A 140,424-nucleotide genomic window follows, 5' to 3' on the forward strand; every position below is an offset into this window, starting at 1 on the left:
TGCATCTGCTGTTGTTGTTGTTGGCGACATTTCACGACTTTCTGCAGGAAATGATTTGGAAGTGCTAATCTGTCTAGATGGAACATAAAAGCTCAGTGGCCACAAACACGTCAATCTAGTCATTAGTTTCACTTTACATGACCGTGACCATCTGCTGCCAAAAGGAATTCCGCAAACACCTGACGTGCATCTGGAGCACACGGGGCATATACTATGTACTTTAATTTGTAAACAAGATGGGCGTCGTAATACGGCCTTGAAAGTTTGTGAGCGAGTCCAGATGAGCGCCTTCAAACAGTACAAGAATGGAAACTGATTGTGGATAAATTCTCTTTATTAATGCATAGTGAAATGCTCTATGACGGATAAAATGTATGCTCAATGGGGTTTAAGTTCAGTGATTCTTACCTTCCATTGAAGAGAGACAATATTTTTTCATACACCTCTTTGAGTAATTAAAAAGATCTCAATCTAAATGCAAAATTTGGGACAAACATTGCAATATGTATTGATGTGAGAGTTTACGTGAATTTTTTTGTTGAGGAAACCAAGGAAATTGGCTATCAACTCTTAAATGAATGAATTAATCATAAATAGGAATTAAAACATTTTTGTCAAGCGATTTTACTTCAGCTATCTGCTAGAGTTTTGATTCCAAGTATATTACTATGAATAAACTACTATTGCAAAAAAACAACAACATACTTCTAGCCTGAAGTCCTTTTAAGTGGCGAAAACATGAATGTATGCAATTTACGCGTGTGCGTGCGTCTGCTGATATTGCCCCGCCTCCTTTGAACAATTGACCAATCACAGTCGCGAACGCCCTCCCATGGCTCGCGACTGGAGATCAGGGGGAGGAGGAGGCATGTGGGGGAGGGTCACGTGTGTACACATTGTAGCGCTCGTAGCTTTTCCAGCAGACTAACTAACTAGCTGCCTGCCTGACTGCCTGCCCCTTTTTTTCGGAACAAGCCTCTTCCCAAAAACGTCCTAGCCGAGGACCTCGAATGGAGTAAAACGCTGTTTTTCTTCGCGCACATGCTGGCGGATTAGGCAGCCGATCAGACGCCTATTTTAACGGGCTTTTCGTTCCTAATGAAGCGAGTGAGAAATGCCTGTAGAAATGGGAAATCCTGACCCGATGCCTCCGTAGGTTGCTCCGTTGGCGAGCCAAGTCTCAAACGTCTCTGGTGAGTTGCCCCCCTCTTCACTTTTCTACTTTTAGATCTGTTTTGCCTAAAGTCCTCCTCAATATCTGATTTGTTTTCCCTTTCAGGAATGCTTTAGAGAGTAAGAATAGTGGCAGGAAGGGGTTGTAAATACTGAGTTAACCGTGACAGCTAGCTACAATTTGATCTCTGGCGTCAAGTGCGATGGGGGTCACTAAAAAGTCATGTTTGTTTTCGTCCTCTATGTGCAGTGTAAATAAAACTATAGGAATTTGCCTGCAGGATCAGCTAGTTGCAAGAGTTTTGATCATGTGTGCGATCTGACTCTAATTTGAAAGTACTGTAGACAATGGCATATTGACGCAAAGCAACCCCCTTCATTCCACACCGATTTATGTAAAACTGCAAATTCTAAGTTACAAAGTCAAGCAGTGTACTTTATTTTTAGGTTTTCCCAAATGATTTATGTGATTCTATATTTTTAGATCGTTTTGACATATAGGTACAATCACTAGGCACAAAATTCAATGCAATGGCATCAAGTTCTTTAAAGGTAATCATGCCATTTTGAATGAAACTGTCAGAAAAGCTTTAAACTGAAACATTTACCTACATTTACAGAAGCATTTTTATTACCTTATTTATTAAGGTTTCCCCCACCTTGACAACAAGTTTAAATGTACTCTTAGTGCAATACATTGAGTTGACGAAAACAAACAGTTTTTATTACTAGTAGTACAACTGTACACTATTAAAATAAACATGTATCCTACATTGCAATAGCAGAATACGCTATGCTGGCACCGAATTTTCTAGCCGCCGAGTACATTCACAGTTCGATTCTTTCAAGTCTCGTCTGTGCAAATCCAACTGTACCGAACACAATAAAAATAAGTCTCTAATGCATCAGTCGAAATGTAGTAATAGTAAACAGATGACGGCTTTTGAGAGTGAAAGCTGCAGTTTGACGAAATACTTGGCTATAATCTTCCCGCTCAGCACATTAAACGCCGCCTGCGGTTTAAGGCCCTTCTTCCCTTGCTCGTTTGGCCCGGACGCACTTGTCGTCGTCAACTTCATCCACGTGACCGAAGGCGACATGGGGCGTGCGGGGGGCCACGGCTTAAGTGCGCTTAAGCCTGCTTTGTGCTGACTGCTGAACTCTGACTCCGGTTGATGGCCATGACAGTTCCAACGTGACACCGGCTGGGCGAGATCGCTTAAAACGGGTAGGGAACTTATGGCTCAGGAGCCATATGTGGTTCTTTCCATGGGACCATATGGCTCTCCACTAACCTGTGAGGTAAAATATGGAAATCACTGGTGAGGAAGTTGAGTCCTGAACGCACAAAATAGGAGTGTCACTGTGGCCTCTACCACCACTTAAATCATAATTCTGTTTTTTATTACTCTTCTGCACGCATGATATCATTGATACTGATTTATTAGCAACAGCATAAGAATCCTGTCAAAAGAATTCAGAGACTTGTTGTACTGTAAAAGTGGTGAAATGAAAAAAAAAAACAAATTTTCATGTATTTTTGCTTTTCAATTCTGAGACTGGCTCTCAAGAAATAACATTAGAAAATAGGAATTGTTTAAGGCTCTCTTTTGTCAAAAAGGTTCCGGACCATTGGCTTAATAGATGTTGCATTGAAAAAAACAGGATCGCTGACTGATGATGTCACTGATGGGTAATGATGATGGTAATTGTCATGTTTGGTACTGAAAGCTGAAAATTCAGGAGATCCTTGATTCATTCATTTTTTTGTACTGCTAAGCCTTTCAAAAATATTTTTATATACATTTCTGAAAGGCCAAAAGCTGTTGAAGATGGACAGATCTGCCAGTCCAAAATAACCGTCTACAGTTAAAGAAATGCAATAAGATCATTAATACTAGACAAGCTACTGAAAAAACAAAACAATTGAAAACATGACCAACATTTTCTTTGTACATAACTGTAAGATTCTGTTTATTTTTTTTGTGTTGTTATCACAGTCTTCCAACGGAAACTGAATGCTGAGCCATCAATACAGAACATTTAGAATCAAATCAGTAAGTACAATAGTTACCGTGCTAGTTCACGACGTTCCGTTCGTAATCTCAGTAATCACGTATGTAGGGAATCTCATATTAAACTGAGGGACGGATAACAGGAGATGTTATCACAGAAGAAAAAGCACTTGCACTTTCTGAAAAGGAACTCCTTTTAATGGGCAACACGTTATGGCGTCTTAGCCTTGAATCAAATCCCTCAGTATTAGACTTATTAGTATCGTAAGGAATGGGCCTGAAGGGCTTTACCGACTTTGAATGGTCTTTCAGAAGTAGCTTTCTGGTTGGTTTGTCATAAATCATACCAACAAGATGAGTGTGTGGGATGCCGTTTAGCCTTGCCGTTGCCCAGCCACAGTATTTGAGAATGTGAGTCACCTAGCATATTTATTTTGTATTTGCGTAGTAGCTCTGGTGCTCTGTGTGCACTTAATCATGTGACATAATCCAGTCATTTCTCAGAAGGCTCTGTGAATTCCAGTAAGGATGTACCATGAGACGAAGGGTGTGGGGGCCCGTCATGTCACATACTGCAAAACACCCGGTGCATGTGGGGGTCACTATTAACTTACATCATGTTTGGTGGGGCTCTCGCCATCTGGGAAATATTTCAAAAGTCCTGCAAAAAAAAATCCGACTGGGCTGAACCGCTGTCACGTGCGAAGACGACCGAGCCAACATGTCTTTCCCGTGTTGTTATTGCCAGGACGTGAGAATGAAGTATGCTTTTAGTGTCAATCACAATGCAAAAGGAGAAGAACAAAAGAGGACTTTTAGTGCTAAATCATGTGTTTTAAAATAAACAGCTGTCATTCACATTGCCATCTTGTTGACATGCGATCATTATTGGCGAGAGTTTTTTTTATTATTGGTGAACGACTATAGCAGGGGCGTCCAAGATTTTTTTCTCGCCAGTTTCAGAGGAAAATAATGAACTGACTTTAAATCTGAGAAATAGCATGTACCGTATTTTGCTGTTTAATATACCCCCCCATTTAATATACCCGGATATATTAAACGGCAGGGGTACATTAAATGGCGCACAAACGGGAAGGTACGATCCACTACTCTTTATGCCGTGACGGGGTACATCAACGTTTTGCAGACTAAAACTACTTACTGCTCAGGTTAAAACTACTTACTGCTGAATAAAGTCTGACTTGGAATTTTAATGAACTTAAGTATCTATAATTATGCCCCCATGAATACCATACAAATCTTGCCAAAAAAGCTGAGTTGCCGTTTAATATACATGGGTATATTAAATGGCAGGGGTATATTAAATGGCGCACAAACGGGAGACTCAAAAAAGCAAAAATCATTTAATATACCCGGGTATATTAAACGGCAAAATACGGGAGGCGAAACTTAGGCTTCTTGTGCGGACCATATTTAATGATGCTTTTATATTTTGCTTCGGGCTGTAATTGGACACCCCTGGTCAAACATCAGTTAATTTGGAAAATTGCGTTGTTTTATGATGAATAGAACAGCAGCATAGCCCCTAATGAAGATCTATGTATTGTGGATATATATTGTGGGAATGGAAGGAAAAATTCTATACCAAGCTAGGTAAACTATTATCTTATCTGGAAACTACATTGTAGTTGCAAACCATTTATTCCACAGTAATTAAACATATTAATTCGATATCGTTCCATTTTGATTTACAGTTTGATGACTCTTCTCACTCGTTTTAATTAGCTCGGTTTTATTCCATAGACGACTCACTTTTATTTATCCAGTTCTGTAAATGAAATCAACACGAGCCGCATCTCCCGATCGACTTTACGGTACATTACACCATGGCGTTTGAGTTTAAGAAGACTTTGGGGAGAGGAGGACTATTAGCTGGCTAATTGCTGTGTGAGCTTTCCACGAGGAAAGCGCTTGTAAATGATTCACTCGGCGCTGTTTGCATGGGGGCCGTTCGCCGTGGCGCTGCTGTGGGCGAAAACAGACTTTTGTCGAGAGTAACTGGAGACACTCTTCCTGCTGACCCTGTTTTCAGTCCAACTTTGACTCCCAGTCCTAGCCACAGCCTCATTATAGCCAGCTGGAGTAGTATGGAGACGGCCTGACGTACGTTTCTGTCTTCTCTAGGCCAGGAACAGACCTTCAGTAGTAATTCTTACGTAAGCACAGGAAGAAGAAGTTCTTCCCGCTTTTTTTTTTACTGGAAATGCAAGTCATCCTTCCCAAAAACAGAGCAGTTTCCGGCACTCTATTGGAGATTAGCATGTTTATTTACCCATCGACAGGGAAGGAAATGTTTAAGAAGCACGGAAAATCTGCAGAAGTCCAATGGAAATAAACAAGAGGGCATTTTGGACGCTCCCAGTCATTTTAGTTGACCTGGCCTTGAACTCTCAGACGCTCGGAGTGGCGTCTTCACCGCAGCCTGCTTCACATTTCACTCTTTATAAATCTCGTCCTCGCCGCATGTCAAGAAGATTCAAAGCGCTTCGCGCAAAGTCGCCAAAAATTCCTCAAATATATCAGCCCATGTTGTCAATGCAGGATTCCTCTCTTGTTTGCATCCAACATTAAATATTGTCAAACTTTGACTCATAAGATCTGCGATTATGATATTTTTCCAGGGAACGGCATGTGATACAAATTATTGCATCAGTTTATCGTCTCACCGGATGCAACAAATAATGATGTAACGATATTAAATGAAAATCAGATATTTCCTACAATTTGTTAGTTTGTCCTGGGAAAGAAAGCTCCGTCCATTTTGGGCTATGACTAATTTTTAAGTAGTAATCATGTAGATAAATGCATTTTGAAATGTAAGTACTCTTCTTTTGCTATTTTAAAAAGTAAACTCATCAACATGTGCAAGTAAAAGTGATGCTAATTGAAAAGCAATGTCTTTTTCTTTTGTTATTTTACGTGACGAAGGGGTTATTGCAGTGATATAGTGCAGGCGGCGCGGGAATCCTATTGTTTTGGGCCACATGGAAAAACAGCAGTTCGCCATGTGACAATGTGGCAGACGGCGAGGTGCAAAAGAAATCTGCAAAGGCGTCAAACAATTCGGCTTTGTGTGGCTCCGCCAGAAAAAGGCCTTCACCGGCTGTGGCTGGCTGGTTTTAGGCCGATGTGATGTTCAGAATCAACCAATCAGATGGAGCCTTGCTAATTTGGGCAACAACAAGCAACCATTCACAGATAGGGGCAATTTAGAGTCTTAGCCAGCTAGCCTAGCATGCATTTTTTGGGGGGGATGGGGGAGGAACCGGAGTACCCAGAGAAAACCCATGCAAATCCCGTGCGAACATCCAAACTCAACAGTCTTATGTCGTATTTTTTTGTTGTTGAAAAAAGACTTAGTATACTGTCGTTTTTTAAGAAAAAAAGCCTTACTATACTATGTCGTTTTTTTAAGAAAAAAGCCTAACTATACTATGTCGTTTTTTAAGGAAAAAAGTCTTACTATATGTCGTTTTTTAAGAAAAAAGCCTTACTATATTATGTTGTTTTTTAAAGAAAAAAGCCTTACTATACTATGTCGTTTTTAAAGAAAAAAATCCTTACTATACTATGTTGTTTTTTAAGAAAAAAGCCTTACTATACTATGTCGTTTTTTAAGAAAAAGCCTACTATACTGTCGTTTTTTTTTAAAGAAAAAAAGCCTTACTATACTATGTCGTGAGGACCCACCTGGGATCGAACCCTCGCTCGCAGAACAGCGAGGCCATCACTAATTGACAGGGTTACTCCATTTCTACATCATAACGTGCGCAAGTGTGTCTGTACCCTTGTTATAAAATCCAATCAAAACGCAGTATTTGCACGTACAACGTGACTAATAAGGACAATTTTGACAATTCTGATTGCAGTCCATCCACAGCCTGACCTGCTCCCCGGGTCCAGCGATGTGGATCTGCATGGTTTACAACGAGACGGAAACCAACGTGGACTTCCGCCTGTGCCAGGACTTTGGCCTCATCCTGTCCGTGCTGTCCCTGGTCTACCTGCTGGTGTGCTTCCCGTTGGGGCTATGCTACAACCTTCTGCTGGTGGCCGTCAACCTCTCCAACAAGGTATCCATGACCATGCCCGACGTCTACTTTGTCAACATGGCCATCGCGGGACTGGTCCTCAACGCGGTGGCGCCCGTGGAGCTGCTGAGCTCCACCTTCACCCGCTGGCACGCTTGGGAGTACACCAACGAGGTGTACATCACGCTGCTCATCCTCTTCAACATTTCCTCGCTGGTCACCATGTACTCCACCACTCTGCTCAGTCTGGACTACTACATCGAGCGCGCCCTCCCGCGAACGTACATGTCTAGCGTCTACAACACCAAGCACGTGTGCGGCTTCATTTGGGGCGGCGCCGTGCTCACCAGCTTCTCCTCGTTGCTCTTCTACGTGTGCAACCACATCTCCACCAAGATGGTCGAGTGTTCCAAGATGCAGAACAAGGAGGCGGCCGACGCCATCATGATGTTCATCGGCTACGTGGTGCCCGCCGTTGCGGTCCTGTACGCTTTCGCGCTCATCCTGCGCATCCGGAAGGAGTCCACGCCGCTGGACCAGGACTCCGCCCGCTTGGACCCGTCCATCCACCGGCTGCTGCTAGCCTCCGTCTGCGTGCAGTTCGCGCTCTGGAGTCCCTATTACGTGACGCTGCTGGTGCACACGGTGGCTGGGGCGCCGGCGTACGTGGGCGGCTCGCGCTACCTGCCCGCTTACTACTTCCTGCGCTGCGTGTCCAAGCTGACGGCGTTCTCCAGCAGCTTCGCCATGCCGCTCATGTACCGACAAATGAACAAGAACTTCTCCGAAAAGCTGCGACGGCTGCTGGCCAGGCTAGGCTGCCGGGACCGGCCGTGCCCTCGCCAACGCTCGGCGGTGCAGCAAGTGGTCACGTGAAGCTTTGACGCCCCCCCCTAGCACTTATCGCGTAACCCTCCAGAGCCAGTATCTCGCCGCCGCCGCGCCCTCGCCACTCTGGACTGCGTTAAAGCGCGACAAGCATAGCAAACAGTGGAATTTCCCGTCACCTTCCGGAGCGCCATCTGACGGATTTGAGAAAACCACTAAGTGCTGCCATTTTGTTGTGTGTGTGTGTGTGTTTGTGTGGGTGTGTGTGGGTGTGTGGGTGGATATGTTTGTGACCAAGGGAAGCTCTCCACTAAGTCACTTTGCCTGCAGCTCTTAGTTTCTCATCATTGCAGTGGTCTGACATCCTGGCAATGTGATGCACGTTCCAATGTCGATGAACGTTCGCTAACCTCTTCTTCTTCATCACAAATCTCCCCCGAGGTCGGGTAACGACATACAGAACTATGAAATGAAGTCATGGTGCGAGGAGAACATTTGCTAACACTAGGTTCCGCCCCGGCCTTTAAATTAACTCCGTGACGTGAAGGTCTCCCGTTGGATTCAACTTTTACGGTGCTGCCAGAATTCCATTGTTATGAAAGCAGAACACTGCCGTTAAGCTTTAGCGTCAGAAATAAATGTTGGACAGGCAACCCGCTCCCATTCTTTTGCGGAAGCTTGAAATGCGTTCACGCCCTCGCAGCCGCTCCCCTTTGCGCCAAGACACTTCCATTTGATTGAAAAACCAAAAAGGAAACTGAAAATGTGAACATCACAGCTGGCTGGAAAAGGATTTGACACAAAATGAATATAAAACGTGCCTTTCAGGATATTTTTCGATTGTATGGATGCCTGAAATCGGACGGCGCCGTTTTGGATCCGTACATTTATTTGGTTCTGAATTGGCAGGTTACCTTATTTTTAAATTTCATTTTTCCAAATGCCTTCATAAATCTAAATACTGAATCCGGTTCAGGCATAAACACTTTACCTCATGATCCAGAACATCATCAATTTGGATCCAGTAAAAGCGCCCCAGCATTCGTTTAGGTCGCATTTTTCCCACCCAGCCTGCTAATTAAAAAGGTGTTGCTCATTTGTTTGGTTTGTGTTTAGTTGAGCACTTTTTTTAGGAATACCGACAATACAGTGGAATCTCCAAAGTCGGACCCCATTTGGCTTTTAATTTAAAAAACTGTGCAGGAAATTGTTGACACTACAATGGACTGTTGTAAAAAAAAGAAGTGACAATAATTATAGCCATACTTGTACTGCCTTGTCATGTTGATTTTACAAAACAGCTAAAGGCTTTTTTGGAACATTACACTTTAGGAGATTCCACTGTAAAATGTGAAAGATGAACACTTTTGGGGTGAATCTTGGTTCAAAATGACACCCAAAAACAAATCCCCCATTAAGTTAGCTTCATTTCTTGTCTTTAAAAAACTGCTGCGTGCTCCTGAGAATTGTTTTTCAAATGGACGACCATTATTTTGCCCATCTTCACTCATCCTGTCACTACAGCGCCACCTATTGGATACTTTCACTTGGAATTCTGGCTTCATGTGATCAAGATGACAGTTTAGTTTTGAGCTTCCAAGTTCTCATTTCTATTCGCATGGAATGTTCTCACTCAACGGCAAAACCTCAACGTGCTTTTCTCCCCCGTATATATAAAAGTGAACATCATCTGAAGTTAATATGTATATATTGTAAACGAGAGCTATACTGTACAGTAGGGTGCTTATTCAACAAGTACGGTATTTTCTTGGGGATTTTTTTCGGGGTCAGAGATTTATCTAGATTCTCTAAGTAATCTACTGTCATTTGAGTCAAAGACTGAATAAATATGAAACTAACCACGGGTGTCATGTGCTTGTTTAACTCAATTTTATTATAGTAGTTTATTTTCAACTTTTACAGCTTAATCATTTATGCATTCACAGCCAGGCTTCCCAGTCTAAATGAATGTCTTTAATTATAACTTCTTTTTATAAAATGTTTTCTCTCTTTCCCATCTCATTTTCTGAACTGCTTTATCCTCGCTAGGGTGGCGGAGGGTGCCGGAGCCTATCCCAGCTTACTTCGGGCCAGAGGCGGGGGACACCCTGAATTGGTGGCAAGCCAATCGCATGGCACAAGGGGACAAACAACCAAATTAGAGTGTCCAATCAGCCTACCATGCATGTTTTCACTGTATTTACTCGCATATAAGCCGCGTCTGCGTATAAGCCGCACCCTCAAAATTGTTGAATTTTACAATAAGACACCCCCTGATTCACATTTTTCACCTGCATTTTCATGGTTTTAATAGGAAGTACAAATGAGTTACTTTGAAGGGAAAATCTTAAGAAAAATCATTACGTGGTATTTCTGAGATACTGTATGAATCGAAGGCGTGCGTGTATATATAAAAACACCACTGAATATACATAATTTAAGAATGCATTTATGATTATGCCTTTTTTTGCAGCTACGAACGGCACTGGATGGCCTGAAAAATTGGACAACGCGGTGTATTTTCAAATTGGCTGATGGGTCAAGCATTTTCCCTAACTTGGATGGATAGAGCTGTTGCCTAGCAACCACACAGCCGGCTGAACTGAGCTAATCCCCATTTCATCTCATTTTCTGAACCGCTTTATCCTCACTAGGGTCATGGTGGGTGCTGTTGCCTGTCCCAGTTGGATCCGGACCAGAGGCAGGGGACACCCAGTCAATCACGGGGCACAAGAAGACAAACAAACATTCACGGTCACATTCATATCTAAAGGCAATTTAGTGTCCTATCAGCCTACAATGCATGTCTTAGGAAAGTGAATGATTGTGCATTAATGTGAATATTTCCATGACAGGAGCTCAAGGAATTGCAGAAAAAGATCCTAACAAAAATCACCTGTGGAATAAGGTTATGCTGACATTGCAACCTCCTTTAAAGTTGTTCTTCCTTCAAGACGGAGCTTCTTTCGAGACAGAAAGGTAGCAAATAGGTCAGTCCGCCTCATATACTTTAAGAAAAATGCAGCGCCTAGTTGCCAGGAGTGGCGGCCCGGAGGGGTTTAAAAAATGAAATATTTAGGTTTTTTTCCTCCACTGTTTTGACTTAAACAAAACTACTTTGTGTTTTTATCTCAGTGGCAATTATTTTTAATGCCAGAATCCTCAGGAAAAAATATGTAAACAACCTGATCCCTGTTCATCTTTTTTTATTTTTTTATTTTCTAGTTGCTAAGGACACAAAAAGGGTTGCTTTAAAATTGGCCTTTACTGTGCGTGTGTGTGGTTTGCGGTTGTTCGATGTTGATATGTCGCTTGCTTCCAGACGCTTAAGTGGAGGCAGATGAGGCCGTTTGGACCCTCCCTCAAATAGACCTCCCACTCTCTTTGACCCAAGAAAAGTGCTTTTGACAGCAAAATACTATCCGTTTCACTGCATTATGTATTTAGATTAGCCACTATTACTTGCTCTGGATTTTTAGATCGAGGTAGCAAACGTACATGAGGAAGATAGTCATAATTAATAATGATATGAAGAAACTAGCAAAAAAACTAAACAAAATATTCAGTTTGAATGATTTTAAAGGGAAAAAATATACTTTGCAAAATATTCAGGGTGATGATTTTTAAAGGCTTGCGTGGGTTTTCTCCAGGTACTCCGGTTTCTTCCCAAATCCCAAAACTGTTTGGACACTCGAAATTAGCCCTAGCGATGATTAGGTGTCCTTCGTCTCCTCGTGCCCTGTGATTGGCTGGTCACCAATTCAGGGTGCCCGTAGTTAGCTGGGATTTGCTCCAGCACCCCGTGTGACCCTAAGCAGTTTGGAAAATGAATGAAAGGTTTTGAAGATTAAAAAAAATCAATAAGGTAGCAAAATATTCAGTGTGAATGATTTTAAAGGTAAAAAAAATAAGACTTTAGTAAAATGGTCACAGAGGCAATCAATCATTTGGGATTTGCTCCAGCACCCCCGCGACCCTTAGCGAATCGGAAAAAGAATGAAAGGTTTTGAAGGTAAAAAAAATAAGGTAGCAAAATATGAAGTGTGAATGATTTTAAAGGTAAAAAAATAAGACTTTAGTAAAATGTTCACAGAGGCAATCAATCATTTTCATGTAAAAGTCTTTGAGTGCTATTTTTAAATGTATGTTGGCAACAATCCTAATCACAAACACAAGGCTAGAGTGTCGTCTAGTGTATGGAATTTGGAAGTGCACCTTACTGTGCATCCTCCAAAGCTAAACAGTCACTCGTCAGGAAGGATGGGCTCCTAAACACAGTCAAGACCCTAAATTAGTTATCGACTCATGCCGTATTCACACACGCCTGAAGGCTAATTCGATCACAAAAAGCCTTGAGTATGTATCCTGACGTTGTGAGCACTGTCATCGATTAAAGGCCTCTACGGGACCAAAAACTGACAAAAAAACAGTCATTAAAAACAGCCTATCTTTTGTTAATACTCCATATTTGAGGTGTGTATTTATAAAACAAACCCAATATGATTTTGCCCCGTGACACTAATGTTGCCAGTGAAATTGTACAAGAGGAAAACAAGCAAATTTGTGCATGTTTTCCCATCAATAAAGAAGGTTTATTCACCTTTAACAAAATGACAAGAGGTCATTCAGTGTTTTTTTTTACTTAATGCTCATCAACAAAACTACAAAGTCCTCATAAGCAGTTTAGTTGTCAACTAAAATAACCGGTTTGGTTTCAGAGAAGCTGAATTTAATTTGTAACAGACTAATGTATGCGTTTTCCGTAACTTCTAATTTGCGGTACGTAAACAGAAAGTTTAGCTTTGAACAGACGGGACAATTTATCGCCTTCATACACGTTAACATATGTTTTCAGAATCATAAAACAACAAAGTCTCACAACTGTGCATGTGTCATTTTGTCAACTTCAAAGATCATTTGGAGTCGGTGACATTTAAGATGATAAATGACTCTTTTCATCCTTCTGATGTCAATTTCATTTAGTTTCGACATCTATTGTAGTTCATGCATAAATAATGCATCCATAGCGCAGACATTTTTTAAAGGATCCATAAAGTAAGTGACAGTAAATGTCTTAAAACCTGCCTTTAAATTCGTCTACATAATTCTATTTCAAATTATGTCCTGATTTAGACTGCGTGGATTTGCCCAGGAGCAACAATTCTGGTCCCTGTCTACTTTATTCATATGGTCAGGTATCCTATTATATTGTATTATATTCAAATTATATTAACTGATAGGTTGCATTGACAGGGATAGACACCCAACCTATTTCTACTGGGAGGGCCTTAAATAAAAAGTGATGTTCATTTGCTGCCATCCCTCCCTGTTCAAGCGTTTTGGACGTCTACTTGTGATAAATTAAGTTAAAATTCACAGACGAAGGATGAATATTTTTTATTATTTATTTTTAAATTATTTGTTTTCATTTTATTATTTATTTATTTTTAAATTATCTGTTATAGTTTATTATTCATTTATTTATTTGTATTTTATTATTTATTTATTTGTATTTTATTCTTTATTTGTATTTTATTGTTTATTTATTTGTATTTTATTATTATGTTTTTAAAAAACTTTTTTTTATTTTTTATTATCATATAATTTTAATTATATGAGATCTATCATTATCCTTTGCCCTGAAATAGTTAAAATGATATAGTAAATGGAGGCAGTGATGTTATACCCATGCATCAAATTATTTGCATACAAAGTTGTAGTTTCTCTAAAAATTCTGTATCATGAAATAATGATTTGGTTTCAATTGGGCTAACTTTTTTAAAAAACTTTTACAGGGAAAAAAAGGAAAAAAGTCTTCCCGTCAAAAGGGTCATCTTCGTTCTGCCTCCTCCCCTCACTGAAACGGGCGGGGGTGAGGATGGGTGAGGGGGGGAGGACGCAGCAGGTGGTATGACTGAGGATCACGGACATGGGATTTGATCATCTCCACTTGTCTGACTTGGGGACGGGATCAGGAGAAACAAATTTGGGACAAGTAAGTGCTTTTTTGGATCCATATATCTCGATTTTTTTACGTGTTTATGAGGAACAAAAAAGGACTTTTGCATGGAAATGACACCCACGATAAACTTTATTCCCGTAGTCTATTTGGATGACAACCTTATTTAAAGTTATTCCGGGTGTGCTTACACTTTGTTTCCAGCTAACTTTCCTCCCTAAAATTGGGGTTCTTAAACATTATTTATTGTAATAGCACGACTCCCAATATGCTAAGAAAGTCATTAGATTAAACTTTGTATTTTGTTGTTGTTGCTTTTTTCCAGTTTTCTCAGTTTTACAGAGAAATTGCCAAAAAAATATGTCAAAAATTCCGTAGTTACACTACAATACGTCTTTGGGTGTTTATGTCATTATTATTGTGGTATTATTATTATTAGTTGTAGTGTGACATTGTCATTTATTGGTATATTTAATTACATTTTGTACTTCATATGCTTTTTCATCTGTCTTGCTATATCAATCGATATTAATTCATAAGTAGTCATTTTTTTATTCCATATGCTTGTGTGTGTTTATAGATTTGCCTCAAATTTAAAATAATTTCTGCTGATCTTGCTAATTTAGTATTGCGGAGAGCATTATGATGACAATGAAAAGTTTATTTTGATTTATTATTTTGACTTAAGGATGCTCCTCACAGGTATCCTCTTGATTTGTTTTCATTAGGTAACCAGTGGCACGTAAAAATGTTTGTTTTTAAAATCTTAGAAGTAAATTTATTGTTGTGCATGTGTGTATACATTGGGAAGAAAATACTACTCTCAATAAGAGCGCATTAATTTTGCAGATTTTTCTCTGGTGGAGGGAAAAGCCTGCGGCGGGCTGGGAATGTTTGTTAAAGGTCATGTTGGCCAAACACATATCAGGATTTCTTCCTCTGGGGAGCGTCTGACAACTAAAGGAGGGTGATGTTAAAGAGCATAATTTAAAAAAAACACTCGTGCAATTATATATGTCGTGCCATCGTGGGAGAATTCTCCAAAATGTCGACTGTGAAGCGTTTCCATCTCGCCAGAATTGGCAAAAAAGGATTTTAAAGGAGGAATTTCAATGCATCTGTTTAAGCCTCCAGCTTGAATTTTAATGAAGACACTTAGTTGACTTCTATCGTAAGAACGTGGCAATAAAACAAGGGATTTTTCTGTCGTTCTAATTTTTTTTAAGATCGTCTCTTTAATTTTGAAGCCATTTGGGTCAAGATTTGAGGGGATTTTTAAAAAATATAAATAGAAGGGAAGGTAACCAAATCCCCTTGGTCTGGAGTTGGTTCTAATCTTCTCTCCCCTCCTTAGCTCAGGTGTCAAATCGCCGTCGAGGCAGGCTGAATAAAGATGGAGCGACGGCGGAAAGCGGCCGCCGGTGACGCATCCAGTCCGTCCGAGGTGGCACGCAGGCGCTCCCCCCGGCCGGGAATCCACGATCGGGCCCCGAGCTTGTAGCGTCCATCCCAGACGTCCCCGCGGCGGCGGCCACGATGGAAGCGCAGCGGCTCTACGGCAACGCCAGCGTCAACGCCTCGGACGAATTCAACTCCACGGAGAGCCTGGACGAGTCCTACGCCATCGGTCTCTTCCTGTCCTGCCTCTACACCATCCTACTCTTCCCCATCGGCTTCATGGGCAACATCCTGATCCTGGTGGTCAACCTGAACCACCGCGAGAAGATGACCATCCCCGATCTGTACTTCGTCAACCTGGCGGTGGCCGACCTGATCCTGGTGGCCGACTCGCTGATCGAGGTCTTCAACCTGAACGAGAAGTACTACGACTACGCCGTGCTTTGCACCTTCATGTCCCTCTTCCTGCAAGTCAACATGTACAGCAGCATCTTCTTCCTCACCTGGATGAGCTTCGACCGCTACGTGGCGCTGGCCGGCTCGGGGGGCTGCAGCCCGCTGAGGACCATGCGGCACGCCAAGCTAAGTTGCGGCCTGATCTGGATGGCGTCCATCTTGGCCACGCTGCTGCCCTTCACCATCGTGCAGACGCAGCACCGCGGAGAGCTCCACTTCTGCTTCGCCAACGTCTTCGAGATCCAATGGCTGGAGGTGACCATCGGTTTTCTCCTGCCCTTCTCCGTCATCGGACTCTGCTATTCGCTGATCGTGCGCATCCTCATGCGGGCGCAGAAGCACCGCCGTCTGTGGCCCCGCCGCCAAAAGGCCCTCCGCATGATCGTGGTGGTGGTGCTGGTCTTCTTCATCTGCTGGCTGCCCGAGAACGTCTTCATCAGCATCCAGCTTCTGCAGGGCACCGCCGACCCGGCCCGGAGGACCACCGCCACGCTGTGGCACGACCACCCGCTGGCGGGCCACGTGGTCAACCTGGCCGCCTTCTCCAACAGCTGCCTCAATCCCATCATCTACAGCTTTCTCGGGGAGACCTTCCGGGACAAGTTGAGGCTCTTCGTCAAGCAGAAGGCCAGTTGCTCGGCCGCGGGTCTCCATTTGGGACCCTCGGGCCGGACCGAGATGTCGGGGGTGTGAGGACGGCGGGCGAAGACACGCCTACTTCGTAACCCCGGTCACTTTCGGAACAAAAAAGCAGACCGCCGTTTCATAAATATTCAGTTTTATTTAGTCCAATCGCCGAGTGACCGCAGGCACTTCTACTTTTTCCCTGCATCATCTGCACGTACAAATCCAGGATCCGGACCTGCAGATTGGATCGCGTGTCCTGCCTTGCATTGTTTGTTGCTTTCAGACTTCCGTCTACATTCCTGAAACAAAGTCAATGGCGCCGTACCTGTAAAGCAAGGGTGTCAGACTCGGGTTGGTTCGCGGGCCGCGTTAACGTCAACTCGATTTCATGTGGGCCGGACCATTTTAGATATAATATTTAGATTTTTTTTTTTTATAAATGGATTAAAAGAACTGGATTAAAAGCCCTGAATATTCCGTTTTTTAGAGATCTAAAACAATGTTTATTTTAGCTTTTTTAACATATTTTTAGATTTTACAAAATGATTTTTGAACTAAAAACAGAAAAAAATTGATTAAAAAAATTACAATTATTGATTTAAAAGGGGGGAAATCAGGACATTTAATATACATCTATACTCTTCATTTTAATTTGATCCTAAAACAGAAAGTCCGCACTCATGATTTACTTTCCCGGGCCACACAAAATGATGCGGCGGGCCAGATTTAGCCCCCGGGCCGCCACTTTGACACGTGCTGTAAAGGCTTGCTTGTCTAAATCGTTAGGCTGTCGGAAACAAGTCCAGGTTGCACTCCCAAAGTCAACTGGCAATCGCCAAAGTAGGAAATGGATGGATGTTTGAATTTTCCTTTTTACACCAAACGAGGACAACTTCACCAAGTGACAAATGTAGCAGATAGATGAACACTGAAAAAGACCTCCGCCAAGGCCAAAGCTGTTCATGTAGTTTGGCTTAGGCAACACGGTTGTCACCGCAGGGAACCAATCTTTTTCGCTGCATGATTTGCCTGGCATTTAAACCTAGAATTTTCATGCCTTCAGGCATAGTACAGACTTACCCCAAGGCCAAAACTGCTTTTTTTTGTTAAATCTGGCTTTTTGTTGTCTCAAGAATAAGGCATTTCCTTACATACTGTAATTTGCGGAGACACTTTATGCAAAATAGAAGTTGGCCGAGGTCCAAACTGTAGCAGGATGACAACCTTCACTCTCAAGAAAAATTTGCACTCTCAGCCAAATATGTCATTCGTCACCCCCAGACCGAAACCCTATGATGTCGTGATTTATGATACAGCTCTAATGTGGCAAATTCACGGGAGGTTTGGTTTTACGCCGGATGCCCTCCCTGACGCAACTGGCCCATTCATCTGGATTTGGGGTTTTTCCATCGTCTCTAGTGGATTCCTGTGACGTTTTCCCACCAAGAAACAGAGAAATATTCTGGATCCACACCATTTTCGTCTTGCTCAAAATCAATGAAATCAGTCTTGCAGTTTTTTTGCATTATTCTGCTTTTCATGTTAAACCACATCAGTCCAAATGGGACATTGTGACATCATGCAAATTTATGTAGCTAGTCCGTGTCTTTAAAGTGCATATATAGTAATCCAACTAGCAGTACAGTATTGTAGTGTAAGGGGTGGGTAAGTTAAAAAACATTGAGGGGCTGCAATTGTGTCTATTTTAAAACTTTGTTGATTTATTTTTAATAATGAGGAGAGTATGCATAAAAACGAATGATTTTTTTCATCTTTTTAAATGGTCAAAACAGTCCAAATCATTTCAAAATGATGATATTCAATGTCTTATTTATTATACGTTAATTTTGTAAACCAACGTGGCCCTTTGCCCACCGCTAAAATAATGTAGTATAGGCCAAAATACCATTTGTACGCAAAACTGAAATAAGACCTGCGTAGAATGTTAGAACAAAAAACAATCACAGTAGAAACAATGAACTATACCAGGGGTGTCCAAACCACCTAATAAAATTAAAATTATAGGAATATCATCGCATTTGACGGGCACAAGAAGCTTGAGTTCAACCTACATTCTCATTCACTTCTCAGTGACAACAATAGATGGAGCTAGAGAGTAAACAGTGCCTTAGCGGTCAAAACCTGACATGTAGAATATAACATAGAAATTCAGTATTTTGCTCAACAGAAATAAACACATAAAAATAATGTATTTTGATAAATTGACCTATCTAGGTTGTGATTTTCTTCACTTTTTTTTGTTCTTCAAAGTTAGTTTCCGTAGTGTAAATATAAACATATTTTTGCATTATCCTTTAACATTTAGGTTATTTTCTTGTAGCCATTTTTTTCAGTTACAGACATCAAAGTCACTTTATCTGGGAAGTTTGGCTGTGATCAGCTTTTTAATTGCCATTGAAGGCGATTTTTTTTAATTGGATGTCTAATTTAGTCAAATAATTACATTCTGTTTAATATCGCATCCTTTAATTTTTTTTGTTTGGACACCCCTAAGTTAATACGTCCAAAATATCAAGTGACAAAACAGCCATAGTGTGAGTTAATGTCCCTTCTTTTGTGGAAATAAAGACCACATTTTGCACTTTCCTGCCATTTTGAAGCATTGTGATGTCATAGAAACAGTTACAACTTTAATCATGTCAAAATAGACGGGAGATGTTTGTATGAAAAGCATCCTGAGATAAATGTTTGTGTACAAACCACAAAACTGTTGTTGCAGCTGTCAGTGGCGCAGAAGCCCTGGGAAAGGAAAACCAAGGGTTATTGTTTTTACTCTTTTTCATTAAGAGGGTTGTTACCAAAAAAAAGAAATGGTTGCATCGACTCCCTTACAATACTTCAAGTTTGTGTCTTTTAAGTGGCTTGAATGGGCTGTGACAATGGTCAAATGGAAATGAGTGACAAAACAAATAAAAGCAAACACAACTACATAGAAAAGAATGATACACTTGCGTAATTACATTACTTCATAGAACATGGTGAGTAAAAGGGTCACTACAATACAAAAAATAATAATAAAGTTGTAACGGTCTCGTCTCTGGCTCATGGTTTTAATCATGATGCTGGAATGGATGAGGTAAGTTTTATTATTTGTTTTAGAGTCTGTATGAGTAGAGTGTGTTTTATTAATAAAGTTCAGAGTAGTGGATTTTTGTCAATGGTGACAAAGTGGTGGTAAATAAGGACATAGTTTTTTTTTGATAAATGTAGGATTTATGAAATCTTGACGTGTTTGATGAAAGTGTAATTGATGATTTTATCGGAGGCTGAGTCATTTTGTTTTAGTTGTTCGGTCATTGACGGCAATTGATGTCCAATCTATCTAAACTAAGATAAGTGCAGTCTAATATAAAGCTTTATTTAATACTTGTTTATTTGTTTGCTATAGTTCTAGTGGGGTTGATTGTTCATATTCTTTTTTTTCAAAGGGCCATAAACTGAATTTCCAATAAATATTATATTTTTGACAACCACAGGGAGAGTATTTAAAAAAAAAAAGATTTAAAAAACATCACAGTTTTCACAGCTCAATCTTGACTTGGCCTTAAAGTACCCAACATCATTATCATCATCACTGCTGTTTCTTTCATGAGCTTGCCTTTGTTCGTTATGTGGATTGGAACTGGTTTGCACCAAGGAATTGAATAAGGATGGATTAAGATTTATAATTTGTAGTGTATAAAAAAATCATGTTGTTTTGTTGATGGTGAATGTGCTTGTTTTCAGAATTATGCCCAGAACAGAACTGAAATCAACATTTTTGCAGGGTTTGTTTGGTGTTATTGATCCATAATATAGCTGTAACACAAAGGAAAAAAAGCTAATTACCAAATGAAGCTCTATTTTGTTTAATGATTTCCTGCCATTGACCGTGACAGACGCCCAATCTGGGAAAAACATGTTCAAATTTACTAAGGATGAAAGGGCGACACATGATTGGGCATCTGGCACTGTTGATGGTACTGGAAAAGGTAAGAATTTATAGGAGAAATTGTAATGTGTGTTTGTGGAAAGGGGCGGGGCTTGCCAAAGCAATTACAAGAGCAGTGTGCCGCTCTAATGCATAATTACAAGGCAGGGCATTTTGTGCACCTTAGTGACTGAATAATGGATTTGAAGTATAATTGCATTTGTAAATTTAAATCCCTTACAAGAGGAGGATAAAAAAAAAATGCAAGTGAGGAAAGGAAAGTCTGTCATGAAAACTGTTATGTTGATGAAGTTATTTATACTGTTATGTTGATGAAGTTATTTATACTGTTATGTTGATGAAGTTATTTATTACTGGGGGCTACAATTGAAAGTTGACGTTTACATAAAGAAATAAGATGGTATTTAAAATAATTTATTTTTTACACCAATGATATTTAATGAGGAATGTTTGTTAAGAGACATGAAATGAAATATCAGTATACAGAGAATACATTGGAAATATGGAGAGAAGAATGTTGCAACATTAAATTAAAAATATGACTATTTGAATTTAAACACTGATGTGTCAGTACAAAGTCCAAATACCTATGTTTTTGAAAATGAAGTCCAAATATGACAAAAAATACTAAATAAAACGTCATAAATACTAAGGAATAGTCCAATCCAATGTATTTATAGCCTATTAGAACATAGAAATCAGCAAGAACACAGTACACACCTATTACCTAAAAAAAGGTTGTCATATCAAAGTCGTAATTGTGGGAATCAATTTAAAATTTGAATATTTAGTAGAGTTTGCTTTTAATTTTTGCGTTCAAAATTTTTGAAGTGAAGCTATATTTAGTTCTTGCCACTGGGTGGCGCCCCTCAGTGGTGACGGCCAGGAGTTGAGCAACAGATCAACGCGCATGCGCACTGAATTGTTTTGACTGAAAATGCCGTCGGTTTCGAAAACGACGGGCAATGCGTCTCCTCAAACCGAGAAACCGACCCACTATACGTGAGTACTACACGCGCTTTGCTCGTGCAAAGTGCGTAGATCGCAGGACGTGTGCATCGTTTTCTCTTTGTTGCAACTATTTGCGTGTGCATATGTACGTTTAAAAATGGTGCTTTCCCAGGGCTTTGTGACTACCCCCGGAAAAAAAAACTGCGACTGTACGGGCTCATGAAGACAACACTTTAATGTTCGACGACATGGCGGCCGTCGGCGAGATAGTTTAAAAGAGCGTCTTGCCGAGTTGAAAAAAAACGTTGACGAGGTGCTCTTCCAACTTTGCGATCGTAACGTATTTTAACGCACGACCTGCCCACTCCGGCCTTTATTTTTGTGTTCCCCTCTTTCCTCGCTACGTGCTTTTATTGACGTACGCTGAAGGAATCCCCACCAGGATTGCGTCGCAATACAGCCGCACTTTGCTACGTGAATAGCAAGTTAACGCAAGTGACCCAAAATAAAGCGTAGGCTCGTCTTCCAGAAAAAATGTTTCTCAATCATAATTATGCCAAACACCTGCTGCACGATCGACAACTCCTACCGCGATCATTTAACGCTTAAAGTTTAATTAAATGACTGCACTTAACGCGTGCATGGCAGCAAACTTTTTTTGGGGTGTAACTTTAATTAAAATGAACTTGTTTACTTTGCATCTTTGTACGCTTTGTGAGACAAAATGTCTTAAAAATCGGTTCGCAAATCAACGCTGATCTGAGAGGGTTAGTATTCAAGTTCAATTGTTTTTAATACAGGTTTCTGGCGAATTAATTAACTCAAAAGTACTTTGAAATGGTCATTTATTCCGTCATCATATCACAGAAATGCCTCTTTCAAGTGCTGTTGAAATGTGCACAACTTATCCCACAAGTTCTTACTTTGGTTCCAGTTACTGGAAATCGCCTTTTATTCTGTATAACAGTCATAATACCCGAATCTCAAGATCCGATATTGTCTCATAATAATCAAACTGTATGATCATTATTGCGATATTTTGGAAAAGTTAGTATTTTTGCTACTGGGGGAGACGTGGATCGACCCCCTAACAGTTCAACTAAATTGTCATCTAGTCACAAAATTATTTAAAATCACAGCAGAAGGATGAAAAGAGCCTTATGATTGGACATCTATCACCGTCAATGGCGCTGAAAGAGTTAACTCTTACCCCAAAGCTTTTTTGAGTCAACAGATAGATATATTTGAGTTGTATTACCATCAAAGGTGTTGACTTCATTTTGCCTTTCTGCCCACTCAGCTACTTGAAGGAGTTCAGGACCGAGCAGTGCCCACTTTTCCTGCAGCACAAGTGCACCCAACACAGGCCGTTTACGTGCTTCCACTGGCACTTTCTCAATCAGAGGCGAAGGAGACCCGTCCGCCGCAGGGACGGCACCTTCAACTACAGCCCGGATGTCTACTGCACCAAATATGACGAGACCACCGGCATCTGCCCCGATGGAGACGAGTAAGTCAGTAGTTTCGAACTCTGTTTGTGTGCAAAGTTTCATTTGATGGTGAGTAGTGGTGGGGAGGCATAGTGATCCAGAATGACCTCAACATTATAATAAGGTCTGATTTAAAGCTTGAATTTTAAATGCCTCTAATTTTACACGTATCAACATAGCATATAAAAGTCATTTTTTTGACTATTCGATCTGATGTGTGTTAATGTCACTAACTGGTTCTATATCAAATGCCTTTAAAATCGCAAAAATGCATTTAGGTGAACCTGTGGGAGTGTGTTGTAGTTAAAAAAATGTTACTTGGGGGGAAAAATATTTTTTAAAGACAAAAAGCTGTTATTTTATATCAGATGTCACAATAAAACACAACATAAAGTAGATGTTACAAAACTAATCTTGCTTTTAAATTCAATGTAGTGCAATAAGAGTGGTAATTTTACTTTATAATTGAAATGGGATCTCTTAGTGCATGTGTCAAAGTGGCGGCCCGGGGGCCAAATCTGGCCCGCCGCATCATTTTCTGTGGCCCGGGAAAGTAAATCATGAGTGCCGACTTTCTGTTTTAGGATCAAATTAAAATGAAGACTATAGATGTATATTAAATTTCCTGATTTGCCCCGTTTTAAATCAGTAATTTTAATTTTTTCATCCATTTTTTCGGTGTTTTAGTTCAAAAATCATTTAGTAAAATCTAAAAATATATATAAAAAAAGCTCAAATAAACATTGTTTTAGATCTATAAAAAACTGAATATTCAGGGCTTTTAATCCAGTTCTTTTAATCCATTTATAAAAAAAAAATCTAAATATTATATCTAAAATTGTCCGGCCCACGTGAAATCAAGTTGACGTTAAAGCGGCCCGCGAACCAACCCGATTCTAACACCCCTGTCTTAGTGCGTCTTTCGTCCATTACCCATTGTTACGGTTTCTCCACTTCCGCCTTTGCCCCCATGCGCCTTTGCCCCCATGTATTTATGAACGTATCCGTCTATTGTGTTTCCCACTATCACGGCTTGGTTTCAGGGGCTAAACCTCAAGTATATAGTTTGGTAAGTCAAAATACTCCCCCAAAAACGCAAGCTTCTGCCATTCCTTTGCAGCTATTTTTATATGACCTTACCTGTTGCCATAGCAACCGTTACTACTCAAGATGGATCGAGTCGTGCATGCTCGGAGGAGTTAATAATACAGTATAGTTTATGTAAGACTCATAATAAATGCTCTTTTGTATTGGTTTCTTCTGTTTTTTAATCATTTTGTCTTACACGCGTTCCCTTTCTCAATTCTATCAGCTGTCCTTATTTACACCGGACAACGGGCGACACGGAGCGCAAGTATCACCTTCGCTATTACAAGACGGGCACGTGCATCCACGAAACGGACGCCCGGGGGCACTGTGTGAAGAACGGCCTCCACTGCGCATTTGCCCACGGCCTGCACGATCTCAGACCCCCCGTCTACGACATCAGGTGACCATAAGCAGACAAAATAATGTTATCTTGCAAACGTCTCTCTCTCACCCAAGCATTTTTGTCACAAGCTACATGGTAGAAACAAGACAGTGTAAATACTCGTTTTCGCAATAATTCTTGGTTAACTTTTTTTTTTTTAATCAGCTCGGACACGTGTCAAAGTGGCGGCCCGGGGCCAAATCTGGCCCGCCGCATCATTTTGTGTGGCCCGGGAAAGTAAATCATGAGTGCCGACTTTCTGTTTTAGGATCAAATTCAAATGAAGAGTATAGATGTATATTAAATTTCCTAATTTTTCCCCCCTTTTAAATCAATAATTGTAATTTTTTAATCAATTTTTCTGTGTTTTTAGTTCAAAAATCATTTTGTAAAATCTAAAAATATATTTAAAAAAGCTAAAATAAACATTGTTTTAGATCTATAAAAAACTGAATATTCAGGGCTTTTAATCCAGTTCTTTTAATCCATTTATAAAAAGTCTAAGTTTATCTAAAATGGTCAGGCCCACATGAAATCGAGTTGACGTTAACGCGGCCCGCGAACCAACTCGAGTCTGACACCCCTGAGCTAGGATGTTCATGTGTTAAATTAGGCGCAATCATGTAAAATAATCAAATGTCCCAACAGAGAGATCCAAGCACAAGAAGCGCTTCAGAATGGACAGCTTGGCTGCGGTGAAGGTATTCCTGACCTGCAGCCCGGCGTCTTAGCTTGTCAAGCCATGATTGAGAAGACCCTGACCGAGGACCCGAGGTGGCAAGGTGAAAATCCCTACTTAATTTACAACGCTTTTTATGTTCAAATGCACTTTAATGAGAAGGAAAGATGAGACTTAGCTTCATTTTTTTTTCTTCTTGCAGACAGCAACTTTGTTTTGGCCAACTACAAAACGGAGCAGTGCACCAAGCCGCCAAGATTGTGCCGACAAGGTTACGCTTGTCCGCACTACCACAACAGTCGGGACCGTAGACGCAATCCACGCAAGTATAAGTACAGGTAGAACATGACTAAAAGATGTAAAAGTGGCAAAACACCACCAAAGCACTACAGTGGAAATTTATACATACTCATGAATCAAAACAGAAATTCCTTGGTTATGTCCCAAAGTTACACGCAGTTCTTTTCATAATATTTAACTCATTTGCTGCCATGGACGGCGATAAACATCCCATTCATTTAAACTGGGAAGTCTAGATGTGAATATCAATCTTTGGATTTCATTGAATATTAGACATATAATGCTAACAATGGCAGCCAATGATTTCAAAGGGTGCCCTGTAAAGGTTAACAAAAAACATTTGTGCGTGAAAGGGTTGAATGCTGATTTGCATTTATTTACCACCCAAAAAAAAGAAATTGGAGTCACTAAAACACATTGTTCAAAGGTAGTATTGTTTGAGTGATAATAAAGACTTTAATACTCTTTAAAGGCTAAGGTCATACCATCCTCTATTTTTTTTTCCTTTTTTTTTTCTTCAAAGATTTAAAAGCTCTCAATGATGCTATATAAAAAAAAAAGGAATTGTGGCAATAGATCACAGGAAGGAAATGAATCTGCAAATCCGCACACACCATGGCTGGCATTTTCCGTTTATAACAAAGCATTGCCGTTATATTAACTTTAGATTTTTGACTGAGAAACGTGCACCACCATTTTGAAAGTATTTTATTTCATATTCCAAATCTCTGAAGTCAGCTGGGATAGGCTCCAGCACCCCGCGACTCTGACTGACCAGGATGAGCACTGTTGAAAATGAGTGAAGGAGTCTTTGTGATGCTTAAGTTTTAACCATAAACTAAATCAATTGTTTTGCATCCTAGCCAATTTTGTTCAAACGGATCTGAAAGTGAATTACAAACCTTTACATTATTTTTTCAAATAACAGGTCGACCCCGTGCCCGAGCGTGAAACACGGCGACGAATGGGGAGAGCCTTCCAAGTGTGAGAGCTGCGACGCTTGCCAGTATTGTCACTCGCGCACGGAGCAGCAATTTCACCCGGAGGTGGCGATCCGTTTGATGCTTTCTCAACACAAGAGTCAAGTCTGACGTCCGTATTTAACTGTGCTTCCTTTTTTTTCTTCTATTCCACTTGAAGATCTACAAATCGACCAAGTGCAACGATATGCGGCAAACCGGCTACTGTCCCCGCGGGCCCTTTTGTGCCTTTGCGCATGTTGAAAGTGAGTCATTCAAGACACTTTTACAAACAAACTTTAAAAGGAAATTCATTTAGAAAAACTTATAATAAACAGTTACTGGAATGTATCTAAGTGGACTACAGTCAAAATCTAAATATGTCATATATTAGTCGCACGGAGGTCGTGTTTCTCTTTGTTCTTGTTACTCAAGTGGGCGACTTCCTATTTCATCATGTCAAAAAAAAGGTCCCATAGTCCTCTTATTTCATAAAATTCCATCATGTTGTAACACATAAACAAAATGAACAGACCAAGAATGTAAGTCGAAATAAGCCGATATTTGGATTTATTGTTGTTGCGGTATCATTTTTCATTATAATCTACATCACATGCGTCAAAGTGGCGGCCCGGGGGCCAAATCTGGCCCGCGAAAGTAAATCTTTTTGTTTTTGACTTTGTTTTCGGATCAAATTAAAATGAAGAGTATAGATGTATATTAAATTTCCTGATTTTCCCCGTTTTAATCAATAATTGTAATTTTTTTAATCCATTTTTTCTGTGTTTTTAGTTCAAAAATCATTTTGTAAAATCTAAAAATATATTTAAAAAGCTAAAATAAACATTGTTTTAGATCTATAAAAACTGAATATTCAGGGCTTTTTATCCAGTTCTTTTAATCCATTTATAATAATAAAAATCTAAATATATCTAAAATGGTCTGGCCCACGTGAAATCAAGTTGACGTTAAAGCGGCCCGCGAACCATCCCGGGTTTGACACCCTTGATCTACATGGGATGCATTGTATCTAATGTGCGCACATCATCTTCCGTCACCTGACTCATTTTTTTCGTCTCATCTCTTTAGGAATCGGCTCCTCCGACGACAGCATGAGCACGTTGCTAACGGCCATACATTCCAGTTCACATTCCCAGTCAGGTTGTCAACAGTATACCGAGTGTCCGGTCGGCGAATGGACCACACCTGGCGGCTCCAGCAATGGCCAAGTGGCAAGTATATGGATAAATATCCATAGAAAACACATTTGAATATATCCGACAACGTCAATTAATAATGACCAAAATTGTAGACGCACTCATGCAAGAAAATGTCTTTGAAATGTATGTAGAATTCTAACTTTATCATCTTTGGTGCTTTGACGCTCATAATCAAAGTCGGCATAATCAGTTTGGCTATTGCAAGAGAAATGGGAGTTCTTAAATCCTACCTTAAGACACATTAAACACTTATCATCTCAGTTTTTAAAATTGAAAATAGGTATTTTGTGGGAAAACTCATGCTGTGTTCCCAACCTCCTCACTTACCCAGACACAAAACAGTGTCTTCTGCACGGTAAACCCCCTGGCCTCGAGCTTCACCTCCAGCATAACGTCCAGCTTGGCCTCCAGCATCGGTTCGGACAGCTCCTCCCCAACTACCTTTTCCACCATGAATGCAAAAGCCACGCCGTTTTATCCCGGGAGCAACACCGTGGAATCGGTCATTGGTAAGAGCATGTTGAAGGTTTGCTTACTAAATATAAATATATATATTTTCAGCTGGAATTTCTTCTAAAGTTCAATTTCCCCACTCAGGATCTGCTCTGGATCTCAACTTTTGCGATATTAACGTGGCGTCGCTTGATAAGGAGCTAGAAGAACAAGACAACCACGTCGGACTGGAAAGTAAGGACGAAGAGGAGTGAAAATAGAAGGAAACATGGGGAAAATGATAAAATGGTGGAGAGTAGGTTGGCCTGATGGAAATTTAGAAGAGCTTTTTTTCCCCTTACCTTCAGGTCAAAGGTTGTTCAGCGGCTCAGCCCCGGTCAACATTCCAGGCTCGTTGGCGCGCTCGTCCTCCTTCAACTCGTCGTCGTCGTTGTCCACGTCGCCGCTGAGCTCGCTGTCGCAATCGCAGTCTTTGCTGTCCGCCACCGTGTCACATCACAACCACAATGCTAATTTTGTGGCCAAACAGGAGCACGGGTTGCTGGGAACGCCCACATCTTCTTCCCAGAGCTCTTTAGGTAAGCAGAACAAACTGATAATTTTGTCAAGTCGTAGGCTGGCAGTGAATATTCGCACATTAAAAGCGGGGCAGGAACAATACATTGATTTTAATCTATCTACCTCATTTGTTTCAGTCTTTCATGCATGAATTATGGCGTTTTTGTTGTTGTTGTTTAAACGGGGAACTCAAGGGTCAAAGATGTTTTGTTATATTCTAGTTGGTTAACTACATACATGTATTTATTTCCAGAATTATGTTTGCATAGAGGGTGCTTGGTGGTCGTAGTTCATTTTGAGGTTGTTTTCCGGTTGAGGAATAAAATCATTATTTAGAAAATCAATTTTGTTTATTGTGAACTTGATTTGACAAGCCAAAATCACCATAAATAATTTGCATGAATTCATCCATCAACAGTTTTTTAGTATTTCTTCACAGCCCCGTACAAAACGTAAAGGAATTTGATTATTATTCTACAGAAGGAAAATATAACAAGAAGCAATGGTATTGGAATTTCCCCTTATTATGTCAACTAAATAGATTGGACCCATTGTCTAAACAGCCTGGAACATTATTTATTTTCTGTTATTTTTAAAATATTTTGCATTGAAATCAGTGGCGCCATCCACCACTTCTCATCGATATCAACGGAAGTATTTCCATTTTATTTTTTTTTACAGGCTTGAACGGCACCGGCAGTATTTGGGACTTTGTGAGTGGCAGCTTTTCAACCAGTCAGTCGCCCGTCTTTAGTAGCCTGATGACGGGCAGTCCTGATGTTTCACGCCTCTTTCGGGAACTGGATGAGGCCAAGAGAAAAATCAAACAGTGGGAGGAGGCCTGGCACCAGGTGAAACAGGTGCGTTTTCAAAACGGAATGAAACGCTTGACATTTGGTGCCACAGATGGCACCACGCATCCCATTCATTTTAAACATTTTGCTCCTTCCGTTTTAAATGGATTGGACATCTGTCAATGGCAGGCAATGATCCAAGGCAGACATTTATTTGCAGAAATTAGCATAAATATACTCATGCTAAGTTTGTGAGGAAGACAAAATTTTGACGGATAGTCCACGACAATGCAAAAATATTTTTTCCATTTATTTAATGCTTTTTTTGCGGTTGAATAGCTTTATCCGAGATTAATTCTGTTATCAATAATTGTCTCGTCATATTGAGAGATCATCGTTACATGGTGAACCTGGTGTCGATAATTGTATTGTACGTTGAAATTTCACTGTAAAATTAGCCAGTAGGAAAAGGCCATCTAAAGTGTTTTCACAAACTTTTGGGATTGAGAACAATTTGTCCACAGGCATGCGAGTCGTGTCAGAAAGATGCCCACGAAGCCAAGGAACAAGCCAAGGAGGCGGAAGCGGATCGCCAGCAGGCCGAGCAGAAACGAGAAGAGGCGGAGCGCAGGTTGAAGGACCTCCGCGGAGACTTTGACGTCCTCTGCCGGGCGCCCGGAACGCCGCTCCTGCGTAGCTACGGCCAACTGGACCAGCTGTCTCTGCCCAAGCTGCACTCACTTAAGAATCAGCTGTGCAAAGATCTCGACCTCGTAGACGGGGTAAGAAATCAACAAGACACACGCGCACACCCCATCGTCCAAAGTACGGCCCTCGGCAAACTTAGAAAATATCTTTGTGAATTTGGGTCACGTTAGAGGTTTGATTTCTGCCAACATTCTGTCGTTCTCAGCTTCAACACCAGATATAGCGAGTCACACTAGCTAGTTAAAGAATAGACGAAAGATCATTTAAACAGTGCTTTTTTCTTTAGCCAAGGGGGAAAAACCTGCTGAAATCCAACTAGGAAACCTGTATAATTTTTCCTTATTTTTGCTTTTTTGGTAAACCCATCTGCAAAATAATCCATTGTGATTGAGGGTGCCTATTCTTATACCTCTAGAAACAGGGGTGTCAAACTCGGGTTGGTTTGCAGGCCGCATTAACGTCAACTCCATTTCATGTGGGCCGGACCATTTTAGATCTAATATTTAGATTTAAAAAAAAAAAATTGGATTAAAAGAACTGGATCAAAAGCCCTAAATAGTCAGTTTTTATAGATTAAAGCAATGTTTATTTGAGCTTTTTTTTTTCTTAGTAATGGAAAATGTCTTTTAATCATGTTTTTCATTTCAAATGGAAACATTTTTTTAATATTAAAGTGGAAAATGGAAAATATCTATATATTTATTTTTAGATCTTACAAAATGCGCTTTGAACTAAAAACACAAAAGAAATAAAATTGGATTGAAAATATTGGAATGATTGATTTTAAAAAGGGGGAAATCAGGAAATGTAATGTACACCATCTATAATCATTTGAATTTGATCCTAAAACAGAAAGTCGGCACTCATGATTTACTTTCTAGGGCCGCACAAAATGATGCGGCGGGCCAGATTCGGCCCCCGGGCCGCCACTTTGACACCTGTGCTCTAGATTATTTTGTTGCCTGTAACCCTTAACTCCTTCCCTGCCACAGACAGTTATCGACACCTGGGAAGGTGTCCATGCTCAGTCCATTTGGACGTCAATCTCCGTCAATGCCTACCAAAGAATGAATACGAAAAGTCCAAATAACACTTGAAAAACACGATCTTTTCTACCCAATTCCAATCCCCCAAAAATGATGCGCCGGTGCCCAATTGCCAATCACGTGGTAGGATCGAGGGACATACATATGACAAATTAGCATAAAATACTGTATACGGTTCTGTTTAAGTGAAAAGATTTTCAAGTCTGCCCTCGCCACTGTTGATATTTTTCGGAAAGTGGTCATCGGAGGAAAAGTTTTGGACACCCCTGCAATAGTGCATTTTTAACCGTCCTTTTTTTTCCACTTTTCTCCACAGGTCATATACATGCTTCAGTCAAAGAAATGTGTAGTTTGCCAAAAGAATGACCGATGCATTGTGCTGCAGCCGTGCCAACATTACGTTCTATGCGAGAGCTGCGCGCCCAGCAAAGCCGAATGTCCCTACTGTCGAACAAAAATACTCAAATGGTGATGGAGGCTCATGCAACAGAGGTACTTTGTAGAAAAAATACAAATTGATATCAACGTTTTGTCTATTTAATACAGCATTTAAATGTAGAATGAATTGACTTCTCTCTTTCTATATATATATATATATATTTATATATATATATATAGCTTTGAATCATGTACAGAGGATTCGGTTGTTTTGTTTTTGCTCATTTTGTGTGGCTATCATTTTAGTTAGCAAACTTTTACAATCAAAATAATCAACAAAATGCAAAGACAACAGGAGGCGAGTCTCAGTGAGTTTTAATGATAAAAAAACATTTTTAAACTCCAAAAATTTAGCGTATCACTTGAAAGTTAGTAAAATATTTAGTGGTTAAGTCTATATATTTTTTGGTCAAGTTTACAGATTTTAGGTAACAACCCCCCCCAAAATCACTGCGTTAAGAAATTTGAATATTGCAAACCAAATGGTTTCAATTCTATAAATTAGGGAGAAAAATGTTGACTACAATTATTTACTAGATTTTAATGTTAAGTATTTTAGTAGTATAAAGTCTATTGTATTTTTTATTTATTTAGACACCTGTCATTTTTAAGACAGAATTCTGTGTTGACTAATTTCCCAATGTCGCACTTAAAATGGGCAACAGTCAGACATCCATTTTTCCTTTAAAGAACATTTTGTGAAATACCACACTATGCAGATTTAATCTTTCATGTAACAGAACACTTTGTATTGCAAAATCATTTTATCAAGTTATTCAGGTCTTAGTGCACAAAGTAAAACTCAGTTATTAGTGGATATGCATGCAAATAGCTAACTCACAGGCTGCCATTGACGGCAATCCACGTCCAATCCATTTGAACTGGGAGGATTGACGGGAAATGTTAGTTCCCCGCCCTTCCTTTTGGGGCGGATTGGACGTCTGCTAGTGACAAACTCATTCCGATTCACAGCAGATTGGATGTCTTATCATCGTCAATGGCACTGAAAGAGTTAAGCAATTATTCTGACCAATTTCCTGACGATTTCTTAATCCAAGCACTTTGTTGAGATGGGACTATTCAAAGGGGATGTAGACATTTTCTTTAAGATATTTCATCATTTGTTTTTAGTTTTACTTTTCAATGAATATACCTATAAATATCAATGAGCTAATGCTGGTTTTTGTGCGTATTGTTGAACATAAATGGAATGTTTAAATGTTTCCTGTCATTCAAAACCATAGCATTATTCTGAATATTCATATTTTGTGGGAAGATAAAAGAATTTAATAGTTTGTACTTTCATAGTTAGATTTATAAATAGAACAAGTGCAAATTTAAGATGCATTTTAGGCATAACCAGCAGTTTAATTATGTGTAAAGGCGCACGCACACATGCTATACGTGGTTCAATCAATTTGTTGTTGTTTTGTAGATGTTGTTGTTTTTTTATTTTTAATGTAGGAAATTAGCCTCCAGAACATATCGGCCTCCATTTTTAAAGTGCCTTCAGCTCAAAGTGTAGAAGCGGAAAAGCCCGTTTTAGGCAAAAATGTGTCTAAGAAAGTTGACCGTTTGTTTATTCAGCCCCATTTTGTTATTTAATTAAACTTTGCCAGTGCCTGCGTCTGTCATTGGCAGCAGTATTCTTCCCGTGCAGCTCCGCTTTTCAGAATGAGCTTTTATTCTTTCCTGGCCGTATGCAAACAAAGGGCACACATGTTTGTACAGAGAGAAAAAAAATAATTGATGTAAATGACTCCGTCTAAAATGACCTTTTACTGTGTTAATGAATCGTCTCTTTCTGGCTCAATAATAATAATAATAATAATAATAATCGGACATAGGCCCTGTCGTCATTATCACAACACAAAAGCCTACTTGTCATCACACGCAGAAACTGCGTGTGACGAAATTGATGGTGCTTCTCCATAAGCAACGTTTAATCGGCAAAAGACCTAATAAGTGTAAGTTACGGACTTTCCTCAGTCAGCTAGTAGGAGGCAGATCACCAACCAAACATCTGTTCATATACCGCAGAGGGGAATGTGTGTTATGTTAGCGCGAGTTTAGATTTCTGATGGATGTGGGGAAAAAACTGTCCTTAAGCCTATTTGTCCGTGCTTTGTGGGACCTATAGCGTCTGCCAGAGGGCAGCAGCTGGAACACATTGTGACCAGGGTGGTAAGGGTCCCCTATGATGTTCTTGGCTCTGCTGAGGTAACGAGGGCTGGCAATGTCTTCAAGTGAGGGCAGAGAGCCTAGTCTTAAATGCCTAGTCTTAAGGGATGCTATGTCTTCCTTCATATGTCCAATGCTTCAATTTCTTTGAGGCGCTCACTCGCTCTTCAATTGTCAAAAGTTCACGCTTTGATGGCCATGTTTGAAATAAGTTTTAAAAAATGTATTGAACTGGCTTTTGACAGTTTATACCAGGCTTTGCAAAGCCATCCGCCACATACATAGGCGACGAAGTTGAATCAATGGGGGTTGGGCCGCTGTGGGTGGGGAGCGAGTAGCTTTTGGTTCAAGTCATCCAGCACCGAACGAGCTGGCAAAGTTGAACCAGTGGGGGTTGGGCAAGAGAAGCAGCTGACGCCAATCCACTGATTGCACTTGCGGGACACTAGTATTGTGGAAAGCTTTGCTCTTTCGACGTTGAAACCAAAGCTCTCATTCTGACCCTTTATTTAGTTTGCCCAGCCCTGTTAAATAAATGCCTAGTCTTAGGGGATGCTACATTTTCCTTCATATGTCCAATGCTTCAATTTCTTTGAGGCGCTCACTCGCTCTTCAATTGTCAAAAGTTTGCGCTTTGATGGCCTATGTTTATAATAGGTTAAAAAAAATCTGCAACTGGCTTTTGACAGTTTATACCAAGCAGGGGTGGCTTTGCAAAGGTGACAAAGGCACATACATAGGTGAAAAAGTTGAATCGACGGGGGTTGGGCCAACGTGGGTGGGTGGGGAGCGAGTAGCTTTGGGTTCAAGTCATACAGCACCGAACGAGCTGGCAAAGTTGAACCAGTGGGGGTTGGGCAAGAGAAGCAGCTGACGCCAATCCACTGATTGCACTTGCGGGACACTAGTATTGTGGAAAGCTTTGCTCTTTCGACGTTGAAACCAAAGCTCTCATTCTGACCCTTTATTTAGTTTGCCCAGCCCTGTTAAATAAATGCCTAGTCTTAGGGGATGCTACATTTTCCTTCATATGTCCAATGCTTCAATTTCTTTGAGGCGCTCACTCGCTCTTCAAATTGTCAAAAGTTTGCGCTTTGATGGCCCATGTTTATATAATAGGTTAAAAAAAATCTGGAACTGGCTTTTGACAGTTTATACCAAGCAGGGGTGGCTTTGCAAAGGTGACAAAGGCACATACATAGGTGAAAAAGTTGAATCGACGGGGGTTGGGCCAACGTGGGTGGGTGGGGAGCGAGTAGCTTTGGGTTCAAGTCATACAACACCGAACGAGCTGGCAAAGTTGAACCAGCGGGGGTTGTGCTGCAAGAAGCAGCTGACGCCAATCCACTGATTGCACTTGTGGGACACTAGTATTGTGGAAAGCTTTGCTCTGTCGAGGTTGAAACCAACCGCTCGCTTCGGAAAAAATGCTTTGGTAGTTTACATTCCTTGGCGTGGCAGTAAAACAGCGTTGTGCAACAATGTTAGCAAAAGATGTACTGATGCTCAGCAGGATGTTAAAGTTTTAAATGAGTACTTAGGACTTGATTTGACTGAATTTAGAGCAGCAAAGGATAACTTAATCGCTTATTAAGGAGAAGCGACCCCATTAATAGCCAGGAAAATGGGCTATTATTGTAATTGATGCAGTTGTTGGTAGTTGTGGTCCTTTCTACATAAGTTGTAACATGCTATGTCATTTTTGGGGGGTGTTTTACAAACAATAGACAACCTTTTGCTCCCCGACTTGCTTGCAATTGTAAATATTTATACGTTTTTTGCTGTTTTTTGGGAGGGGGGGGGACCAATTCCTATCCGTTAAACATACAAAAATAGAAAAAAAAATCATTGCTGTTTCTGAAAGTGGCCCTCGTAGAAAAAGATAATAACAATATCACACTTCACGCCCTGAAGGCAAGAAATTCCATATTTTGGCCGCTCTGATATTCCATAAAATGGCTATATAATAGGATTACACTGATGGCATTTGCTTACGATATCAACGTACTTTAACCCATGTTTGTTGCAATTTTACCAAAGACTGAGAAACAAAAGGAAATAATTTAAAAAAAAAATCACCTCCTACCTTAAATCCCTAATTAGCAGTAATATCTAGAAAAAAAATGAAAATAAATCTCGACAAATTGTTTTTGCGACTTTTAAAAGAACAATGAAGGAATTGAAAGTGCTAGTGAAGTACTCATAAGTTTTAAAGCTCAATGGCTTCTACAATGGATGGTTATTAATTTTACATTCTGTTTTTTTAAAGTACTTTTTGGTGCTTTTTATGTGTCCAGATGAGGTTATTCTTGGCAGACAGATTGAGAAAAATATCTCAGAAAAATAGGGTGTATTTTCCATCAGTCTGTATTTACTATCCCATTCAAAACAAGTATTTTTAAAACAAAGCAATCTTGCAATAAGGGACGTGATTTCAAAAAATCTGGCACCAAAACATGGAAATGACAAGTACCAAACCAGAAAAATCTTATAAATTAACTAAGCTGAATACTTTTTAAATCCCTTTTTTTATTCTAGTTGTCTTTATCGTCTTTTTTTTTAATATTATGAACGTGCGAGCCCGAAGACTTATGCAATTGTGTACACTTATAATGACGTCAATATGATGTTGGAATTAAAAAATGAGATTTTTGTGGAAAGTGAAGAAACTGAATGTGGAACTAGCTGTTCCGTGTATTATTATTATCATTCTTACCATTTTTGAAGCCCTGAAATATAGAATGTATGTATTGTTCTAAATGAAATATATTTCAGAGGTCACTGGAATATTATTACTACATTCATTTTGATGTAGCATCTAGCTGTAAACTGCTCTTCAATAAATACTAGCACTAAATTAAATGGGGCGTTAATGCAGTAATTAAATGGAGACTGGATTTAATGGGATTATTACAATGAATATGTTTGAATAGTTTGAACTTTTTGGAATATGTAGGAAGTCAAGAGATAATCATGAGATTTATACTGTCGCTATCTCGATTCTGTGTTGTGAACACAAACCATACCATATAGGTGCAAGTATTAGATTACTACCAAATGTTTTTCTTATTACTTTTTTTTGTGTAAGAGATGTGTAATGTATACTTTATGTAGTGTATGACTAGTTTAACACACGTACAAATGGTTACACTACATTGTTGTAATGTTTTGCAAGGTTCACAAGATTATTTTTTATCATCTTGACAAATAAATACATTTTTCAAGTGACTTGTGTAATGGAGTGATTTATTTTATCATTTAATTTATAATCCTGATAAGTTTCTTCAAAACAGAAATTTAATTATTGAACGTTTGATTCATTACATGTTGAATTTTCTCATCTGTGAAATACTTTTATGCTGTGTGTAATCTTGTACTTGTGCATTTTATTAAACACTTTTAAAACATTTTTCCCTTTTCCCAAGATTCCCCAGCTGCAATCATTATCTTTTCCACCAGAGGCCAGCATAATAGCACTATGCAGTGGTTAAAATTCAAGCTGCATTGTTGATAGCTGCTAAATTGCGCAAACACTTACAATTAAAAACACATTAAACTGTCTTCATTACAAGAAACTACTCTGAAATTGTATATTAATCTATTAAATATGCCTTTGGGTAGACGTATTTGCATTTTATTTTTACATCCCACCACTATGTAGGACCTGAAACTGAGCATATGTCGTGATCTAGCTAAAGGTAGCGTTAGCAAAAAACAAAAACATCTGGAAATAGTTTTTAACCGTCTTCATGACAAGAAACTACTCTTAAATTATATATTAATCTATTAAATATGCCTGTAGGTAGACGTATTTGCATTTTATTTTTACATCCCACCACTGTGTAGGACTATAAACTGAGCATATGTTGTGATCTAGCTAAAGTTGGCGTTAGCAAAAAAACCCATCTGGAAATATTTTTTAAACGCATTTATTGCACGTTCCAGAATTTACAGCACTAACTACAAAGTAAACATTTTTTTAGAGATAGCTACACACGTGCCATTATTTGACATCATACCGCTGTTTTATTACATCCTCTGGTCTATCGCCGAAATGACTGAACAAATATAATTATTGTGTTGTAGGTCATTTGGTTCCCTGTGTGGAAGAAGTCCATACTTTCTCCCAACCTCCTCTAAATTTGTCACTACGCGGATCTACAAGTTTGGAAGAATCCGGCGTCGATATCTCGCAAATCCTGACCCGCCAGACGTGCGGGTCCTGCGCAAGTTATGTTGTTGTATATGGTTATGGTACTGTCAGGCTCTTCTCCCTCAGCGTGGGTCTCTACTTGGCGAGGGATAACCTGCGGATTTCTTAAACTGTAGTTCCGCAGCGGGAGGATGGAGCAGTCGCATTTCCAGCCGTTTCCGGACAGAAGAAGCTTCTCCATGTTCTCGGAGAATTCTGGGACGAGAGCCGTCAGCGCGTTGGCCCTCAAGTCCAGGTAACGTAACCTTGGGAGGAGATACTTGCTTCCGTTGTGTAGGAACTGACGGCATTCGTTGTTGGACAGCAACAAGTACTCCAGGTTTTTCAGACCGGAAAACGCCTGGCTGGTGAGAACGTGTAATTTGTTAAAGCTCAAGTCCAGCCCCACTAAGCCCACCAGGCCTGAAAAGCTCTGGCGTTCTACGGTAGAGATGTTGTTGCGCTGCAGGAAAAGTCTCCGCAGACCAGAAAGTCCCGTGAAAGCTTGACTTGTGATTGTGGTCAGGCAACCTTTGTCCAGATGGAGGCTGTGCAACTTTGAAAGACCTTTGAAAACTTGATCAGGCAGACGCTGGAAGCAGCTTCCCGAAAGGTTAATGACCGCTACGTGGGAAAGTCCCGTGAAGCTCCCTACTTGCGCTTCCTGAACTTGGTTGTGCTCCAGCTCCAGAACCTCCAAATGACCAAGTCCTTCAAATATCCGTTCTCCCAAGGCACGGATTCTGTTGTAGCTGAGTCGTAGTTCTTCCAAGAATTGGAGATCGCGGAAGGTCCTGGGCCGAATTCCGGTTATAGAGTTGTTGGAAAGACGCAGCACGAGGAGGGTGTGCAAGCCCAGGAAGGTCTCTTCGTGGAGGTTGCTCAGTTTGTTGTTAGTGAGGTCCAGCCATCGGAGAGCTCTCATACCCGAGAAGGCCCTCGGCGCCACCGTCACAATCTGGTTCTGGGCTAGGTAAAGTTTCCGTAACTTGACCAGTTTCACAAACACGTTGGCCTTGATGACTTTGAGGAAATTTCCCGTTAGATCCAATTCTTTAAGCTCGCCCAGATTCTGGAACAGCTGCGGCTGCAGATAGGCCAGTCGGTTTCCGGCCAGAACCAGTTCTCTCAGACCCTGCAGGTCCTGGAAAATATTCTCAGGCAAGACCGCTATCAAGTTCCAGCCCAGGTTGAGAAACCACATGTGAGAAAGTCCGGAAAAGAGTCTCTCCTCCAACCGGGTCAGCTGGTTGTTGTGCAGACTGAGGGATGCGAGGTTGGGCGTAGTCTGGAAGACCGTACCTGGCAAGGTTCGCAGGCGGTTGCGCTCCAGGTGAATGTGAGCCAGCGACCGAAGTCCTCGGAAAGCCTGAGCGTCCACCGTCGCCAGGTGCCCGCTTTGCAGATTCAGGAAATCCAGATTGGCCAGATCCTTGAACAGAGCCGCCGGCAACGTGGCGAAAAGGTTCCCGTCCAGCCAGAGAGAGTGCGTTCCTCTCGGTATGTCCGTCGGGATGTGGGTGAAATTTCGGGCACTGCAGTACATGTTGAGGTCCGCGCTGTAGTCATCGTGCAGACAGGTACATCCCTTGGAACACTGGATAGCTTCTTGGGTGGTCGGGCTGGGGTCCGGCAACACCGCTAATGTTCCCAGCGCCCACAAGCAGAACAGTGCAAAGGTTCGCATCCCAGCTGTGAACAAAGCGCTCAACTACGTCATGATAAATCTGTACTCCCAGTCCCGCAAAAATGACTTACCTTAAACCAGGAACGTCTCGTTATAGAAGGAGCGTGGTGTGCAAGCTGCTGATAACTGAACCTTACGCAATCTTGGGTATGCTAACAAACCCCGACCAATTTTTTTTTTAAACCCATGCCTGCAGTTAACACAGTTCCTTTCCATTTTTAAAAAGGGAATCCCTTCAAAGCAACTCAACTGAAAATTAGAAGGAGTCAATATCCTTCTTTTTTTGTAGAAACGGCTTTGTTCATCCACGTTTTGGTGGTCTTTGGCTAAATATGTTGCAACTGAGGGCATTTGCTTTACGTTGTAAATGATATACTTTTCAGTAGTCTGGAGATAAGATAAACCCTGTCGCACTACACTAACAACTTTGTATACATTCTCCATTCACAAAAAATGCAGCATCAAGGAGTCCGGATGTGACATAATTCAATCATATTCTGTCTTATTTTTTTATACACGAGACTTCTTGTCAGTTCTGTTCCTAAGGTACATTTCCTAATCGGTAATCATAATGACTAACTTTTTGTTTACTCTTACTCAGTTTTTTTTAGACAGCCATGAACCGCTGATGCTCTCGAGGACAACCAAATTCAGATAACACAATTTGCGTGTGTGTGCGCAATTTCATTGCAATAGATCGACACTGCAAAGAGATTTTTTTTAGATCAATGCAGTTGTTAAAAAAGACACAGCTGCAGAATTAGTCATTTTCTCGCACAGAAGAACAAAACAAAAACAGCTTTGAATGGAATACAGTGGTAAACCTTTCGTTTAAATCACTATTCTATTAAAGACAGTTTTCCATTTTAGCTCTTATTTTCGCTTAGTTTTGTATTCATGAGTTTAGGCTGTTATCCAAGTACATTTTTCTGAGTAAAGCCACCTTTGAAACCTGTGTAAATACACATTACAAACAAGCACGGATGTAGCAAGCTTTATTTCACTAGTAGATGTAGTTCAACCGTAGTTATTCATTCAATTGCTGACCCAAATTTCCATTAATTGCCAACAATTCCTCTTGAAAAAATTGGAGTGTCCAAAGATGAACAGATGCGCCTAAGCGGCCTTTCACCCATGCAGGTGGTCTCAGCGCTTTTAAATGTGGTGCCTTTGACAGCCCCACACACAACGCAGAACCCCGGGGGTACTATTAATAGCGGCCATATCGTCAGGAGAAACCGACAGCCAAACAATCAATACAATAGTACAAAATGCGTAAACTAATAATGCCATAGCAATGAGTATGGGCTAAGAACTTTTCGAATGCACAGTAAAAAATTGGATGGATTTCTTGTGGCGGATCTCATTACATGACGCAAATGTGTCGTTTTTTAGCTAGCCGAGTAGTTCATCGTATGGGCCATTTGATGGAGATACCTGAATGTCAACTTGCTCACAAATAAGCAGGTAAAAGTATGTCATTTTAAGGTGATGAGGACACTATTATGATGAGTGTTACCCGTCAGTTGCCCAAGGCTCCTGTTCTACATTGAGGGGAGTGCAGTGAATAAATATAGACAGAAGTGTAGGTCAATAAGAGTGAGTGGGGGGAAAGAAAAATCAACCTGTGCCCGAGGCGTGGTTGGAATATTTTTAATGGTCATGTTTTGGACAGAGATTAAAATATACGCCCGATCAGATCGTTCTGTCGACATTGTAGTCATCTGAGGACAGTTTAATATCAGCGTAAATGAGAATTTATTCTCAGTGGACTTGATAAATAGTCTGAGTGACAAAGGAAAAGAGCTCTCCAAAAATATGATCATTTTTGTCATGGTTATGTTTTTGTTGTCTGACTGCAAGTCAAAAATGTCAGGCAAGGTAACAACAACATCTATCCAAAGACTATTTTCAGATTTTTTTTCCAGCTTGCCAAGATGCTAGTTGGAAAATAAAAACAGTCGGTGTGCTGCGCTTATTTTTGTCTTGTCAGACAACTTGACTTTGCCTCAGTTTACCCTTGAATTTGGCGCTGAGAATAAATTCCCCAGTCGACTGCTAACGTTTCTTTCCGTCTGTTACAGAGACTCCAAAACCGACTCCCCACAAAAACATGGAACATGGACTAGAAACATCATCGACATCATTGTGAAGATGTAAGTGTTTATTTATATTACCGTAAACAAGGAATGTTATTCTTTAAATAAGTGGAACGGGAGACGAGAAGTGTTGCGAACTTCAGTTTTTGTTTACGACGTTCTACGGTAGTTGCCCGAGTTCTTGACGTTCTCTTAACTGCACGCCGAATAGTCCACAGTCACGTTGACATTACTTTAGAACCTCATACTGTCACTTCTGTCTTGCTGTTGGTGACGAGGAAGGTCTGCGGGGGCAGTTTGCGACTGTTCTGAAGTTCCTTTTGGGTGAAGCAGAGCTTGGTGGGGCCGAAGCACTGCCTCAGCCCCAACGCGTCGTCGCTCTGCCACTGCGTCGGCGTGGCCGGGCTGGAAAAGGAGCCCGAGTAGAGCGACTGGGGGGCGCGGCTCCTCCGACTCTGGTTCTTGCTGGACGTAGTCTGCCTGGCCGGGCTGTAGGGGTTGCTGGGCTCCGTTTCCACGCACGCCATGGGAAGGCTGCACTTGGTTGGCGGCGCGCCCGGCACTTGGCGTTGCTCGTTGGCGTAGAAGCGACCGTTCGCTTTTTCTGCTGGCGGAGAGAACGGCCAGGGCACGTTAACCCGTTGATCGATTTCATCGGCTGATAGCAGACCTGTTCAAATCAGCCATTTAAGAAAAGAAAATAGGTATGTTAAAACTGGGGTTGTAGCAATACATCGGTTTGTATCGATCGACTGTGATTGGTTAAGGCTTTCATTTATCTGATTGGCTGCAATTGACGGCATAATCTGACAAAATGAATTGGACGTCTCGTAATGGTACTAAAAGATCACCCAGTCTTCACAGTTTTTTTTGACGTTTATTGCATGTAATGAGTTCATTGCTACAAAAACAAAATCAACTTTAGTGTGTTTCGGTTTTTATACGTTTGGATTTCATTCATTTAGTTTGCATTACTATTGTATGAATTCATCGCTTTAATTACATATTTATATGGAATTAAGATTAAAAGTGAAATAATAATAATTGAAAAGAAAAATGCAACAGTAAATGCTATTGTTTACAATAATGTTTTTAATGACCAAAAATCTTGTCTTGTTTTTGTTACATTCAAATCAAATTAGGAACTTTCGAATAGCCCAGCGCTGTTCCTGAAAGCGTTAAAAGACTTCTTTTAGATTTGCTTCTTTCTGAAAAACAATGGTTTTCATTCATGCCTGTTCTTGCACAAAAGTTTGTATTGAATTGGAATTCATAATCCTAATTTCACGTCTATTACTTTAGGGTCCACATTTCATAAATAATGAAGAAGACGATCATAAAGAGAGCAAACTGCGATGCCTTCGGTCATCATCACATGAGCAACGGTTACGGTAAGTCATTTTTTTCAAAATCCCAAACTGCTCTGAACAGTTTCAGGTTTTTTTTCTCCCTGTGCAGCAGCTCCACTATTTTAAAACGAAGTGGTTTATCAGCATAGCTGTGTTCCATCCAATCCGTGTTTTGATAGCCTCCAATCTCATTAGCTAAAATCTGCTCTACTTCAGATGGGGGCTAATTATCTGTTTTCTTGACACGCACTTCCATGATCTTAGTGGAAGGAACTTGAGCTGCGTCATCCTGAAACCGTCCCCAGGAGAGATTGGTTAAAAAAAGAAAAAAAGCTTCAATATCGATATTGATCTATGTATTGCAACGTATTTTTAAACAATCTTTTTTTAGTGTTTCTATTTTCAGTTGGCTTTAAGATTTTGGCAGCTCCTCAGGTCAGATCTGTTCCAAAATGATCACTTGCAAACCAGTTCTATAAATACGTGGCGGTCTATTGATTTAAAAAAAGAAAGCTTCATCTCTCTTTTATCGTGTTTTTTGGAATTCTTACCGATAGCCTTGAGAGTGGCGTACTTGTTGAGGTCCATGACCGACGTCTGCGGCTCGTACGGGCTGCTGATCTGGTCCAGTAGCGTGTACTGGTCGTTTAGCAGAGGCGATGTCGGCGCCATGTTGTTCAACTGGGAGCCGTCTGAAAGAGTCAAATTGGAAGAGATGTTAGAAACTGCTCTTAAAAGGCAGTTTCGCCAACGTACGGCAAAGTCGGAGAAACAAACGAGCTGTACAATGTGTGTGTACCATGTTGCATATGTGAGTCTTTCTGCGGATGCAGCTGGAAACTGGTGGCCACTCGCCCAATCCTACATAAGACATCTGCGTAATTAATGTCTGCGCATTGAGTGGAAAGGCCTCCTATGATGGTGGGAACAGATGTTCAGGAAGTCGCCGTTAGATTCAAACGGTTTGGCTAGTGTGAAAATTCGGGTTGTTTGGATGTATGTTGGAAATGTGCCCAAGAGTGTAATCAGAAGTTGTCGGAAAGTGGTACGGTTAAAATTGAAAGCAGCATTTAAGAATTTTAAGGAAAGATAAATTTATTTTTCATGTTGAAAATGACTGTTTTTGTGTCATTTTGCATGTAGATTTTTTTTGTCTCAACTCATCCGTAACAGTGCATCGGCAACGCCCACTTTTTTCAGCATTCTGGTTGTGATGTCACAACCAGAATGCTGAAAAAAGTGGCGTTCCCTTTGTGATTGTGACATCACAACCAGAATGGATCAACATTTCTATCATTATAGTGCGGCGCTAGCTAGTAAATGTTGAAAGAGGAATTAGGACGCATATGAATCGCATGCTAGCAGACGGCAGACTTAGTGGGCGGGGCCAAGGCAGTTGTGGAAAATACAAATTAGGATGTATGATATTCCATAGCAGCTGTGAGATTGTTTTTTAAGTGAAAATATTTGTTTTTTTAAGATAAGAATTTAATCCAGTGATGAGATTATTTATCATAGTTTAATAAATGATGGCTATATTTGAAAGGTCACCATAATCAATCGATTTATGACTTATTTTGGAGTCTACGTATCCCTGGATCGTAATTTAGCAGCTCCAGTCCAGCACTCCTTGCTGTAGAATTTCTGTGGGAAAAACAGATCATTAATCCAGAATGAGGTTAATGAGACTCTTATTCCCCATTGGTCAGCAAGAGACTTTATTACTGAGCTAATTATTGCGGGAAAAGTCTCAACTTGCCGACACTGTCTCCCCTTACATGACTGCTTTTATTTTAACACATCCAAACATCAAAACAAGGGGGCTTTTTTTTTTTAAATAAAATAAAAATACATATTCATGATCATTAAGAATTGCAGTTTGTCCACTATCAAGTCGTCATACGCGAAAACAAAATGAATTAAAAAATGTGCATCATTCGAAAGAAATAATGAAAGAGGATTGATTTGATCCGTGTTAGCTCGTTAAGAAAAACTCTCCACTTGTTGACCTGCTTTAGTTTAAGATGATTTCAACTTAATTGGGTCATTTTCAGTGTTCGGCTGTTACGCGCAAGACTTGATTTTGAATTTGCCATCCATAGTGGGTGCAGAATTTGATCAAAAAGAGGGAAAATTGGTCAGATTTGTCCATGGAGTTAGTATGTGGGCATCTTAGCTTCTGGAAAAATGTTCACCAGTTGTCCCACAGTCTGGTTGAATTACTTCCCAGTGAGGGTCTCCTTCACGATCAATAAATTAACGACTCTACGCCGGATTTATGCGACTTACGGAGACTGTCGATCGCGATTCTTGACTGCACGTTTTCATAGTGCAGGCCCAGGTTCATCTCGTCCATATGTTGTGGCGCAGGATGGCGGATCACATGTGCCAAAGTTCTGTCAAGACAATAGAAAGAAAGAGCAATATGAGGATCCCAAAATATGCTGAAAAATGTGTTGTTTTTTTGGGGGGGAAACGGTAAAATCAAGTTTTTTTCGTGCACAAATTTCGATTTTTAGTTCTTAAATGTTTTGCTGGACAATATTTTCAGGCCGCAAAGAACATTTAATTGTAGTATTGTAGTGTTGCGCGGATTTAGAATTTTAAAATACATTTAAGCAAATGGAAAAAAAATAGTCAAATGATAATAATTGAAAAAACAGTAAGAAAAAATATGAATAGCTCTAAATGAAATGGAATTCATTTTAAAAATCAAAACTTAATTAAAAAAAAATCAACTGAACATATCAAAAGCTGAAAATTTAAATAAGTATGTCTCGTGCGTACGTTGCCCTGGGAACATTTTATTTAATATTTTTTTGTAATTTTTTTAGAACGATTATTGTTTTGTGACTTAGCCCTTGTCTTGGGCTGCCATTGACGGCAATAGGCATCCAGTTTTCACTGGGAGGAGCTGGAATTGACATCAATTGAATCTTTTTATGATCCATTTCCCACTTTTACTAACTACCACAGCACATACTCTGTAACCTAGAATCAAGATGTCCTTTTAACCAGTCTATTATTCTCAACATTGAGCTCTATAGTCGAACCTGGCTGGCTTTAGTGGAAGAACAAAAGCTTTTTTTTGTTATTTTTCGTAATACAGAAAAAGTTTAGCTCCACATTGCTCTAGCGTGTCCTTCACAGTGCATCAACTTGGACACAAGTGAAGGAATACCATTAAAAAAAAATGGCGCTTTGCCTTGTAAATCAGGAGAAGAACTCGAGACTCATCAAAAAGTATTACCTTGCCACGTTTTCTCCGTCGGGTCGCCGCATCTTCTCCAAACCGAGTTTAACGAAGACGCCAACGAGAACCACGATGGCCACCAAGCCGCAGACCACGTAGACCACCACGCCGGTCCTGTCTTTCCCCGCGTCCTGCGCCACGTCCGCTTTGAACGGCGGTCTGCGGGTGGTCATCCATGGCGGCGTGTCGTAGTTCTTGCAGTTGCTCTGGTCCAGCCGCGAGCCGCGGATGTCGCAGCAGAAGCGGAAGCCGCACGTGCCGCAGCAGTACACAAAGTTGCCCTCGTGGCACACGAACGGCGGATCCCATTGGCCCATCACGTCGTAATAGCCGCGGCATTTGTCCTCCGCCAGCGGGGGGGTCTCCGTCGTCGACCGGTTGGAGACGTCGGGTAACACCGAGACGTCCGCCGAGACCCCGGCCAGGACGGAGGCGAGCAGCAGGGGGACGCCACGCATCTTGTCTCGGTTTTTTTCCGTCGGGGCCAGCTCGCATCCGTGCGTAAAAGCGCTCTGGTTGCGGCTTTTGCGCCAAAACCCGGGCGCCACGCGCGCTCGCCCAATCCCGCGCAAGTTCGTTCCAGATCGAATTCGGGTCGCTTCTCGCCAGCACTGAGATGGAGGAGATGGTGGAAATTGGTTGAGGGAGGATGAACAAGAGAGGGAGAGAGAAAGGGAGGGGGCTTGGTTGGGGGTCCTTGTGTGTGCTTGGGTGGATATGAGTTGTTGTTATTATTATTATTTTTTAATATGAACACTTTTGGGAATAGTGGTCACTACATGGACCTCCTTTTCAAGTGACAATGAGTTTGCATAGGTCACAGAGTATGTGTGGTGGTAGTTGGCAAAAGATGTTAAATGATATTGATAACACATTTTGATAGCAAAAGTATGGCTAAATGTTCCTTTTTTCTTCTAATCTGATCCATTTTTTTTTCAATATGTAATTTAACCGATGTTGTTGTTGTAGAAAAGCAAAAATAATGCAACAACTCAATGGCAGACAATATTTAAATGCTCTGTTTACAAATATTACACAATGCTCGTCTCTATTTTGTCTGTTGTTGTTTTTTGTGCACTTCATGGTGAAGCTTTAAATTTCATTATGCTCATAATGACAATTAAAAGTCTTCAATTCAATTCCAAAAAAAAGAAAAAGAAAGATTTTTTTTTTTACTCGAACAGTGGCTATTTTTGGTCATTTAAAAAAAATGGAATATGTAATAATTAATCATTGTTGTCTAATTTGTCACGTCCAATACATTTATAAATTAATAGAATGCTAATTTAAAAAATAAATGCAATTAAAATGAATACAAACAAAATTATAGTGGGTTAATTGTTTAATTATCATTTAAAAAATACTTTTTAACTCATTGCTTACCATAAAAAAGATAGAGAGAGATAACAACTAGTCAGTAGCTTATTTTTAGAGAAGCTTTTTTTATGATTAGTGAAAGGATGCTTGCTTGCCATCTGCCACTTGAGAAATCCGTTTTTTGTTTTGAGGTTTTGATGCGAAATCATCTTCTCAGTGGGAGGCTACTTTTATTTACAATTGGCCACCGGGGGACTTTTGCCTTGTTTCATCTCCAACGTCTGCTATAAATAGTTGCGATGCGCTCCCTGAAGGAGGAAACTTTTCACGTTGCTTTTAACTGCGAATCAGGAATGGAAGACGGCTCCCGACTGGTCAAATAACATACGTCTTGCCCTTGAACTACCGCCGTTATTTGGCTCAAAAGAGGGTCATCCACGCCAGTTATGTGTTATTGTGTGGGAGCCACTTTAGGATGTGAAGGACAAACATCGGCCGTCTGTCTAGTCAGTGCTCACTTGCTCACTCCTCCTTGGGGATATTCTGAGTAGTTGGTATAATGAGCTGTTCACAAGGAAGACAACAACTTCTTTTTTTTTACTGTTCCAATCAAATTAACAGAATTTTTCAACACTGGAGGCCAAAAATCACATTAGTTTCACTAATGGAAAGTAGTTGCAGTTCTAAATATGAGCTTCAGGTGGCAAAAGTGCTGATAAAAAAATAATAATAATAAAAAAATAAGTGTATATATATATGTATATATATGTATGTATGTGTATATATATGTATATATGTATATATATGTATGTATATATGTGTATATATATATGTATGTATATATATGTATGTATATATATATATATGTATATATGTGTATATATGTATATATATGTATATATATGTGTATATATATGTATATATATGTATATATATGAATATATGTATATATGTATATATGTATATGTGTATATGTATATATGTATATATATATATATTTATATGTATATATATATTTATATGTATATATATTTATGTGTATATATATTTATATGTATATTTATTTATATATAAATATTTATATATATATATTTATTTATATATATATATATTTATTTATATATATATATATATAATATATATATATATAATATATATATATAATATATAGAAATGAACAAAACTAGAGCAGCAAAGGCATGTAAGCTTTATTATTTGTTTAAAAAAAAAGGATCAGGGCATTAGTTTTTTGAGTTTTTTTTAAAGGAACTAACGATTCAGGTGTGACTGGGTGGGAACTAATCAAGTTCAAACTCCACCTACTGCTCTCAGTTAACTGCCATACTGGGCTACAGATAGCAAACATTTGAGAATCCAAACAAAACAATATAAATAAATGAATATGTTAAGGTGAAGATTTGCCTCTTTTAGATTCATTTAGTGGCCTACCCCCCCAAAAAAGGATCTTCATACCATGTTGTTCCTCAATTGGTAAGTGAAATAAACTTGCCCACAATTAGTCTTAAATTGCATCCAACTATATACCAGTCACTTGCTAACAAAAACATACTATTCTTACATCTTAACAGTTTATATTCCTATTGGGGGTGCATGGTCATTATGCGTACATGGTTAGAAAAATGGAGTTTAAACATGTTTAGAATGTAGATTGCAGACCATAGGAGTGGTGTAAAGGCTGAAAAGAGAATATAATGTGAATATTGTGACTAACGTGAACGTTCGACCTCGCCGTAGACTTTGATGCAGCCTGTCGATGTGCAGAATATTCATAACTTTCTATGATCTCCCTCTTTTCAAAGCCAGACTGGTTTAATTCTGCTCATTTGGACAAGCCAATGCTTTTAATATCGTCGCTGAGAAAAAGCTGACAGGAAGCAGGTGTTTAAAAAGTGTTTTTGCACTTTAAAGGGTCATTTTTTTCCATTTTCTGTAATGCTTATCCTCAGAAATAGCCAGATAAAATATGCTCTTAAGAAAAAAAATGGTTGAAAACATGTCATTTAAATGTCCAGGATCTGTACCTTTTAATGTCAGGTAATGGGAAAATTTGATGCGAAGTGAACGTGCGAGCGGTGTAATTTATGGACAAAATGATTGCGAGCCGTTCGCGCTGACATTTCTCCCTTTTGTCTTCCTTCCTCTTCAGTTTGCACGCCGCGCTGGAGTGCGGGGATAACATCGTCATGGAAACTGAAAAAGTAATCGCGATGACCAGCGCTAGCGAGACGGACCTGATCCTCCGTGATCCGCCGTCACAGCTGAGCATCATTATGATGAGATGGATGGCGGTGCCGAGAGGAAGACAACCATGGGCTTTTAAAGGTCACACACAGGTGCATTCATATGTTTTTTGCATTCTGACATCTTTTGTATTTAAACGTATGTCACAAATTGTCCAACATTGAGCCAAAACAGGGGTGTCCAAACAACAGATTTCGACCTGCCGGTCTATTTTTTTTTTTCATTTTTTAATTTTCTTATTGGTTTTCAGCAAATTATGAAAATATCATACGGCCCACATAAGAAGCTTGCGTTCGACCTACATTCCGTTCCACGTTTCGTCTTGAACGAAACAGTGCCTCCCCATTACTGTAAATTAATTTAGGAAACTGTAGAATTTCAGGATTTTTTTTTCTGACATCAATACCTTTTTATATTTAAAAAAATGCTATAAATTTAGTTATCATGATTTTCTTGACTTTTATAATTGGCCCGCAGCAAATTATGAAAATATCATTGAATACGGCCCAATATGAAGCTTGCGTTCGACCTACATTCCGTTGCATGTTTCATATTGAACAAAACAGTGCCTCCCCATTACTGTAAATTAATTTAGAAAACCTGTAGAATTTCAGGATTTTTTTTCTGACATCAATACCTTTTATATAAAAAAAATGCTATAAATTGAGCTATTGTGGTTTTCTTGACTTTTATAATTGGCCCACAGCAAATTATGAAAATATCATTGAATACGACCCAATAAGAAGCTTGCGTTCAACCTACATTCCGTTCCACGTTTCGTCTTGAACAAAACAGTGCCTCCCCATTACTGTAAATCAATTTAGGAAACTGTAGATTTTTTTTTTTTATATCTATCGTGATATTCTTGCCTTTTTTTGTTTTCACTGGACATTTTATCTTTGTTCTGCAGTGTGTTGCAATCATGTGACTGGAAATATTGGACTATCCTTCAAAATCAGGATTATTCCATGATTTGTCGCCCTTAATTTAGCCATCAACCCATAAACAAACAAAGCCATCATGCAGATTAGATGAATTGAACACGATTTGACCTTGTCCAAGTTTAGGAATGCCTAAAAAATTGATAGAAGACACCGACCAGGCTTTTGCTGCCTCAAGTCGCTGCGATGTAACGTGAAATGCGGCGCTTCGATCAGGCCTATTTTCAGACCGTAAACTTTTTTTTTTTTTAGCCCTAAAGCCGATCTCCCCAGGAAAAACACGGCAGCACCATTTTGGCAGTTTTTCTGACACAAGGCATCTTAAATGAGAGTCCGGAGGGAGTCGCAGGTGATTTAATCCCGGGATGGGATAACATCCATATCTACGGGCAGCGCAATAAACACATTTGAGATGAATTAACGCTATTTCCAATAGGGAGATTGTGCCAACCAAAAACACATGCCTTGGAAATGAGTAAAACACATTCTATTTGATGAGAGAGCCAAAAAAAGAAAAACATACCGCAAGGCGTAACGTCAAATAGAACTCTAACTTCATTTTCTTTACAAATACAGGTTTTTTTTTTTGTATTGATAAATGGGTGCTGATGCTAGCTAATTCATTCAATATTCATTTTTACGTCGAACCCTAATCACAAATATAGCATATTAAATAAGAAGGCACTTATTAATGTCTGTTCTAATAACTTACCTTGACAATTGAGGGGTGAAATTAAATGATCTTGCACTGATGGCTTTATAAAAAACTTCAAAGAATGGAGAAAAATGTTAGATAAAGAGGTATAGAGTTGGATATCCTTTAAACTGATTTTTTTTTTTTTTAAAAACAGCTTTATTTTGGACATATGCCAGAAGAGATAAAAATAAATGAACCAATAAAACAGTTAAAAAATCAGTAAAAACCAATGAAACACAAAATAATAATCTATCCAATTTTAATCATAATAATAAAATTAAATCAGTATGCTCAGAAGGGAGTAGAATAAAGCAAATATTTAAATGTCTTGTACAGTATTCACACAACAGAGATAAAATATGAGATCCAGATTAAAAAATATTCCAGATTCCAATCCAAAAAAATCCTTAATTTTCTATTTTTAAGACGCATAGCATTTCTCCAAAATTGGTAATTTAACCCTTTTATGTAAATCTGCATTTTTTTTGACTTTTTTTTTCTCCAGCTGAAGTAATTTCTATTTTTGTTGGATTGCAAAAGCTGAAAATATGACAGTAGAGGGCAGCAGTGCATGGTCGTATTTATCATATTTCTGTCATGCGCATACTTTAAAAGCAAACTTTGATCCCCCATTTTTCTGCGCCAATCATTTTATGACCTTTTCCACCACGGTGAAGGATGTACTGTTAGCTTTTCCGCTTTTATTAGTATCTGACATTCCCAAAATAAATGTTAAGCGTCGTAACTATGTATCCTTTCTTTGGTTACATTTTCTTAACCGCATTAATAGTTGTTGGAATTTTTTTCCCCCAACTTTAATAATGTTTTTGCTTTTTTTGTGTCCCAGTGATATACAAGCGACCGAAAACGTCACATTGAGGGTTTTAAACACAGGAATGTTCCATTCGCTTCCTAAAAGTCAACATGAGGTTCATTTGCCACCTTAAATAAAATAACTGGTCTTGAGTTAAACTGGTGTTTTTGAATGAAAGGCACAAGCAATGTTTTAGTCAAATATAGTAACATTAAAATAATAAATAATACAAAAAGTTATTAGTCATCACAATAATCAAAGTAATTCTAAAAAGTAATAAATTCACATTTTGAAGCTGCACAGACATATCTATATAGCTATATCTATCTATCTCTCTCTCTCTCTCTCTCTCTCTCTATATATATATATATATATATATATATATATATATCTGTCTATATCTACATATCTGTCTATATCTATATATCTGTCTATATCTATATTATATCTATATAGCTATATTATATCTATATATCTCTATTATATCTATATATCTATATCTATACATCTATATCTATATTATATCTATACATCTATATCTCTACATCTATATCTATATATCTATACATCTATATATCTATATCTATACATCTATATCTATACATCTATATCTATACATCTATATCTATACATCTATATCTATATTATATCTATATTATATCTATACATCTATATTTATATTATATCTATACATCTATATCTATATTGTATCTATACATCTATATCTATATTATATCTATACATCTATATCTATATTATATCTATACATCTATATATATATTATATCTATACACCTATATCTATATTATATCTATACATTTATATCTATATTATATCTATACATCTATATCTACATTATATCTATACATCTATATCTATATTATATCTATACATCTATATTATATATATCATATGTATATGTCTATATCTATGTGTATAGCTATATATCCGGATTTTTTGACAAAATTGTGTCGGCATGACGCTCCCATTAGTGCGTTCAAATCGGTTTAAAGCGGTTTCCATATTTGACCTCCCAGTTGAGCGGAGAGCCATACGCAGCCTGCAAAAGAGCCACATATGGCTCCCGAGCCATAGGCTCCATAGCCCTGGAGTAAAAGACTCCTGTTTTTTTTGTGTGCCCACGTGTGCGGACAGCGTTGGAAGGCTCCCCCAAGGAAAGCCCCGTGGCCTTTGCACATGGTGATGCAAATGCCATGTGGGTGTGGGATCTGGACTCCATTCGCTCCGGGCCTGAGTAAATAGCTTGGCCATTCCTGGCATGGCTGGCTGCGTATGGCGAGCAGGAAGGAAATGACTCTAATCGGGGGAACTTTGACGCTTTCCCATAACTGGCCTGGGGAGCGGGTTGGCAGCAGCGACATGACTGTCGATGAAAAATCAATGAGCTCGCTCTGGCAGATTCCAGTCCGCCGCTTTCAAAACCGTGGAAGATTTCTAGAAATTTCCACATGAAATAGGTGGCGCGATGGAGCGTTCCCACGTGGCGCGTTGATTCGTCTCTCCGGAGAGCCTCATTTCATACTGCTGTTGTTTCCTCCTGTCCAAGGAACTGAATTATTATTATTTTCCTCGGGGTACAAAGTATCCCAAAAATGTGTCAGAGGTCGGCAAACTTTGAGCAGTTACTGCTTGCAATTTTACCATTTCAGCTTTTATTTAAAAACAAAGTGCTCCCCGACAGTTAAAACATTTTTAACCGAGCAAGAATCACTCTTGACAGTTTTGAATCAATTAATAATCCATCAGTTTGTTGTCATATGCCATTTTATTTGACATTTCAGGGCTATTCAAAAAGTTGACACTTTCAAAACTTAAACCCTATGGAGAGCAAGTGGTCATTACAAATTTAAAAGCTGCAATTATTTTGATATACATACTACTTATCTTATTTTATTTAATGTACCATGTAATGCAATGTTGATAAAAACAAACTGAATGAAATTAAGATTAATACTCACATTACAGCCCAATGCAACAAAAGTCGATTTTAGTATTTAACTCCTTGCATGCTATTGATAGTATTAGACGTACAATAATATTTAATGCTCATGTTGAATTGCCATTGACAGTGCTGGATGTCCAATCTTCATCTTCAATGAGTTAAAAGAACGCCCAACAAAGGGTTAAAGCCCTTTTCCATCTAATGGCGATACCATCTTTTTCCTCTGCTTGAGTAGAAATATGGCTTGAAAAGAATTTAGCCCCTAATTATACGCTCTGACAGCTTTTTACCCCCTAATTATCTACTCTTGAAGGTTTAGGAGCTTGAAAAACTATATTTTTATAATGGACACAGTGTCCAAGTCAGGAAACAGTAATTTATATACATTTTTTTTCAGACCTCAGATACTGCAAAACGCACAGAGTATGTCGAAAGTAACGTCAGGACTGGTCCCGGTCTTATGTAAACCTTCCCCTTGAGTCAGCAAAAGTTTGCGCTAGTTTTTAATTTTTTTTAAATAATATCCTCGAAAAGTCATTTACAACGTTCACATTGTTTTTATTAAATGGGTCCACGACTGTGATGAGTTCTGCCCGGCAACAAAAAGAACAACAACAGTAACAGTTGTGACATGCCAGTGAGCACATGAGGATATTTTGGGTCTGTGTTTGTTTGCAAGCTCGTGTGGTGAGTCACGGCCGCTAGAGGGTTAATTAGGGCTATGGGAAAGCTCCACTCTGTTGAAATCTGGGAATGTTGGAAAAGTGTCAACCGGTCACTTTTGTGTCGCTGTTATTGTTTGGTGTAAGGACTACTTGTACTATAGTTCTCCACTTTTTGAGCTGCGGAACTGTTATTTTATCTTCTTTTGCTAATTACTTTTTAAGACTGTATTAGCGCTTTTTTGGGGGCTAGGACACGTATTTTTATTATTGTTTGTTGTGTTGCGATCAGAAGAGAATGTTTAGTTGAAAGAAAATGCTTCCTAAAGAAAATCGTAAGGTTCGATAGAACATCAAATTGGCATTTATTTTTTAGACAAGTCAGATAATACGCAGTGTAGTAATGATTAATTGGAAAGTAAAAAGTGAAAACTAGACATTTGGTAAGATCGGGAAGAAAAATGGAACAAGCGTGTTCCAGGTAAACAAAGAAAAATACCCAGTAAAAAGCTGACTTTTCACCGAAATGGACTGAATTATATTCGTAGTTTAATATATGTAATATGTCTATAGTACCGTATTTTCCAGACTATAAATCACACCAAAAAATGAAGAGGAGGGAATGTTTGTGGAATGTTAAATCCCCGTCAGAATGGATTGGACGTCTCTTGCTGTCAATGACCCTGGCATTTTAGTCATTGCTGAATGGGAAAAGATCCAGCATGTGTTGTTCTTATTTTTGAATGGACTTTATAAACGTACCAGTGTGATGTAAGTTTGACCCTTTCTGGCATATTGTTTTAAAACAGTAAAAGCCAGAGCCACTTTTATGTGGTAAATTACGTGCATGTTGTGTTGGTTATCCCTTCCCTTTGACAACTGTTGACCAACTGGAGACACCCCAGTTTGTTCTGTAATACCTTTTAAACCTCTTTTCCCCCGAGCTACCGGTGGCGGCCTCCCGTTTGGGTATCTAACAATTTCCCGTCCTTAGGGCATTAACGACAGATGACTATTTAGCTATCCATCTGACACGGAACGCCCGAGGGTAGATTTTGGCTTGGGTTTTCCGTTCGGTACTCAAAGCCCGGTTTGAACCCGTGGGATCAGGTTGTGCTCCAGCTTCTGTCAGTCAAAGCGCCTCTCGGCTTTGGCACTTCCACATCTGGGAAGTTAATTTGAAGATGACTTCAGTTTTATAAACTCGCCTTTCATGCCGAAAAGGCTCTCTATTGTGTTTTGTTGCCCCTGTCATGCGAATGATGCGCTGCTTAATAAGAAACACTTGGTTTGGGTTCGTAGTCATCGTTTATGTTTACACTACCTCTCGAATTTCTTATCGCACGAGTAGCCTGGTGCGATTGATACTGTAAAAATTGAGCTTCCCATTTATTATGGCATACCTGTTAACTTAGGGTAATTGCTCCCCTTATTAATGATTGCAATTCCCCTTAAGCGATTTAAAAAATATATATATAAAACGCACAAATGCAACGTGGCACATTTATTCACTTAAGTCTAAAATTTTGTCCAAAGTAGATGCACTAAATTCAAGATTCTGTAGATGATGGATTAGAGCCGAAGTCGGTAAAATTAGATCGGTTTTACAAAAAACGTACTTAAAAAAAATAGCGTACAAAAAATAGCGTACAAAAAATAGCGTACAAAAAAATAGCGTACAAAAGTTGTATACGGCGTACACTCTGAAATGATCAAAAAAACGTATAAAATACAGGAAAAACGTGTAAGTTGACAGGTATGTTATGAAAGCATGACAATAATAGCAGTCGACGATTCAGTTTTCGTCCGCTACCAGTGACCGATACGACACGGATTAGAGTCGAAGTGGGTAAAATGAGATCGGGATTACAAAAACGTACTTAAAAAAATCACGTACAAATGTTGTTATATGGCGTACACCATCTGAAAGGAACAAAAAACGTGCAAAATACAGGAAAAACGTGTAAGTTGACAGGTATGTTATGAAAGCATGACAATATTAGCAGTCGACGATTCAGTTTTTGTCCGTTACCAGTGACCGAGACAACACGGATTAGAGTTAACGTGGTAAAATGAGATCGGTATTACAAAAAACGTACTTTAAAAAAAAACGCGTACAAAAATTTTATGCGTCGTACACAATCTGAAATGATCAAAAAAGTATAAAATACTGGAAAACCGTGTAAGTTGACAGGTATGTTATTTGCAGTTGACAATGACGTTTTCGTCCTCTACCAGCGACCGAGACGACACGGATTAGAGTCGAAGTGGGTAAAATGAGACCGGGATTACCAAAAACGTACTTAAAAAAATGGTGTACAAAAGTTGTTATATGGCGTACATCATCTGAAATGATCAAAAAACGTACAAAATACAGGAAAAACGTGTAAATTGACAGGTATGTTATGGAAATATTTGCTCCATCATGTTCACTTGGCGAGACTTCACCAGCTGTAAACATCTTGTGAAGGCATGAACCCATTTCCAACAAGTGGTACAGTCCAGTTTGGTTGGCAGAGTTGATGCGCTCCACAATAGAAACCCTCGCTTAAATAAGCGGTGTTAAATGGGTGTTGGTACTGTGAAGTTATGTTATCTCATCTAAAATGCTTGGTAGTAGCGAAATGAATAACAGGCAGCTGTGCGAGGCGCCGCTTCAAAGAACGCGGACGGCCCCGAAGGGATTTTCTTCTGGCTTTCCCACCATTCGCCAGGGTTTACGTGGGATGTGATGGGAGTTGAGCGTAAAGACTAAACTTGGGGGGGAAAAGCGGCTTTATTTCAAGCATAACTTTTCATGTCCCTTAATAGTCCTTTTTGTAGCATTTCATCTTTTGTCATGCACCCCAACAGACATTAAATCCCACTTTATTGTGACATTATAGTGATATTTTTATTGGAAAATGGACACGTGACATTTTGAGCTCAGGATCATCGAATCCTGGTCTAATCCATAATGCTACTACTGGAAGTATCTTATTTATCTTAAATCATTCACTGCTTGTCCAGATCACAGAGTATGTGTTGTGGGAGTTAGTAAAATAGAAGCATTAGGGCTGGAAGTGATCGATTTAGATTGTTAATTATTATAAACATATTTTTGGAAGTTATTCACTTTTTGTACTTTAGGATTTGTGCGGTTTACATTGGTTTTTATATTTTTGGTCTTCTATTGGGTTAAATTTCTTGTGTGATTTTAATTGTTTTTTTTATTTTTTATTTTTTTATTTAGGCACTGCATTGGTTTTCTTCTGTTTTCCCAAAAACCTACTAAATGCTAGATTGTTAAAGAGCTCTTAAATTATCCGTCGGTGTGACTAAAAGTGTAAAAAGTTGTTTTTCTATATTAAAACAGTTGAGGATAAGATGTAGAGATGATGGCTAAATAATTCCTCCAAAATGAAACTTTCAAGTTTCCACTCCCATTTTTTTTTTTAGTTCCTTATCTTCGACCCCAAATGCGTCCAAGTTCTTTACGATGCTTCCAATGCCACGGCTATGACCCAGACATTTTACCACCAAGATAAATAACTGCAAAGATACAGTATTGTCAGCTTTACGACCGTTGCTTGAACCGGTCAGCCGAAGGCAAATTCAGTATGATACTTAATGAAATGAAGCAATAATTAGTTCGGCTAACCTATTTTGTTTACTAACTGACGCAGAAGCTCCTCTTCAATGTGACTTTTAACCTTCTCGGGGATCCACCTTGGAATGAGCACAGTCCAAACCCAGAAGGAATTTGGTAGTCTGGCTTTTATTTTAAACGTGAGCTTAAGAGTACCGCGTGGACTGACTCTTTCATTACGGTGCACCTGTATTCGATTACTGTACGCCAATCATCGGGAACCGTCCGAAAAACAACGAACGTGGCTGTAGTTTAGAACTGGTTCAGATGAACAAGCAATGGTGTTTTCAAACAGAGATCATTAACTCATTGGATTGGATTGGATAACTTTATTCATCCCGTATTCTGGAAATTTCGTTGTCACAGTAGCAAGAGGGTGAGGATGCAGAAATAGGAAAGGCATTTTAGACATAAATAGATGGGTAATAAGTTAATTAATAAATAAATGACCTAAAAAAAGTCAACACAAAATGCCGTTTAGAACTCATTCAAAGTTGTATTTTAGGAATACAGTCTTCCCTCGATTATCGCAACTTTACTTATCGCAAATTCGATGTTTTTCTGCCATTTTTTTTTAAATCCTTATATGTATTTTTTTAAATTCATGAAAATGTGAAAATCCATGTTGAAACTTGTAAGTGGAAGCCACTCTTGCTACTAAGATTAAGCACTGAACTGCAAAATATAATGTATTCATTTTAAGTTCATGAAAATGTGGGGTGATCCTACTTCACGATTTTTCGATTATCGGAACCATGTCTTGTCCACATTAACCGTGATATTCGAGGGATTACTGTATTCTTGTATATCACAGGAATTGAAAACTGTGAAGCGGCATAGTGGTGAAGCGGTTAGCCCGTCTGCCTCACAGTTTTGAGATTAAGGGTATAATTCCCGGCTCCGAACAGAAAATTGTCTTTGTGTGAATAGTTATTTGTCTGACTGCGCCCTGTGATTGTCTAGCCTGCAAATCAAGGTGTACCCCATTGTAGTTCACCAGGTTAGGCTCCAGCACCCCGCAACCCCTCGAGAGGATAAACAGATTAGATGACTGAATGAAAAAAAACATGGTTTCATTCCATTCCAGTTAAAGAAGACATCAAAAGTCCATTTATGACTAACTGTTAGATGACTTTTTCCCCACCACGCAGATGTTAATTTTTCAAGAAAGATCATCTTCCCGACAGTTGAAAATGTGGGTGGAGCTCATGTTTAGCCACAGCCGACGCCACGTTTCAACTTCATTAGACGGTAAAGCCGCTAAAACCGCTTCTAAATGACTTTGTTGGTCGCAAAACCGCAACGCATCAACACCATTCCGTGTCTCCGAGTGTTTTTACTCCAGCAAAGTTGCACCATGGTGGAAACAGCTGGCCCACGCTGGTGCAGATGGACGCAATCATCTAATAAGGGGTGTTGTATCATCAAAAAGCTTGACAATGACTTGTTGCAGTGGCAGATTGAAATTCTGTCACGTCACCGCAATCGCAGCGCTTTGTTCTCGCGGTCATTCAGTCAACTGAAAACGGGCGCAGTTAATTTAAACCAGAGGAGATTTTTTTTTCACCGCGGAAGCTAAAAAATACGTCCTTTTTGGCCTCTACAGATAGAAAAGTAGGATTTTTTTTTAGTTTTGTTTGCTGTTCTGATGAACATGACTTGACATTTTTCCCACATTCCACTTGGCTTGTTAACCATTTTATCCCATTGAAATAAGGACTTTTCCTACGTCCACTAATCCCATTGATTTGACTGGCTGCGTGACACTCACGTTTCCTGAAAGCCGACGACGTCATTTGGCGGTCGCTCGCACGCTTGACGGGGCCAGCTCGTGGATGGCGTCGCACCAGGCCAAAGTTCTAAATTTAAACCTCCATTTTTATGAAAATAGTCTTTGACCTCACTGGTGCGGGATTGTCGGAATGCTCGCGTTTTGTTTCAGTTTCAAGTGGCCAGCAAGGTCATGCTTGATGATTTAGCGGAAACCACAATTGGACAAAAACAAACTGGCGCTAAATTGTGTCCACAAAACGAGCTAAAACATTGAAAGTTTTTATACCGATGTATTTACAAATGACTGAATACATATGCTGTCTTTTGACTTTTATTATTCTAATTTTCTTGAAACCTCCATCCATCCATTTTCGGTACCGCGTATCATCACAAGGGTCGCGGGGGGTGCCGTAGTCTATCCCAGCTTACAATGGGGAAGAGGCGGGTGGGGTACACCCTGAACTCATTTTAATTCAATTTCATTACTTTATCTTCTATTAATATTTGTAAAGAATTACACATGTATATTTATAAAATACAATTTTAAAAAGGAGTACTACTAATGTCAACATTTAGCCCCAATGTTAGGCTTGAGAGGGTTAACACTAGCAAGACTGTGATCCCTCCTACTGATCTTAACACACACTCTTGTGAACACACTTTCTCAGCTGAGCCATAGAGGAGGGGTCGCCGCCAGCCCCGGCCGTCCCAGGCTCACATCTGAGTCTGGGCTATCCTTGACGGCCGCTGCCGCCACCACCACCACCACCACCACCGCCGCCGCTGCCGTACTCCATGGGAGTCCAAAAGTGGCCCCCCAGCACACCACCCTCCATGATGGCATGCCTCCACGTGGAGTCCCCCTCCATCATCGCCAGCAAATTCAAATCGGGTACGTCCTGTTATTTATCTATTTGTGATGACAATAGGGAATGTTTGCTGTTTTTTTGGGGGGGAGGATGAGTGGGGGTAGTGTGTCAACAGGCTCGCCAGGAAGTGACATGGCAAACCAAAAACTCTTTTGTATTGACTCACCTCCAACGTCATTGTCACTTTTGTGGCTGGAGATAAGACATCATTGAACGTCTATTTAGATTGATGCAACATTACTGATAATCATTATCATATCAGAACAGAAATTGATTTTTTTCCTCCACACTACTAAATAATTTCAATTTGAAATGAACAATATGTTGAATTGGAATATATTTCCAGTTTAGATCTCTAATGTAAAGTCATTAAATGTTTGACTAGCTTAAAAAAAAATCCAAACTGTAAAAAGGTCTTTTAAAATGTATTACCTACTGAACTATTCACTAATTGGGTGTCCTTGTCGGGGATAGGCGACCAATCCAGTTTGAATGTCAAATTGAGTTAATTGCGAATACGTTTAGGCAAGTAATTCAACGTATTTTATATAAAATACCGAAAATTCTACAGTTTCGTGCAAAGATTTCAACATGTCAGGTTTTCAAAGAGGCGCTGCTTAAGTGACTAGCACCATCTAGCGTTAAAGATGAAAAGTGCAAAAGAATGTAGGCTCAATTGAGGCTTCTTATGGGGGACTTTTTCCGTGATGTTTTCATGATTTGCCCCCTGAGCCGTAGTTTGGACAACCCTAGTTTAAACTTTGCGTCATGTGGCGGTGGCTTAAACTAATATTCATTTTATTTTTTAGCCTCACTTTTGATGAACTGTCAAGGAAGTCATTTTATTTCGGTCACTATGTGGTACTTGGGGGTCTAAAATATGTTTTTCGCGGTTATGCTTGGAGAGTTAAGTATTATTTTTAACCGGAAAACATCTAGACCCGCTGGTCCAATCTGCGAGGCAGACATTTACACCTCTATTCCACTGTGCCGCTTTAACAGACCCTAATTGCCCTGAAATTTTCCGCAATCCGCGTGCCAAAACAAACGCCAACTGGCGGACGTTCACGCAATTTCTGTTTGCGATAACACAAACTGACTCCATCCCATGCGAGGGCCTGTACCTTTTGCTAAAGTCAGAAGCCGTCTTTGGTTATTTATTAGCAATAACGCGGAGATAAATCACCGTCACGCAGCGTACTCGTCTTCGACCCAAGAAGCGTTGGCGGCAAACGCTTTGTTCCGTTTCTCGAGGAATCAAATCAAATGGGAATCAAACGGCGGTAAATTCGAGTTGATGTCACGGAGGCCACCTCCGAGGCGGCTGACGTGACTGGCGGGGGGTAGGGTTAGCCAGGGTTCAGCACCTGGGGATCGGATCCTGTCCCCTAATATGAAATATTCAATTTCTATCCAGGTCAGAGTGACTCGAAAGCCGATTTTCCCAATCCAATCTCCGGGTTTGCTTACCAAGAGCGGGTCGCGCGCCCCTTAAGCTACTACCCCCAACATGTCACGGTTCCCAGGCCTCGTTCTCACAGCTGCCCCGTTTATTTTTGCTCGCTTGAGTCAGAAGGGTCCGCTCAACGCTTTTCCCAGGAGGCCTGCGCAGGTCTGCCTTGTGGTGTGTGGGGAGGATTGACTTCCTGTGAGACACTTGTTAGATGTATTGGCCAAACGTCATCGTTCTTCACGAATGAAGCATGCGGAATTTGGTCCGGATGGTGGAGACGTCATCCGAAGAAGTGGAATAATATGCATTTCTTTCTACTACTACGTAAGAGTATGACATGTTAAACATCGCATGGGATCAGCTGTGAACAATACGCAGCAGAAAGAGCAACACCTCGATGCCGCTGGAACAAAAGTGCCATTAGAAGCGACCAATCATTCCATCTATTACTATGGGGAAAGTGAGATCCCTCCCCGATAAGACGGAAGTGCTGTCGGCGCTTACCAGGCCGTAAAGGGAGTATCGGGAGTGTTGTACTCTGTTACTGTTGATTCTTCCGCTCCAGACTACTGAGGGACTGTGCAGATAAACTTGAAAGAGTGATTCTGCATATTTTCAGTCTGCAGAAGGTCCCAACCGTGTGTGGGCTTCCTATGTGTGGTTCCAGTTTTATCTAGGTCTACATTGTCTTTTCCTGTGTCTGTGCTTGCTACTGCTACAAACGGATTTTCACGAATACAGGATGAGTAAAGGTTAATCTAATCTTAATGTAACGGAGTAAATCTAGCGCGTTACGACTCACCTTGGGTTCAAACGCTCGTTTAATGAAGTGAACTAGACGTGACTCACATGGCGCACTGTCTGCCGGCAGCTTTGCCCATTAACAATCTCACGCCGTCGTTTGGATTCTGTTCTATTCCCGTGTTGACTTTGGCCAAGGCGCCCTGTTGGACGCCATCGCTACTCAAGAGCCACGTGCGGTTTTAAACCCCCCTGCTTCCACTACGGCCGAATACAGGATGTGAATTATACCGTAACCTTTTGGTGTTTATTACAAAACACGACAGCGGGCAAAGTTGGCCGTGAGATGTCCAGTTTAGCCACTCTGACGCCTTTTCCCGCTGTAATAGTCCAACTTGCTTCTTTTTCTGGGCAACCTGGCAGGCCTTCAGCTGTGCCGGCAGCAGCGACGAAGTCGGGATGAAGGCGTCATGCCCCGTGAGTACGCACTTGATTTTTTTTCTTTGTATTTTTAGACTCAATTGGGTTCAATTCTGGGTTCCGGTCAAGAAGTAAGTGTGGGTGACCAGGGGTGATCTTAAATGGAGAAATAATGCATAATAAGATAAACTAATGTTTTTTGTTGTTGGTCCAAAACATTTGAGGAACCTCTTAAGGGAATTGTGATGATAAGTTCTTTTATTTGCTGCCTAATGCAGAGTAATGTGTAAAAGTCCCCGGCGCCCTTAGCGAGCTCCTCCCTGGCTCCGCATTGCTTCGTGACTCAGAGGCGGGGCCTTTGCTGGAGGTCGCTGACCTTTTGGGATTGGCCTCAAAACCTCCAGCAGGCCACTCCATTCCACGTCGCTCTCCACCAAAGCTATCCGTCCGTCCGCTCTGATTTTTGCGATGACTCTTTTGGTTTCCTCCACGTGCGTGCAGCGTTAAATCAAATGATGTCGATCCTACTGGAAGTGATTATGTGCGCAGTCATGGCTGGGGTTGATATGTGCGTAAAATGACCACATTCATTCATTCTGCTGAGCTGCTGATTCTCACTAGGGTCGCAGGGGTGCTGGAGACATTCCCGGCAAACCATGAATTGGTTGTGACACTGTTCAATAAATCTCCCACGCTTGTTTTTGGAATGTGGGCTAAAAGCAGAATAGTACCCAGAAAAAGCAGTCATCATGGATTGGACGTCTATGGCGTCAGTATCAGCCGATGAGTGGACATCTAAAAATGAATGCATTTTCTATTTTTTTAAATTTTTTTTAGATCTATTTTTTTTTTATCTGATTCCAATCCTCTGTTTACAAAAGTTTAAGGATGCCAAGTTGCCTCTTTTGATTTTTCTGAAGTCGGCCCTCAGAGGAAAATAGTTTGCACATCCATTGTGAATACTGTAGTGTGACCATTACATTGCAAAACACGCAGAGAGCGCCCACAATGCTCGATGGCTAACGAAAAAATTTCAATTCGTGATATTCTTTTATGAGCTTTACACTTGAGAAATCCCATTAATTGTTTCATTTGACTTTGGCGGCGTGGGCAGGAACTCCAGAGATTGAACTGTTTGTATACATGTCATGAAAAAAAAGAAAAAAGAAAAAAGGTTGGTTTGAATGATTCTGTTCCTTTTCAGCTCTAAAAGCCCCCACTGCCTTGCACGAGAGGATTCGCAGTCTGGAGAGAGCCAGGGTAAAAGACATGGCTTGCCATCGGCACACGGTAAATACACCGCTTTCTATCTGTACTCCCTTTGCAAAGCATCTCCTCTGACTTTCCCCATTTCTTTTTTCTTTTTTTTTTAGACCGGGAACTTCCTGAAGCACAAGCTCTGCCGCAGACCCGCTCGCTCCGAGTTGGTCCGCATTCTGAAAGGTGAGAAAAGAGGATTTATTTATTTATTTTTTGGGGTTCCTTCACCGACTTCCTCCTTGCCGCAGAGAGCAAGGGCGACGCTTCCCTGCAGGCAGCTCGGACGAAGCTGAAGAGGGCTCGGCTGGCCGAAGAGCTCCATCAAAAGTTAGCCTGCAGACCTGGACCCATGGAGCTATTGGAGAAGAAAATCCTGTCTGTGGACAGCGACGTCAACGAGGACCGAGACGGTAGATGCTATTACTGTCAAAACTACCAAATTGGCTCACTTTGTGTATCGGCCAGGGCCACATCCATCCTCCCCTGCATGTTTTTGGGATGTGGGAGGAAACCGGAGTACCCGGAAAAAAACCACACAAGCCTGGGGAGCACATGCAAAGCCGGCGGGGATCGAACCCTCGACCCCGGAGCCGTGGGGCCGGCGACTAAGCACACAGTCGACGGGCCGTTTACTTTACCATGTGTGATATTATCTAAAAGTAATGCTACTCTTATTTGAATAGAATTTCATCAGTTCTAACTTTAATACGTACTGTCCCTTTAATAAATAAATCAAACTGTATTCGAGCTATACTTTGAATTACTTCAACAGGATGTTGAAGCAGTAAAATAAAAAGATGACTTTTCTTGGCTTGTCAAATACAAATGCATTTTTCACACATTATTTCATTGGCCAGCAATGAAAATAGTGCTTCAACTGTTTTGACCTTTTGTTGCAGTCCTACCAAAATAGATGCACAGTAGACATTCCTTCCTATTTCTTATCGTTATTGTTATTTACTTTTCCCAACTTTAGTTTTTTTATAAAGCCCTTGTGCGCCTGGTCATAACAAAAAAAAGAAACGGATCAGCCCCAATTTTGACTAGATGCTAAATCTTGACTGTTGTTATAGCAATATTATTTTGTTTTTCCTCCAGGCGATAGTCCAGACCCCAGCGACATGGTGGATGTTTACACTTTCAGCGACGACAAGAGCGACGCTTTATCGCCCGATGGCGCTCTCCAGACGTCTCCCGGCATCGGCTCGACCCCGCCGACGCCGACCGAGGCCGCGTCTGTTCGCTCTTCCGGCTCTCCTGTGCAGGTGAGGCCATTTGAACCCTTTCGGTGACTCAACTGGCTTTTTATCTCCCAGTCAAAATGGATTAGACGCCAATTGCCGCTTCAATCTAGGCCAGGGGTCTCAAACTTGCGGCCCGCAGGCCAACTGCGGCCCGCGGGACGATAATTTGCGGCCCCCGTCTTAATATGAAAGATCGGAAAAAAAATTTTTTAATTTTTTTTTTTTTATTTTTTTTTTTTTACCCCTTTCCCCATGATGGCGCCGTTTAAGTGGCAGCCAGTGGCAGTAGCTCTGTCCACTCATGTTTTTCTTGTTTTACAGCATGTTTTACATGAAAAATTAGAGGGAACATTGACATGCACCTGCTTGTGGCAAGTGTGATACTGGTGTGCCGATAGCGAGCAATGATGATGTCGTGACCGGATGATTCGCCTAAAGACGTTTCGCCGACGGACGTTTGACAGACGGACAGGTCGTACTAGTATTTGTTAGTTTAATGATTAAATACAAATACTAGTATTTGTATTTAATCATTAAACGCTGTTTTCAGCTGGATTTGACCGAATTTGAGAGCATTTTGAGCCGTTTGGCGAATGGATGTTTATAGACGTTTTTTTGCCTCCATCGCGATATCATCCAGTATTTGTATTTAATCATTAAATGCTGTTTTAGGATGGATTTGACCCGATTGCTGTCATTTTACGGCTCGGTTCTGCTACATCTGCCTGCCCAAGAGTGCTTATTCCCGGACTGCCATTGATGGTAGACGAACATTGATTTTTACTATAATTTGGACAACACCGGCGGCGGGCCGGATTAAAAATCCTAACGGGCCGTATATGGCCCGCGGGCCGAGGTTGAAAAACTTGTACACACACGATCCGGCGGGGCGAGCGTTCGAATCCCGTTTCGGCGAAACCTCCGTTCGGCCGAATGAACGTTCGGTGGAAGGTCCATTCGGCGACCTGCCCGTCTGTCAAACGTCCGTCGGCGAAACGTCTTTAGGCGAATCATCCGAGTACCGATGATGTCGCTCACACTGGTACTCAGTGCGCTCAGGGAGGTTGTCTTTCTGCTCAGACCAACAAAAAATTAGAGGGAACTTTGGTTCGGAGCTGAATGAACCAATCACGGTGAGGTATACGGCTCTGGAGGGCGGGACATCGGCCGGGCTGTCCAGTGCCTCGCTCACTCACTCATTCATTCCTCCAATCAGCTGGGCGGAGGAGAAGCCGTGAGGCCGATCACTCCGCTCGGCGCGCACACTCCTCCGCTGCTCTCAGCATAGAACTGAATGAGGCGCTATGATCCGTGATCCAGCCTGTGTCAGTGTCTGTAGCCATCTCCGCGATTGAAACGGAGAGCGAAAGTGCACATGCGCCACAAACCCGCGCGACTGAATGTGAAAGATCAACCCGAGACTCATTCCAAGTGGAAAAACATATTACAGAGCCCCAGAGATGTCTCTTTCAAAGCCTGCCGTGAAGAGAAAGGTCGGTGATGAGCACAGACAGTTTCAAGAAAAGTGGGGAGTGCAATATTTCTTTGTTGAACACAGGGGCACCCCGACGTGTCTCATTTACACTGAAAAAGTTGCGGTGCACAAGGAATACAATTTGAAACGTAATTGTTCTATGAGACATGCTGAGGAGTACGAAAAATACCAGGGAGATGAGAGAGCCAACCAGGTTGCCAGTCTTAAAACACGTCTTCTGAGGCAACAGGATCTCTTCAAGAAGGCTACCAAAGACAGTAATGCAGCAGTCAAAGCTAGCTACGCCGTTTGTGAGTTGATTGATCCTGTGCTAAGTGATCCCAAATGGCTCATGGACTTGGCTTTTCTTGTTGATATCACACATGAGCTTAATGTACTGAACAAGAAGCTACAAGGCCAGGGGCAACTTGTCAGTGCTGCCTATGACAACGTGAGAGCATTCTGCACTAAACTTGTGTTATGGAAAGCCAAGCTCTCTCAGACAAACCTTTGCCATTTCCCAGCATGCAAGGCTCTCGTGGATGCAGGCACACCATTCAGTGGTGAGAAGTATGTTGAGGCCATTTCGAAGCTACAGGAGGAATTTGATCACAGATTTGCAGACTTCAAGACACACAAAGCCACATTTCAAATTTTTGCGGACCCCTTCTCCTTTGATGTGCAAGATGCCCCTCCTGAGCTTCAAATGGAGCTCATTGACCTGCAGTGCAACTCTGCACTCAAAGCCAAGTTCAGGGAGGTGAGTGGAGAAGCAGACAAGCTTGGGCAATTTTTGAGAGAGTTGACCCCCAGCTTCCCTGAACTTTCCCGAAGGTTCAAGCGGACCATGTGCCTTTTTGGGAGCACATACTTGTGTGAGAAGCTCTTCTCCACCTTGAACTTCAATAAGTCCAAGTACAGGTCCAGACTTACTGATGAGCATCTTCAAGCTCTACTGAGGGTCTCCACTGCTTCCTCCCTCAAGCCAAATGTGACTATGTGAGAAGAAGCGCTGCCAGGTCTCTAGCAGCAAGGAGTAGGCAAAAGAAGCCGTGTTCAGAATATTTCATGTTCAATGTTCCATTCAAGTTCAGAAAGTTAAAGGTTAAAGAGCTGTTAATACAGACATTTGAAACGGAATAAAAATAATTCATTTTCTCTACTTAGCCAGCCAGTGTATATCTACTGTATGCTCATTAGTATTATTTGGTTTTATATTACTGATTAATTTATTTTTTATTCATCTTTAAGTTAATTTATTTAATTCATTATTTTTTGTTAAAAAATAAAGATATTTGATAACGTTGGAAAGTTTTATCAGTGCTTTTCTTGTGGAAATCCTGATGCGGCCCAGTCTCACCCAGACTCGGCCTCTAGCGGCCCCCAGGTAAATTGAGTTCGAGACCCCTGATCTAGGCAGATGTGAGCGCTTTTTGCATTAATTGCATATTCTTAGTGTATGTATGTGTGTGTGTATATATATATATATATATATATATATATATATATATGTATGTGTGTATGTATATATGTATATATGTATATATATGTGTATATATGTGTATATATATGTATATATACATATATGTATGTGTATATATGTGTGTGTGTATATATGTGTATGTATGTGTGTATATGCGTATATGTATGTGTGTATTTCAGCAACACGCTTATTTATATATTTATTTATTAACTTACTTATTACCTATCTATTTATGTCTAAAATGCCTTTCCTATTTCTGCATCCTCACCCTCTTGCTATTGCGACAATGAAATTTCCCGAATAAAGTTATCCAATCCAATCCAATTAAATCTAACTAACTATTAGTAACTACTTTGTACACTCTGATGTGTGTCCTTTATTAAGGAGCCCCCCCAACCATCGTGCCAATCCTCCCCCGACTGCTCATCCCCCACCACTTCATCTCAGCCAATCACCGCCGTGCTTACAAAGGTAAGACTCATTTTAGAATTGCAAAAAATAGCCAGCGATATGTTTTTTAATGGGTAAAATGCCCTATAAACAGCCAAAAAGTCCAATAAAAACATCCACATCCATTTTGAGGAACACTGAGTTACAAAAATAAAGCCTAGATAGCATGAAGGAATATAAAAACATACCGTAATTACTCGAATATAACGCGCACTCGAAAATAACACGCAGGTATAACTTTGGGCCAAAAAAATCTGGAAAAACGCAGTACTCGAATATAGTGCGCACCTAAAATTTCCCGCTGACGAAAATCAGAAATCTTACCTTTTTTTCTTCGTTTCACGATTGTTTTGTTCAAACAAATTTATTCATTAGAATCCTTCAAATGAAAAGTTCCTCTCTCTCTTTGTCTGTCCTCTCATACATCTCTTCGTTGAGAATCCTATCAACGTCCACGCTTCCTTCATCCACTTCCTCTTCCTCCCACAACACATCATCCGATTGGCTTTACGAGATGACGTAAAATCCGTGCGTCAAAGTGAGTTTGACAATGCTTTTTTCGATCGAAAATTTGTAATTTATTTTAGTTATTGATTATAACACTGAACTGAGAGAGGGTGAACTGAGACGGGTACGAGGCTAGAGGGGGGCAGTGGTGGTCTCGGCTTCACGAGATGACGTAAAATCCGTGCGTCGGCTCTACGAGATGACGTAAAATCCATGCGTCAAAGTGAGTTTGACAATGCTTTTTTCGATCGAAAATTTGTAATTTATTTTATTCAATTCAATTTCAATTCAATTTATTTGGCAAGAAAAAGCACCAGGCTAAGGGCCATGTAACAAGACACACAAAAAAAAAAAAAAAAAAAAAAAAAAAAATAAAATTTGTTTTTGATTATAACACGCACCCCCAACTATTGGAATTAATTATTTTGCAAAAACCTGCGTGTTATATTCGAGTAATTACGGTACCTAATTGTTGATGATACACATTGCACGAAAGTCTGGATCAAATCAATTTGCACCAGAATAGAAAAACATTTCCGTCTTCCAACCTTCCGCTTAAACTCCGGGAGTTCGAACCCCGGACCTCAGGACTGTGAGGCGGACACGCCAACCACCTCTGTTAAAACAGGCCCTAATGCAGGTGTTAAAACAATGAAGGTCAAATTTCCTATTTCTTCATCCAGACATTTTCATCAACCGTCTTTCCTAAAGCCTTCACCCTAATGTCTGTTTTGTGTGTTTATGTGTGTGTGTGCACGTGTGTTACAGCAGCAGACGTCGCCAAAACCGACAGGCGAGAAAAGCCGCAGCGGCAAAAAGAGCCGAGAGGCCAAGCCGAGGATCCGCAAGCTCAAATATCACCAGTACATTCCCCCGGACCAGCACAAACACGAGCAAAAGTCTTCACCGGAGCCCGTGGCGGCGGCGGCGTGCATGGATGCCGCCTACATGCGCATTCTGCAGCAGCAGCAGCACTTTTTACAGCTGCAGATCCTCGGCCACCAGGCGGCGCTTAAGTAAGTCGAATTGGATTTCAATTTGGAGGAAGTCCGGAAAGGATTTTTTTTTGTATCCCCGTGTTTCACTGCGTTTTGGTTCCACCGCCCTTGCCTTCCTTAGCGGTGGTGAAAAACCAAGGCCGAGTTGACTCCCTTTTCCTTTCTCTTCTCATTTGGACAGTTTAAAAGGGCAATTTCCAAACAACTGCAAGGTCCCAAAGGAAAACTGCAAACCCGATCAGTTGCCGCTCAACCTGGATGAAATGAAGGTGATGATTTATTTTGGATGAAATTCTTTACCATGAAGAATGGATCTTTACGTCAAATCACAAATGAGCTTAATATTTAACTGTACAAAAAACCTAAAAAAAAGCTTTTTAATAGAAAAAAAGCCTTACTATACATGGTCTTTTTTTCTTTTAAAAAAAGCCTTACTATACATGGTCTTTTTTTCTCTAAAAAAGCCTTACTATACATGGTCTTTTTTTATTTATTTTTTTAAAAGCCTTACTATACATGGTCTTTAAAAAAAAAAAAAAGCCTTACTATACATGGTCGTTTTTTAAAAAAAAGCCTGACTATACATGGTGTTTTTTGCTTAAAAAAGCCTTACTATACATGGTCTTTTTTTCTGTTAAAAAAAACCTTACTATACATGGTCTTTTTTTTCTGTAAAAAAAAACCTTACTATACATGTTTTTTTTAAAGCTTTACTATACATGGTCTTTTTTTAAAAAAAAAAAGCCTTACTATACATGGTCTTTTTGTCTAAAAAGCCTTACTATGCATGGTCTTTTTTTCTTTAAAAAAGCCTTACTAGACATGGTCTTTTTTTCTTAAAAAAGCCTTACTATACATGGTCTTTTTTTCTTAAAAAAGACCATGTATAGTAAGGCTTTTTTTCTTCTTTTTACAGGCAATACATTTGGTCCAGCCTGTTGTTGCTAGGCAGAATTTATTATATTTATAATCTAGAAAGTATGACAAAATTCCAATTTCCTGGTTTCATTATAGACCTTCCACCATATCATGGTAAATAATAATAGTGATTTCATGAAAGGCTCCAGGCACCCTTGTGAAGATATGTGATATGAAATGTGAATGACTAATTCTTATTTGATTTTTCAAATCAATTCCGCCCCAAAACATGCCAACAAAAGTCCCCATTTAATGCACAATTTCCTGTCAGTGACACAGTCGTGTGCTTCCAGGTGGCCGAGCTGAAGGTGGCGCTCAAACTGCGCTCGCTCCCCGTCTCCGGAACTAAAACGGATCTGATCGAGCGGCTCAAGTCGTACCACGAGAGCCTCCCCGACGCGGAGATGAAATCTCCCGAAAAGCCGACCCCGGCGTCCCCCAAGGCGTCCGGCGAAGAGAGCGCTCCCGCTACGCCGGGGGCCCACGAGAAGGACCGTCGCCTGCGTGAGAAGGAGCTTCAGATCGAGGAACTGAAGCGAAGGCTGGAGCGAGAGCAGAAGTTGGTGGAAGAGCTCAAGTTGCAACTGGAGGTAGAGAAAAGGAGTCACCACCAGCTGGGAGAGTCCTCCTCGCCCAGCCAGGTTCCTGGCTCGCCCCCCTTGGAGGAAGACCAGGTCAAACGCGAGCCTCCCGGCTCCACCACGCGACTTCCTCGACACGCCCTCGCGCCACAGCTGGCAAAAATTGATGACTCGACACCTCAGAGCAAGGTAAAAAGTTGTAAATGAATGACCAACGCATGGCTCCTTCTACTGGACCATTCGGGAGTTACAGGTAACAATAAGTCCACATTTAATGAATGGAGTTAATCAGCCGTAATACCAAAAAGCCAGTCAAAATGGAATGGATGTCTATAAGCCAATAACTTCATACTTTAAAAAAAAATTATAACACGATCATTTTTTTACTTTCTGATCTGACTTGGGCCACAGAGAAAAAAGTTTAGACACCCCTGATTAAGAGCAGCAACTTTGACCTTTAAGTAGACTGTAACTATTATATTTTTACTGCAAATCCTGCACGTTTGTCTTAATCTTTCTATTCCTGTTTGTCTCCACTAGAGCATCTGCCGTGGCTGTCCTCCAGATTTCATGCCGCCAGCGCTGAATTGTAAAAACCTCCGAGAACCTCCTCCCTACGAAGACGCGGTGAAACACACCCGCATGCATCCTACCATTCAGGTCAGAATACGTTTCTGGTTTGGCTTTGTAGCATTTAACTCCTTCATGGATTGAGTTGTCGTGTAGCGTTAGGGGTTAAGAAAAATCTTTTTTTCGTGCAAAAAGGGTTTTATTTGATACACAAATCTTTTTACATAATCATTGTATTAATTTTTACTGTTATTTATGCTAATCCTAAAATACAATGATAAGAATGTTAAAAATGAATACAATCATTATTACTGTCAATGCTTTTTTTAATGACCAAAACTAGTCACTTGCCCTAAAAAAATGTCTTGAATGACTACTGAAATGTCCCAATTGGTGGGGCAACATCTGTAGACCGATATTCCAAATGCACTGGACGATCTTTCAATCTCAGCTCCTCATTTCAAACAAATTGGACATCTTATTACCATCAGCGTGTGCGTTTGTGGGAAATCTCGTTAGTCAACCACATTCCCGCTGTGAAAACATCGGGTTCTATGTTTCCTCCAGGGCTTGTACGCAGCGAGCCAGCAGATGGACGACCTCTTTGACATCCTCATTGAAAGCGGCGGTAACAATGAAACCCGCATGGCATTGTAATTCAACGTAAAAAAACAGATGACTCATATTTTTCAATTTTTTTGTGCAGAGATGCCCCCTTTCCTAAAAGGCAACCCTCCCATGGACAACAAACGCGTGGCAGTCACGCCCAGCGTCACCCTCCTGCCCGTCAACACGGCCCTGTCCCGTCCGCCCCCCCGCGTCCAGGTGGCCCACGTGCCGTCCGAGGAACTCCCTTCCCCCCTGGCCGGCATGGAGGTGGACCTGGCCGACGTCCAGGGGATGGACTGGTTGGACCTGAGCGCGTCGGCCGCAGAGGGCGTCTTCTCCGCCGACTTCCTGGATGCTTACCAACTGCTCTAGGGAACAAGCGCATTTTCCCGTGAAGAAAGATTGCGACCGCCCTGCAGAGACTGGAAGAGTGACTCAAAGGTATATAATTTACTCTATTTTTTTTAAATGATGGACATTTTTCCTTTTTTAGCTGTGTTAGGGGAAAAAAAAGTCCTGAAACGTTGAGCATTGTCGTGGGGATTCCGAGACGGACTCAAAACGATTTCAGGTCAGGGAGCACCTGGAAACCTTCCAATGTATGTAATCGGGGTTTCTGGGCAAACAAAAACATGACGAAATAAAGGGCCAAAATGGCCATTGAATTTTGTGAATTTTGAAACTTTGTAAGGTGTAAATATCTATTTTAGGTTACCTTGCAAGAATTTACTTTGTGGTATAGCGTCCTCTGGTGGACATTACATGGTCTTTTTTTCTTTAAAAAAGCCTTACTGTACATGGTCTTTAAAAAAAGACCATGTATAGTTCTTTAAAAAAGCCTTACTATACATGGTCTTTTTTCTTTAAAAAAGCCTTACTATACATGGTCTTTTTTTTTCTTTAAAAAGCCTTACTATACTACATCGTTTTTTAAGAAAAAAGCCTTACTATACTATGTCGTTTTTTGAAGAAAAAAAAGCCTTACTATACTATGTCGTTTTTTAAGAAAAAAGCCTTGCTTTACTATGTCGTTTTTTAAAGAAAAAAAAGCCTTACTATACTATGTCGTTTTTTAAGAAAAAAAAGCCTTGCTATACTATGTCGTTTTTTGAGAAAAAAAGCCTTACTATACTATGTCGTTTTTTGAGAAAAAAGCCTTACTATACTATGTCGTTTTTTGAGAAAAAAAGCCTTACTATACTATGTCCTTTTTTGAGAAAAAAAGCCTTACTATACTATGTCGTTTTTTTTAGAAAAAAAGCCTTACTATACTATGTCGTTTTTTGAGAAAAAAAGCCTTACTATACTATGCCGTTTTTTGAGAAAAAAAGCCTTACTATACTATGTCGATTTTTGAGAAAAAAAGCCTTACTATACTATGTCGTTTTTTTGAGAAAAAAAGCCTTACTATACTATGTCGTTTTTTGAGAAAAAAAGCCTTACTATACTATGTCGTTTTTTAAAGAAAAAAAGCCTTACTATACTATGTCGTTTTTTAAGAAAAAAAAGCCTTGATATACTATGTCGTTTTTTGAGAAAAAAAGCCTTACTATACTATGTCGTTTTTTGAGAAAAAAAGCCTTACTATACTATGCCGTTTTTTGAGAAAAAAAGCCCTACTATACTATGTCGAATTTTGAGAAAAAAAGCCTTACTATACTATGTCGTTTTTTGAGAAAAAAAGCCTTACTATACTATGTCGTTTTTGAGAAAAAAAGCCTTACTATACTATGTCGTTTTTTAAGAAAAAAAACCTTACTATACTATGTCGTTTTTTAAGGAAAAAAGCCTTACTATACTATGTCGTTTTTTAAGAAGAAAAGCCTTACTACACTATGTCGTTTTTTGAGAAGAAAAGCCTTACTATACTATGTCGTTTTTTGAGAAAAAAAAGCCTTGCTATACTATGTCGTTTTTTGAGAAAAAAAGCCTTACTATACTATGTCGTTTTTTGAGAAAAAAAGCCTTACTATACTATGTCGTTTTTTGAGAAAAAAAGCCTTACTATACTATGTCGTTTTTTGAGAAAAAAGCCTTACTATACTATGTCGTTTTTTGAGAAAAAAAGCCTTACTATAATATGTCGTTTTTTGAGGAAATAAAGCCTTACTATACTATGTCGTTTTTTAAGAAAAAAAACCTTACTATACTATGTCGTTTTTTAAGGAAAAAAGCCTTACTATACTATGTCGTTTTTTAAGAAGAAAAGCCTTACTATACTATGTCGTTTTTTGAGAAAAAAAGCCTTACTATACTATGTCGTTTTTTGAGAAAAAAGCCTTACTATACTATGTCGTTTTTTGAGAAAAAAAGCCTTACTATACTATGTCGTTTTTGAGGAAAAAAAGCCTTACTATACTATGTCGTTTTTTAAGAAAAAAAACCTTACTATACTATGTCGTTTTTTAAGGAAAAAAGCCTTACTATACTATGTCGTTTTTTAAGAAGAAAAGCCTTACTATACTATGTCGTTTTTTGAGAAAAAAAGCCTTACTATACTATGTCGTTTTTTGAGAAAAAAAGCCTTACTATACTATGTCATTTTTTGAGAAAAAAAGCCTTACTATACTATGTCGTTTTTTGAGAAAAAAAGCCTTACTATACTATGTCGTTTTTTGAGAAAAAAAGCCTTACTATACTATGCCGTTTTTTGAGAAAAAAAGCCTTACTATACTATGTCGATTTTTGAGAAAAAAAGCCTTACTATACTATGTCGTTTTTTTGAGAAAAAAAGCCTTACTATACTATGTCGTTTTTTGAGAAAAAAAGCCTTACTATACTATGTCGTTTTTTAAAGAAAAAAAGCCTTACTATACTATGTCGTTTTTTAAGAAAAAAAAGCCTTGCTATACTATGTCGTTTTTTAAGAAAAAAAGCCTTGCTATACTATGTCGGGTTTTGAGAAAAAAAAGCCTTACTATACTATGTCGTTTTTTAAGAAAAAAAAGCCTTACTATACTATGTCGTTTTTAAGGAAAAAAGCCTTACTATACTATGTCGTTTTTTAAGAAGAAAAGCCTTCCTATACTATGTCGTTTTTTTAGAAAAAAAGCCTTACTATATTATGTCGTTTTTTGAGAAGAAAAGCCTTACTATACTATGTCGTTTTTTGAGAAGAAAAGCCTTACTATACTATGTCGTTTTTTGAGAAAAAAAGCCTTACTATACTATGTCATTTTTTGAGAAAAAAAGCCTTACTATACTATGTCGTTTTTTGAGAAAAAAAGCCTTACTATACTATGTCGTTTTTTGAGAAAAAAAGCCTTACTATACTATGCCGTTTTTTGAGAAAAAAAGCCTTACTATACTATGTCGATTTTTGAGAAAAAAAGCCTTACTATACTATGTCGTTTTTTTGAGAAAAAAAGCCTTACTATACTATGTCGTTTTTTGAGAAAAAAAGCCTTACTATACTATGTCGTTTTTTAAAGAAAAAAAGCCTTACTATACTATGTCGTTTTTTAAGAAAAAAAAGCCTTGCTATACTATGTCGTTTTTTGAGAAAAAAAGCCTTACAATACTATGTCGTTTTTTAAGGAAAAAAGCCTTACTATACTATGTCGTTTTTTAAGAAGAAAAGCCTTACTATACTATGCAGTTTTTTGAGAAAAAAGCCTTACTATACTATGCCGTTTTTTGAGAAAAAAAGCCTCACTATACTATGTCGATTTTTGAGAAAAAAAGCCTTACTATACTATGTCGTTTTTTTGAGAAAAAAAGCCTTACTATACTATGTCGTTTTTTGAGAAAAAAAGCCTTACTATACTATGTCGTTTTTTTAAGAAAAAAAAGCCTTGCTATACTATGTCGGGTTTTGAGAAAAAAAAGCCTTACTATACTATGTCGTTTTTTAAGAAAAAAAAGCCTTACTATACTATGTCGTTTTTAAGGAAAAAAGCCTTACTATACTATGTCGTTTTTTAAGAAGAAAAGCCTTCCTATACTATGTCGTTTTTTTAGAAAAAAAGCCTTACTATATTATGTCGTTTTTTGAGAAGAAAAGCCTTACTATACTATGTCGTTTTTTGAGAAGAAAAGCCTTACTATACTATGTCGTTTTTTGAGAAAAAAAGCCTTACTATACTATGTCATTTTTTGAGAAAAAAAGCCTTACTATACTATGTCGTTTTTTGAGAAAAAAAGCCTTACTATACTATGTCGTTTTTTGAGAAAAAAAGCCTTACTATACTATGCCGTTTTTTGAGAAAAAAAGCCTTACTATACTATGTCGATTTTTGAGAAAAAAAGCCTTACTATACTATGTCGTTTTTTTGAGAAAAAAAGCCTTACTATACTATGTCGTTTTTTGAGAAAAAAAGCCTTACTATACTATGTCGTTTTTTAAAGAAAAAAAGCCTTACTATACTATGTCGTTTTTTAAGAAAAAAAAGCCTTGCTATACTATGTCGTTTTTTGAGAAAAAAAGCCTTACTATACTATGTCGTTTTTTGAGAAAAAAAGCCTTACTATACTATGCCGTTTTTTGAGAAAAAAAGCCCTACTATACTATGTCGAATTTTGAGAAAAAAAGCCTTACTATACTATGTCGTTTTTTGAGAAAAAAAGCCTTACTATACTATGTCGTTTTTGAGAAAAAAAGCCTTACTATACTATGTCGTTTTTTAAGAAAAAAAACCTTACTATACTATGTCGTTTTTTAAGGAAAAAAGCCTTACTATACTATGTCGTTTTTTAAGAAGAAAAGCCTTACTACACTATGTCGTTTTTTGAGAAGAAAAGCCTTACTACACTATGTCGTTTTTTGAGAAAAAAAAGCCTTGCTATACTATGTCGTTTTTTGAGAAAAAAAGCCTTACTATACTATGTCGTTTTTTGAGAAAAAAAGCCTTACTATACTATGTCGTTTTTTGAGAAAAAAAGCCTTACTATACTATGTCGTTTTTTGAGAAAAAAGCCTTACTATACTATGTCGTTTTTTGAGAAAAAAAGCCTTACTATACTATGTCGTTTTTGAGGAAAAAAAGCCTTACTATACTATGTCGTTTTTTAAGAAAAAAAACCTTACTATACTATGTCGTTTTTTAAGGAAAAAAGCCTTACTATACTATGTCGTTTTTTAAGAAGAAAAGCCTTACTATACTATGTCGTTTTTTGAGAAAAAAAGCCTTACTATACTATGCCGTTTTTTGAGAAAAAAAGCCTTACTATACTATGTCGTTTTTTGAGAAAAAAAGCCTTACTATACTATGTCGTTTTTTTAAGAAAAAAAAGCCTTGCTATACTATGTCGTTTTTTAAGAAAAAAAGCCTTGCTATACTATGTCGTTTTTAAGGAAAAAAGCCTTACTATACTATGTCGTTTTTTAAGAAGAAAAGCCTTACTATACTATGTCGTTTTTTTAGAAAAAAAGCCTCACTTTACTATGTCGTTTTTTGAGAAGAAAAGCCTTACTATACTATGTCGTTTTTTGAGAAGAAAAGCCTTACTATACTATGTCGTTTTTTGAGAAAAAAAGCCTTACTATACTATGTCATTTTTTGAGAAAAAAAAGCCTTACTATACTATGTCGTTTTTTGAGAAAAAAAGCCTTACTATACTATGCCGTTTTTTGAGAAAAAAAGCCTTACTATACTATGTCGATTTTTGAGAAAAAAAGCCTTACTATACTATGTCGTTTTTTTTGAGAAAAAAAGCCTTACTATACTATGTCGTTTTTTGAGAAAAAAAGCCTTACTATACTATGTCGTTTTTTAAAGAAAAAAAGCCTTACTATACTATGTCGTTTTTTAAGAAAAAAAAGCCTTGCTATACTATGTCGTTTTTTGAGAAAAAAAGCCTTACTATACTATGTCGTTTTTTGAGAAAAAAAGCCTTACTATACTATGCCGTTTTTTGAGAAAAAAAGCCCTACTATACTATGTCGAATTTTGAGAAAAAAAGCCTTACTATACTATGTCGTTTTTTGAGAAAAAAAGCCTTACTATACTATGTCGTTTTTGAGAAAAAAAGCCTTACTATACTATGTCGTTTTTTAAGAAAAAAAACCTTACTATACTATGTCGTTTTTTAAGGAAAAAAGCCTTACTATACTATGTCGTTTTTTAAGAAGAAAAGCCTTACTACACTATGTCGTTTTTTGAGAAGAAAAGCCTTACTACACTATGTCGTTTTTTGAGAAAAAAAAGCCTTGCTATACTATGTCGTTTTTTGAGAAAAAAAGCCTTACTATACTATGTCGTTTTTTGAGAAAAAAAGCCTTACTATACTATGTCGTTTTTTGAGAAAAAAAGCCTTACTATACTATGTCGTTTTTTGAGAAAAAAGCCTTACTATACTATGTCATTTTTTGAGAAAAAAAGCCTTACTATACTATGTCGTTTTTGAGGAAAAAAAGCCTTACTATACTATGTCGTTTTTTAAGAAAAAAAACCTTACTATACTATGTCGTTTTTTAAGGAAAAAAGCCTTACTATACTATGTCGTTTTTTAAGAAGAAAAGCCTTACTATACTATGTCGTTTTTTGAGAAAAAAAGCCTTACTATACTATGCCGTTTTTTGAGAAAAAAAGCCTTACTATACTATGTCGTTTTTTGAGAAAAAAAGCCTTACTATACTATGTCGTTTTTTTAAGAAAAAAAAGCCTTGCTATACTATGTCGTTTTTTAAGAAAAAAAGCCTTGCTATACTATGTCGTTTTTAAGGAAAAAAGCCTTACTATACTATGTCGTTTTTTAAGAAGAAAAGCCTTACTATACTATGTCGTTTTTTTAGAAAAAAAGCCTCACTTTACTATGTCGTTTTTTGAGAAGAAAAGCCTTACTATACTATGTCGTTTTTTGAGAAGAAAAGCCTTACTATACTATGTCGTTTTTTGAGAAAAAAAGCCTTACTATACTATGTCATTTTTTGAGAAAAAAAAGCCTTACTATACTATGTCGTTTTTTGAGAAAAAAAGCCTTACTATACTATGCCGTTTTTTGAGAAAAAAAGCCTTACTATACTATGTCGATTTTTGAGAAAAAAAGCCTTACTATACTATGTCGTTTTTTTGAGAAAAAAAGCCTTACTATACTATGTCGTTTTTTGAGAAAAAAAGCCTTACTATACTATGTCATTTTTTAAAGAAAAAAAAGCCTGACTATACTATGTCGTTTTTTAAGAAAAAAAAGCCTTGCTATACTATGTTGTTTTTTGAGAAAAAAAGCCTTAGTATACTATGTCGTTTTTTGAGAAAAAAAGCCTTACTATACTATGTCGTTTTTTGAGAAAAAAAGCCTTACTATACTATGTCGTTTTTTGAGAAAAAAAGCCTTACTATACTATGTCATTTTTTGAGAAAAAAAAGCCTTACTATACTATGTCGTTTTTTGAGAAAAAAAGCCTTACTATACTATGCCGTTTTTTGAGAAAAAAAGCCTTACTATACTATGTCGATTTTTGAGAAAAAAAGCCTTACTATACTATGTCGTTTTTTTGAGAAAAAAAGCCTTACTATACTATGTCGTTTTTTGAGAAAAAAAGCCTTACTATACTATGTCATTTTTTAAAGAAAAAAAAGCCTGACTATACTATGTCGTTTTTTAAGAAAAAAAAGCCTTGCTATACTATGTTGTTTTTTGAGAAAAAAAGCCTTAGTATACTATGTCGTTTTTTGAGAAAAAAAGCCTTACTATACTATGTCGTTTTTTGAGAAAAAAAGCCTTACTATACTATGTCGTTTTTTGAGAAAAAAAGCCTTACTATACTATGTCGTTTTTTGAGAAAAAAAGCCTTACTATACTATGTCGTTTTTGAGAAAAAAAGCCTTACTATACTATGTCGTTTTTTAAGAAAAAAAACCTTACTATACTATGTCGTTTTTTAAGGAAAAAAGCCTTACTATACTATGTCGTTTTTTAAGAAGAAAAGCCTTACTATACTATGCCGTTTTTTGAGAAAAAAGCCTTACTATACTATGCCGTTTTTTGAAAAAAAAGCCTCACTATACTATGTCGATTTTTGAGAAAAAAAGCCTTACTATACTATGTCGTTTTTTTGAGAAAAAAAAGCCTTACTATACTATGTCGTTTTTTGAGAAAAAAAGCCTTACTATACTATGTCGTTTTTTTAAGAAAAAAAAGCCTTACTATACTATGTCGTTTTTTAAGAAAAAAAAGCCTTGCTATACTATGTCGTTTTTTGAGAAAAAAAGCCTTACTATACTATGTCGTTTTTTGAGAAAAAAAGCCTTACTATACTATGTCGTTTTTTGAGAAAAAAAGCCTTACTATACTATGTCGTTTTTTGAGAAAAAAGCCTTACTATACTATGTCGTTTTTTGAGAAAAAAAGCCTTACTATACTATGCCGTTTTTTGAGAAAAAAAGCCTTACTATACTATGTCGATTTTTGAGAAAAAAAGCCTTACTATACTATGTCGTTTTTTTGAGAAAAAAAGCCTTACTATTCTATGTCGTTTTTTTTAAGAAAAAAAAGCCTTACTATACTATGTCGTTTTTTAAGAAAAAAAATTCTTGCTATACTATGTCGTTTTTTGAGAAAAGAAGCCTTACTATACTATGTCGTTTTTTGAGAAAAAAAGCCTTACTATACTATGTCGTTTTTTGAGAAAAAAAGCCTTACTATACTATGTCGTTTTTTGAGAAAAAAAGCCTTACTATACTATGTCGTTTTTTGAGAAAAAAAGCCTTACTATACTATGTCGTTTTTTTGAGAAAAAAAGCCTTACTATACTATGTCGTTTTTTTGAGAAAAAAAGCCTTACTATACTATGTCGTTTTTTGAGAAAAAAAGCCTTACTATACTATGTCGTTTTTTTTAAGAAAAAAAAGCCTTACTATACTATGTCGTTTTTTAAGAAAAAAAAGCCTTGCTATACTATGTCGTTTTTTGAGAAAAAAAAGCCTTACTATACTATGTCGTTTTTTAAGAAAAAAAGCCTTACTATACTATGTCGTTTTTTGAGAAAAAAAGCCTTACTATACTATGTCGATTTTTGAGAAAAAAGCCTTACTATACTATGTCGTTTTTGAGAAAAAAAGCCTTACTATAATATGTCGTTTTTTTGAGAAAAAAAGCCTTACTATACTATGTCGTTTTTGAGAAAAAAAGCCTTACTATACTATGTCGTTTTTTTGAGAAAAAAAAGCCTTACTATACTATGTCGTTTTTTGAGAAAAAAAGCCTTACTATACTATGTCGTTTTTTTAAGAAAAAAAAGCCTTACTATACTATGTCGTTTTTTAAGAAAAAAAAGCCTTGCTATACTATGTCGTTTTTTGAGAAAAAAAGCCTTACTATACTATGTCGTTTTTTGAGAAAAAAAGCCTTACTATACTATGTCGCTTTTTGAGAAAAAAAGCCTTACTATACTATGTCGTTTTTTGAGAAAAAAAGCCTTACTATACTATGTCGTTTTTTGAGAAAAAAGCCTTACTATACTATGTCGTTTTTTGAGAAAAAAAGCCTTACTATACTATGTCGTTTTTGAGAAAAAAAGCCTTACTATACTATGTCGTTTTTTAAGAAAAAAACCTTACTATACTATGTCGTTTTTTAAGGATAAAAGCCTTACTATACTATGTCGTTTTTTAAGAAGAAAAGCCTTACTATACTATGCCGTTTTTTGAGAAAAAAAGCCTTACTATACTATGTCGATTTTTGAGAAAAAAAGCCTTACTATACTATGTCGTTTTTTTGAGAAAAAAAGCCTTACTATAGTATGTCGTTTTTTGAGAAAAAAAGCCTTACTATACTATGTCGTTTTTTTTAAGAAAAAAAAGCCTTACTATACTATGTCGTTTTTTAAGAAAAAAAATTCTTGCTATACTATGTCGTTTTTTGAGAAAAAAAGCCTTACTATACTATGTCGTTTTTTGAGAAAAAAAGCCTTACTATACTATGTCGTTTTTTGAGAAAAAAAGCCTTACTATACTATGTCGTTTTTTGAGAAAAAAAGCCTTACTATACTATGTCGTTTTTTGAGAAAAAAAGCCTTACTATACTATGTCGTTTTTTTGAGAAAAAAAGCCTTACTATACTATGTCGTTTTTTTGAGAAAAAAAGCCTTACTATACTATGTCATTTTTTGAGAAAAAAAGCCTTACTATACTATGTCGTTTTTTTTAAAAAAAAAAGCCTTACTATACTATGTCGTTTTTTAAGAAAAAAAAGCCTTGCTATACTATGTCGTTTTTTGAGAAAAAAAAGCCTTACTATACTATGTCGTTTTTAAGGAAAAAAGCCTTACTATACTATGTCGTTTTTTAAGAAAAAAAGCCTTACTATACTATGTCGTTTTTTGAGAAAAAAAGCCTTACTATACTATGTCGATTTTTGAGAAAAAAGCCTTACTATACTATGTCGTTTTTGAGAAAAAAAGCCTTACTATACTATGTCGTTTTTTAAGAAAAAAAACCTTACTATACTATGTCGTTTTTTAAGGAAAAAACCTTACTATACTATGTCGTTTTTTAAGGAAAAAAGCCTTACTATACTATGTCGTTTTTTAAGAAGAAAAGCCTTACTATACTATGTCGTTTTTTGAGAAAAAAAGCCTTACTATACTATGCCGTTTTTTGAGAAAAAAAGCCTTACTATACTATGTCGTTTTTTGAGAAAAAAAAGCCTTACTATACAATGTCGTTTTTTTAAGAAAAAAAAGCCTTGCTATACTATGTCGTTTTTTAAGAAAAAAAGCCTTGCTATACTATGTCGTTTTTTGAGAAAAAAAGCCTTACTATACTATGTCGTTTTTTGAGAAAAAAAGCCTTACTATACTATGCCGTTTTTTGAGAAAAAAAGCCTTACTATACTATGTCGATTTTTGAGAAAAAAAGCCTTACTATAATATGTCGTTTTTTTGAGAAAAAAAGCCTTACTATACTATGTCGTTTTTTGAGAAAAAAAGCCTTACTATACTATGTCGTTTTTTAAAGAAAAAAAAGCCTTACTATACTATGTCGTTTTTTAAGAAAAAAAAGCCTTGCTATACTATGTCGTTTTTTGAGAAAAAAAGCCTTGCTATACTATGTCGTTTTTTGAGAAAAAAAGCCTTACTATACTATGTCGTTTTTTGAGAAAAAAAGCCTTACTATACTATGTCGTTTTTTGAGAAAAAAAGCCTTACTATACTATGACGTTTTTTGAGAAAAAAAGCCTTACTATACTATGTCGTTTTTGAGAAAAAAAGCCTTACTATACTATGTCGTTTTTTAAGAAAAAAAACCTTACTATACTATGTCGTTTTTTAAGGAAAAAAGCCTTACTATACTATGTCGTTTTTTAAGAAGAAAAGCCTTACTATACTATGCCGTTTTTTGAGAAAAAAAGCCTTGCTATACTATGTCGTTTTTTAAAGAAAAAAAAGCCTTACTATACTATGTCGTTTTTTAAGAAAAAAAAGCCTTGCTATACTATGTTGTTTTTTGAGAAAAAAAGCCTTAGTATACTATGTCGTTTTTTGAGAAAAAAAGCCTTACTATACTATGTCGTTTTTTGAGAAAAAAAGCTTCACTATACTATGTCGATTTTTGAGAAAAAAAGCCTTACTATACTATGTTGTTTTTTTGAGAAAAAAAAGCCTTACTATACTATGTCGTTTTTTGAGAAAAAAAGCCTTGCTATACTATGTCATTTTTTTAAGAAAAAAAAGCCTTACTATACTATGTCGTTTTTTGAGAAAAAAGCCTTACTATACTATGTCGTTTTTTGAGAAAAAAAGCCTTACTATACTATGTCGTTTTTTAAGAAAAAAAACCTTACTATACTATGTCGTTTTTTAAGGATAAAAGCCTTACTATACTATGTCGTTTTTTAAGAAGAAAAGCCTTACTATACTATGCCGTTTTTTGAGAAAAAAAGCCTTACTATACTATGTCGATTTTTGAGAAAAAAAGCCTTACTATACTATGTCGTTTTTTTGAGAAAAAAAGCCTTACTATACTATGTCGTTTTTTTGAGAAAAAAAGCCTTACTATACTATGTCGTTTTTTTTAAGAAAAAAAACCCTTACTATACTATGTCGTTTTTTAAGAAAAAAAAGCCTTGCTATACTATGTCGTTTTTTGAGAAAAAAAAGCCTTACTATACTATGTCGTTTTTAAGGAAAAAAGCCTTACTATACTATGTCGTTTTTTTAAGAAGAAAAGCCTTACTATACTATGTCGTTTTTTGAGAAAAAAAGCCTTACTATACTATGCCGTTTTTTGAGAAAAAAGCCTTACTATACTATGTCGTTTTTTGAGAAAAAAAGCCTTACTATACTATGTCGTTTTTGAGGAAAAAAAGCCTTACTATACTATGTCGTTTTTTAAGAAAAAAAACCTTACTATACTATGTCGTTTTTTAAGGAAAAAAGCCTTACTATACTATGTCGTTTTTTAAGAAGAAAAGCCTTACTATACTATGTCGTTTTTTGAGAAAAAAAGCCTTACTATACTATGCCGTTTTTTGAGAAAAAAAGCCTTACTATACTATGTCGTTTTTTGAGAAAAAAAGCCTTACTATACGATGTCGTTTTTTTAAGAAAAAAAAGCCTTGCTATACTATGTCGTTTTTTAAGAAAAAAAGCCTTGCTATACTATGTCGTTTTTTTTAAGAAAAAAAAGCCTTACTATACTATGTCGTTTTTTAAGAAAAAAAGCCTTGCTATACTATGTCGTTTTTTGAGAAAAAAAAGCCTTACTATACTATGTCGTTTTTAAGGAAAAAAGCCTTACTATACTATGTCGTTTTTTTAAGAAGAAAAGCCTTACTATACTATGTCGTTTTTTGAGAAAAAAAGCCTTACTATACTATGCCGTTTTTTGAGAAAAAAGCCTTACTATACTATGTCGTTTTTTGAGAAAAAAAGCCTTACTATACTATGTCGTTTTTGAGGAAAAAAAGCCTTACTATACTATGTCGTTTTTTAAGAAAAAAAACCTTACTATACTATGTCGTTTTTTAAGGAAAAAAGCCTTACTATACTATGTCGTTTTTTAAGAAGAAAAGCCTTACTATACTATGTCGTTTTTTGAGAAAAAAAGCCTTACTATACTATGCCGTTTTTTGAGAAAAAAAGCCTTACTATACTATGTCGTTTTTTGAGAAAAAAAGCCTTACTATACAATGTCGTTTTTTTAAGAAAAAAAAGCCTTGCTATACTATGTCGTTTTTTAAGAAAAAAAGCCTTGCTATACTATGTCGTTTTTTGAGAAAAAAAGCCTTACTATACTATGTCGTTTTTTAAGAAAAAAAAGCCTTACTATACTATGTCGTTTTTAAGGAAAAAAGCCTTACTATACTATGTCGTTTTTTAAGAAGAAAAGCCTTACTATACTATGTCGTTTTTTTTAGAAAAAAAGCCTTACTATACTATGTCGTTTTTTTTAGAAAAAAAGCCTTGCTATACTATGTCGTTTTTTGAGAAGAAAAGCCTTACTATACTATGTCGTTTTTTGAGAAGAAAAGCCTTACTATACTATGTCGTTTTTTGAGAAAAAAAGCCTTACTATACTATGTCATTTTTTGAGAAAAAAAGCCTTACTATACTATGTCGTTTTTTGAGAAAAAAAGCCTTACTATACTATGTCGTTTTTTGAGAAAAAAAGCCTTACTATACTATGCCGTTTTTTGAGAAAAAAAGCCTTACTATACTATGTCGATTTTTGAGAAAAAAAGCCTTACTATAATATGTCGTTTTTTTTGAGAAAAAAAGCCTTACTATACTATGTCGTTTTTTGAGAAAAAAAGCCTTACTATACTATGTCGTTTTTTAAAGAAAAAAAAGCCTTACTATACTATGTCGTTTTTTAAGAAAAAAAAGCCTTACTATACTATGTCGTTTTTGAGAAAAAAAGCCTTACTATACTATGTCGTTTTTTTGAGAAAAAAAAGCCTTACTATACTATGTCGTTTTTTGAGAAAAAAAGCCTTCGTATACTATGTCGTTTTTTGAGAAAAAAAGCCTTACTATACTATGTCGTTTTTTGAGAAAAAAAGCCTTACTATACTATGTCGTTTTTGAGAAAAAAAGCCTTACTATACTATGTCGTTTTTTTAAGAAAAAAACCCTTACTATACTATGTCGTTTTTTAAGGAAAAAAGCCTTACTATACTATGTCGTTTTTTAAGAAGAAAAGCCTTACTATACTATGCCGTTTTTTGAGAAAAAAAGCCTCACTATACTATGTCGATTTTTGAGAAAAAAAGCCTTACTATACTATGTCGTTTTTTTGAGAAAAAAAAGCCTTACTATACTATGTCGTTTTTTTGAGAAAAAAAGCCTTACTATACTATGTCGTTTTTTAAGAAAAAAAAAGCCTTACTATACTATGTCGTTTTTTGAGAAAAAAGCCTTACTATACTATGTCGTTTTTTGAGAAAAAAAGCCTTACTATACTATGTCGTTTTTGAGAAAAAAAGCCTTACTATACTATGTCGTTTTTTAAGAAAAAAAACCTTACTATACTATGTCGTTTTTGAGAAAAAAAGCCTTACTATACTATGTCGTTTTTTAAGAAAAAAAACCTTACTATACTATGTCGTTTTTTAAGGATAAAAGCCTTACTATACGATGTCGTTTTTTAAGAAGAAAAGCCTTACTATACTATGCCGTTTTTTGAGAAAAAAAACCTTACTATACTATGTCGTTTTTTAAGGAAAAAAGCCTTACTATACTATGTCGTTTTTTAAGAAGAAAAGCCTTACTATACTATGCCGTTTTTTAAGAAAAAAAGCCTTACTATACTATGTCGTTTTTTAAGAAAAAAAAGCCTTGCTATACTATGTCGTTTTTTGAGAAAAAAAGCCTTACTATACTATGTCGTTTTTTGAGAAAAAACGCTTCACTATACTATGTCGATTTTTGAGAAAAAAAGCCTTACTATACTATGTCGTTTTTTTGAGAAAAAAAAGCCTTACTATACTATGTCGTTTTTTGAGAAAAAAAGCCTTACTATACTATGTCGTTTTTTAAGGATAAAAGCCTTACTATACTATGTCGTTTTTTAAGAAGAAAAGCCTTACTATACTATGCCGTTTTTTGAGAAAAAAAGCCTTACTATACTATGTCGATTTTTGAGAAAAAAAGCCTTACTATACTATGTCGTTTTTTTGAGAAAAAAAGCCTTACTATACTATGTCGTTTTTTGAGAAAAAAAGCCTTACTATACTATGTCGTTTTTTTTAAGAAAAAAAAGCCTTACTATACTATGTCGTTTTTTAAGAAAAAAAAGCCTTGCTATACTATGTCGTTTTTTGAGAAAAAAAGCCTTCGTATACTATGTCGTTTTTTGAGAAAAAAAGCCTTACTATACTATGTCGTTTTTTGAGAAAAAAAGCCTTACTATACTATGTCGTTTTTTGAGAAAAAAAGCCTTCGTATACTATGTCGTTTTTTGAGAAAAAAAGCCTTACTATACTATGTCGTTTTTTGAGAAAAAAAGCCTTACTATACTATGTCGTTTTTGAGAAAAAAAGCCTTACTATACTATGTCGTTTTTTTAAGAAAAAAACCCTTACTATACTATGTCGTTTTTTAAGGAAAAAAGCCTTACTATACTATGTCGTTTTTTAAGAAGAAAAGCCTTACTATACTATGCCGTTTTTTTAGAAAAAAAGCCTTACTATACTATGCCGTTTTTTGAGAAAAAAAGCCTCACTATACTATGTCGATTTTTGAGAAAAAAAGCCTTACTATACTATGTCGTTTTTTTGAGAAAAAAAAGCCTTACTATACTATGTCGTTTTTTTGAGAAAAAAAGCCTTACTATACTATGTCGTTTTTTTAAGAAAAAAAAGCCTTACTATACTATGTCGTTTTTTGAGAAAAAAGCCTTACTATACTATGTCGTTTTTTGAGAAAAAAAGCCTTACTATACTATGTCGTTTTTGAGAAAAAAAGCCTTACTATACTATGTCGTTTTTTAAGAAAAAAAACCTTACTATACTATGTCGTTTTTGAGAAAAAAAGCCTTACTATACTATGTCGTTTTTTAAGAAAAAAAACCTTACTATACTATGTCGTTTTTTAAGGATAAAAGCCTTACTATACGATGTCGTTTTTTAAGAAGAAAAGCCTTACTATACTATGCCGTTTTTTGAGAAAAAAAACCTTACTATACTATGTCGTTTTTTAAGGAAAAAAGCCTTACTATACTATGTCGTTTTTTAAGAAGAAAAGCCTTACTATACTATGCCGTTTTTTAAGAAAAAAAGCCTTACTATACTATGTCGTTTTTTAAGAAAAAAAAGCCTTGCTATACTATGTCGTTTTTTGAGAAAAAAAGCCTTACTATACTATGTCGTTTTTTGAGAAAAAACGCTTCACTATACTATGTCGATTTTTGAGAAAAAAAGCCTTACTATACTATGTCGTTTTTTTGAGAAAAAAAAGCCTTACTATACTATGTCGTTTTTTGAGAAAAAAAGCCTTACTATACTATGTCGTTTTTTAAGGATAAAAGCCTTACTATACTATGTCGTTTTTTAAGAAGAAAAGCCTTACTATACTATGCCGTTTTTTGAGAAAAAAAGCCTTACTATACTATGTCGATTTTTGAGAAAAAAAGCCTTACTATACTATGTCGTTTTTTTGAGAAAAAAAGCCTTACTATACTATGTCGTTTTTTGAGAAAAAAAGCCTTACTATACTATGTCGTTTTTTTTAAGAAAAAAAAGCCTTACTATACTATGTCGTTTTTTAAGAAAAAAAAGCCTTGCTATACTATGTCGTTTTTTGAGAAAAAAAAGCCTTACTATACTATGTCGTTTTTTAAGAAGAAAAGCCTTACTATACTATGTCGTTTTTTGAGAAAAAAAGCCTTACTATACTATGCCGTTTTTTGAGAAAAAAGCCTTACTATACTATGTCGTTTTTTGAGAAAAAAAGCCTTACTATACTATGTCGTTTTTGAGGAAAAAAAGCCTTACTATACTATGTCGTTTTTTAAGAAAAAAAACCTTACTATACTATGTCGTTTTTTAAGAAAAAAAACCTTACTATACTATGTCGTTTTTTAAGGAAAAAAGCCTTACTATACTATGTCGTTTTTTAAGAAGAAAAGCCTTACTATACTATGTCGTTTTTTGAGAAAAAAAAGCCTTACTATACTATGCCGTTTTTTGAGAAAAAAAGCCTTACTATACTATGTCGTTTTTTGAGAAAAAAAGCCTTACTATACAATGTCGTTTTTTTAAGAAAAAAAGCCTTGCTATACTATGTCATTTTTTGAGAAAAAAAGCCTTACTATACTATGTCGTTTTTTGAGAAAAAAAGCCTTACTATACTATGTCGTTTTTTGAGAAAAAAAGCCTTACTATACTATGCCGTTTTTTGAGAAAAAAAGCCTTACTATACTATGTCGATTTTTGAGAAAAAAAGCCTTACTATAATATGTCGTTTTTTTGAGAAAAAAAGCCTTACTATACTATGTCGTTTTTTGAGAAAAAAAGCCTTACTATACTATGTCGTTTTTTAAAGAAAAAAAAAGCCTTACTATACTATGTCGTTTTTTAAGAAAAAAAAGCCTTGCTATACTATGTCGTTTTTTGAGAAAAAAAGCCTTAGTATACTATGTCGTTTTTTGAGAAAAAAAGCCTTAGTATACTATGTCGTTTTTTGAGAAAAAAAGCCTTACTATACTATGCCGTTTTTTGAGAAAAAAAGCCTTACTATACTATGCCGTTTTTTGAGAAAAAAAGCCTTACTATACTATGTCGTTTTTTAAGGATAAAAGCCTTACTATACTATGTCGTTTTTTAAGAAGAAAAGCCTTACTATACTATGCCGTTTTTTAAGGAAAAAAGCCTTACTATACTATGTCGTTTTTTAAGAAGAAAAGCCTTACTATACTATGTCGTTTTTTGAGAAAAAAAGCCTTACTATACTATGCCGTTTTTTGAGAAAAAAAGCCTTACTATACTATGTCGTTTTTTTTAAGAAAAAAAGCCTTACTATACTATGTCGTTTTTTAAGAAAAAAAAGCCTTGCTATACTATGTCGTTTTTTGAGAAAAAAAGCCTTACTATACTATGCCGTTTTTTGAGAAAAAAAGCCTTACTATACTATGTCGTTTTTTTTAAGAAAAAAAGCCTTACTATACTATGCCGTTTTTTGAGAAAAAAAGCCTTACTATACTATGCCGTTTTTTGAGAAAAAAAGCCTTACTATACTATGTCGTTTTTTAAGGATAAAAGCCTTACTATACTATGTCGTTTTTTAAGAAGAAAAGCCTTACTATACTATGCCGTTTTTTAAGGAAAAAAGCCTTACTATACTATGTCGTTTTTTAAGAAGAAAAGCCTTACTATACTATGTCGTTTTTTGAGAAAAAAAGCCTTACTATACTATGCCGTTTTTTGAGAAAAAAAGCCTTACTATACTATGTCGTTTTTTTTAAGAAAAAAAGCCTTACTATACTATGTCGTTTTTTAAGAAAAAAAAGCCTTGCTATACTATGTCGTTTTTTGAGAAAAAAAAGCCTTACTATACTATGTCGTTTTTAAGGAAAAAAGCCTTACTATACTATGTCGTTTTTTACGAAAAAAAGCCTTACTATACTATGTCGATTTTTGAGAAAAAAAGCCTTACTATACTATGTCGTTTTTTTAGAATGACATAGTATAGTAAGGGTTTTTTCTTTAACGACATAGTATAGTAAGGGTTTTTTCTTAAACGACATAGTATAGTAAGGGTTTTTTTCTTTTAAAAAACGGCATAGTATAGTTAGGCTTTTTTTTTTCTTAAAACACGACATAGTATAGTAAGGCTTTTTTTCTTAAACGACATAGTATAGGAAGGTTTTTTTTCTTTAAAAAAACGACATAGTATAGTAAGGCTTTTTTTCTTAAAAAACGACCATGTATAGTAAGGCTTTTTTTCTTTAAAAAAGCCTTACTATACATGGTCGTTTTTTAAGAAAAAAGCCTTTCTATACATGGTCTTTTTTTTTCTTTTTTCCCCCCAAAGACCATGTATAGTAACAAACAAAACGAAACTGTACCAAGTACTTTAGCAGTAAATAAACAACACAGACAGTGCAGAACTTATTTAATAGTTCTTCAAAAATATGCACTATTATAGAAGAAGCAGTCAAAACATTGTTCATAACCCTTCATAACAGGAGCTTAAGTAAGAGCTGTGCGATTACATAAAGTAGGCGTGATCTTAAAGGCTCTACGTGTATAAAAAGATAGATGCTTACGTAAATAAACACCTTTTAAAAGTGAACCGCTCTTTCAGCGGGGTTAAAAAGTACTTCAAACGTCAACATCAAAAGCAAATTGCTACCAATTGGAAAGGGACAAACAAATCGTTAGACATATTTGACTAAGTTTAACCACATCAGTCATTTACTTTTCCTTCATACTTCGACTAGCGCCACCTGTTCAAGTCGATTTCATTTCATGGCCTTTTTTCAAATTCTTTCTTGCAGCAATCCACCTTCACGTATGAAAAAAAACACTTGCTCTCATACCTTCTTTAATGTATTCGTCTGTTGGCTGGTGCAAAATAAAAGAAAGTCATCCTGAGGTAAATTAGATTGGGGAAGGAAAACTTATCAAAAATAGACTACATTTGGTGTATAAATACGGATAAAAGAGTTGCGGCGGTGAGGAAAAGTGGATGCAACTCACCAAGGACACTTGATAACAGAAGGTAAGTTAGGGTGGCTTTTGTTATTCCACACAGCTGGCAGTTAGGTTTTTTTGTTTAAAATGCACATATGGTTTAGTGGAGTCGCTGGTAATACACAACAACTAACTAAAACACAGTTGTGGCTATTTAGGGCAGTGTTTCTCGTCAGTCACTTTCTTTAATGGTGAGTTGCAGGCTTTCATTTTGGATCACCGGCAGGAGGAGAGGAGCCCAACAGAGGAGATTTGGGCGAAACCTGAAAAGAGGGAAGACTTTTTGGGGTGAAATCAAGTCATGCATATTAACCAAAATCATTTTTTTTACAGACAAGTCATTGACCCCTTTTGCTGTCGACCCCAGGTATTTCTATTACTGCAAGTCTTTCATTCTGCCCCTCTTCGAAAGGCTTGTGGAGTATGCTGGAGCTTAACCCAGGTGACTATAGTAAGGCTTTTTTTCTAAAAAAAAAGACCATGTATAGTAAGGCTTTTTTTTTTTTTTAAAGCCTTACTATTCATGGTCTTTTTTTAAGAAAAAAAGCCTTACTATACATGGTCTTTTTTCTTTACTGTAGTAAGGCTGTTTTTCTTTAAAAAAAATCCATGTATAGAAAGGTGTTTTTTCTTTAAAAAAGCCTTACTATACAATGTATAGTAAGGCTTTTTTTCTTTAAAAAAGCCCTACTATAGTAAGGCTTTTTCTAAAGAAAAAAAGCTGTACTTTAGTAAAACTTTTTTTCTTAAAAAAAGACCATGTATAGTAAGCTTTTTTCTTTAAAAAAAGCCTTACTATACATGGTCTTTTTTTAAAGAAAAAATGCCTCACTATACATGGTCTTTTTTCTTAGAAAAAGACCATGTATAGTAAGGCTTTTTTTTCTTAAAAAAAGACCATGTATAGTAAGCTTTTTCTTAAAAAAAAGCCTTACTAGAGTAAGGCTTTTTTTCCTTAAAAAAAGACCATGTATAGTAAGGCTTTTTTCTTTAAAAAAGCCTTACTATACATGGTCTTTTTTTTAAAGAAAAAAAGCCTTACAATAGTAAAGCTTTTTTCTTTTAAAAAAGGTGTGTGTGTGTGTGTGTGTGTAGTAAGGCATGGTCTTTTTTTAAAGAAAAAAAGCCTTACTATAGCAGAGTTTTTTTTAGATAGCGTAGGGCTTTTTTTTCTTTAAAAAAAGACCATGCCTTACTATAGTCCACGAATGGATGTTTGAGAGCTTACGGGGGAAGGCGGCTTGGCGAAGTTGAGGTGAGCGTAGAGGAGCACGGCGATGTCGTTCTGGCTGGCCTCCAGGGCAATGGAGAGCGCCGTGCTGCCGTCCTGAAACACGACCAGATGGCGTCAAGGGGGACAATGCGTGGCGGATCAAAGACAAACGGAGGCCAACTCGACTCACGTTATCGGTGAGGGTCACGTCGCAGCCCGGGACTGACAGGAGCTGGCGCACGATGTCCACGTGGCCATGCTCGCAGGCGCACATGAGCGCCGTGGAGCCGTCTTCGTCGCGGACGTTAACTTGGGCGCCGCAGGACAAGAGGGCCCGCACCATGTCACCCCGCCCGTGACTGACGGCCAGCATCAGCGCCGTCTGGCCGGCCTGTCGAACACGAACGTTGGGTGGATTTGACAAAACCACTAAACATTTCCACAATATCATTTCACATTAAAGTTGGTGTAACAATTACATTGTTGATGTTTTTTTTACAGCTCAAAAAAAGACATTGCTAATTACAGAACAAAGCTAACATTACGCAAGCTATAGAGGGCGTACCTGGCTGGCCTTGGCGTTGACGTCCCCCGTGCGCAAGAGCTGCAAGACGGTTTGGAGGTCGCCGTCCGAGTGGAAAGCCGCCAGAGCTGTGAGCATGATGGCCGTATACCCCGCTTTGTTCTGCTTGTCGGCGTTGCAAAGACCTGACGAGGCGACATTCGTGACTCAGTGAGGAAAAGAGAAAGCAAGTCGGAGGGATTCCGTGGCAACTCACCGGTGTCGAGCAGCAGTTTCACCACGGGGAAGTTGGAGTGCGAGACGGTGTAATGCAGCGCCGTGTTGCCGTTGCCGTCCGACATGTTGATGATGAACTCCAGCAATTGAGGGGACACGGCGGCAAAGGCCTCCACGTAGGCCTGAACCGCCGCCGCGTCTGCCGCTTTGTGGCAGGAGACGCGAAGCCATTCCTGCAACACGCTGGTGTAAACCTCTCTCTAAAATGGAGACATGAACAGAACACTGTCAAAACAGCCATTAGACTTTTGCGCTTAAATGACAATGTTTTGCTAGTAAAATACATTTAAAAACCCATTCCAAAATGTAACGCTATGCAAAATGTTTTTTCTTTTAATTGTACAATTATTATTTTTAAAGTGCAAGATTAAAGACAAGTTCAAAATGATAGTTGGCTGTGTGTACTTTTTTGTTTTGTTTTGTTTTAAGGTGAAAATATGGCAAAGTTATTGTAAAACCAGCTCATTTTTGGGGTTCAAGTGAGTTAAGAACCACCCTTAACGGACGACAATTAAACGTACCGCTCCTTGCTGGCTGAAAGCGTTGGGCTCCCCGAGGGCCTTCTGAAGTTCACCAAGCGCTGACATCAGGCTGTCACTTAGTTCCAACCTGGAACCGTGACAAAGTAGACAGTTGAAGATGATCTGCCATTGCATTTTTCCACTCCACAAAGCACTTGTCCACGCTTACCTGATTTGATTCGTGGGGACACTCGCAGATGCCGACTCGGTTTCTGGCGTGACGGAAGCCGGAGTGTCCGTCTGCTGCCCGGCGACTTCTGGACTCGAGGTCACGGGTGACTTGAAATCAGTGCCGGCGGGCATCGTGGGATTGACGCTTTCCTGGGAAGCCCAAGTGTTCGCCAGCGTCTGGGGGGGATTTTCTAGAGCTTGGGTCGCCGGCGCTAGTTGAGATTTGTCCGTGGCAGCACACTCCGTCTCCCGTCCACCGGTTGTCCGCCGAGGTACGTCGTCACCCTCTAGAGGCCGGGATGATTGCTGGTGCACGGCGGTGGACTCGGGCAGTTTTTCCCTGGCTTCGTGATACTCGCTGGAGTCGCTCTCTTCGTCCGAGCTGCTGCTGTCTTCCGAAGACGTCGATTCGTAACTGTGGGTGGAAACAAGGCAGTTTTCTCGATTGCAAAAAAATAAACATAATTGACTGTGGAGCCTCAGTAATGAACTGATTGGTGGCTTAACTAGGTCAACTGGAGAAAGAAATATTTTGTGTACCGTATTTTCACGACTAGAAGGCGTACTTAAGTCTTAAATTTTCTCCCAAATAGACAGGGCGTCTTATAATCCAGTGTGCTTTATATATGGAAAAAATCTAAATGTGTCATTCATTGAGGGTGCGCCTTATAATGTGGTGCGCCTTATAGTCGTGAAAATGCGGTAGTCTATTTTGTTACAATTACAAGTCATAGTCATTATTAATTTGAAGAATTGATCAAAAGTCGGGCTCTATGTTAGAGAGCCCCTTCCTAGAAATACTGTTTTCTCCACTATTTTTTCAAATCATTAAAAAAAAGATAAAGGTATCGTTTGTTTCATACCCTCCATTGACGCCAATGAACTGAAGGTTTTTCTTGGTTGAAGGAGAGCCAGGTTCCCCTTCTGCTTTTCGCTTCATGATGGACCTCAGAGAAGATTCAGGAGACGAAACTGCACAAAAACATTCAATAGCTCAGTTTCAACGTGGAAGGACGGTTGTTCGGGGAACGACGTGAACAATGGGTTACCCGAGCGGTGGCTTTCTTGAAACGTCACCGCATCGGTTTCCGGGTGCCTTTCGTCTTCTTTCGAGTGACCCGACGGCATCTGATCGCCTCCCGTGCCGACGGCGACGGCGGGGTTAGAAACGGGGACGGACGTGGACAGTTCGCTCTTCAGGATGTCGCGGACTTGCTTGGAGCAGACCGGGATGGGCAACCCCACGGTAGATTCTGGACAAAGAAAAAACAGTATATAGATGACATTGTGCTGAGAACAAAAATAAACACTATGTTGTTTGGAAAATCTGACATTGTAAGCAACAGAGTATTCATCACGGGAGTAAAAATTAGTTTGTTTGGGAAATTTTGACATTGTAGGCACTTAGTTGAGTATTTATCACGAGTAAAAATGGGGCCAAATACATTGTGACTCTTGGTCGTTGATCCTAATAAAAATGGAATAAAACGACAGTCTGTTTTTTTTTTGCCTAAAAAAAGCCCAACTTTTTCTAGAGTACTATACGAAAGAATTATTCCCGTACCTGTTGTGGAGGCGTGGCTTTGTCCTCTGTGGGGACCCTCCAAGGACGGCGACGGGGAGCTGCAGCTGACCGCTCGGAGCAGAGTTCCCACCTCCACCACGGTGGGCTGTTCCAGCGTGTACACTTGGATGCCAACAGTTCTCTGTTCCCTGTGCGGGGACCTCTGCGCGAAGCTGACCACGGTCTGCAGGTTGCCCTCCTGGAGATCTTGCCATCCCACGGTGGTGGCCATCACCGGGTGCTCGGCCCGAGGCCCCCCATCCTCGCCCCGGGCGGACGTCGGCGGGAGCTGCGCTGCCCGCAGCTCATCCGCCATTCTTTTCAGCTGAGCCTCCAGATGAAGCACTTGGTTCTTCAAAGCCTCGGCCTCCGGGAGCAGTCCCAAATCCACCTCCCGAACGCCCACCCCCACCTGGCGACTGTTCTTCTCCGCCTCCGGGCCCACCCCGATGGTCCGCAGCTCCCGCTTGGCCTCCGGTCTGGCTCCGGCCACGATGACCGTGTCCTCGATCTCGCATCCCGAGTCTTGCTTGGAGCCCTCCGGCGTGGTGGCGATGGCGGTGGCGGGCTCTTTTTCGGGCTTGCTTCCCGCGCCGGCCTCTTCTTCTGGGATGTCGATGTACAGTTCTCCTCGGCTCCTGCCTCGGCTGAAGCCCATGGTGTGGCCCAGGAACTTCTGGCTCTTCAGTTGGACGCTGAGCTGCCGTTTCTCTTCCTGCAGCACGGAGATCTTCACCTGGAGGACGGGGATGGTCTTGACCTGGTCCTCAAGGTCCCGGATTTTCCTGAGGGCGGCCGCCATCTGCTCCCGGACGTTCTGCAAGTGCGCCGGGGTCGGCGTTACCGGGGTGGACAGGCCCGAACTCATGGGAGTGAAGGTTCCTCCTCCTCCGCCGTGGGCGCGGTTGAAGCTATGCGCGCTGCTGATGGAGGTGTTGGAACCCACCACGCTGCTGTGCATGCTCCCCAAGTTGGAGAACCTCCTTCCTTCTTTCTCTTCTTCCAACTTCCTGCGCGCATCCAGCAAGGTCTTCTCCACGCGGGCGGCGCTGAAGTTGGGCCTGTGGGTGGCGTGGTAGCCCGGAGCGCAGTAGGAGAAGGAGGAGTGGCGACTGTCCACGCTGGCGTTGGAGCACAGGGATTCGGTGGAGGTCCACCAGGAGCCGCTGTAGCCGTAGCTGCCGCGGGGCAGCGAGCCGTAGCGCGGCCGCCTCTGAACGGGGACCTTCCTGATGGTGTTGCCCTTCTCGATGTCGTTGACGTACTTGAGGAAGTCCAGGTCCAGGCGGTAGCCGTAGGGGGTCTCCACCGAGTAGGGCGCCTCCTGCTCCTTGGCGTGGAGGGAGGGGCCGGCCGGGGAGCTCAGCTTCCCTGCGGCGGAAGGAAATGGACTTTAAACAAACGCAAATCTCGGTCTAATCTCGGGCTCAGACTGGGGAAAATGGGATCAATTTTGGGCCGTTGTTTTTTGCGAAGAATGAAGCCCTTGTTGGTTTTCTGACGTCACGCCGGTTGACTTTTCAGATCCACGGAACAACGGAACGTTACCAACGGGGAGATGAAATGTACCTGGGAAGCCGGCGTCCATGTGCAGCACTTGAGCCATTTCAGGGGAGGAGGCTGCGTTCAGATCTTCACCCGCTCGCTCTCACCTGGAGAAAAAAAACGAGGGCCATCAACACCAGGGAATAAAACTTTGTTGCTGAAATGGGATCAAAAGCAAGTTTTTTCCCATTCATAAATCTATCGTGGTGGCTGTTCAGACGTCCTTAATACTCATTTTGAGCATTTACAAGATGAATACTAATATTTCTTCCATGAAACTGATTTAGATTGAACGTCTAGTGACATCAAATGAATTTCAAATAAAATCAAGTGATTGATACATCTTACTACCGTATTTGTGGACTATAAATTACACTCGAGTATAAGTGGCACTAGCCAAAAAATATACAAATTGCATTTTTGGGGGTCACTTTTTTAAATGATCAAGAAAAAAAGACCAAACCTTATACGATAAAGTAATACTACATTAGGAACCAATAGTAAAATAGGTCTCCAGTTAACGTTACAGTTAAGTTTTTTGGGAAAACTACTATTTAGCCTAGAAAAAAAAAACATACCATACTGTTAGCAATCAGAGTGAAGAAAAAAAATATGAGTTGTACGTCAGGATAAGTCACAGGCCCAGCCAAACACTATAAAAAAATATTATTATCCGTAAAATACATTAACTGGCTAGAGAGAATATCTCCTATTTTGAGTTTTGCGACAACGTTAACTTTTCTGTTGAGTGCAAAATCTGCGGCACGCTTAACAAGCGTGTGTTAATTACTCCTATAGAGGAGCAAATTCTCCCTACTGCTGCTTTAACGAGAAAAAGGTATATTAGCGCTTCCCAATAAACAGCTAGAGTCATTTATGAAGCAAGCCTTCACTTTTTTTCTTTCCAATATTATTGTGCAAATGCTGTCTGCCTCCGTGGGTTAATTTTATCCTACTTTAGGGTCACCATCGCTTGCTCCATGTTTGTTTCTCTTCTTCGTCTTAGTCCAGAAGAAGAGTAACGGGGGGAAAAGTTTCCTGGCAGCCAATTCCAGGACAGAGCTTTGAGACTTGCAGCCTTATTAGGAATGGTCGGCGCACGTGAAAATGTGCCGCGCAAAATCAGGGTATACGCTCTTCTGTGCTTTTTCCTTCTCATTTTTTCCTCCCAGTTTCTTTTCCACTGCATTTAACCACCGTTTGCCCCGAGGTCAGCTGACGATCAGGAGTTCTCTGTGCTAATTGTGCAGGGCTGTGATGCATTTTTGCGCAAACACACCACCACGTGTTCCTCCCGCATCCTTGTTTGGAAAAAATTAACTGCCTGAGGCATTGGGGATGTAATATTTAACTTGAAGCCGATACGCGGGTGCCGGAGTTGGGACTGATACGGTGGGATGATTCGGGAAATGACCGTTACGGCTGTAATGAGAGGGACCACTGTACTCGTTTTGCAAAAAACTGTTGCCAGATTGGGTGATTTGTCGTGGGAGAAATGTATTGGGCGGGTTGAATGAAATTTGGGTTATTTTTGACAAAATTTGGGGGTCGGAACGAGCTCTTTTGCTTGGTTTTCATAGTTAAACTTTTATGTCCACCAGTGAAATTTGGCTAATTTGCACAATCAAGTCTTTTTTGGCTAATTGTTAAGATTAGGAATTGAAGAAAATAACTCTTCTGGTAATGATATTAAAATAGGTTTTGTTTCGTATTCTGGCAAATTTGTTTTCACACCAATTCATTTGCCATAAAAATACTTGCACTTCAGAATCAACTCTCTAAAAAATGAAATTTGGGTCACTTTTGACAAAATTTGGGGGTTCGGAAGAAGTTATTTTGCCTGCTTTTCATAGTTAAACTTGTATGTCCACTCAGTGAAATTTGTCTAAACTAATTGTTGAGATAACAAATTGAAAACAATTCTCCTGGCAATGACATTAAAATAGTTTTTTTTTGTATCCTGGCAAATTCTTTGCTTTTCACACCAATTCATTTGCCATAAAAATACTTTTCCCAGAATGCACTTCAGAATCAACTCTCGAAAACATTGTCAAATGTGTCGATTCATTTATTAACTAACCATTTCTACATCTGCCACAATGCTTCTCTGCAAAACATTTGGATTTTCCTGGTTACAATACAAAAATATAGAGTTGTATTAAAAATCTGAGCTTGCAAATTGGGCTACTTTTTAATCAAACTCAGGGCATTGACATTGGAGACTGTTTCCCCATCTGGCAACCCTGGTTAACACAACTTTTGCTATTTGGGGTCTCATTGGCGACTCCACTGCACTCTGGCTGCCGAGTGGCTGGCAAAAAGTAGGACACTTGGAAATGCTGACTCAATGCACTTGGTATGTCCCACAGTCAGTTTAATGTCTGGCTACAATTCCCTCTTATCGACGCCCTTGATCACCCACTCATACCAACACGACCTAACAAACACGAAGGCACACAAGGGAAGCCATTTTGACTTTCAGCGACAGCCACACTAACGCCTGCCGCATGTGAAGCCGTTTAAACGCGAGACAGTTCCTGCCCTGAATTTTATAGGTCTGATGGGTCGGCCAAGCGGATTGGAACACGCGTTCAAAGCGGAATTTGTCTTCTCTACTTTGATTTGGATGACTTTTCACTTTCCCAAGTAGGATTTATGACGACGGCAAAATGTGTGATGGCAAGTAGAAATGACTCAATAGTGATGTGGAATAGTTACAATCAAGAATAAAAGTCAAGCGGTTTTGGCTGGGTCTATTCCCAAAGTGGAATTAAACTGTCACACCAAGGTTTGAGTTTATGCGCGAGGGGTGTGCAAACTACGGCCCACGGGCCAACTGTCGTCGGCTGCCCAGTTTTGACTGGCCTGCAGTAAAATGATGAAAATATCCTTGAATGTGACAGACACAAGAATCTTAAGTTCAGCCTACATTCTCTTACACTTCTCAGCTTTGACACTAGTTGGCGCTAGTCGCGTAAACAGTGCCTCTCGATGGGTCAAAAGACTGAAACGTTGAAATCTTCAAAGGAAGCAGAGTAAAATTGAAGTATTTTGTTTTCAATAAATTAAACTAGATAGATAAATGGCTTGAATGTCCATCACCGTCAATGCTTAAACATTAAAAAGGCAGATTTTTTTAACCCCTTTCCAATCCTGAAGGTGGAAGCATATAACTGTGGACAGCAAAATATATACCGTATTTTCACGACTATAAGGCGCACTGCATTATAAGGCGCACCCTCAATGAATGACACATTTTATTTTTTCCATATATAAGGAACACTGGATTATAAGGCATCCTGTCTACTTTGGAGAAAATTTAAGACTTAAGTGCGCCTTATAGTCGGGAAAATACGGTACACAAAAAAGGGGAGTATGTGCGTGTGTGTGTGTGTATGTATGTTAGTGTGTGCGGAGGGGCGGATTTGACAGGGGACAGTTTATGAGATATAATTTTAGAGTGTGGCCACACAGCCAAACAGCCTCAACTTTGGAGACACAAAAACTTTCATCTCGTTTTCCCACATCAGCGCCTTAAAAAGCAAAAAAATATATATATTTATACGCCCACGGCAACACGCCTCCCCCGCATCTGTCTGGCTAGCGGGCGGGTGGGTGTCCACTCCCCCCATGCGCACGCTACGTGCGCACAGAGTTCCATTGAGATGACACGCTAACAGAGACGGCCTGTTCTCACTGAATTTAGCCTCCTCTTAGACAACAAAATGGAGTCATTTATGGCTAAATGAAAGCCTTTGTTTTCATGTTTGCTATACAAAATTGGAATTAGAATGAGCTACTTTGAAAATAAGAAAAAGGCCTTTTGTTTTAAAAGTGGCTGCATCTATTTTGTCATTTGAATCTAAGGAAGAAAGTAGAGCGGAGTGGATTAGAGTACTGTAATATGTTTTTATTAACATTTGATGAATTTATAATGTTATTTATGCATTTAAAGTGATATAATGATATAAAAGTAATAATAAGCCTGAGGTTTTAAAGGTTTTATTTTGTTTTTTATTCATATTTGATGGTTTTAAAGGTTTTATTTTGGTTTTTATTAACATTTGATGAATGTATAATTTCATTTCTGCATCAAAAATGCTATAGTTATATAAAAGTAAAAATAAGCCTGAAGTTTTAAAGGTTTTATTTTGTTTTTTATTCATATGTGATGGTTTTAAAGGTTTTATTAACATTTGATGAATGTATAATTTTATTTCTGCATTAAAAATGATAATAGTAATAATAAGCCTGAAGTTTTAAAGGTTTTATTTTGGTTTTTATTAATATTTGATGGTTTTAAAGGTTTTATTTTGGTTTTTATTAATATTTGATGATTTTAAAGGTTTTATTTTGGTTTTTATTAATATTTGATGGTTTTAAAGGTTTTATTTTGGTTTTTATTAACATTTGATGACTGTATAATTGTATTTTTGCATTAAAAATGATATAATAGTAATAATAAGCCTGAAGTTTTAAAGGATTTATTGTGTTTTTTATTAATATTTGATGAATGTATCATTTTATTTCTGCATTAGAAATGATCAAAATAAATAGGGAATTAAATACTGTTGTAATTTTAGTCTTTTATTGTCTACAAAAACGCAATCAATATATGTGGAAGACAGGTCTTTATTTTTTATGTTATGCTTGGTATTTATTTAGGATTTGTCTTTAATGACCCAAAAAATGATGCCATAATGTCCCGTGATCAAATTCAGAAAACGTATTTAACCCGTACGCAATGACCGCTAGAATTAAGGCTGGAAAACAACGGTTTGAACCTAAAGTGGGCTAATTTCATTGTAAGCATCATTGGCAACAATACACGTTTTTAACAGCCAATTACATACGTTTTTAACAGCCAATTTTGTTGATGAACAGACTCTTTGGTTGCAACATAAAAAGCAACAACTGTCAATTAGGACGTCATCTGACGGAGACGTTATTGCCAGGACGGGAAGAAGCGATAAAGAAGAGCAAGACAAAAAGCGTTAACGTGGCGTGGAGATGGTAAAGCAAAAATACTAAACGGAATGGATTGAGAGCACATTCACACGAGTCCAAGTTGCTTTCGGCAGTCGGGCTTTGCGTGCGCAGCGTCGACTGGTCGCCAGCCAATCGTACGTATGTATAAACAAACAGCCTTTCACGTTCATATTCACACCTAGGAAAAAACACATTTCACGCCAATTGGTTTACGTCGCCCACGTAGGAATGTAAATTGTAATTCAAGGGCCCCCAGCGTCATAATAAACTGTCGCTTTTCTGCGTAATCCACCGAAGGAACGTCGTCCTCTGCCTAGATCGCGGCTGTCAAACTCATTTTTCGGTCACATAGTTAGTTTCAATAGTTATTTATGCCCACTAGGTTAACAAAATTAATCCACTCATGGATTGCCAGCTTTTCTGAAAGTTGAAAAATCATTTAGACATTAAAGTTTGTCCAAATCCTCTTTTTGAGCCTGTTAGCAAAGATTCTATGACATATATTTTTATTTCTATTTACATTTTCTTTAATAAAAACAGTTTGTTTTATTTTATTTAAATGTTCTATTTTTTAATGTATTTATAATAAAAACAGTTTGTTTTTTATTTTATTGAAATGTTCTATTTTTTATGTATTTATAATAAAAACGGTTTGTTTTATTTGTTTTATTGTATTTAAATGTTCTATTTTTTATGTATTTATAATAAAAACGGTTTGTTTTATTTGTTTTATTTTATTTAAATGTTCTATTTTTTAATGTATTTATAATAAAAACGTTTGTCTTATTTGTTTTATTTTTTGTTTAAATGTTCTATTTTTTTATGTATTTATAATAAAAACAGTGTTTTATTTAATATAAATGTTATATATTTGTAATGTATTTATAATAAAAACACGTTTGTTTTATTTGTTTTATTTTATTTACATTTTCTATTTTTTAATGTATTTACAATAAAAAAAATAAAATGAGAAGAGTAAACATTTTTAATAATTAATAAACATTTGTGATTTTTCTAAAGTGGGGGGAAAACTAAATATAACGATTTTAAATTAAAAAAAAATTGTACTGTAGAAAAAGTGTAATATTTACTCTAATCTTTAAATTTAATTCAAGAAAATACAGTAAAAAAAAGCTAAGAAAATGGGAAATATTTTGATTTATTTATTTTAAAAAAGGCTTTTGTGAAGACTTAAATAAAATTATTTTAGGGGGATTTTTAAAAGGGAAATACAGTAAAGATTCTGTTTCCAACTATAATTTTAAATTACTTTTGCGCGCCGCACAAAACGGTCAAAAGTTCATCTCCACTCCTCGACTGTGATCTCTTCCAGTGCATTTTGCGTGTCACATTTAATGGACGTCGCTACCTCCTCTCCTGCGTGCCTTTATGATTAAAAGCCTTGCCGGCGTGTTGAAGATGCAGCTCATCTGCTGAACGTCACAAAGACAGACTTTCACCAGAATAGCCCCATGACATATTTAACCTACCGCAGTGCATCGACAGCAGCGCTCCTACACTTGCTGATACGCATCTACACAATGTTATTTAGCGTTTTCCTCTAGATCCTCTCCGAAAGATCGGGACCACCCTGAAGAATCATTTCAAATTTCTCTAAGTTAGCAACTGCTCCGAAAATCTCCAACTCAGCACTGTTGCCATTACAAAGAATTACATCTCCGTCTCGCAAAATGAGAACTAGCAACGTCGGTGAGAGTTTTTTTTTTCCTACCCAGTCTCCCAAGCTCGAGACCGGTTTTTCAATGAGTACCGTATTTTCACGACTATAAGGCGCACCGCATCATAAGGCGCACCCTCAATGAATGACAGATTTTATTTTTGTTTCCATATATAAAGCACACTGGATTATACGGCGCCCTCTATTTGGGAGAAAATTTAAGACTTTTAAGTGAGCCTTATAGTCGTGAAAATACGGTATAAGGGTAAATGTTTCCATTTCCTACCCGCAACGACAGGGGGCCGCTCCTTGCCGGTCTCCTCCGACTGCCTCCCGTCCGTCTGCTGCTTTCTCAAGCCGGCACCTGTCAAAAACAAGAAGAAAATTTTAGCCCACATCGGTTGAAAACTGGCAAAACTCGCTGAAAAAGATACAAGTAGATGCTCATCAAAACCGCCGTTTGCAACGCTATTAGCGTTGTTGCAATCACATATTTGTGCCCCCGAGTTCAAGTCACCCGATTTTGAGGATCTGCGATGCCTCAGAAAGAAACCATACATTTGTTTTGACAATATCCTTGTCTATCTTGATTATTTAGTTGCTTTGTAGCTATTAAAAAATGTACACTAATCCCTCGAATATCGCGGCTTCAACTTTCGCAGATTCTCTACATCACAGATTTTTATCTGGGGGATTTTCTTTTTTGTAAGTTCATAAAAATGTGAAAATCCACACTGAAACGAAGTAAAAATATATATATGTATATATTTTTTTTTAAATAGGGGTGACGCTACTTTGCGGTTTTTAATTTATCGCGACCATGTCTGGTCTACATTAACCGCGATAATCGAGGGATTACTGTATTTCATACACACACTACACGCCTACAAAATTCCAGTCGCTGCAAGAGACACAAAAACTTGGAAAGAATAAAGCATTCGGTCGAAGTCCGCCGAGCATCTCCTCGCGGCGGGAGGCTGCGGCGTGATTGCCAAATGTTTTCTTTGAACAGCTGCACAAGTTCACCTTCGTAGATGGGGCCAAGGCCGCCAGCCGCAAACCGAATTTCCACCAAGCGGTGCGGTTCAGTTTACCGCCGTGTACTTCAGGATGATAAATCCGACCTCTGTTTTCACTGCGGGTTTTGACAGCTGAATTGTGCAGTTTCATTTGTTAAAAAGTGGCTTGGAATCACGTAAAAAAAGAGCATGTTTTTAAATTGTAGTTATTATTAAGGGTTAGCTCACACAAGTCAGTTTAATTTTTTAAGCTGTAACTTCTGAGAGCAAAAGCACATAAAATGGCGAATCGTTTCAAACTGAAGCCGACGTACAGTTCGTTTTTATCAAGGCTTTACATTCCTCTACTGCGTAGGAAGTCTGTGTACGTGGTGGACGAGCGACGTAAGCGCGTCTGCCGTTTGTCAAAATTCCACCCAAGCCCGTTCACTGGCGGTGACATTTCCCTCGTCTTTTCGAGCGAGATTTCCGTGACCTTATCCAAAAATCGTAACAAGCCTCGTTGTCGTCATCGTGTCACGTCAGAGGCACCGAGAGGGCGTCAAACCTGCAAATCACAAAGAGCCATTCATGCGGGGCCCCCGGTTCCACAGCTGGTTCTAATAGAAAAAGAGAGGCGGGGCATCTCGGCGGAAGACAGACGGCATGTCCGCCGCCAGTCCTCGGCACCTCAAAACAAACAAATAGTTCCCCAAGTGTCTTTTGGGACCCGCATGCTGACACTCAAGTGGGTTTGATGTCTTGATTTCCAGGAATCGCACCATTTTGGATTCTGATTCGCACTCAAAAGCCAAGAAAGACAGTGTGAAGACTGTAAAAGAGGTGGCGCTTTCCAATACTTTAAACGCGGGGTGTCCAAACTTCTACCAACTTTTCATCTCATTTTCTGAATCGCTTTATCCTCATTAGGGTCACGGGGGTTGCTGAAGCCAATCCTAGCTGTCTCCGGGCCACCCTGAATCGGTCGCCACCCAATCACAGGGCACAAGGAGACAAACAACCACTCACACACATACCTAGGGGCAATTTAGAGTGTCCAATCAGCCTATCATGCATGTTTCTGGAATGTGGAACTCTACACAAGTGGACTGACCTGGACTTGAACCCAGGACCCCAAAGCTGTGAGGCTGACACACTAACCACTCGCCCCACCGGGCCTATGCCAACTTGAAATGTATATTTATAGCTGTCAACAGATGTAAATGACCCTGTATTGCTTGCCAGCCAATCACAGAGCACCATAAGACTCACAACCATTCAAGCTCACTTTCACAACTTGTTCACAAGTATAAGGATATTCCAAAATAAATATACTACACATTTGTTTCAACGTGTTTTCATGTTTGGACCCCTCAGCTAACTGATTAGCGATAGCTCCATCTTATGTTAAAGATGAGAAATGCAAAGTAGGCAAAATTCAAGCTTCTTGTGCGAGCCATATTTGAAGATACGGGCCCATAAAAACTGAGCAGCGCCGCTGGCTGTAGTTTGGACAGCCCTGCTTTAAACTCACTGATCCATGGCGTTCCCAAAAACACAGCTGTTGCGTTGCCAGGTAAAGACGGAGATGACATTACAATTTGTCAGGAACGACTTTCGCGGTGACATTTGCCAGCTAATTGGTGCTAATGCGACTTTACAGGAAAGGGGAGAGTCCTTGGAGGACCACAGTAACAAGCCGCTCACTTCCTCCCAACCCAGGAAAACAGAATGTAAACAAAATCGGCTGCAAAAAAAGGGACGATACGAAAGAAAATGAGATGTTTTGAAACGGAAACTTTAGACCACCAGCGTGAATCAAGTGCGAATCCCGGATGGAGTCAACTCCCCGGATGAGCAAACTCACAGAAGGGAGATCAGGCACAAGATCACGAGAAGAGCTAACAATAAGTCAATATATAATTTAAAATGTCTTCGCTCAGAGGACACCCGCCATTTGCGCATTCCACGTCTAAAAATACGTGGACAAAGGAGCGCGCTCATGAGGAACAGAGGCGGCACTTTATCTTTCCCCACCGAAGCTCATTTATGGTCAAAAGTTTCTTTCCTCGGGGGCCACAAATGATCTTAATCGAGACGAAAGGGGCAGTTACACAACAGCAGGGACGTGTCTATTCGCCGTGACGTCCGTGTCTGGCTCTCCATGTGGAAAACAGATGCTTTCTTTACGTTCGCAGTTCGCAGTATAATACTTCAGCCAAATGTATACCGTATAAAAGGGGTGGGAACCTCTGGGTACTTTCCAATTTCTTTCAAGGCTTACAAATAACCATTTTCTCACAGAGAGCCAATACAGCAAATATCCATAAATGGGTTGGGAAATCCATCTATAATATTCTACAATATTACAACTATTAGAGAGAAGCAAGCTATTTCAAAATGGAAAAATAAACTTTTTTGGCACTGTTGCAGACTGGGAATATTTCAGTGCAATAAATAAATAGACCAACACTCTAAAGGCTATACATTACCTGCCATTGACACCAATAGGTGTCCCATTCATTTAAACTGGGAGCAGCTAATAAGTGAAAGTTGCTAACAAATTATAACTATGCCAAAAAAATGAGTGAACTAATGTAAGTTGACATGTAGTAAATTAATTTGGCACTCAAATCTGCCTTTTTTTTAACCTTTTCAGTTATTCCACCCAAAACAATGCACCATTTTTTTTTACCTATTCTGGTTGTGACATCACAACCAGAGTAGGTTGTGACGTCACAGCCAGAGTATGATGTGACGTCACAGCCAGAGTAGGCTGTGACGTCACAGCCAGAGTAGGCTGTGACGTCACCGCCAGAGTAGGCTGTGGCGTCCCAACCAGAGTAGGTTGTGACGTCCCAACCAGAATTGATGATAATTTCTGGTTGTGACATCACAACCAGAATTGATGATTATTTCTAACTTTGTAGTGCTGCAGAAATAATGCTGACATGGCGACAAGAGTATAGCAAGCCACTAGATAGGATGCTAGCAAACTTTGCACCTCATTCTGGGTCTGACATCTTCTGTTAGGCCTTTTCTTAGTGGGTGGGGCTAAAGCAGCCAAGTACGGAAGACTAATTAGGATCTAATTTCATTATCAAACATTTTCAGTCACTCTTAGGTTAGTGTCCAAAACATGATCTGCTTTCATTTTAAAAGACAAAAAAACACGGCAAGACAGAGGGGCTAGCCAAGTGCTGAGCGGTCCGGCTGGACTTAACGGGAGGGGCAGGGCGGCTCGCATTACTCTTAAAGAAGCGTGAACGCCAAGCGGTCCAGCCATTGGCTCATCCCGACAGGAAACTCGGCGAGGGAGAGGTTGCCGGAAAGAAAGAACCCAAAAAAAGAAAAGGCAAAAGCTTGGGTTGTTTGAAGAAAACGCCTTACTGGAAATGGGGGCGGATTAAGAGTGATGGCGAGCAGAGGGGCTGACCGCAAAGGTCGTCGGGGTGGGGGGATTGGTGGGGGGACATAGTCCTGAAGGAAGGAAGATGCTTGTTCAAAGCAGGGTTACTTAAGAGCTCGTCCAGTCGAGATTGGACGCTGTCGCACCGGAAGTCATTTTGGTCCAGAGATCTTGTCAGTTCCGTTTCCCATTTCAAAAAGACTCACTATACCACATCAAAACCTAAACCGACAATAAAACCCAAACTTTGGTGGTGATAGTTGCCCTAAAAAAACAAAAAAATAAATCACAGTTCTTCCATAGACCACACAGTAACTTTGGCATATGGCCATTTAAAACCTGTGTGTCAGGAAACTAATCAACAACCTTTCTCTTGTACTAACGGTGTTAATGTTAGTTCAGGGATCGCTCCAAGTTAAATTGAAACCTAATGCTTCAAAACCAGTCAAGTGCAATGATATTGGAAGTTCTGTTTATAATTACAGGACCCTAGCACCCCATCGCCAGGTACAAAATAGAGAGAAAATCTACTTAACCTATTCCGGTATGTTAGCGAGTTTCAGGTTTCCAGGTCAATTATCCAATTAAAGCAGCTAGGGTGGAATTATTAGTCTTCCTGATTCATCCAGATTAGACCATAAGAACACTCAAACACAATTTACAAGACATTTACCAAGTCCTTCTATGACAGTAAACAATATCTGCCTGTGTTTTTGAAATGGTCTGGTGTATTTGTTTAAACTCCTACCTCAAGTACACACTGGACAGGACGGTTGGATTAAAAACAGCTTTGGAATCCAAATAGTGGCGGCTTAAAAAGACGAGGGGGGAGACAAATGCCCAAGCGTGGTCGCTGGGAGGGGCGGCAACGTATCTGTTGCTATCTTGGATAGCGTCATGCTCGCTGTTATCTGGAAGCATCGTTTAAAAAGATGGATTATACCATAAAGATTGAAATGGGGGGAGAAAGAGAAAATTTGTTTGTTTTTCTTATTTTGTATAAACTACTACTTTGCTGCCATTGACGGCGATACACGTCAATTAGGGATAACCTTCTGATCAACGTGATTGGAAATCGGGCCCCAGCACCTCATTATTAGAAGTTTGGAATCAGGTGAAAAGCATCAAGTTTAAAAAAAATAGGGGTGCTCTGCAACAAACAAGAACAAAAAAGTATGTATAGTACGACAAAACATTTTTTAAGGCGATCGGAATCACTATTTTTCGCTAGGACATTGTCAAAATGAATATTTTGTGATAGAATAACTATTAATGTATCAGGCCGGGACTCGTTAGGTAGCTCGTCATAACCAGGTGTCCCAGACTCGAACCCAGGTGCAAAAAATGGGTGTTTACTTTTGTTTACTTTCAAGATTTTATTCAATCTCAATCACTCACTACCTTACTGATAAAATCTGCCACAAAAATGTGTATTTCCTCCTCCAGGCACTCCCCAAAGACACTTTGATTGCATGTAAAATTACAGGAAAAAAGCATTCTTTCACCAACAAGCTTTCCACATTGAAACGCTAAGATATTGTTCAACAACAACACACGCTCCATTCTCCAGACATGCAATCAACACACAGCGGACGCCATCACGCGGGTTCCGGGGAGTCATTTCATTAGTCCTGCCGGCGTGTGGCCCACCGTGCAAATTGTTTTTTATATTGCTCCGGCATTCCTTCGCAGCCCCCAGCGGAGGGGGTCCGAATGCTTTAACGAGATGCCCTGCATTCCAGGGTCAAAATTTCAGGGAGTCAAAAACAAGGGCAGCCAAGGGTTCCATTGGGTGGTTTTAGGGTATTCGGTTAGGTCCGCTCAGCTCGCCGAGTGTGGGAAAAACAACCGGTCGCTGAGACGGAGCCCATCCGAAGGGTCGACCCCCGTCATTGAGCGCACGGTGGCGTGGCGTTGACGGACAAAACCACACGACAACTGATGAACTCTTTTCATGCTATTGATAAACATCCACATATAATTGATACTCGGGGGGGCATTTTCGAGGACCACCTCCCTCGGGCAACAGCCGGACTGCTACGGCCAAACCAGATGAGCACTTTTTGAGGGCAAGACTGGGGGGAAAAAAAGTGGACCAACATCTGGAAGTAATGAGGAGCAGCAGAAAGCGCGGACCCACCCTCTCCCCTGAGCAGCTGCATGGACATTCCCATTAAAAAATGTAATGCCACTATTAAAAAATATATAATATATTACTAAGTGAGGCCTGTCACAATTATACTGTAATGCTGACACTTTTCCAAAGGAAAAAGTTATAATTCTTCAAACAACACACAATGAGGACCATAACCCTCCAGAACAATACACAATATGAAAGATGGACTGAATATACATATTTTTTTTCCACCCGCCGATTAATACAATTCGGATTTGAACAGAACTCTGAACTAGAGTCATATTTTCATAACGATCATTTTAATTTTGGCATCAAATTATGATTATTATTATTATGAAGGCACATTAATGCTAGCTTGAGGAAAGCACGAGACCCATTCATCACATGGCAAGGATAGAAAATCAAACAAATCCTGCTTTTCCATCACTCATCATAAACTCTTGTTTAAATAGACGATTCGGAAGCGAAGATCGATTTTAAGAAAAAATAAGAGAAAATAAATATGATCGACGATTCGTTTAAAAAAAATCAAAAAGTCAAAGTATGCTAGCAGCTTGCGAACGGCACTTTGCAAGGGAGGAATATGAAAATAAAAATACAAAATTGCAATCGCTTTCAACGGATTGCATTTTAAAAATAGAGCAAATTGAATGGAAGATCAATGCATTTCATACCTGCTCCCCGGCTTTGTAAATCCTTCCTTCCGTCCTTCCAGTCGCCTCGGTCCGGGAACGCTCAGTGACAGACAGACAAAAACACCGCAGCCAGGATGCTCAGCGCGGCCCCTCCCCCAGACTCCTCTTAAAGGGCCAGCGGCAGACTTTAGGATTGGAGGAGAGAAGCGACCTCCTGCAGGGCAATTGGAAATAGTATTGGTCACTTTACACAAAATGGACACTCCAAATCAGTGGTGTTCAAACTGCAGGTCAGGAGAAATGATCAAATCCTCGTGGAGCAGGACCCGCACAAGAAGCTTAAATTCAGCCTATATGAATACAGGGTTAGATTGCTGCCACAATTGCATGAGCGCAATCTTAAATACTGCAATCTTAAATAAACAGGATTATGTATAGTTTTTTGTAGTATACTTCTACCTCTATTATTTTAATTCTTATAACCTTTAACCCATCACATCGACAGTTATAGATCCCCCACTGAAAAAGAAATATATCAGTCTGTAAAAAAACATAAGTCAAAACTCTAGGAAAGGTATTTTAATAGAAGGAAGTAGTTAAAAAAAAATAAAAAGACCATGTAAATAAATAAAACATTTTTCAGAGAGGTAAAAAGAAAATCAATGGAAAAGCACTAGAATTGCGACAACAGTGTTTAGTTTACAATAGTGCAATAAAATTGGTACAGTAGTAAGAAACAGCTTCATTCTTCGGGAATTCCTTTTCAAAGAGTTCAAAAGCTGAAACATCGCAGTGCACATTTTGAGTCAAAGTCACATTTTGGATATATTTGGTCAGTGCGTTGCGTTAAGAATTCAACGTTTGACATCACAAAATCCAGTCAAACTGGAGAACTGATGCTTTAAACATATTCACTGCCCAACTGCAGTACATAGGAAATTCCTGCAGTAGAGCCTGAGATGCAAGAATGTCAATTATTTGGTGTTGACAACAAGCAAAGTGTTTTTAATTGACCGTCTTCGCCCCCCCGGCGGTGCTTCAGCTGGGACAAACCGCTGGCTTAGGGCTGATTCATGTACAAATGCTAGGATGACAATAATGTAGGAGGCGCGTGATGCCACAATGTACGTGCGGTCAAATATTCAAGAGCGTGTGTGTGCTTGCGACACTTGCTGTGAACGTGGCGAAGCCGTCGCGTCGCGTTGGTCTCAGCCCTCGACTCTTCGGAGGCTGGAATGATTGAAAGAGTTCCTGTGAAAGAGAGACGGGGAAGCAGGCGCCATTTATTCCTCCTCCAAGAGTCATTCTTGTAAAAAAAATGCTGTGGGAAAAGATTTGATGCAGGAGGTGCTGTGAATAACAATGTTGCGGTTAGCCACCAGAATGGTCTTCATTTTCAAAGTGACTATTTTGGTCCCCCCTAAACAAAAGTTTAGGCGTCCATATATAGTAAGTATGTGTACTTCAGGTCTTAATCCTAAATATATTTTTTATTAGGAATGACTTTATTACGCTCAATGATTCATAAATGTGTTTATTTAGAACTATTTTCATAAATAACTAGAGTGGTACCTCTACATACGAGCAGCTCTACCTACGAGGAAAATTTCGAGCAAATAATTTGCTCTAGATACGAGAAAAAATTCGAGATGCGAGAAAGCCAGGTAGCCATGACATGAGGCTGTTTATCATTGTAGCGCATCTCTATCGTGTATAACAGATATCTACGAGCACTGAACGATTTATTCAGACGAGTTTCCGCTACACGTGGGCCAGAAAACGCACAACGCGCATGCGCGGGCAAAAAGAGGGCTTTCTGGGTAATGAAGTATACTCGTGTACAACACCGATAGCCAATGGCACCCTTTCTCAGAATAAAACTTCATTACCCACAATCAATACGTGGGTAGGCTGTTATTCCTTCCTTAGCCTGTTAGCTCCCGCGATCGCTCATTCAAGGCTACTTCTCGTTGGCAAGTGGTCGTGCGTTATCCTATTGTGAGGACATTTCTGTGCATCATTTTTGGAATATTTTGAAGGGAATACAACAGCAAACGGCCCATCGATAGCGAACGTGAGGGTGGAGGCGTAGCAAACAGCTAACCCGGCCAGAACGAAGGAAAAAAAAAAATAGAATTCCGTTTTGTGTAAAGTTACATTAAACGTATGTTTGAGTGTGTCTGTATACATTAATCCAAGTTAATTTAAATTTGTTTGTTCGGTTACGAGTGCGTTGCCGTGGATAAAGTCCGCCCATGACCCTCGTAAGGATAAGCGGTACGGAAAATGAATGAATGAAATACAATTATATATGTTGCTATTGCAACATTCAATGATAAGACGAGATAAATTCAACTAAAAATTAAAATACATGCTCAAAAACACTAAAGATGTTTTTCTAAATTATTTTATCGGATTTAAAAATGAGTCAAAGTTCCCGCCGGTGAGCGAGCGGTACTTTCCCAAAGCCTAAGAAAAATTCTAGCAACTCCTGTGACTCTTTGCTGACTTTTTTTTCCCGGTGTTGCGTCATGTGAGTTTTCATTTCCTGGAGGCCGATGCATTTGGGCTTCGCTTCTCCAGTGTCAGCTGGACGGGGTTGGAAAAGCACAGCGTGCTTATTTGTGTGCGTGTGTCGAGTCGGTGCGGAGGCGTGACAATGTGCATGTGTTTAACGTCTCAAATTACCGCGGTGTTTGTGTAGCCGGAGCCGGCAGAGTCCTGTACAACTGCGGGATTTTGCGGTTGATGAGCGGACCCAAGGCTTCTTTCAGTTTATTGTAGTTCCTCTCCAACTCCCTGTGGTACTCCTTCTGATCGGGCCCAATCAGAGCCTTATTCTTCCTCAGGGCATCCTCGCACCTGCGCACGTAGAAGGAGAACGTGGTTGGTTTTGACGAGGTAAACGACATATAACGGGAGATGCGTGGTCACCTTTTGGCAAAGTCTTTAAAGCACAGCCGCAGTTTGTTGTGGTGGCGAAACAGCTTTGGGTCATCGGGAATGTCGGTGAGAAAGACTTGCGCCACCTCCAGGGGCCCCTGTGAAAGAAAAGGGGAGGCGGGGGCTTACGTATCTGCTGAGGAATGTCAAAGTCAAGAGCTAGACTCATGGTCCCACATGGAGAGCGTCTACATTACATTTAGATTTTAGCAATATGAAGGTAATGCATTTTACGGAGTGTAAGTCGCTTTGGAGTAGAGGTCGAAAAAGTCAAAAATGCATAAAAAAGACAAAAAAATAAGTCGCACCAGACTTAAAGTACAATTTTTGTCTGCCAATTGTGGGCAAGTTGCCAAAAGTGACGGTAATGTTCCCGCCGGGTTGACTTACCTGGTTGACGGTTGTACCGACGCAGCCCTGCAGCACCATTTGCAACATCTTGGGGTCGGCCGGGTCCTGTGTGGTGGCAAAGGCCAGCTCCTGCGTCTTCTTCTGCATGTCTTCTATGGCCACTTCAATGGGGACCAGGATGATCTAGAATAACAAAATATCAGAGACGGAATAACTGTTACAATGGCACTGTGGTACGAACGATCGTGTTTAAAGGCGAATCCATTCGGACTGGGAGAAGCTCAATTGTTATTGTCAACAGTAGCCAATAAGTTAATTTGTGAATTAAAATTAAAGCAGTTACAACCACAGTGAGGTCGTTGATATTTACACCCTTAATTTCAGTTGGACATCAAGGCATACCTCCTCCTTGTGAGTGACATTGACCCGCGTCTTGATGTAGGGGAACGCGTGTGACGCAGTCAAGATGGTTTTACGCTTGTACTGCTCGTGTAGGTCTCCGTGGGCGCGGCCATCCAGCGTGAACGGCGTGCAATACATGAACGTGCGCAGGTTGTAGTTCTTGTCAAAGTAGGTGATTCTCTCCTTCAGCTCATACGTGTCGAAGAAAGGCTCAACGTAGGTAATCTGGAGGTAAGCCTGAAAAGAAGACAGTGATCGCTTGCATCATCAACTCGTCCATTAGCAGAAAATGCTACCTATTAAACTCAAAGGTGAGAATTGAGTGAGTGGCAATGGTGATTTATTATTTGCAGGAAGTACATAAATAAATAAAACGGTGTTAATTTGTAGCCCATGTTACCTTGTTGGGATCCAATTTGGTTTTGTCCACTGGGTTGGAGTCCTTTATTATTTCCACCACTTCGTCTCCATACCTCTCCAAGTAGAACTCCTGCGTACAAAAGAGAGTCATTTTTTTACCACAAATAAATCATCTCAATTGTTTTCCCAAATGATGGACGTGCCTCAAGTCTATGGGAGATCTCAGCCAGCTTGGTGATTGATGGCTCCTTGTAGACAAATTCCTGCTCATCTAGGTCTCCAAACCGAGAGCCATAGAAACCCACCCTGAAGTATGTGCCGAACATCCTCTGAACACTGGCGGGTGTTGGGAAGGCAACAAGTTGCATTTGCGTTAGATGCATATGTACGTATACTTTATACATTTATACTGGAATCCCTCGAATATCGCGGATAATGAAGACCAGACAAGGCCACAAGAAGACAAAATGAATAGTACAACTAAGAACAAAGCCTTGCTGCCTTTTTACTGGATGAGCAACCGGAAAGCCTGGATCTCGAAAGCCTTTACAAACTGTAAAGGCTTCCTTTCAAGAACTTGGACTAAAACTCCAATTAACCTTTTTTTTTAACATCAAGCGTCGAGGAACTATTTTCAAAGTGAGTACAGTATTTAAAGTATTTACATTTTTATAAATACATTATATTTAGATATTAATACATTATAGTATTGACATGCTGTAATATTGAACAAAAATACACCTTTTCATAATGATACTTGTGTATTTCTGTATACGCGCGAAAACGTATTGTGGTAGTAATAATGGGGGTGATCCTATTTTGCGTTTTTTCGTTTATCACGGCCAAGTCTGGTCTACATTAACCGCGATATTCGAGGGATTACTGTATTATCTTTTGTTACTCACCCATTCAATCGCACAGGTGGCAGGAGACCAAGCGATGACAAACATAAAAAAAATATTGTGAATGACAAGACAAAACTTTTTTTTTTACACAACTTTAGTTTAAATATTCAAACAGTCCATCTAATTAAGTTTCAAATGCAGCTCTTACCTCCCATCCTGAACTCTGCAATAGATCAAAAATAATGAAAAATATGTCAGGAGAAAGCTGAAGTAACCCCGCCTTTTTCATTTAAACTTAATGCCGTAGCTTACTTGGTTGTAGACTTTGTTAAAGGCGTCCTGCAGCTTCCCGTGCACCGTGGCGAGCTTCTTAAAGTCTCGGTTAGCCTCATGGATGGGCAGAAGAATCTTATACACCTCGTTTATGGCCTCGTACATGGCGGCCTGGATTTAAAGCACAAAATGAAGATCACAATTGCACAAATCCTTTTAACTGGATTAATGTTACGGCCAAGTGTTGTGTTAACACGGCCTCGCTAGCCAGCATGTTGCGGTAGAATACAAGTCGCACCATGTTAAAAGAGGCAGCTGCTTGCTCCAGGAGGCCCACCAGCCCGGATTCACTGAAATATTTCCCGGCACAAATCCCCTCCTCCTCTGGTGATAAGACATCATCTGATACAGCTGACTCTTCAAGCACATTGGAGGAAATATTCTGTCGGGAAAGTTGGTGAGTTAAGAAGGAAATGTGAGTGAGCTTGCCTTCTGAGAAGGAAATCATTACCGAATTTTCTCGCATATAAGCCGCCTCCGCGTATAAGCCGTTCTTTTAAAATTGTTGAAGTTTATAATTTCTCACGTATAGGCCGCCCCCTGATTTACAATTATCACCTCCATATTCATGATTTTAATAGGGAGTAGACGTGTTACTTTGAAGGGAAAATCATGTAAGATACCTTTTTTTTCTTGAATTTCATTCAGACGTCAAAATAAGTTATGTTTAGCGTTTTATCTGTTTATTTTCTCTATTTTGACATAAATGACCGTATCTGCCACAATGTCTTGCATTATGGCATTTCGTCTTTGCAGTTCCGTGCATGTCAAGTCTAATTTGTGCGCATATAAGCCGTACCCTTGAATGTCATTTTTTTTTTTTCATTCAAATTAATTTTTTGTTCCCAACTGACCTGAAAGGTGACGCAGCCAATTGGCAGGTAGCGGCAATCCTCCAACATGTTGAGATATTCCGCCACCAAAGCGGCGCTGTGAATGAGACAGTGCGCCGCCTCTGCGTGGTTTCCTCTCTCCGAGTGCTTGCCCGCCATGTTCTGAAGCCACGTCAGGCGCAGGTCTGGGGAGTTTTGGTATCCCTTTGCAATCCTAGCGATCAAGAGTCCAATGAACGACGGGCAAAAAAAAAAGTCTGACACAGACGTCGTCACGTCAGGTTCAGGTTACCTGTACATCAGGTCAATGAGCATTTCAGGATCTTGCTGATGCTCCTTCATCTTCACCGTGTCGGTGAGAATCATGTGCAAGTTGAACACAAGATCCTGGACCTGCGTGGCAATCAACTTGCCGTTAGGGAATGCCACCAATTCACTTCTTATGTCTTTAAAGCCATAGCAGTTTGTTGAGAGTATTAAAAGAGATACAATGCAATTCGATATAGGGAAATAAAGCGCTAAAATTTGTCATCACATTTAAAAAAAAAAACACTATATACCACAACACTATCTGGATTACTAGCGGATTTAGTATCGATAGGTTCGTATTTTCCATCTTTACAATTTTCCGTCACAATTTGACTCAAAACATTGACTTGTTACACATGCCTGTTCTGGGAAGGGGCTGTCACGCAGCTCCACATCCTCCTCGGCGTAAGTCAGAATGGTCTTGAGAGACCGTCGGAGATGTTCCTCATTGAAGTTCTGCGAGGTTCCCACCAACGAGGACAGCGACATTGTGACCTGCATCTTAACTCTGGCGAAATTCTGCTCCACGGTGCAAGAACGCCAAAAGTCAAGTTATGACGCATCCAATATATTGACACACTACTGACTCAAGCTTTTGCAGAACAGCGAGAGAGGAGAGCCACAATTTGGACATAGTGATCCAATACTCACATTCCCGATCTCAAAGTTCTGCCTCATGAGCAGGTAAAGCGAGGCGGCAGCGTGACTCCTCACGGAGGCGATGCTGCTGCTGCAGTGGCGCAGTAGACGGAGGCACAGATCGGCGCAAAGCTCTGTGTCCTCTTCAAATAGCATTTCTGGAAACTTTACACAAGCCAAAGCCTCTTTCACCAACACCGTTTTATCTTTTTAGTTTCCATCTAGATACCTAAACGCGATTGAACAACAACAACAACAACAACGGATTCCCCGGCCGGCACGTACCTTGAAAACGAGAGCTCTCTGTGTGGTGAAGCAGTGCTGCAGGAAGAGGGCACTCTGGTTGCCTGCCATGCTGTGGAGAAGAACTCTCAGCACACCTCCTAATACACTTTCCTTCAGCTCTGATGCCACCACAGTCTGAAAAAATGAGATAAAAGATCTGAATCCGACTAAACTATCCCGAACTTTTGGATTGCCGTATTTTCTCGCATATAAGCCGTATTTGTCGCCCCCAAAAAAAAGATAACTGAATCGAGGGTACGGCTTATATGCGCACAAATTCGACTTGACATGCACGAAACTGCAAGGTGACAAAGATAAAACGCCATAACGCAAGACAATGCGGCCGATATGGTCATTTATTTCAAAATAGAGAAAAGATAAACAGATAAAACGCTTAACAAACTTTATTTTGAGGTATATGAGTGAAATGTAAAGAAAAAAACGTATCTTTCTTTCGAGTTTCTCAGAAATACCACGTTCGATGATTTTTATTAAGATTTTCCCAATTAAAACCATGAATATGGAGGTGAAAATTGTGAATCGGGAGGCTTATACGAGAGAAATTGTAAAATTCAACAATTTTAAGGGTACTGCTTATACACGGAGGGGCTAATATGCAAGAAAATATGGTAATAAAAGTCCATTCACCTTCACTATAATCTCTAGCGTATCCAGAACTACCAGAGATGCCTCCGTAGAAAGATTTCCATCCACTACAGACTCCTGCTCAACTTCAGCTTTGGTCCTGGTTTGACGTCGTTACAAACAAACAGTAAGTAAATGTGAGCACCACATTCTCGTTTGATAAACACCAAAGTTAAAAGTTTGTGAAAGTGTAAAGATTTCACCAGAGGGCAGTAACAAGCTAATGCTAAATTAGATATCCAAGATATAAGAAATCAAACACGGGGCAAAAAATATGCACATTTGATTACTTTTTAAGGGGGAATTAAAAAAACAAAACTTAACTTCTACATACTGCAACAAAAGAGGAAATCTCAAATGTAGACAAAATTCAAGCGTTAAACCAAACCACGACATTCACTGCCAGCCTATCCAATTCAAATGGATTGGCCGTCTATCTTTGACATTAGTGACCAAGGAGTTGATTGAAAAACCTACTTGTCGACCCTATCTGCGTTTTGTCTCCAGTGAGTGACGTTCTTTCTCCACCTGACGTTCTCCTGACTACCATAAGGACTCCTCTCTGCACGAGAAAGCACAAAAACCTCTCATTTTATAACCACTTTTGGACACCTACGCGCACGCCGTCGCACGTTAACATTACCTCGGCAACGGCGCACCATCTCCTGGCGAGCGCCGATGGTCCCGAGAATGGCTTCTTCCAGACGGGCCTTCATATCCTGTGACTTCTTAAACGTCAAACTGTTGATCCTCTCCAATGTCTTCTTACCCTGGGAAGACCAGACATCGAAGAACAATGACGCAGGGGTCTTTAAACGAGTCTTTTTCCTACAAACCTTGTATTCAAAGCAGGAAATGCACAAATGTAGCAGATCCAGCAGACGGTTGATTTGATGCACGGACATATCGGACACCCAGCGCTCTAGGAGAGCGGCGTCGGCGTTCTTCAGCACCCAAAGGAAGCAGACCAGCAGAGTTCGGCTGCACTCGGCGGACAGGTTGCCGTTCTGCCGGCCCGCCTAGTACGGAAGCTCGATTTGAGTCGTGAATGTCAACGTGAGAAAAACGGCACGCGGTCTTACCACGGTGGGAATTGCGAACGAGTTAACCTTGGCGTACGGCAAGGGGGAGCCGGCAATCGCCATGGCAACAGACTGACTGATGGTGCTGTTGCCGTCTAGGTTGGCGTCATCGGCGTGGGCGTGGCGGACTCGAGCCGTGGTGGAGTCTGCGAAGAAATAAGCGAGGCTCTTTCAGACGCCATAGCCAACGGTACTCGTTGGTCGACCGGACGTTTTGGTCGACCGGACGTTTTGGTCGACCGGACGTTTTGGTCGACCGGATGTTTGGTCGCCAGGTTGTTACTGTTGCTCTCAAAATTATAATCATGAGAGAGAGAGAGAGTGAGTTTAATATCTAAATATCTAATATCAAAATATCAACAGTAAACTCTGTCATAATTTGACAGTGAGCGAACCCGGCGAGCGAACCCGGCGAGCGAACCCGGCGAGCGAACCCGGCGACCAAACGTCCGGTCGACCAAACGTCCGGTCGACCAAACGTCCGGGGACCAAACGTCCGGGGACCAAACGTCCGGGGACCAAACGTCTTTTGACGAAACGTCCGGTCATGGTAGCCAACGTGATGAAGCTCGTGAATGTGGAGCTGGATTTTTTTTGCAATAAGGGATGGCTGACCCGAGAAGTCATGAAGCTGATGCAGGGCTTCTGTGAGGATGGGGAGGAGAGGCAGGTACAGCTGAGCCACGTGGGCTCGGACCTGAGGCTCGCTGTAGCGCGGATCCGAATCGTGGCTGCACAGCAGGGAGTGAACGGCGCAAATGGCTTTTTTATGAAGGAAGAAAACACTGCAGGGGGAAAAATAAGAGACGTTAGATTCAAAACAAATTGCTCCCATCTGTCGAGGGAACAATGAATAGACTACCCTTCGCCTTCGGGATCAAGTATGAGGGCTAACTCGGTGAGGAGCAGGCCAGACAGGAAGTGCTGTTGCCGAAATGGGACAGAAAGTTCAAACATGGTCGCCACGCCTTGGTCTTGCACCATACTGGAAAATGCTGAACTCTGCACATACCGAGAAAAAGAGACAAGTGTGTTAAAGACAGATACACCACAGGCTAGGATAGCATAAGCAATAAACAATGCTCATCTATTTCCATAGCACTGAATGCTAGCTCCAATAATACAGTATATATTTCTTGTTGTATATTCAAACATACCTACTCAAATCTCTCCTTTGGAATAAAATACCTGTGAAGTAGTGGAGGACGTAGAGGGGGACGGCGATGCCGGAGGGCTGAGAGTGGAGCACGGCAGATTGAGGACCACGTAGTGTTCGTGACTGCAAACGATCCGAATGAAGTCCATTCGCAGAGCATTCAGAGAGCTGGGGTTGGGCGTCATGTGGAACTTGTTGCCAATCTGAGACACGGACCAGGTTTCAAAAGCTATACGACGACGGGCACGATGACTACGGACGGACTACCTGTTTGTAGTAAGTGCGGATCAGGTTGAACACAAAGCCTCGGTCCATGAGGGACAGCAGATCGTTGAGAAAGAAGGCTAGGCTGCTATTTAACCTCTCCACCAGTTCCACATCCTGATCGTTAATTAAAAAAAATATTACTACTACCTACTTCTAAAATTTTACAGTAATAGCTCAAATATCGCGGACAATGGACCCATGGCCACAAGAGGACAAAGGACTTAGACTAAAAATCCCATGAACCTGTTTTTGGGGATTTATATCAAGTGGAGAGGAACTATTTTCAACTGAGTAGAGTATTTACATACACACATACATACATATATATATATATATATATATATATATATATATATATATATATATATGTATACACATACATACATTACTACAGCTATAAGCATATCAAAAGACTAATGTATTAATATCTAAAGATGTATATGTATGTATGTATATATATATATACACATACATACATTACTACAGCTATAAGCATATCAAAAGACTAATGTATTAATATCTAAAGATGTATATGTATATATGTATGTATATATGTATATATATATATATATACACACACACATACATACATGTTTATCTTTAGATACTAATACATTGTTTTTTGATATGCTTATAGCTGTAATATTTAATAAATATACAGTTTGACAATTGTACTTGTGTACTTGCATGTCTGTATAGGCACGAAAACATGTATTGTGGTAGTTACAATGGGGGTAATGCTACTTCGCGGTTTTTCGTTTAACACGGCCATGTCTGGTCTTTATTAAGCGCGATATTCGAGGTTTAACTGCACTGCTACCTTGTGGTATCGGCCGCCAATGTCTGCGCTGATGGCGCAAACGAGTGCAGCAATGTCGTCCACGAAGCGGTCCGGGAAGCGCTGACGTCGAGCGGTCTCCAATTTGGAGGTGAGGAACAAGTGTTGGGCCATGCTTTTGGTCTGCAAATCAAATCATTATGAAAAATGTGGACTTCTGAGCCCCAAACATGTTTACCGACCATGATCTGAAAGAAGAACCAGGCCTGCTGCAGCGCCGCTTCCCTCACAACGCTGGTGCTGACGACCCACTGGAGGGCGAGTTCTTCGTGAAGCAGCTGGACATGCACCAAGACACATTTTCTTTAGTGGACGTGAGTGGACAAGCTAAATAGCCGGAATTCATGCCAAATAACGGAATCTTCTTTTCGAATAGGGGTGTGAAGAATGATCACTACGAGTGTTAATAACACAAAAAGGACAAGAAAGACGAGGACTGGATGAATTAATACGTTAGACGTGTTTTACCTTTTTGGTAATCTGCCTCGGAGGGACGGAAAATGAGGCCACGCTGTCCAGAAAGGCAGACATGCGATTGTTGCTGGGGTCGCTTGCCTAACTCGGCGTGAGGCGATGTGAACACACACACATATATAAACACACACAAATGGAGATGGGGACAAAATGGGTGTGACAAATGAAGGGACTACGCGTGGCATGCAAGAAGTCAATGAACAGTGCGCTAAGCGATAGCTCACGTATAAAAGCAGAAGGGATGCAGCATGCAGAAAGAAATGGAACCTGTGAAGTCAAGAGTTTAAGGCACAGGTGTCCAAACTTCAGGCTAACTAACTTTGGTTTGCTACAAATGATTAAAAAAATTATATTGGATATAGCTCACATATTTTTTGATCATTTTGTTGATCTAATTGACAGTTATAGACATCAAATCCAGTTAAACTATAATCAAGTGATCATGTTTTAGTCCCATTTAATGCAATTTGACTGCCAAAATGTATTGGACGTCTATCGTCAAGGAGTTAATACTTCAAAATAAATAAACACATTTTTAAAACCCACATTTTCCCAAATTACGATCATCTGAAAATGATGGGATCGAGCTTTTTCTTGGGGAGGAAAATAAGTTTGGACACCTCTGCGTTAAGGGCTGCACGACAATTCAAAATAATCTTAGTTTCAATAGGTGCCCACCCCGTTTTAATCCGTTAAAAGTAAATACGGGTGATTTTAAAGCTCAGAGTCGTGCAGCTCTTAACAATGACGAAACTCGCGGGGGAGGTTTGGGAGTTCTTCTGCACCTGCTTGAGCTCACAACTGGAGTTGGGGTTCCGGCGTAGCACAGATCTGGAGCCCCCGGGGGCGCAAGCAGAGTTTACCCAGGAGTGGGAGCGATCAATACCCTGACACGAGAATACGTGCAGACACACGCAGAATGCGTGGCGGGAGGCAAAGACACAGTGAATAATTGTTTGCTAAAATCGCCATCATAGTAAAAAAAGGACAACAGCGCTGGGAAAATAGGGATGGCGACTCACACTAGGAAGGAGAAAAACAAAAAACTGAAGCAATACCAAAAGCACAGAAGCACAAAGCGTAATTGACTTTAACGACATAATTCGACACAATTGCAAATTGACTGCGCTGGAAAGAATCGAAGCGGAGCAGAACGGCAATTCCGAAAAACAAGCATGGGAAATTTGAAAGGCAAAAAAAATTTCTTGTCTTTGCAATATATCGGCAAAAAAAATGGGGATAACCGAGAAATGACTCATACAGAAAACACAAAAAGAGACAAATAAATGTGAAAACGAATTAATCAATGCAATTTTAGCAACAAAATAAATAAATAAAATATATTTTGGTTGAGATTGAAGGAAAAGGTAAGTTTACCTTGCTACTAATGATCCTTTCCACTTCTTCGTCCGGTGAAACCGGACTAGTGGCTAAGTCGGGATCGGAGTTGCTAATGCTTTTTGAGCGAGCCAAGTTGAGGCTGCTTGGACGGCCCGTGGCTCTGGAGAAGGTGGCGTACTGCAACGGGATCTCGTAGGAAAGACCGCCGACTGCTGGCAAGAACGTCGGGAAAAGACACGTCACGCCGCTGATTTGAAAAAAAGCAGTCAATTGCCACTACAGTGGTACCTCAACCTACGATCAGCTCTACCTACGACATGCTCGAGGTACGATGAAAATTCTGATCGAATAATTTGCCCTAGATACGATCAAAATTTCGAGATGCGACCAAGCCAGGTGGCCATGACATGAGAGGCTGTTTATCATTGTAGTAAACTGTCTTTTTTGCCGCATCTCTTTCGTGTATTGCAGATATCTACGAGCACTGAACGATTTATTCAGACAGTTTCTCCTACGCATCGACCAGGAAACGCACAACGCGCATGCGCGGGCAAAAAGAGGGCTTTCTGGGTAATGAAGTATACTCGTGCACACAACACCGATAGCCAATGGCACCCTTTCTCAGAATGAAACTTCATTAACCACAATCAATATGTGGGTAGGCTGTTATTCCTTCCTTAGCCTGGTAGCTCCTGCGATCGCTCATTCAAAACTACTTCTCGTTGGCAAGTGGTCGTGCGTTATCCTATTGTGAGGACATTTGTGTGCATCATTTTGAGAATATTTTGAAGGGAATACAACAGCAAACAGCCCATCGTTAGCGAATGTGAGGGTGGAGGCGTGGCAAACAGCTAACCCGCCCAGAACGAAGGTAAAAAAATAAATTTAAAAAATTAGAATTCAGTTTTGTGTAAAGTTACATTAAACGTATGTTTGAGTGTGTCTGTATATTTTAATCCAAGTTAATTTAAATTTGTTTGTTTATTTATGAGTGCGTTGTTGCCGTGGATAAAGTCCCCTCGAACAGCCCCCCCCCCGCCTCCGTGTATGTCGCTGTCTCTACCCTTCGCAAAATGCATCTAATTTTACTTCTATTAAACACATTTTATTACTATTAAACCACTAGTTATGTGTTACTTTGTTAATAGATGGCGAATTAGAAGAAATAAAACATTTTTTCCAATCCAATATCCTGTTTTTGGTGTTTTTTCAGAGGGTTGGAACGAATTAATTTGTTTTTAGTTCATTTCAATGGGAAACGTTCGCTCGAGTTACGAAAACCTCGACATACGAAAAGCTCGACATACGAAAAGCTCGACATACGATCTCAGTCCCGGAACGGATTAAGATCGTATGTCGAGGTACCACTGTATTTTCGTTAACAGCTTACTTGTCGGCGGCGGCGCCGTTGCTGGCTCAGCGGTTGGTAGACGGAAGCAGTAATGGATGTAGGACACCAGCAGGTGGTTGCGTCCGTGCTGGTCCTGGTTGCCCTCCAGATTCTTGTGAATCTGGTTGACTAAAAGAGTCATGGCTTCAAAGGCGGCGCGGCCGAGGTTCACTGTGGATGAGCCAAGAAAAACAGTGTGGTGGATTGAAGCCATTAGGGGGGAGTGAGGTTTCCAATATTATTGCAGCTGCGCAAGCAAAGTTTGAGGTGAACTGGCGCTCACCGATTTGACCGGCAATGACCGGAGGGTAAACGATGAGCTGAATGAGTTTGTTGAGGAGTTGGTGGAGGAAGCGGACGCAGGTGTCAAGTAGCGCCCCCCTCAGGGCGGCCATGCTGGACTTTAGCTCGCTCTCCATGTTGGCCTCGGTGATGATGACGTCCTTGAGGCGGAAGGGGAAGGAGTACTCCTCCAGGACGTACACCAACGTGAAGAATCTGTCCAGGTGGGGATCCTGGGAAAAGAATTATTAATTCACAAGGCATTTATTCAATCCATCCTTTTATAGGGCCCAATACTATGTACTGTATGTTCCGGACTATAAGTCGCGCATTTTTTTTTCATAGTTTGGCAGTGCGAGTGACATATACTGAAGATGGGCTCATACACGTTTTGGTTTTTCAGTCTAAACCAGACGTGTCAAAGTGGCGGCCTGGGGGCCAAATCTGGTCCGCCGCATCATTTTGTGTGGCCCGGGGAAGTAAATCATGAGTGCCGACTTTCTGTTTTAGGATCAAATTAAAATGTAAAGTATAGATGTATATTAAATTTCCTGATTTTCCCCCTTTTAAATCAATAATTGTAATTTTTTTAATCCATTTTTTCTGTGTTTTAGTTCAAAAATAATTTTGTAAAATCTAAAAATATATTTTTAGAAAAAGCTAAAATAAACATTGTTTTAGATCTATAAAAACTGAATATTCAGGGCTTTTAATCCAGATCTTTTAATCCATTTATTAAAAAAAATCTAAATATTATATCTAAAATGATCCAGCCCATGTGAAATCAAGTTGACGTTAAAGCGGCCCGCGAACCAACCCGAGTCTGACTCCCTTGGTCTAAATACTGATGATAGCCTGTTATGTTGTTTTAAATTGAATTGAATGCTTTTATTGTCATTATCCGAGGCTATTAAGGCTATAGTTATCTGAAAATTGTATGTTAAAGCATGCCTATTTAGGCAGTTATTCTCCATTTTCCTATTGTTACTTTAAAGCAGGGGTCTCAAACTTGCGGCCCGCGGGCCAACTGCGGCCCTCGGGACGATAATTTGCGGCCCCCGTCTTAATATGAAAGATTAATGTTCGTGCGGCCCGCAAAATTGATATGAATGACACTTGTGTTCGGAGCAATGTTCCCTCTAAGCTGCGCGCGTGCGCAATTGCGCACTACTCTCGTCTTCTCTGCACAGTAGCAATCATATGGCGCGCAGTAAAAAAAACAAAATCGATTTTTTTTTTTTTTTTTTTTAATTTTTTTTTAATTTTTTTTACTCCTTTCCCCATGATGGCGCCGTTTAAGTGGCAGCCAGTGGCAGTAGCTCTGTCCACTCATGTTTTTCGTGTTTTACAGCATGTTTTACATGAAAAATTAGAGGGAACATTGACATGCACCTGCTTGTGGCAGGTGTGATACTGGTGTGCCCATAGCGAGCAATGATGATGTCGTGACCGGATGATTCGCCTAAAGACGTTTCGCCGACGGACGTTTGACAGACGGACAGGTCGTACTAGTATTTGTATTTAATCATTAAACGCTGTTTTCCGCTGGATTTGACCGAATTTGAGAGCATTTTGAGCCGTTTGGCGAATGGACATCAATAGACATTTTTTTGCCTCCATCGCGATATCATCCAGTATTTGTATTTAATCATTAAATGCTGTTTTAGGATGGATTTGACCCGATTGCTGTCATTTTACGGCTCGGTTCTGCTACATCTGCCTGCCCAAGAGTGCTTATTCCCGGACTGCCATGCCCGCCCAAGAGTGCTTATTCCCGGGCTGCCATTGATGGTAGACGAACATTGATTTTTACTATAATTTGGACAACACCGGCGGCGGGCCGGATTAAAAATCCTAACGGGCCGTATATGAGGTTGAAAAACTTGTACACACACGATCCGGCGGGGCGAGCGTGCGAATCCCGTTTCGGCGAAACCTCCGTTCGGCCGAATGAACGTTCGGTGGAACGTCCATTCGGCGACCTGCCCGTCTGTCAAACGTCCGTCGGCGAAACGTCTTTAGGCGAATCATCCGAGTACCGATGATGTCGCTCACACTGGTACTCAGTGCGCTCAGGGAGGTTGTCTTTCTGCTCAGACCAACAAAAAATTAGAGGGAACTTTGGTTCGCAGCTGAATGAACCAATCACGGTGAGGTATACGGCTCTGGAGGGCGGGACATCGGCCGGGCTGTCCAGTGCCTCGCTCACTCACTCATTCATTCCTCCAATCAGCTGGGCGGAGGAGAAGCCGTGAGGCCGATCACTCCGCTCGGCGCGCACACTCCTCCGCTGCTCTCAGCATAGAACTGAATGAGGCGCTATGATCCGTGATCCAGCCTGTGTCAGTGTCTGTAGCCATCTCCGCGATTGAAACGGAGAGCGAAAGTGCACATGCGCCACAAACCCGCGCGACTGAATGTGAAAGATCAACCCGAGACTCATTCCAAGTGGAAAAACATATTACAGAGCCCCAGAGATGTCTCTTTCAAAGCCTGCCGTGAAGAGAAAGGTCGGTGATGAGCACAGACAGTTTCAAGAAAAGTGGGGAGTGCAATATTTCTTTGTTGAACACAGGGGCACCCCGACGTGTCTCAATTACACTGAAAAAGTTGCGGTGCACAAGGAATACAATTTGAAACGTAATTGTACTACGAGACATGCTGAGGAGTACGAAAAATACCAGGGAGATCAGAGAGCCAACCAGGTTGCCAGTCTTAAAACACGTCTTCTGAGGCAACAGGATTTCTTCAAGAAGGCTACCAAAGACAGTAATGCAGCAGTCAAAGCTAGCTACGCCGTTTGTGAGTTGATTGATCCTGTGCTAAGTGATCCCAAATGGCTCATGGACTTGGCTTTTCTTGTTGATATCACACATGAGCTTAATGTACTGAACAAGAAGCTACAAGGCCAGGGGCAACTTGTCAGTGCTGCCTAAGACAACGTGAGAGCATTCTGCACTAAACTTGTGTTATGGAAAGCCCAGCTCTCTCAGACAAACCTTTGCCATTTCCCAGCATGCAAGGCTCTCGTGGATGCGGGCACACCATTCAGTGGTGAGAAGTATGTTGAGGCCATTTCGAAGCTACAGGAGGAATTTGATCACAGATTTGCAGACTTCAAGACACACAAAGCCACATTTCAAATTTTTGCGGACCCCTTCTCCTGTGATGTGCAAGATGCCCCTCCTGAGCTTCAAATGGAGCTCATTGACCTGCAGTGCAACTCTGCACTCAAAGCCAAGTTCAGGGAGGTGAGTGGAGAAGCAGACAAGCTTGGGCAATTTTTGAGAGAGTTGACCCCCAGCTTCCCTGAACTTTCCCGAAGGTTCAAGCGGACCATGTGCCTTTTTGGGAGCACATACTTGTGTGAGAAGCTCTTCTCCACCTTGAACTTCAATAAGTCCAAGTACAGGTCCAGACTTACTGATGAGCATCTTCAAGCTCTACTGAGGGTCTCCACTGCTTCCTCCCTCAAGCCAAATGTGACTATGTGAGAAGAAGCGCTGCCAGGTCTCTAGCAGCAAGGAGTAGGCAAGAGAAGCCGTGTTCAGAATATTTCATGTTCAATGTTCCATTCAAGTTCAGAAAGTTAAAGTTTAAAGAGCTGTTAATACAGACATTTGAAACGGAATAAAAATAATTCATTTTCTCTACTTAGCCAGCCAGTGTATATCTACTGTATGCTCATTAGTATTATTTGGTTTTGTATTACTGATTGATTTATTTTTTATTCATCTTTAAGTTAATTTATTTAATTCATTATTTTTTGTTAAAAAATAAAGATATTTGATAACGTTGGAATGCTTTATCAGTGCTTTTCTTGTGGAAATCCTGATGCGGCCCAGTCTCACCCAGACTCGGCCTCTAGCGGCCCCCAGGTAAATTGAGTTCGAGACCCCTGCTTTAAAGTATGTTTGCTCTTAGTTGTTGGTAAAATAAAAAAGTGCCCTATTTTGCTAGTCAATCTGTCCTTTAATATTTTCCGTGGGAGTCGTTGAGAGTTGGAACGTCAAATTGAGCGGATTAGAATTCAACACGCTCCTCCTGATCTATTTTCAATAGCCAAATAGAAATGATGACACCCACGCTCTGTGGCTGGCAAGAAAGAAGCTGTCATCAGAACTTGGAGGCTTCAAAGAAGAGTCAGACTCCTTTTCCGTCCAACTTTCCACTAAAGTGCTGAATAAAAACCCCTTGCGTATGTTATGCTAACTCGAACCCAATGTCATACAAGAGCACAGTGGGCATTTTTTTTAGAAGCACATTGCCTTGTAAATTTGAATACCTGCGTGTGTACCGAGGACACCGCCGTCACCTCCACGTTGAATACGCCTTTGTGATTATCCACCCACTTCATTCCGGGAAGCTGAACCTGCCAAGGTGACACGCAACCCATTTAACTGCATGCCGACTGAGATCATTTTAATCAAAACGCACTCACGTCGGGGGTGAGCACCGAGTAGCTGGGCGGGGGCTTCTCCACAGACACGGGCAAACTGAAGGAACCCGTGCGCAGTCGGCCGTGCTGCATTAGAGGGATCCACTGTAGGCGGGGGGAAGAGACGGAGATTGTCTTACCGGCGGCCAGCCTACGGAGGGAGCTATCAAAGAGTACAATAAGTGTGGGTTGAGGTTTCTCACTGTGTAGCCCACGGGGGTCTCCAGGGGAGTGTTCTGTTTGGGTTGGCAGCTGATGTGGTAAAAGGTAAAGAGAAGATGGTGGTTGTCTGTGAGGTTAGCTGGAATTTTCAGCTTCATCTCCTCATAGAACTCAGGAGACCTGAGAAAGGGAGGGCAGGAGTTAAATACTCGGTTTAGACACATGACTCTAAAGGGAATTCGGCTGGCTGGAGGGAAGTTTGTAAGGTAGTCGAAGAAATGGAATTGTACTTGTTGTGGTAGATGATGGGAGTGACTGCCTCTTGCATGAACTCGGCGCAACTCGACTTTCCAAAGATGACCTTTCAAACAGAAAAACAACAGTGGAGTCTTGGAGGATCAATAGACGGCACACATCAGCCCGCGTCATCAGGAAAAACAACAATACGCGCCCCAAATTAGCACAACACGCAAAAGCAAGTTTTTTCTATGTGGGTCAGTGCTGTGAAGCTGAAATGCATCACTAAAAGGCATTTTTAATTCATTAAATATTACTTAGTCATGTACGACCACCACACGCTTTTAAAACATAATTTTAACACTTAAACAGCCCGCCCAGAAAACTAAATTTGGACATCTATGGCAGACAATGAGTTAATATGCAACAAAAAGTCAACGATGTATTGAAAAATAAGTCTAAAGAATGGTACATACTAAGTTTAAGTTAAATTTAAGTTTACATGTCGAGTAAACTAATTCATATTCATCGAGTTCATTAATTCAATGGCTGCCACTGACGGCGGTGGGTGTCCAATCCATTTGAAAATAAAAGGTTCCACCAGTTCAAATGGATTGAACGTCTGCGAGTCATTTTAATTCACAGAAGGACAAAAAACGCCACACGATTGGACGCCTATTGTCATAATCAGTGACCTTGAAAGAGTTAAACGTCCACAAAGTTTCCGTCATCCAACCCTCGTTTCTCCGCTTTGAAGATTTGCTACAAAAGTTGCCGTAAAATATTTCCCCCCGGCCTGCGGCTCTTCTTTGCGATGAGAATTAACGTTCCGTCACATTGCGGCGAAAGGCGATGGATGACTCACGGGCAAAGCTTGGTTGGGATCCTCCGCCGCCATGAACTGAACTTTCACGGCGATGTTCCTCACCGAGCCCTGGCGGCTGTTGAAGTTCAGACTTTGGGGGTAAACGTAGAGGAGGTTTCTGAGGGGCAAAAAAAAATGATTTGCATTTAAATTGTGTTTACCCCCCCCAAAAAACAGTATATACATGGAATATTATTCAACAAAACACAGCATAAATGTGACCTAGTATTGAGTGAGCCTGGTGAAAGTGACCCAACCCCAGAAAAAACACATCAGAGGTAACTTTAGGTTGTATTTTGAACCATCTGATTTTAAGCTGACCCCCAAGGACTATTTACCCAACCTGCAACTTCAATTTAAATTCATGAGATACACCCGAAACGAGACTCAAATACAAAAATGGTGACAAAAAATTCTAATCTATGCCATGATAATAATAGCAACGAAACTCTTGCATGGCTGAGGTTCAATTTTAGGTGAGGTCATTAAGACCAAGGTCACCTGCGATCGAACCACAACTGAGCTAATGTTTGACCAATTCATACAGTACACATCTAATATAAGGCTCACCAGCTTCAGTCCCGCTTTATCGCCCGGCGAGAAACGTTCACAAATGCTCAATTGTGTATTATATTCTTTGTCCAAAATGAGTAAATTGTGTCCATGTCTCCCAATTTTACTCGGTGGTGAAATCAGCCCTTTGAAACAGAAGCTAACGCTACCGAGAGTCCGTGTGCGAGTGCAATCAAACAGGATGATGTGGGCCCTGTGCTTGATTTGTTTGGCCGGGGTGCCGGGAGCCGTTCGGGCCGGCCCCGTCAAGCGGCCAGGCGGAGCCGCCCCCCGGGAGGAGGTCAACGTGCTCACCTTTGGCGTCATACAGTTGGGAGAGTCCCTCAACGACATGCACCAAAGAACCGAGGCTAAGGTAGCGAACATCCTGCGGACTTTGAAGGCACGCGAGGATGCTCTCGAGCAACTCAGGGAGCAGACGCAACAAGCTGCGGAGGTGGAGAAACAGATCAAGGGAGTGATACTGCTGCTGCAGGTAAGAGCCGGCCGAGAGATAAAAATTGGGTGCACTCTCTTCCAGGAAATGTTTGGGGAAAAATACAAATGAAAAAAATCTGGGGTTAGATTTTCTCATTCCAATACCTGTTGAATTTAGGTTAGGAATGTGACCATAAATCATGACTAAAATAACCAACGTTTAAATCCCATGGATTTTCAGGCCACGGCCCCTTGCAGGCAACTCTATACCTTTATGTTAAGCTTTATCATGAACGAATGATGATTGGATACAGGTGTCAAAGTGCCGGCCCGGGGGCCAAATCTGGCCCGCCGCATCATTTTGTGCGGCCCGAGAAAGTAAATCATGAGTGCCGACTTTCTGTTTTAGGATCAAATTAAAATGAAGAGTATATAAGTGCATAAAATTTCCTGATTTTCCACCTTTTAAATCAATAATTGTAATTTTTTAATCCATTTTTTCTGTGTTTTTAGTTCAAAAGTCATTTTGTAAAATCTAAAAATATAAAAAAAAGCTAAAATATTGTTTTAGATCTATAAAAAACGGAATATTCAGGGCCTTTAATCCAGTTCATTTAATCCATTTATAAAAAAAATCTAAATATTATATCTAAAATGGTCCGGTATTCTACTGTAGCATGACTGGAAGAAAACATGTAATAAAAGTGGATGCTCTTTTGTCAGGACCTGACATTCAAACAAGGGGCGGAGACTAAGATGACGGAGGGTCAGCTGGCCGACATGGAGCGGGAAGAGGCGATCCTTCGGAAAAAAGTGAAAAGCTTAGAGGCTCAACTCAACAGCACATCCCCCACTTCCATCAAAGAGTTGCAGGTAAGCCGAAGTTTCCCTTCGTCACACTTGCCAGGCAACTTTTTTTTTCTTTATTGGCTTCATTGTTTTTTTTAGGAGCGAGCAGCCTATAATGCCAGTATCTTGAAAGGTCTGCAGCATTTAACCCAGTTTCAAAAGCAGAAGATTGACAAGCACGCCGAGCAGCTTTCCACACTGCAGAAGATGGTGAGCGAAAATAACAAAAGTAAAGCTGCCTTGTCATTGGTCTGCCATTGATTTTATTTTGCTTTCTTTTTCTTCTCCCAGAGTGAATCACTATGACATCGTCAACAATAAACCATCAAAGCACTCCCTTTCACCAGTACAATGCTACATTTTCTCCAAGGCTATTTTCATTAGAATCCAAGGATTCAAGGTCCAACTTGAAATCCTCCTACGTTCATTTGTTAGTATCGTTTTGTATCGAAAAACACTGATATCGGTGCATAGGTTGTATTAACGCTACTGACACAAATTGTATTTTTTTTATTTATGTACTTGTAAAACAAAATGCTGAAATTCTAGTTTATTACATTTTATTTCAACAGCTTTTGACCCATGAACTAATAAAAATACATTGTTTAAGTGGCAATGATATTTTCATAATTTAATACTGGCCAATAAAAGATGATTAGCTGGCTGAGGTTAGCCCGCAAGCTGCGGGTTGGACACCATTTCCCCCAAATGACCTATTTTAAATGTTGTCTGTTGTTTCTTATGCATGTATTTTGCCATTCCTGGTTAAGTAAATAAAGCGAAAAATGAAACCGTACCATTTACTGAATTTAATTTGGTTCACTTGTCGTGACTTTCCTCAAATATTCTAAATGGAATTTTTTGGGTCTAATAGAAAAGGAATGTAGTGTGTCTTCTTTGTGATGAATGGCGCAACGCTCGCTCACCTGTAGGTGGTATGCGGTGTGTATACATAGCGAGCAGGGAATTCCAGAACTTCTTTGGTAGGCCGAACCCGCAGGTCAGGGTAGGGCTTCACGTGGAGCAGCTCGGGTGAAAGACAGTAATGAGGGGAGTCCGGTGCTGGCGAGATATCAATTTTCAACTGGGCTACGGTGTCAACAAAGAGGGACGGTGACAAATGAGACCTCGGTTCGCTCAATCGCTTCAGGGTATAATTGTAATAAAGCGACTTTCAAGTTCACCTGTTACGGGCCTCAGTCGACGTAGGACAGACGAGGGTCTTCGCATGTCTGCCAGGAATTTATATAAATCTTCGTCACTCAGCCTGTCTCCTTCCTATAAAAAGTCGGAAAGGAGAAATGGCAAGAAATATGAGTACAATTTTGGTGGTGCTTAATACCTAATTATTAAAGGGATGGACAAATAGTTCAGTTTATCTGCTTTTATCTGGTGGTGTTTTTGTATAAAAATAAATTAAATTAAAATGTTAAGTTGACAGGAATATTGAAACGATGACTTATGTAATATTATTATAGCCCGTCGATTAACACTATAATGCAAGGGTGTCAGACTCGGGTTGGTTCGCGGGCCGCTTTAACGTCAACTTGATTTCGCGCGGGCCGGACCATTTTAGATATAATATTTAGATTTTTTTTTTTTATAAATGGATTAAAATAACTGGATTAAAAGACCTGAATATTCAGTTTTTTATAGATCTAAAACAATGTTTATTTTAGCTTTTTTAAATATATTTTTAGATTTTACATAAGGGTTTTTGAACGAAAAACACAGAAAAAATGGATTAAAAAATGACAATTATTGATTTAAAAGGGGGAAAATCAGGAAATGTAATATACATCTATACTCTATTTTAATTTGATCCTAAAACAGAAAGTCGGCACTCATCATTTACTTTCCTGGGCCACACAAAATGATGCGGCGGGCCAGATTTGGCCCCCGGGCTGGCCAGAAGGTATACAAATGTAAAACAAAATTACGTTTAGTGTAAATTCAGATTAAACTTATTTTTTAGTGTGTCTGCATCGTAATCCAAGTTCATTTAAATTTGTTTATGTTATATTACGATTCACCCTACTCTCCGCGAAATCCGTCTAATTTTAGTTCTATTAAACACATTTTAGTAATATTAAACCACTAGTTATGTTACTTTGTCAATAGATGGCGATTAGAAGAAATAAAACATTTTTTTCCAATCCAATATCCTGTTTTTGGTGTTTTTTCAGAGGGTTGGAACGAATTAATTTGTTTTTAGTTCATTTCAATGGGAAACATTCGTTCGAGTTACGAGAAGATCAACATACGAGCTCGGTCCCGGAACGAATTAAGCTCATATCTCGAGGTACCACTGTAGTACCATTATGACTACTGCAGTATTTTCACTTGTCCTGTAGCAAGTGAAAACTGTAAATATTTGTATGAAAAACATACAGGCCAAGAATAGAAAACTGTTAAACTGTATACACCACGATAGCAATCATAACATATAAATAATGAACCTGTTTGAAGAAGTTAGTGACAGTCAGAGTAGCTGGACGGAAAGTGGCAAAGTTGCACATGTCGTCGCCCATACTCATTCGCTCGTATCCTTTCTTCTTTCGCTCATTCCAGGTCCCGTGGCCTTTGCGTTCTGGTAAAGAGAAGAAAAAAAAAAGCATATTTGCCATCGGAGTCCATTACGCTAATGCACAGGTGTCAAAGTGGTGGCCCGGGGGCCAAACCTGGCCCGCTGCATCATTTTGTGTGGCCCGGGAAAGTAAATCATGAGTGACAACTTTCTGTTTTAGGATCAAATTAAAATGAAGAGTATAGATGTATATTAAATTTCCAGATTTTCCCCCTTTTAAATCAATAACTGTAATTTTTCAATCCATTTTTTCTGTGTTTTTAGTTCAAAAATCATTTTGTAAAATCTAAAAATATATTTAAAAAAGCTCAAATAAACATTGTTTTAGATCTATAAAAAAATTGAATATTCAGGGCTTTTAATCCATTTATTTTAATCAATTTATTTTAAAAAAAATCTAAATATTAAATCTAAAATGGTCCGGCCCACGTGAAATCGAGTTGATTTTAAAGCGGCCCGCGAACCAACCAGAGTCTGACACCCCTGCGCTAATGTGAGGCAGGCAGTACCTGAATCGGAGTCCGGATCCAATCGGTCCAGGCCTCCGACGCTACTGACGATGTTGAAAAGGTGAATGGCGGTCCAGGCGAAAGGCATTCGGAAGCAGCCCAGACGACTGCAAGACTGCTCGGCCTGAAGACGCAATTTCTCAAGCTTCTCCTTGTGCTGTAGCCAGACGGGAGTCCGCGTTACGTAACGAAAAATTGAAAAAGATCCAATAAAAAGCACACGGTATTTGTCAAGGTCGGTCCGTTGGTAAATATTGCATTCAGACAGACAGAATTGAGCAATTGGACAGTGAGAGCATCCCACGTGCAGGCAGCTTGGTTGCAGGTCGTGACCACTGTGATGCTTACCTTAGATGAGTCAGATTCTTTCATCACCATGTAGGGTTCACAGCACTCGCCGATGTCGCCTTGTTGAAGAACTTTCTCAAGCTGCAAGGGAGAAAGTATTGGTATTCAGGGGCAGGTGACGTTGGGAAATGGGACTTGAAGCTCCTCATTAAAGAGTTGATGAGGATTTGGGGCTTTTTATACCTTAATGACCAAGAAGATATCAGCAGACGGGTACGTGATGGAGAAAATGGCCGAACGCGCCAACGTGGAAATGGCCGTGTGAGGCGTGTGAGGCTTTAGTAAGCTTTTCATCTGGTCGGAGTTCAGGTCGAAGTAGAAGTTCTCGGAAATCTGGAACCAGGAGGGAATGATCCAAGAGAAATGGGGGTGAGGGGGATTGAAAATTCACATTGGGATACGTAATTGAGTTCTGACTTGCAGATAGAAACCACAAAGTCACTTAAGGCCAATTTAAGGCAGGGCTAAATTGAATAAAGCCAGCATGAGCTCACTTGTTTTTTACCAAGTCAATGCAATTCTACTGATGAAATGCGATTATACCTTCTTCTTCTCCTTGACGTCGTAGAGAGCGAGCGATCCAAATATGGGCTCGATTTCAATCTCAAATCTGAAAACGACAAATCCGACAGATATTAAACCCTTTGATTTTTCTTGAGTCTGTATCCGTGTTTGCTACCGCAACCAAGATGGCGCCGTTCAAGTGGCAGCCGGTGGCGGTAGCTCCGTCCACTCTTGTTCGTTTTGTGTTTTCGCTGCTTTTCTGTCTTAATGATTTGGTGATTTTTTAATGATCCCATTTACTTTGCTTTGCTGTTCTGCGGCTTTTGCGACTGTACTGTCTAACTTGTAACTATGTGTGTTTTTTTAATGTATCTGCATTCCCCCCCTTCTTGCTACTGTCACAATGAAATTTCCCGAATACGGGATGAATAAAGTTATCCAATCCAATTAAATGAAGAAATTGAAGCACCCGGACAGCAAATGTCACTTACTTGAGAGAAAGACACTTCACCATGATTCTTTGGCCACAATGTTCTTTGGGTACTTCGGGGACAGAGCATCGTTCCACGGCCTCGTCCTAAACATACACACACACACACACACAAATTTGCACAGTAGTCCTGGCAACGTGGCATGGCAGCAGATAAGACAATGATGTGCACACATTAAAAAGAGAGTGTGGTTGGAATGAGGAAAAAAGAAAAGAGGAAAGCAAACAGTAGATAGGGTGAGTTTTTTTTTTATAGCTGCAATATGACCCCAGGTCTCAGCCACAAATACAGACACACACACACACAGAACGTGTTGAAATCATTTTTGTCCTAGGTCAAATCGTAGTTATGAAAAAAGTCAGAGATATGTAAACTGATTTCTTGACTCCAGAAAATTAGACTACATTTTATTTTAGTGAGAAACAATTATCTGGGGCCACAGAAAATGATGTAGTGGGTCGGATCTGGTCTATTAGACACATATGATCTAGAATTAGATAAAATATTTTTAAT

The 140,424-nt window shown here is 39.6% G+C and overlaps 9 protein-coding genes across 20 annotated transcripts in view; 5 read left to right on the top strand and 4 right to left on the bottom strand.

Annotated features, from left to right (window-relative positions):
* The first annotated feature begins 880 nt into the window (after positions 1 to 880).
* On the top strand, positions 881 to 9,928 carry gpr146 (G protein-coupled receptor 146). 3 transcript variants are annotated; one of them, XM_077618042.1, is made up of 3 exons: positions 881 to 1,193; positions 3,174 to 3,230; positions 7,079 to 9,928. In XM_077618042.1, exons 2-3 carry the CDS (start codon positions 3,192 to 3,194, stop codon positions 8,114 to 8,116), a joined length of 1,077 nt encoding a protein of 358 aa, XP_077474168.1. In that variant the 5' UTR covers positions 881 to 1,193; positions 3,174 to 3,191; the 3' UTR covers positions 8,117 to 9,928. The 3 variants fall into 3 exon arrangements, with proteins under 3 accessions (XP_077474168.1, XP_077474170.1, XP_077474169.1); XM_077618043.1 differs by lacking the exon at positions 881 to 1,193 and adding an exon at positions 1,255 to 2,401; XM_077618044.1 differs by lacking the exon at positions 3,174 to 3,230.
* Positions 9,929 to 10,076: 148 nt separating this feature from the next.
* On the top strand, positions 10,077 to 20,958 carry gper1 (G protein-coupled estrogen receptor 1). The gene is made up of 2 exons (XM_077618045.1): positions 10,077 to 14,063; positions 15,382 to 20,958. Exon 2 carries the CDS (start codon positions 15,564 to 15,566, stop codon positions 16,572 to 16,574), a length of 1,011 nt encoding a protein of 336 aa, XP_077474171.1. The 5' UTR covers positions 10,077 to 14,063; positions 15,382 to 15,563; the 3' UTR covers positions 16,575 to 20,958.
* A 407-nt stretch (positions 20,959 to 21,365) lies between these two features.
* On the top strand, positions 21,366 to 36,936 carry unkl (unk like zinc finger). Its single transcript, XM_077618041.1, has 14 exons — positions 21,366 to 21,462; positions 22,712 to 22,921; positions 24,214 to 24,390; positions 25,021 to 25,154; positions 25,254 to 25,389; positions 26,280 to 26,397; positions 26,492 to 26,576; positions 27,400 to 27,542; positions 27,862 to 28,039; positions 28,128 to 28,217; positions 28,331 to 28,561; positions 29,223 to 29,401; positions 29,860 to 30,117; positions 31,406 to 36,936. Exons 1-14 carry the CDS (start codon positions 21,398 to 21,400, stop codon positions 31,559 to 31,561), a joined length of 2,160 nt encoding a protein of 719 aa, XP_077474167.1. The 5' UTR covers positions 21,366 to 21,397; the 3' UTR covers positions 31,562 to 36,936.
* Positions 36,937 to 37,621: 685 nt separating this feature from the next.
* igfals (insulin-like growth factor binding protein, acid labile subunit) lies at positions 37,622 to 39,720 on the bottom strand. The gene is made up of 2 exons (XM_077620057.1): positions 39,659 to 39,720; positions 37,622 to 39,592 (listed from the first exon to the last, which is right to left on the bottom strand). Exon 2 carries the CDS (start codon positions 39,585 to 39,587, stop codon positions 37,857 to 37,859), a length of 1,731 nt encoding a protein of 576 aa, XP_077476183.1. The 5' UTR covers positions 39,588 to 39,592; positions 39,659 to 39,720; the 3' UTR covers positions 37,622 to 37,856.
* Positions 39,721 to 41,326: 1,606 nt separating this feature from the next.
* Positions 41,327 to 46,887, bottom strand: shisa9b (shisa family member 9b). The gene is made up of 4 exons (XM_077619974.1): positions 46,286 to 46,887; positions 45,325 to 45,431; positions 43,587 to 43,727; positions 41,327 to 42,356 (listed from the first exon to the last, which is right to left on the bottom strand). The coding sequence occupies exons 1-4, from the start codon at positions 46,744 to 46,746 to the stop codon at positions 41,929 to 41,931; spliced, it is 1,137 nt and encodes a 378-aa protein (XP_077476100.1). The 5' UTR covers positions 46,747 to 46,887; the 3' UTR covers positions 41,327 to 41,928.
* mrtfbb (myocardin related transcription factor Bb) lies at positions 41,671 to 74,591 on the top strand. 3 transcript variants are annotated; one of them, XM_077619971.1, is made up of 17 exons: positions 41,671 to 41,743; positions 41,969 to 42,390; positions 42,989 to 43,077; positions 49,773 to 49,959; positions 61,014 to 61,237; positions 63,832 to 63,885; positions 65,033 to 65,118; positions 65,202 to 65,271; positions 65,337 to 65,498; positions 66,187 to 66,353; positions 69,674 to 69,760; positions 71,015 to 71,262; positions 71,426 to 71,513; positions 72,456 to 72,932; positions 73,284 to 73,403; positions 73,881 to 73,941; positions 74,020 to 74,591. In XM_077619971.1, the coding sequence occupies exons 5-17, from the start codon at positions 61,141 to 61,143 to the stop codon at positions 74,292 to 74,294; spliced, it is 1,992 nt and encodes a 663-aa protein (XP_077476097.1). In that variant the 5' UTR covers positions 41,671 to 41,743; positions 41,969 to 42,390; positions 42,989 to 43,077; positions 49,773 to 49,959; positions 61,014 to 61,140; the 3' UTR covers positions 74,295 to 74,591. The 3 variants fall into 3 exon arrangements, with proteins under 3 accessions (XP_077476097.1, XP_077476096.1, XP_077476098.1); XM_077619970.1 differs by lacking the exon at positions 41,969 to 42,390 and having other exon boundaries at positions 41,673 to 41,743; XM_077619972.1 differs by lacking the exon at positions 41,969 to 42,390 and having other exon boundaries at positions 41,673 to 41,743; positions 71,018 to 71,262.
* Positions 74,592 to 92,899: 18,308 nt separating this feature from the next.
* Positions 92,900 to 113,564, bottom strand: kank2 (KN motif and ankyrin repeat domains 2). Its single transcript, XM_077619969.1, has 13 exons — positions 113,196 to 113,564; positions 106,264 to 106,341; positions 99,335 to 99,417; positions 97,766 to 99,136; positions 97,251 to 97,454; positions 97,065 to 97,173; positions 96,200 to 96,616; positions 96,031 to 96,118; positions 95,490 to 95,709; positions 95,276 to 95,418; positions 94,901 to 95,101; positions 94,726 to 94,824; positions 92,900 to 93,760 (listed from the first exon to the last, which is right to left on the bottom strand). The coding sequence occupies exons 3-13, from the start codon at positions 99,369 to 99,371 to the stop codon at positions 93,704 to 93,706; spliced, it is 2,946 nt and encodes a 981-aa protein (XP_077476095.1). The 5' UTR covers positions 99,372 to 99,417; positions 106,264 to 106,341; positions 113,196 to 113,564; the 3' UTR covers positions 92,900 to 93,703.
* A 156-nt stretch (positions 113,565 to 113,720) lies between these two features.
* dock6 (dedicator of cytokinesis 6) overlaps positions 113,721 to 140,424 on the bottom strand; it is a 36,092-nt gene continuing 9,388 nt past the window's right edge. For 2 of the 7 annotated variants that reach the window (XM_077619963.1, XM_077619962.1), the window contains exons 9-52: positions 139,912 to 139,997; positions 139,460 to 139,526; positions 139,100 to 139,249; positions 138,917 to 138,997; positions 138,569 to 138,725; positions 137,932 to 138,062; positions 136,657 to 136,750; positions 136,399 to 136,561; positions 133,634 to 133,751; positions 132,822 to 132,892; positions 132,573 to 132,711; positions 132,373 to 132,474; positions 132,217 to 132,303; positions 127,933 to 128,164; positions 127,650 to 127,820; positions 126,296 to 126,468; positions 125,704 to 125,805; positions 124,913 to 124,999; positions 124,627 to 124,722; positions 124,427 to 124,567; positions 123,607 to 123,720; positions 123,372 to 123,542; positions 123,046 to 123,185; positions 122,799 to 122,968; positions 122,184 to 122,329; positions 121,938 to 122,120; positions 121,745 to 121,871; positions 121,579 to 121,663; positions 121,105 to 121,201; positions 120,457 to 120,591; positions 120,184 to 120,336; positions 119,893 to 120,051; positions 119,516 to 119,616; positions 119,245 to 119,437; positions 118,629 to 118,772; positions 118,370 to 118,501; positions 118,266 to 118,280; positions 117,416 to 117,541; positions 117,253 to 117,342; positions 116,853 to 117,089; positions 116,490 to 116,633; positions 116,091 to 116,197; positions 115,845 to 116,018; positions 113,721 to 114,407 (exon numbers count right to left, since the gene is read on the bottom strand). In XM_077619963.1, coding sequence (XP_077476089.1) covers positions 114,365 to 114,407; positions 115,845 to 116,018; positions 116,091 to 116,197; positions 116,490 to 116,633; positions 116,853 to 117,089; positions 117,253 to 117,342; positions 117,416 to 117,541; positions 118,266 to 118,280; positions 118,370 to 118,501; positions 118,629 to 118,772; positions 119,245 to 119,437; positions 119,516 to 119,616; positions 119,893 to 120,051; positions 120,184 to 120,336; positions 120,457 to 120,591; positions 121,105 to 121,201; positions 121,579 to 121,663; positions 121,745 to 121,871; positions 121,938 to 122,120; positions 122,184 to 122,329; positions 122,799 to 122,968; positions 123,046 to 123,185; positions 123,372 to 123,542; positions 123,607 to 123,720; positions 124,427 to 124,567; positions 124,627 to 124,722; positions 124,913 to 124,999; positions 125,704 to 125,805; positions 126,296 to 126,468; positions 127,650 to 127,820; positions 127,933 to 128,164; positions 132,217 to 132,303; positions 132,373 to 132,474; positions 132,573 to 132,711; positions 132,822 to 132,892; positions 133,634 to 133,751; positions 136,399 to 136,561; positions 136,657 to 136,750; positions 137,932 to 138,062; positions 138,569 to 138,725; positions 138,917 to 138,997; positions 139,100 to 139,249; positions 139,460 to 139,526; positions 139,912 to 139,997 — 5,634 coding nt within the window. In that variant the 3' untranslated portion in view covers positions 113,721 to 114,364. Of the gene's footprint in view, positions 114,408 to 115,844; positions 116,019 to 116,090; positions 116,198 to 116,489; positions 116,634 to 116,852; positions 117,090 to 117,252; positions 117,343 to 117,415; positions 117,542 to 118,265; positions 118,281 to 118,369; positions 118,502 to 118,628; positions 118,773 to 119,244; positions 119,438 to 119,515; positions 119,617 to 119,892; positions 120,052 to 120,183; positions 120,337 to 120,456; positions 120,592 to 121,104; positions 121,202 to 121,578; positions 121,664 to 121,744; positions 121,872 to 121,937; positions 122,121 to 122,183; positions 122,330 to 122,798; positions 122,969 to 123,045; positions 123,186 to 123,371; positions 123,543 to 123,606; positions 123,721 to 124,426; positions 124,568 to 124,626; positions 124,723 to 124,912; positions 125,000 to 125,655; positions 126,128 to 126,295; positions 126,472 to 127,649; positions 127,821 to 127,932; positions 128,165 to 132,216; positions 132,304 to 132,372; positions 132,475 to 132,572; positions 132,712 to 132,821; positions 132,893 to 133,633; positions 133,752 to 136,398; positions 136,562 to 136,656; positions 136,751 to 137,931; positions 138,063 to 138,568; positions 138,726 to 138,916; positions 138,998 to 139,099; positions 139,250 to 139,459; positions 139,527 to 139,911; positions 139,998 to 140,424 lie in introns of those variants that run through there. The other 5 variants (XM_077619967.1, XM_077619966.1, XM_077619961.1 and 2 more) reach the window with 4 other exon arrangements.
* Positions 134,128 to 136,230, top strand: angptl8 (angiopoietin like 8). 2 transcript variants are annotated; one of them, XM_077619976.1, is made up of 4 exons: positions 134,128 to 134,681; positions 135,347 to 135,496; positions 135,572 to 135,682; positions 135,764 to 136,230. In XM_077619976.1, exons 1-4 carry the CDS (start codon positions 134,160 to 134,162, stop codon positions 135,776 to 135,778), a joined length of 798 nt encoding a protein of 265 aa, XP_077476102.1. In that variant the 5' UTR covers positions 134,128 to 134,159; the 3' UTR covers positions 135,779 to 136,230. The 2 variants fall into 2 exon arrangements, with proteins under 2 accessions (XP_077476102.1, XP_077476101.1); XM_077619975.1 differs by lacking the exon at positions 135,764 to 136,230 and having other exon boundaries at positions 135,572 to 135,755.

Source organism: Stigmatopora argus, chromosome 14 (assembly GCF_051989625.1).
Source record: "Stigmatopora argus isolate UIUO_Sarg chromosome 14, RoL_Sarg_1.0, whole genome shotgun sequence".
Classification (NCBI taxonomy): domain Eukaryota; kingdom Metazoa; phylum Chordata; class Actinopteri; order Syngnathiformes; family Syngnathidae; genus Stigmatopora; species Stigmatopora argus.

Coding starts and splice junctions, on each gene's coding strand:
- gpr146 (XM_077618042.1), top strand. CDS start 3,192: ATGCTGAGCCATCAATACAGAACATTTAGAATCAAATCA. Junction 3,231..7,078: donor GAACATTTAGAATCAAATCA/GTAAGTACAATA, acceptor TTCTGATTGCAG/TCCATCCACAGCCTGACCTG.
- gper1 (XM_077618045.1), top strand. CDS start 15,564: ATGGAAGCGCAGCGGCTCTACGGCAACGCCAGCGTCAACGCCTCGGAC.
- unkl (XM_077618041.1), top strand. CDS start 21,398: ATGCCGTCGGTTTCGAAAACGACGGGCAATGCGTCTCCTCAAACCGAG. Junction 25,390..26,279: donor CCACGCAAGTATAAGTACAG/GTAGAACATGAC, acceptor TTCAAATAACAG/GTCGACCCCGTGCCCGAGCG. Junction 28,040..28,127: donor CACCGTGGAATCGGTCATTG/GTAAGAGCATGT, acceptor TTCCCCACTCAG/GATCTGCTCTGGATCTCAAC.
- igfals (XM_077620057.1), bottom strand. CDS start 39,587: ATGCGAACCTTTGCACTGTTCTGCTTGTGGGCGCTGGGAACATTAGCG.
- shisa9b (XM_077619974.1), bottom strand. CDS start 46,746: ATGCGTGGCGTCCCCCTGCTGCTCGCCTCCGTCCTGGCCGGGGTCTCG. Junction 45,432..46,285: donor GACGGAGAAAACGTGGCAAG/GTAATACTTTTT, acceptor TTGTCTTGACAG/AACTTTGGCACATGTGATCC. Junction 42,357..43,586: donor CGCCACTCTCAAGGCTATCG/GTAAGAATTCCA, acceptor TGATTTGAACAG/GTCTGCTATCAGCCGATGAA.
- mrtfbb (XM_077619971.1), top strand. CDS start 61,141: ATGGGAGTCCAAAAGTGGCCCCCCAGCACACCACCCTCCATGATGGCA. Junction 65,119..65,201: donor TGGCTTGCCATCGGCACACG/GTAAATACACCG, acceptor TTTTTTTTTTAG/ACCGGGAACTTCCTGAAGCA. Junction 73,942..74,019: donor CATCCTCATTGAAAGCGGCG/GTAACAATGAAA, acceptor TTTTTTGTGCAG/AGATGCCCCCTTTCCTAAAA.
- kank2 (XM_077619969.1), bottom strand. CDS start 99,371: ATGGCTCAAGTGCTGCACATGGACGCCGGCTTCCCAG. Junction 97,455..97,765: donor AAGCCACGCCTCCACAACAG/GTACGGGAATAA, acceptor TTCTTTGTCCAG/AATCTACCGTGGGGTTGCCC. Junction 95,419..95,489: donor GAAACTGCTGCTCGACACCG/GTGAGTTGCCAC, acceptor TCGCCTCGTCAG/GTCTTTGCAACGCCGACAAG.
- angptl8 (XM_077619975.1), top strand. CDS start 134,160: ATGTTTGACCAATTCATACAGTACACATCTAATATAAGGCTCACCAGC. Junction 134,682..135,346: donor GAGTGATACTGCTGCTGCAG/GTAAGAGCCGGC, acceptor CTCTTTTGTCAG/GACCTGACATTCAAACAAGG. Junction 135,497..135,571: donor CTTCCATCAAAGAGTTGCAG/GTAAGCCGAAGT, acceptor TGTTTTTTTTAG/GAGCGAGCAGCCTATAATGC.